At 42.2% G+C, this 121,896-nt stretch overlaps 1 protein-coding gene across 1 annotated transcript; it reads right to left on the bottom strand.

The window, feature by feature from the left end:
• Nucleotides 1–302: 302 nt before the first annotated feature.
• Atp13a4 (ATPase 13A4) lies at nucleotides 303–119,078 on the bottom strand. The gene is given in 34 exon segments (XM_038345709.1): nucleotides 303–500; nucleotides 6,723–6,807; nucleotides 9,034–9,038; nucleotides 9,972–10,060; nucleotides 11,061–11,254; nucleotides 12,066–12,091; nucleotides 12,093–12,128; nucleotides 12,130–12,202; nucleotides 12,204–12,237; nucleotides 16,650–16,722; nucleotides 18,682–18,778; nucleotides 20,491–20,600; nucleotides 20,931–20,973; nucleotides 21,871–21,950; nucleotides 23,227–23,349; nucleotides 26,126–26,289; nucleotides 30,537–30,661; nucleotides 35,378–35,489; nucleotides 36,883–37,036; nucleotides 37,261–37,347; nucleotides 39,053–39,203; nucleotides 41,136–41,197; nucleotides 43,234–43,422; nucleotides 43,950–44,107; nucleotides 45,091–45,261; nucleotides 47,862–47,996; nucleotides 57,625–57,694; nucleotides 60,175–60,309; nucleotides 61,732–61,801; nucleotides 62,918–62,998; nucleotides 63,086–63,156; nucleotides 65,840–65,986; nucleotides 74,959–75,132; nucleotides 119,016–119,078. Coding segments are annotated over 34 exon segments (3,585 nt in total).
• Nucleotides 119,079–121,896: the final 2,818 nt, after the last annotated feature.

The following is a 121,896-nucleotide window of genomic DNA, read 5'->3' as shown; positions in this document are numbered from 1 at the left end:
TCTAAGAAGATACATTATCCTTCTGATAGCTGCCAGGCTTTTGACCCATTGCAACCCTTGCTTCATTCTTGGTTCAATAGGTGCCACCAATGCTTCAGAAGCCAGGAAGAGAGATATCTTCTGGGGAAAGTATTCTCCTTAGACTCCATTGAAGCAGATGGACTTTAGTTTGTCACCAACTATTGGTAGTTTATCCCCCAACCAACTCCAGCTGATAGTTTTAAGAGTCAAATTGCTTTAACATCTCTGAAACGGGTCCATTTTATCTTCATTTTGGCAACTGTTTAGATATTGGCTCTCCTTCAAAGTTGTTCCTCATTGCTCTCAAATACAGGGTTGCTGTAGGACACCCCCTGCATGTCTGAGTAGGAGATTTGGTTTAGTGGGGGCCAGCTTGGGTCATTTGCCAAATTCCTCTGCCATATTCGATACTGGCTTTTTGATTGATAGCCGAAACATCTCTTGACTGCTAGCCACAGTGCTCGGTTTTCAATAATGGTCTCCTGCAAGATAAAAGATAAACAGTTTTGTGATTTAAGTTACCTAATTCCATAGATCATAACCAGATGTTCTTTCCGTGTTTGCTTAGATTCTGTTTAACAAAAGTCTGGGACCTAAGCAAATCTTCAAAAGTTTTGTAGCCGTATTTACAAACTTTACTTAGGGAACTCAGCTGGAAGAAGGAATTTTCAAAAACCTGAGCATTATGCTGGAAGCAACCTACCTCGAAGATAGTTCTTGGGAGTATCACATCTATACTAAATTTAAAATTGTTCAAATTCTATATTTCACACCATACCACATCCAACTTGATGCCTTATAAAATGACATTTTAAAAAGTTTTAGCATCTCATAGAACCAAGTGTGTGAAAAGATGTGTGATGTATCTTTGATACACCTCAGTGAGAAGCCAATGAGATTTAAACAGAGGCCTCAGTCTTGGGATTGGAGAAATATCCAAACCCAAGTTCATTCCATAACTGTCAGGTCATTACTATGGCCAGGTCATTAGTTTGAGATCTGTGTCTAATTCCCAGAACTGAAGAGGAAAGTCTATTAGCCTAAACCGGTTGGGTTAGAAATAATAATCCCTTCCTTATAAATGCTGTAAGGATTATACAACTCTCCTTACAATGCAGGGCAGGGTAGGGCAGGGCAGGGCAAGGATATCACCCTTTATCACCCCCCCCCCAACTACCTTTTTACTAATGGTTGTATGCTGAGGCCCTGCTTAACCTGACTTCACCTTCACTGAAATGTCTCTTTACTATTACAAAAGTGATATGCCTCAAAAGAACATTTAGGACTGGAGAGCTACCTCAACAATTAAGAGTGCTATCTGCTGGCAGATCACAGCCATCTGTAGCTCCAGTTCCTGGGGACCTGAAGTCTTCTTCTGTCCTCCCTGGGTATGCAGATGGTGCACAGACACACATTTGGGCAAACCACACACACACATACAAAAAATTCATTGCACTTTGAACTGCCACTTCATTCCATGAGTTAACATGAACCTGAAGCAAAACTAGTCATAAGGAAAATCACAGAAGAGGTTCACATGTGTGTGCTCAAATGTGTGTGCGTGGGTGTGTATGTGGGTGTGTGTTCCATTTTGTCAAATGTCCGAAAGTTGAGTGTCTTAGATATTTTCATAAAAGAAAAGGAGAACAAAGTAACAAAATTGGAACTGATTTTGATGTCCTTCCTGGGTATCTTTTGTGTACTGAGGAACTATGGAAGATGCAGGCTTCCTAAAATCTGACCTTCTCTGTTACTTTAGCCTTGTTGTCTATAGTAAAGATAGGAATCATAGCTTGTCAGAATCTTTTCCTGGGAACACTGGTAGGCCTCTTAGAAGGAATTAATACCCAGAGAGCCATCGTCAGCATCTGGCCAACCTGTTAGTCGGCTTTCCCATAACAGGAACACTGCAACCTTCCTGGAGCTGGGCAAAGGTGGGGGCACTGGTACCAACTCCAAGTTTTAAAATATAACAGGTGCAAGGAACCTAAACATTTCTTCAGACAGCTTAAATGAGAGATGAGATGGGGATCTCCATGGTGTGTGGAACTTTTCTCCTTCTAGTGTGCTCCCTATACCCCGTTGCCACTCTCTGAAGAACAACTGGAGGATTCATTGCTGCATGATCTGCCTTATGATTTTACCTTGTAAACTAAATGCATGGCTAGAAGCAATAACAAAGCTTTGATGCAAATCCATTTCTTTAAAAAGAATTCTCTGTACACCTTCCCAACTGACTACCCAATTCTTAAGTACTATGGACATGCACATGCATGCAGAGTAATAAAGAAATGATGAGCATTATTAAAGCCATTCATATCAGCTCTCATGCTTCTGAGCAGACAGGAAGCAAGGTTCAAATAGTAAGATCTCACATGAAATCATTTGTTCCAGGCTACTCTAAGATGAGCATTAGAGTCAGACCTCAGCAAACCAGACAACACTTCAAATGCTGCAAAGGAAGCCAGGCATCATGCCTACCCTTGAGAAAACTGTTTGGACTATGTATGACCCAAGCTGGCTCTTGTTGAAGTCAGCTTGATTCGGGAACTAACCAGGCTACCTAAAAGATAAAACAAGTATATTTTTATTTATTATAAGGGGAAAACTCATGAAACAGGAACGAAAAGTCCAAGCTCAGCTGTGCTGTGGGGGAAGCACTCAGAGAGAGTACACTTGGAAGGCTAGCTGCCATTTTTCTCCAGGTCCCATAAAACCACACCCTAACTTGGTCCCACCTCTTAAAGATAATTGGTTGACAAAGATTCCCCATCAGGCTCCCAGAATGTGTTTGGCTCGGTTCACCCAGCATTTCTTTACACTTTCTGGCATACATATAGAATCACCTAAAGGAAAGACATCTTGCTGAGCCCATGACAGTCTTTACCTACTCTCTTAGGTTCATTCATCACACGAGGCAGGGAAACATAGCATCCATCATTTCTAATTATAATAGTTCTCTGTTGAAGACTCACTAATTCTACTCTGTCTCTAAGTACCTGCTGACCGTAGAGAAAGTGCTTGGTGAACAACAGGATGTCATAGGGAAAGTGTTTAATTTTTCAATTTAGCAGTTGCTGGCAGCCCATAACAAACATGCATGTGTGTAGCTTCGTCTCTCACTCATGAAAACCAAAGAAGATGACTCACTCTAATGAGAATCAGTGACCCATCCCAACTTCTGGGCATAAACAAGGTCATTGCTAACGTTCAATTTAAACGACTCTTACACAGCCCCTACGAGAATTTTAAATGCAATGATTGCTGTATTAAATGCAATAGCTACTAACACAAGTGCTTGCCTGTGGAGCTTAATAGCAAGAGAAGACATCAACACAGAAATAGCATGTCTGCTTACTGCCTAAGGATTGTGAGTCCCACCCCTCTTCTATCTTTCTCCTGGTAAAATACCCTGGGATGTGTCACGAGGGTCAATGAACAGTTGTAAAAAGAACAAATGTATAAAAGCATGACTGAAGGAGTGACAGAAACAAAGTAAGAAATGGTGTCACCAGAGATGAAGATTGCTTGTGGCTTACAGTGGTTTGTGCTGTTGTTGTTACTGTATTTGCTTTTGTATGTGTTTGAGGGGCCTTGTTTTGTTACAAGAGCGTGGCCCCTTGTTTATCCCTGCTGCCTGACTAGCTTAGCCCCCAAAATGACCACACAGAAACTGTATTGATTAGAACACTGCTTGGCCCATTAGCTCTAGTTTCTTACTGGCTAATTCTTACATCTCAATTTAACCCATTTCTATTAATCTGTGTATTGCCACATGACTGTGCCTTACTGGCAAGATTCTAACAAGCATCCATCTCAGGCAGAAGATCCATGGCCTCTCTCTCTCTCTCTCTCTCTCTCTCTCTCTCTCTCTCTCTCTCTCTCTCTCTCTCTCTCTCCTCTTCTTCCCAGGATTCAGTTCTGTCTTCTTTGCCTACCTAAGTTCTGCCCTATCAGGCCAAAGCTGTTTCTTTATTCATTAACCACTGAAAGCAACACATGAACAAAAGAACCTCCTATACCATTGGTTTTTTTTTTATTTTTGCTTGGTTTATTTAGGTTTTAACTTCTGCGATTGTACCTCCTCATATATCCCAGGCTAGTCTCAAACTCTTGATCATGCTACCTAAGTTTCCCAAGTTCTAGGACCACAGACAGGCAGCACCATTAAGCCCAGATAGGTTTATGTCTACTGAACACTTATTATGTGCTTTTCATTCCGTATGTATATAAAGTAAGGTATGATTACTAGTAGCATTTTATAGAGGAGGAACCAAACTGAATGAAACAGAATAATTTGTGCAAAATCAAGCATCAATGAAAAGCTGAAGCCAGGATTCACACCAGAATGATTGCCTGAGCCTGGACTCTTAAATGAAAATATAACTGGAGAAGGGCTTCCTGTTAGGACACTATGACAAACTTGGACACTTGAAAACTATTGCTCTTCCTTGTCCACCTAACCTGAAGAGAAAAAAAAAAAAGACAAGCAACCAGTCTAAGCCAACCTGTCTGAGCATGGATTCCATTACCCAGAATGCCTTTTTACCCAGAATAACAATGAGAAAGTTCTAACTAATGAAGAAGTCTGCTGATGTACTATAGGGAAATTTGTGTTTCCTAGTAATACATTCATGTCTGAGGAAATAAAAACTTGCGAGTACTTTCTTTCTACCCATAAATGGGTGTGTCACACAACTGAGCTGGAGGCCTGAGCAGGAAGCCACGAAAGGACACATTGAAGGCTGATGGTTCTGAAAGGTGCAGACCTCTGGCATGTGAGAGTCCTGAAGAGTCCAACTCAAGGCTGGTCCCTGGATCAGTAAATGCCTTTGCTGTTTAAACTGCGCCTAGTGAGGTTCGTTAACTGCCTGGCAGACCCAGAAATCAGAAAAGATTCATGAAGAGCACGGAACTGTGGTTGTGCCGTCGAGGATGGAACAGAGTGTCAGTATGCAGATAGGGAGAAACATGTTCCAAATAAAGAGAGCAGTCAGCCAGACATGTGCATGAGAGTGTCCTTTAAATCAGTGTTTCTCAACCTGTAAATTTTGAACCTTTGGGGTCACATATCAGATACTTATATTATGATTCATAACAGTAGCAAAATTACAGTTATGAGTAGCAACAAAATAATTTTACATGGTGGGTTCACCATAGCATGAGGAACCATATTAAAGAGTCACAGCATTCGGGAGGTCGAGGACCACTGCTTTAAATGATGGGGAACCCCCTTCTATAACTCAGTCTGAGGACACCCACATTAATCTGACTGCTTTGGAGAATGTATGGTTTGGCATAGTTCTGTCAAAGTGTGTTGCCCACACCCATCACAGTAGAATCCCCTGGCAAACTGTTGGATGCACAGGGTCTCTCACCTCCTGAGCCAGACCCCGTGAAGGGAGAGCTTGATAACCAGCGCTTCCATTTTAACATTTTAACAAGCCTGCCTGATGAGTGTGGTGCCTGTTCTGCTTCTGCATAACCGGATTTAGCCTCCACAGAGAGGCTTCAGTGCCCTGATTCAGGACTCTGTTCTTCTACTGCCCACTGTGTCAGTCTTTGCTCTACAAGTAATAAAATGTCCTCAGAGATTCTGTCCTCACAGCCCTAGCTGGGACGTCAGGTTGTAAGGAAGTCACACCCACTGTGACTACGCAGTTCTACAATTCCAAGCAAAAATGGCGACAGAACCCAACATTTGTCCATGGATGGCTTCGTTAGGTACTACCTTCCAATGCCAGGCTTTGAAGAAGGGGGATTATGTCTAATGTCACTGAGAGAAGAGAGGGTGAAACAGTCAGAGGTAAAAGTGGGTACAAGCTCATTTCATAAGAAAACGGAGCAGGCGGGGACTGTAGAAGGAAAGCTGGAAGAGCTCGCTGTGAGGCCCGTTTCCCATCACAGTGAAAACAATATACAAAGTGTTAAATGCAAGAAGCTGGATACAAAAGGCACATGCCTCTGAAGCAAAATGTTGTGCACCTGCAATTCCAACACTCAGTAGGTAGAGGGAGGATGACTGGGGAGTTCAAAGCCAGCCTGGGTTACATTGTAAGACTCTGTCTTTAAAAATCAAACAAAAAAGGAGTTGTGGGAGTGGTTAATGGTAGAGTCCTTACCTAGCAGGTACAAGGCCAATCTTCAGCACCAAAGACAAAACAAAAACAAAGCTGTGTGCGGAATGATTTAATCAGCTGAAAGTCCCAGATAGGAAAGTCCAGAGAGAGGGAGAGCGTGTTTGTGGTTGTTCAGGAAGAGGGGTTGCTAATGGGTGGCATGCTTTCCTTTGAGAGGATGGAAGGCTTCTGGAAGTAGGTAGTGTTGATGACTGGACACTCAACTACTAACTTGAAAACATTTAACTGTTCACTTTAAAATGGTGAGTTTTATAATGCACAAATCATATCTCAATTTTAAATGTAAATTCTGTTTGTGCCAGTATGGGGGAATTTTAAGAATGAATGGAATCTTTAAGATCATGATTGTGGCCTCCCTACCACACTTTGCAGATGAAGAAGGCCAAATGTTTGTTTTTCTATCAGAGAATGCAACTACACACTGTGCCATGCCTTTGATCATAGAGTAAAGGAAGGCCACCCACAGTGCAGGACTTTGCAACCTTAATGTCACCTCCATTCTCAAGTTCCTAATGGACTGGGCTCCACTCACCACACACACGCAAAAAACCCCGGGGGCACTTACCTCTCAGCAAGGGACACAACAAAGTTGGAGCTGATCATTGACAAGTAGTAGACTCTCCACAGGACAGGAGTTGCAAAGCAGCTGGCAGAAGATGACAAAGGACAGTTAGTTTTAGAACACATATGCTAGAAAAGTGTCCATGCTCACACTGGGGTATTGGTATATAGATCACAGTGGAAATATAAACACACACACACACACCACACACACACACCACAGGAGCCAGAGCTCAGGGGTTAAGAGCAATTGTGTTTCTTCAGAGGCCCAATGGTTCAGTTTCCAACACCCGTATCATCAAGCAGCTCACAACACCTGTAACCCAAGCTCCAGGTGCTTGGTTCTGGCCTCCGTGACAGCCTCGTGTACTTAAATAAAGTCACGCACTGACATACATACAAATAAATAAATCTAGATATAAAATGCATGTGTATATAGTACATATTTCAAGCATATACTTTTATGTACACATATACATAAAACTTTAAGTGTGGAAGACTGATGTTCAAAAGCATTTGAAGGGTTGTGACTAGTTTTTTCTTTCTTTTTCTTTCTTTCTTAGTCTCTCTTTTATCTAAGATTTCTATGCTTTCTAATTTTTGGTCACTTTCAATGAAAATAATAACAGTAAACTCTCTTTATCCATTTTTGTTGTTGTGAAGAAGGAATACAGGAGTGTGACTTTATTCCCAGGCGTCTCTGAGGATGAATATGTGGAACCTCCACTGTGGGACAGTATGGCCTTCTGTCCTCTAGTGCAAGGTTTCTCTTCATTGAAGTCCTGCTTTAGAGTGCTGGGTTAGGGCTGCTCTCTCAAGTCTGTGCTTATAGCTTCACAGCCTGTTTCCTTACAAGGGTACTTGCCCAAGGACCACAGGGCTAGAATAAAGCTCTGCACACTTCCTCTGCCTTCTTCCAAGCCCTCTTCAAACACAGTTCATGATACTTAAGTGTGGATGGATGGATGGATGGATGGATGGGTGTGTGGATGGGTGGATGGGTGGTGGATGGATAGATGTGAAGGATGGATGGATGGTGTTTAGATGAATGGATAGATGGCGAGGGTAGGCAGGGTGGGTGGGTGGGTGGATAGGGTGGGGTGGTGGGCTGAATAAATGTTTGAATGGATGGGTGGGAGGATGGGTGGTTAGATGGGTGTGTGGACTGGCCCGCAGTGTGGGTGGATGGCATGCTGGCTGGATGATGGCTCGGAGGATGGGGGATGGGGGGGGTGCTGAGATGGGTGGGTGGGTGGATGGGTGGATGGCTAGACTGGGGTGCGTGGATTAGCCAAGTATACTGTGCTGTGATTACATGCCTTATACAATGTCTCATATGCTGATGGGAGTAAAAGCTAATGCAATCCTATAGAGAACAATGTTCTCAAAATTATTATTTGAAATCCACTTCTAGGAATTTACTCCTGACATATTCTTGTACATGACTAAAAAGATATGTACATGGTTCTTTTGCTGTGCCTTTGTAAAGTACCAGTATAGAAGCAGTTACATCTTAGTTAACATGGGACTGCACATAAGGATGCACAATCTATACCATGAAATATAATGCACATACCTATGTAACAAAATATTATGCTGTCACTAAAAGTAATGGAAAAGCTTATGAGCTAGTATACACAATTACCTAAATACACCGTTACATGAAAACAATAAGGGCACGGGGCTGTGTGTGTGGTTGTAGCAGCCATGGAAATATTCCACCCAGCTCTCCTGCTGATGGGAAGATAAATACACACAGCTGTGAAAATGTTCCACTCAGATCTCCCGCTGTTGGGAAGATAAATATTGGCAGCCCCAAACACCATACTCCACATCTACCACAATTTTGATTCCAACGCTGGTCCTTCCCATGGGCTACTAAGACCTGCAAAGGAGGACAGCGTGGATTCTCATGAGACTCACTCCTGCAAGATGCTGGCCATTCCTGATGGACAATCTTGACTTAATCCTTCAATCACTATAGACCGAAACTCTTCTCTGGAGCCCTCTTTTTTCCACTTCCCTCTCTACTGCATGGCTTTGATCTTCAAGGTTGTGTGACACCTCTTCCTTACCTTCCCTGCCTGCTACCCTTTCCTCCACAGATACTTTCTACAATGAATTTCTTGCATGACACATTCCACTTTGATATCAACATCTCAGAATACTGACAGATGAAGTAGTTTGTTTGTTACCATTGTGTAAAAATGTGGGAGAAGATTCACACACATGTACTTCTCTGCAGATGTAGAAAATAAAGTGTGAAAATATTAAAAAAAAAAAACCCTGATACCATACATTGCCTTCAGACAGAAGCTAGGCTAGAAAGTGTATTTTACTGTATTTACATTTAAATAAAATTTAAAACCATGTGAATGTATTTCTTGCTTTAAAAAGTCTGGGTTGTGAAGCAAACATGATTCAATTCATAAAAACTTCATAAATTTGAAGCAAAACCCATTTACAATACATAAATTTTAAAAGATGGAAGGATAGCATAGAATGTCATAATTTTCCTTGCCTGAATATTCCACATTTTTGAGAATAGACCCATATTTATGTGATAAGAGGCTTGGTTTTAAATTGAACAATGCCTCTTTTCGGTATCTTTTATAACACCACTGTCAGGGACTCCACACAAGCTCTTCCCAAGCAAAAACATCCCCTCCTTTATCTTGCAGAGGGCCAGCTTATCTGTAACAGGTTTATATGTGCTTTTCCTAGCTTGAGTAGGTAAGAATAAGGTATCTTGTAGGATTTCAAAGTTGTCTCAGTTACATTTTTTTTAATGTAAGAGAGTGCTTGGGATAGAGGAGCAAGTTTCTTTGAAAAGCACCTTTTCAGATATAACTACTAACATAGAGAAAAACATGATTTGAGAATTTGAGAATTGAGTACAAATTTGAGAATGAACCTAAAGATGGTTGCGGGCAAAAATTCTTTAAATGGCATTTGAAAAAGAAAATATATATGTAGATTTTTTTACCAGTCTTTCAGGCATTTGTTTTCAATGAAAGGTGGCCCATATTCTTTAGAAGGCTGTCTTTAGTCTTCGAATCAACACTTGATGAAATTTTATTTCCTGATTAGCTTAAATTAAAACTAGATACAGTTCAGCATTCTTTTAAACTCTGCCAGTTCCAGAGTACATGGCTGGTGTCGGTAGTCCATGTCAGTTCCAACAGTGACCTGCTTTCAAAAGCCGGTGAAAAAAATACATGACACCATAATTCCAGAGAAGATACTTACATCCAAACGCCTATGCAACTCTGGAATATCCGCAAATAGAATGAAAAGACATACGCCCATCTGTAAAATCAGCACAAGGACAAATATATCTGAGGAAACAAGAACACAAGCTATCATTTTGAGAAGTTGCTGTTTGAAGCATTACGTCTGTTGACTGATATATTCTAGGTTAATGCTGATTACATTTACTTGACTTCTGCATCCAAATACAGCATAATGAATGAAAGCACTCATTTCTATGCAGTGGGTCTCACCTCCATAATTTCTATGCATGTCCTTGATGGGGATCTCTTTTATATGTATGTTATGTTCCAATTAGTACAGGTGGTAAATATATAGAGACTAGCAATGATAAAATGCCCTTTCAATGAGTGCTTTAAAGACATTCAAGTAGCTGCCTTAAATACAAGTCATCTGCCTCAAATCCATTTCTGGAAAACCAGGAATGCCATAAATACATGAAATTTTAAATTGTGATTATATAAAGACGAACATTCAACTGCTTCTTCATTCCAGTGAGGGAAAAGGTAGAATCACTTTCTTGGCACAATTTTGTGCTCCCGAATTGTAACAATTAGTACCAATTATATAAATATATGTCTCAGAAAACTAACTTGGACACACACTTCTCCTCAACAACCTCTCTGCCCCAAACTACCTCCGGCTAAGAGGGTTCTCAGTGCAGTATGATGAGGCAGGTTCCCCAGGTCGGACCTACTCCCAGTCTGCTACCACACCATGCTGTTCCTGTTGAGGGCTGTGACCCTTCTCATGTCCCCAGGATGAATCCCAACAGACAATGACAAGTAAAGACTAGTCTTTACATTAATCTTCCCAACTCAGACTTATCCCAAGAGAAATCACTAAAGACAACTTCCGGTAGAGCACTGGCCTGAGAAGAGAAAGCTGTCCTTTGATGGAAAGAGAGAGGCAGGGGAATGAGGTCGCTGCATCTTTTGGAGTTCTGGACTGGAACTCTAGCTGAGACTTGGCTGTGTAGTTGATTCATGAGTGACCTGAGCATGCCTGTGCTAATGATCAGCAATGGTCGAACCAACAATCCCCCTGTTTCCACTCAGTGTTACTCACAGTTTGTATAGGTAGGCTGCCTGAATGGTTTGCCCTTAGAGAACACAAGGGCCACGATGATACAGTTGATTGTTCCCAAAAACCATATAGTAGTATTCTCAAAACTAGCAAAGGTGCTGTTACTTCTGGTTTTCTCGGGAACATGTGGAGACGTGTTTATAGCTAAGATGCTCTCATTTCTCGTTGGGCAGGCACTACAAAGGAAACCAAAAGAACCAATGGAATCCTCAAAACATATTTGCATCTATGGGTCACCATGCAAATAGATAGCCAATATTTCATAGTAGTCTCCATTGGGGATAAGAAGACACAAAAATAAAGGAAAAATTAACGACAGACAGATGCATAATTTTGTATGTTTGAATAGGGAAATTGATACATAGGCAGGTTCAACTGTCTACTTGTTCAGTAAGCTGTGCATCCATCACACAGCTTACTGATATGGGGGGAGTGGAAGATGAGTAAATTGTGATTCTTCCCTTAGTAATACATAAGGTGACATATACTAATCATTGAACAGGGGCAGTTTTGAAACAGCTCCGCCATGCTGGACTGGGCAGGGCAAGCAGGCAGTGCCATATATACCCTAGCAATGCCGCAGCTTAGATTCTTAAGAAGCACTTAGCATTTTAAGAAGTGCTCTGGTCAGAAAATAATAACATATATGCAATAAACACAAATCCAGATTAAAAAAAAGATCTCTAAATGGGTCACAGTACGAGGCTTGGGAGAGATTTTGATCATTTCACCAGACATGGCTTAAACTGGGCTCCTTAAACTGGGACAAACCAGGAAAGTTATATAAGTCCTTGCCACCCTCATTATTAAACAACACAGCCACGATGTGTGACAAAAAGACAGATGGTTTTGAACGACTTCCCGAAAGGACTTAAAGGAACTGAAAGCAGTGTCTGATGAAGACCAGAGTGCCTCCCTTCAGGTGGGCCAGATGATGTTCAACAGAAATCAGGCTTCGAGGAGCTGGATTTGAGGCCACGCTGATACCTGTGCAGCTCCATGAGGTACCAGGGGCTGTTTCTGCACGAGGACGAAGCCCACGATGTGCATAGGCCAAACTGAGGAGGATGTTGAGAATAACTGAAAGCCGCAGAGGTGGGGAGATCAGCCGCCTGCAGGCCTGAAGGCACTAGCTTGGGATTGGCACCGTTCAGATTCACTGCAAAAGAAATCCAGAGTTTTACATGTGTGAGAGCAGGAAAGTGTTGCATTCTTTTTTTCTCTCTTATGATCTTTATATGCATGTCTGTAAAATAATAACTTTTCCTTACTGTACAGATGGGAACTTGATATTTCCAGTGGGTTAATAACTTACATAAAAATAGCGCAAGCAAAAATACGAAATTTCACATTTTTCATTTTTTGGCTTTCCCCCTGCCCCACTCACATTGCCCATTCGATGGTCATCCTGACTTCTCTTTTTAATTTTTATTGCTTTATAAATAATATCGTTCAAATTCCACTTCCTCCCCTCCTCCCATTTCCCTCTTGTTCCCCCACTCACCCTCACCCTCTAGTCCTAAGAGAGGGCAGGGTACCCTGCCCTGTGGGTAAGTCCAAGGCCCTCCCCCCTCCATCCAGGTCTAAAAAGATGTGCATCCAAACAGACTAGGATCCAAAAAGCCTAGTACATGCAGTAGAAACAGATCCCAGAGCCATTATCATTGGCTTCTCAGTCAGCCCCCATTGTCAGCCACATTCAGAGAGTCCGGTTTGATCCCATGCTCGTTCAGTCCCAGTCCAGCTGGCCTTGGTGAGCTCCCATTAGATCAGCCCCCCCTGTCTCCGTGGGTGGACGTGTTGCATTCTTAATGGTGAGAGTGGTATGATTAATGTACCTGTCAACCCTTGATCTGAGAAGCTCCTACTTGCAGCAGATGGTGATTAACACTGACACCCATAACTGATCAAAGCAGAGAATACGAGACTATAGAGTGCTCAGTCCTAAACAGGATCTCTGTATCATAACCCAGTCCCCCCACCCAAAAATAATGCTAGGATTTTTTGCCAAAGAGGAGCCAGAAAAAACTGTGGCAGTGAGAGGTAGCAGATGATTACAATGGGACGGGACACAAATGGGTATTCATGTAGCCAACTAAGATCCACGTAAAATCTGAGAGAGCTTCAAAAGGAATCCCAGACACAAAAGACCAGAGTTAAGAATGGTTTGGTAGTGGCATTTTCTTGGGTGGGTTCTGTTTGCTAGAAGCAAGCAGAGGCATGGTTCCTTTAAGAGAGGTTTTACTGATTCAGCAGTAGCAGAAAAAGCCAAGCTGTTTTGAAATTGCAGCTTTCTGGCCCATGCTGCCAGTACAACCTCTGACTCTTTCAGGAGGCCGAGAATTTAAATGGGGTTTGTAGCCAAAGTGCTACAGTTTGCTTAATGGCAACATAGGGCAGCTGTGTGCCTAAAAATGGGGCAATGTATTTGGCTCTCAGAGGCAGCAAACAGCTAGCTCCACCATGCTGGACTGGGTGGGACAAGCAGTCAGTGCCATATACACCCTAGCAATGCCACAGCTTAGATTCTTAAGAAGCACTTAGCATTTTAAGAAGTGTTCTGGTCAAAAAATAAGAACAGATATGCAATAAAGATAAATCCAGATAAAAGAGATCTCTAAATAGGTCAGAGTGTTGGATAAATGTACATAAGCTTGGAAGAGAAAAATAAAAAGAGTATAGAGAGTTATGAAAGAGAAGTAAAATGGTCTAAAAAAAACAAAGTCTTTAAAGAAACAAATACAGACAGTCATAGATTAAAAGGGCAAAAAATAGCCATGTAAAGATGGAAAATACACAGAGAGTCTGAATTATATATATATATATTACTGTGTTTTCTTTGAATTTTTTGACTTTGAAGAAGATAAGTAACCAACATATATATCTTAAAGGTATCTTGATTTCAAAATTGTATCTAAGGATAAGTTGCTTTGGAAAAGAGATATTCTTCTTTTGTTTCCACAGAAGATGAGAATCTGTGAAATTGCTTCTAGACTAATGTGGTTTGATGGACCACGACCTTCTGAAAGGTTGCTTTGAACACCCCCCAAAATTACTTTGCCCAATAAAAATGCAGGAAGTAGTTTGGAGAAGAACTATACCCATATTCCCAAATATTGTTTATAAATATTAGTTTACATTTAAAGGGGATGTGATATAAAGATGAATACTTTGCATTGATATGGATCTTGGTTTTATTGATACAAATTTAAGGTCAATTTTGTTTATAGGTACATGTATTTCTTATCTTGATTAAAGTATTGTGTTTGTACAGCTCATTTAAAAATGTAATGCATAATTAAGAAATATAGCTTGCAGTTTCAGAGGTTCAATCCATTGTCATCCTGGCAGGGGGAGCGTGGCACCACACAGCCAGACATGGTGTTGAAGAGGTAGCTAAGAGATCTACATCCTGATTCAAAGGCAACAGGGAAAAAAGGCATTGGGTCTGGTTGGGGCTTTTGAAACCCCAAAACCCATCCCAAATGATACACTTGCTCTGTCAGGGTCATACCGCCTAAACTCTCTCAAGTAGTGCCACTCCCTAATGACCAAGCGTTCAAATATATAAGCATATGGGGTCCAATGCTATTCAAACCACTACAGGGACGTCATATGTATTAGACATACAGGGTGAGAAAAGGAAAATCCAGAATGACTAGAGGTCTTAAATTTGAATAACTAAGAGGGTAGTAATGCTCTCTCATAGACTGCCCAAAGGCCCGGAGCATTAAGTAGCACAAACAAGCGACTCAGTAAGTTTACATAATTAGGTCTGGCAGAAATAAGAGTTTGGCTTGAGTATGCGTGGGCCCTATTAAATATGCAAAGCTGGGTACTTCATTCCCAAACTCCAGATAATCATCTCGTCTGTAGCTATAAACTGGGGATTCATCACACACAGATGCCTCTAAAATCAAGCGACTAGTTGACGTCTCCTAGAGCGAGGGTGTGGGCTGACAACAAGTTGCTCTGAGAACATGGTTTAAGAAGGAACAAAAGGAAAGAGACGGAAGCTGTGTCACCCAAGAGGTAGACGAGTTCAGCAGAGTGTGGAATCACTGAAGGGAAAGGAAGAAACCTTTTGAGGAAAGAGCGCTGTGGTGCTGATAGTCAGGTGCTCAAGAAGTGGTTACTGCTATCGGCAGCAGAAAGGCAAGGGGAACTTCGGGAACTTCGGCGGGTAGCGGCTGAAATGAGGTTAGCAGTTGCTCCACCTGAGCAAGTCCATTTGCGTTTTTGAACATGTTTTGAAAATGAATTGTCAGAACTATTAAAATCGTGAAAGGGAAAGGCATGAAAGCCGGGTCACAGCACGTGTGAGATTGTCAACGAAAGACACGTGTCTTTGTAGTGAGTGAGTCGTGTGCACACTCCCAGACCACTGGTGCCTGGGCGTGGTGGTGGTGGGGTGCTCGTAGGGAGTGTCATTGTTGAACTTGCAAGCGAAAGTGGGCAACGAAATTAGAAATGTATGTTCACACGAACCCCTGCACACAGATGTTTAAAGCACTTTTATGCTTAATCTTTCTAAATTTGAAAGCACCAAGATGCCCTCCTGGGAGGCAAATGAAGAGAAATAAACTGTGACCCAGAGACCAGAGAATGTCCTTCAGTCCACTAAAGCTCTGTAAGGTGTATAGAAACCTCGACTGTACAGCATTACTGTCCAAAAGATGCTGATCTGGAAGGCCTGCTGACTACGTAATTTCAACTGCAGAAGTTTCTGGAAAAGTATAGAGACAGTTAAAAGACTACAGTGGCTGTCGGGAGCTTTGGAGAGGGGAGAACAAATAAAGCATGAAACATTTGAGGGTAAACATCCTGTCTGGTGTGCAACCATAGCTATCTGTCACCTAACGCCATGTCCAAACTCAGAGTGGGAGGCTAAGAGGAAAGCTCCATGTAAACTATGAACTTTGGAGCAATCACGATGAATTGATGCATCGGAGGGTAATTGCAGCCCATGTGCTCCTCTTGCGGAAGAGGTGAGGTTGACAACGGGCAGTTGTGTACGCTCAGGGGAAAGGTACAAACTTGCCTCAACTTTGCTGCAAACCTAAAATAGCCTGAAAATGCATTCATGAATTGAAATTTTCCCCTACGGAGGAGACAATCCACATACTCATTAGAAAGGTGGGACGTGGGAGTCCTACAATGTCACAATTGCCCTTAAGTGCCCTTAAGTGCCACTTTCCACGCTGATCGGCTGCAACTCGGAGGTCAGAAAGATCCAAGCCATTCAGATCGGCAAGCGGAGTGCATTTCACCAACACCTACACCTGAAAGCCAGCTGAAGTCAGTTCCTATTTCCAAGTTGCCTAATTGGAGTCTAATTGATGGGGGCCCATTTATAGAAGCTCTCTCTTTTGTGGAAAAGGCAAAAAAGCTAGTTTTTCCCTTTGATAATGTTTTCTTTTAATAGAACCGAGCATTTTGTGGCCTGCCCCCTGCCTCTGGGACTAAGCCACACTTAGTCCTGCTCCTGCCTTTGGAACCGACAACCCTTCCTGGGGTGGAGGGAAGGAAGCAGGAGAAGACCCTGCAGAATGAAAGCTTTAAAGTTCTTACTTGTTACACCAATAAGAGTCGTGATGGCAAGATCCTGGAATAGAAACTGGTAGTTTGAAAGGCTGTTTGTCTCCTGGAAACAAAAACGAAAGCAGATTTTTAAAAGAATGACAAGTTTATAGATAAAATGTAAAGACTTGCAATAAGTGTGGACCTACAACTTTAATTTTTCAAGCAGCTCACTGGGGACATGGCATTGTCTCGATCCTATTGGGGTTGGTGAGTAGTAGAGGTTGGGAGGGGCGGTCCCCCATTCTGTGAAGTTCCCTCACTCTGGAAGAGCATCCTGTGTGTGCTTTCCAGGTGAAATCCCCTGCATCAGTGCTACTCAGTGTTGGGGGGGGGGGGGACACTGGCTAGATCCATCTCTTCTTTTTTGTGCTGACTTACAGAAAATGTGGGTTTGGTCCTGCACAATAAACCACGCGTCCCCAGTAGCCATATATACCAGCTGTTTGGTGGCCTGACTCAAATTTTCAGTAATGGGAAGTTGGAATGACTGAATTCACAACGTGCATCTTGGGCATTGTTAGGTGAGAGTTACAGGTTTTTAATAAATTGTCTCGCTATTTTTGCAAAAGAGTGGCCAAGCCTCTGAGTTCAGAAATGTTGTTTCCCTGCTCTCAACGTGAGTGGAAAGGAGATCATAGCATGCCAGATTGAATTGTACTTTTGAGGATAATAAACTATTCTAAAATAATAAATTAGGCATTCTGAAACAGGATCAAATTCTCGCAAGCAGCTTCACCTCTAGCCCCCTCATCAGACAGTCAGAAAACCTATCTGAAGCAATGAGCTCAAGAGCTTGAACCTAGGAGAAAACAGGCACAAAGGGAAGAGGAGCCTGGTTGAGACATCTGTAGGGACGGCCCCCTTCCTCAGATTACTATGAAGCATGAGCACACATACTGAATTTGCAGACAATAGTGATGTCTCGTCCTCTTTTATATCCTGTTAAATAATATAAGCCACCACCCGATACACATATTTTTATAACACAATTCACCGATTTTCAGATCTGTATAGTTAGGAATGAGAGCTACGCTAGCTTCTTTACCCTTGAAAATCAATTGCTGAACTTTCAGGAATGTTAAGCTCTCGTGTTAAACACCTAAATCGTGCAAACAAACCACCAAATTAATTGTACTAAATTGAAGTTGGGGTATATGCCAAGCTTGGTACTGCCTGTTTATTTTCCTCCATTGGCTTTGCTTTTACCTATACTTCTGTGGGTATTTACGGCTCCTGTGTCTATGTGCTACATCGGTGTGTGCTGCTATTGTATGTTTCTTCCCCATTCATGTTCAGGTGAACCAAGCGGGTAGCTTGATATTTACAGCCCTGAAACTGTAAAGCATCAATAGTTAGAGTGGCCTGCTGGGATGGCTAATGTTGGCTTCCAACTTGGCACACCTGGGAAAGGGAAGCTCAGCTGAAAAGCTGCCTCCATCCGATCAGTCTGTGGACCTGCCAATGGGATGTTTTCTTGATTGTTAATTGGTAGAGGAGGGGCCAGCCCATGGTGGGCTGTGCCATCCCGGGCAGGTGGGACTAGGTTATGTCAGTAAGACAGCTAAGCAAGCCAGGGGAAGCAAGCCTGTTCCTCCTCTGGTTTCTGTTTCACACTCCACCATTCAGTGGCAGACAGTAACCCACACACCAAACAAACCCTTTTCTCCCCTAAGTTTCATTTGGTCCATATTCTGTCACAGTGACAGAGACTGAAAGAATGAAGCTGGAATGCCAGTTACTATGCAGCAGTCCAGCCGAGTCCTAGAATCCACTCTGTATTTGTCCACACAGGCGAAAGTGACAGTGAGAAAGAACACGAAATTTGATTCTGTTCCCGATGACCTGCTTTCTATGTCAGGAAGCCACCGCTTGTCCTGCATGCCTGTCTAGTCCTGGTTTACTTTGCCAGCTCTTGAGGACACTTCTAGAAGGCTCCTTGGTGCACACACATCCCATTTTCACGGAGCGAATGACCACGAGTTTTACTTCTCACTACACGAGGCTCAGTCCTAAGTCATACCCAGTAGAGCAGCAGAACACCAACATACTGAATCATGCTGTACAGGGCCATGTACTTAAACATGCAAAAGGATGTCACGAGAGCAGCGCGGCCTTCCCTGTGTGAGAAAGGGAAGGAAAGGGAATGAGGGAAATGAGGAGAGAAATTGGGTGGTAATCTGTGCTTTCTCATCCTGGCATAGAACAACAACGAAACAAATAGGTAAAAAGCCAGACATCTAGTTGTATGATCGCTTGTCTCAAACCAGAGACACCTAAATGACGGGCTGATCAGGAAAGAGCACTTCTGGGCCAGTGTTCACAGTACTGAGCTCCAGTGGACTGTGGTTTACAGTTGCTTTCGTCCATCATGCATGAGATTGTTTCAGGTCCTGAACTCACAGCTAGGAGACCTGGGAAGCAGTCTCAAACCTCATGTGCACATGCTAATGTGTGGTTTGGAAGGTCATTCCCCATCTCAGTTTCTGCATCTGTGTACAACGGGAAATAAATCAGGTCCAGGAGCATTTTCAAGTGGGTGCTTCTGGAATTCGGCAAACATTTGATCCAAACCTCACCTTGGTCATTCTAACTTTTCCTAAAACTGAACTAAAAATAATGCGTAAAATTATTATTCTTATAAAATAATGTGCAAAAATAATTACCAGAGCATCAAATTTAAATAGACTGGACACAATGAGTGCACTCCTTTGTGCTGTTGTTGAAAAACTTCAGCAAAAAAACAAGGAATTTACCACTTCTTGATATTTCATACAGGGGTCACGGTGAACTTTAATCTACTCATGGTTGGTGTAATAACTTCCTAAGAGTTCAAGACCTGATCCTCACACCAGATCCTACTACTGTCATTGGCTCTGCTCAGAAGGTAATTTCTTCCCATTTCTCACCTCCTCAAGTTTTTTCAAGTTTTTGAGGTTTTCCCAAGACAATCTAAAGCAGCCAATTTCTCTTCCCCAGCCACCTTATGAGCTTTTACATTACCCCATCTCTTATAACAAATAGGACTCTCTGTAAGAGTTAGTCGTCTTTGCTGATCTCCCTTAAATCTTGGCACTAAGTTCCCAGTCAACAAAACCTACTCACGCTTATAGATAAATATCTTAAGCAAAGGAAGCTAGCCAAGTCATTACATCAATATGGCAGAAAAAAATACAGTAAATAAAACACCTTATTTCCAGCTGTCTGAAGTCTCTGAGCACAGGCATACCAGTCATGCTTTCTGACCCTTATTTACACAAAGAAATTTACAAAAAGAAATACCAACCATGTCTCCATCTGCAGATTATTTTTTTAAGTATAATAGACTATCAGGTACATTTTATATTATAAACACGTAGTGGTAATGACAAAGATCATCCACAATGTTGTTTATACAGTTCAAGCCAAAATGTACCAGCATTACAAACATAAGACCAAGGCAAATTCAGTGGGAATACCAAAGAGTAATAAAGATTTTCAAAACTGGGCATGAGAAGGATACCTCAAGGAAAGGCAAGGTGTCACAAAGGAAGGAAACCTAGTGGGTTTTTCCAATCTCCCAGGACAAAGCACCTAAACTAGTAATTGCTAGTGCAATTCAAAGCAGTGATAACCCTTTTAAAAATGATCCAACCAATGGCTTTTTCTGGAAATGGCCCCGCTCTCCACTCTCCCCCTATTATTTATAATTCCTTTGAAGTCTGCTATTCAGGAGAATGTATTTTCATAGAAAGCACCTCCTGGCACACAGCTCTTCCACTCCCCGCAGAATAGTGTTATCTGCACCCGAAAGTCCACAGGGAAAACAAGACTTGGGTAAATGACTACTTACTTGATGAGATGAGGCACGCATTCTATGTTTGGAGTTTTGGAGGTGAAAGGTGAGGCCACTGAGGCCTCCTGCTCTGACAGAGAGATGCCCACGTGAGCCATTTTCAAAGCCTGAAAGCAAAGAGTCAGCTTGTTACATATGTACGCAAACCTCTACACCTCTACAGAAGGTCAAAAGATAACCTGTGATTGCCAACCAGACTTTCCCTATCTGCCACCTAAGAAGGAAGTGTTGCTAGAGGAGGTGTCACTAGGATAGCTACACAAGGAAGAGGGAACTCCAGAGCCAACCTCTACCTTAGCACATAGTAACCAATGAATATTTTGTAGCTTCAATCAAAACCTTCCCAAGTCCTTAGTGTTGGTTGAGTACGACCATGACAATGATACCCATTGCAAGAATTTTTGAGAAATTCTGGCCACACACTGACAGCCACTTACCCCACAGTCATTGGCTCCATCACCACACATGCCCACAAAGTAGCTAAAAAAAGAAACATGAATTGTAGAGGATTGTCAAAGCTAGTTTGGTCATAAAGCTAATTTCTCTAGTTAAAAAAAGAAGGAACCACTCATATTTAAAGATTTAAACTTTTTACTGTAAGGAAGCTCCCCGCTAGAGACTGGTCAAAGCAATGTGTGACTATATGGTTCACACAATGGAGGGAGAAACCCTGCACACACATCACTGGGCTTCCCAGTGTTTTACATCAGCATTTCCCTGACTAGAGAACAGGTTTTTTTTCCTTCATAGAAATGGTAGTGACGAAAACTATGTGAAGAGACAACACATAGGAAGAGGGAGTTAGAGGGGGAGTCACATTGATATGGTCCATCATGAAGTTTTATTCACAGGAAATAAGTTGTCAAAGGGATGAATGCTGGACACTCATCTGTAAATGGAGACTCTTGGTGTTGAAGCATCCTAATGACATGATAGAATAGCTGGTTTAGCAAGGGACTATTTTAATATTAAGGGATTCGATGATCCTCTCTGGTATAATTGTGATGATAGCTTATCAGGATAAAGGCTAAATTCTTCCTCCTTCAATGGCTGGGCTCAGCTTACATTTCCTGTCTCATTTCTCACCATACCCTATCATGGCCCTGCGTTCTCTTACAGCAGTTCTCAACTTTAAATGCAGCAATGACTGGAGTGGGGTATTTTGCCAAAACACTGTGTTCCAGTCCTGTGTGAACAATTAAATGGGCACTACTCAAAAGTGTGGAACTGACACTACCACTTTTTCTAAGTTTACCCTGGTGACTGTGGTCTGCCCAGGGTAAGAACCACTGCTGAGCCAACTGCACAATTCCCCATGCCTTGCCCATTCCCTTGATTGCCACACCCCCATCACTTCATCAGAGGCAGAAAACCTACTCCAGTTTCTGAAATTCTTCCACTAGACTTGACTTTTGCCCTGGAGACATTCTTGCAAAGATGGTCCCATTGATCAGTATCTTAAAAAAAAAAAAAAGGAAAGGAAAAAGGAACAACTTTTTGTCATGGCAAGTCACACACAATACAATTGAAAGTAGAAAATTAGCTGGTAATGTCCATGAATAAGAAAAAAGTTTTTTCCCAAGGAAATACATACATACATACATACATACATACATACATACATACATATATACATTTATTTATTTTGTATTTTAACATGGACATTGAAACTTTTGTTATCAAGTAACTTCAATGGAAACAAAAGATAAATATTTGTGAAAATAATGCCCTATTGAATTTAACCCAGCTCCCCTGGGAAATATGAGCCTGAAAAGTCTTGAGCTTTGTGCAAAATTGAACCAAAGGAATCTGAAGAATCACAACAGAGAAACAGAGCACAGCCACGGGAGAAGGCAAGAATCCAACTGTTTCCCAGAAAATTGTTCCCAGCTAGCAGAAAGCCACCAGGTGGCAAAACAGAGATGATCTAGGCCTCTGGGCTTGAACAATTATGATGTCCAGCTGGGTATCCCAAACTTGATGAGCCCTGGAACATGGATGATTTGAGGGTGGGATATCCTGCCCTGGTTCCCTGCTCCAAACTTGAAATTCTTCTGTACGCCATCAATGTGTCCCTTGCTCTCAGTGGCTGTGAACTCAGCTCAGGGTTCAGTCAAAGTCTATTGATTTGCAAATGAGTTACTTGCCCCTATTAGAAATCTATGCTTTGTAAAGGAGCTCTAAGTTTGGCCCCGTCAGAACAGGAGTCTCGACCACATTCTCCTGTCCTTGCCTGGCTTTCTGCCCCACTGTTGACTTCCTACTAAACTGTTAAATGCTCTCACCATGACAAGATAGTGAGAGCCACCCAAAGTCAATCCTCCATGCTGCCACTTTAGTCCTAGAAGTTAGCATAAAGTTGACTTCTCATATTTACCATTTTCAAATCTAGTAGGAAATAACAGTAACTTTGCAAAAACATTTCTCTGTCTTGTGATATATATAACTAGTTGTATTTTCCTTTATTTTATTTACTTACATTTACATTTATTTTATTTTGGTTTATTTTCTGAGACACGGTTTTTCTGTGTGCTGCTGACTGTCCTGAAACTCATTCTGTAGACTAGGCTAGCCTCGAACTCAGAGATCCACCTGTCTCCGCCTTCTGAGTGCTGCACCAGCACCACCCCGTTCTAGTTGTATTTTATCTGCTTCAAATTTTGAAACTATTTGGGATGGTAAGTGACATGTTCATCATCATCACAGAAATGTCATTGCTTTCTTAAAACTGACCTTTGGCAGTAAGCTGCTGAAATGTTGACTTATAACATGGAAGGATTTTCCACTTAAAGCGAAATGGTAACTCCCTTCTCTGCCATTATCTGGAACATCTTCTCTGATGTTGATGTAGTTGTCCTGCAAAGCACAGTGCAAATGTTCCATTGTCTTCCGACTGCTCAAGTGATTAGGACCACAACACATCTGACAGAAAGAACTAAATTCCAGCAGGGTCTCTCTTTAAAAGTCTCACTGCAGCCCTGACACCTCAGAGAGCAACAGCCTCTTTGTTGCATTGATCTCTGTGCACCCTCAGCCACTGGCAAATAGGAGAATAGCCCTTACTCATGCCCTGTTCTCATCTCGATGCGATCTCTACAAGTCCCAGAGATGAGTGCACTTCACACATTTCGAGTGTCAGATACAAAAGCCCTGCAACTTAATAACTCTCTCCTTGAAGGGAGATTTCGTTGGGTTTTTTCCCCTAAACAGAATTAGTATTGTTCCATACGGACACAATGGAAATAGAATACTAACAAAACTAGGGATAAATGAATAAATTTTTTTCTACCCTGAATACATAGTCTGATTTTCCAGTTCACACAACAGGTTTGCCAAGGGACTAAGACCCCTTTGAACCCAATGGAGTGACTGACAGGCAAGGGGAAATGGGAAGTTAAGCTCACTGTTCTGATTACTGTGTTCTTTCTAATAAAAATCCAAAGATTTTTTTTATTGTTTTTATTGAGCTATGTCTTTTTCTCCACTCCTCTCCCTTTCTCTCCCCTCCTTTCTACCTTCTCCCATGGTCCCCATGCTCCCAATTTACTCAGAAAATCTTGTCTTTTTTTACGTTCCATGTAGTTTAGATCCATGTATGTCTCCCTTAGGGTCTTCATTGTTGTCTATGGTCTCTGGGATTATGACTTGTAGGCTGGTTTTTCTTCATTTTATATCTAAAAGGGCACTTATGAGTGAGGGCATATGATATTTGTCTTTCTGAGTCTGGGTTATTTCACTCAATATCATGTTTTCTAGCTCCATTCATTTGCCTGAAAATTCTAAGATGCCATTATTTTTTCTGCTGTGTAGTACTCCATTGTGTAAATGTACCACATTTTTCTTATCCATTCTTTGATCAATGGTGCATTTAGGTTGTTTCCAGGTTCTGGCTAAGACAAATAATGCTGCTATGAACATAATTGAGCACATGTCCTTGTGGCATGGTTGAGGATCATTTAGATATATACTCAAAAGTAGTTTCCTGGGTCTTGAGGTAGGTTGTTTCCTAATTTTCTGAGAAATCACCATACTGATATCCAAAGCAGCTGTACCAATTTGCATTCCTGCCAGCAATGCAGAAGTGTTCCCTTTATCCCACATACTCTCTAGCATAAGTTGTCATCAGTGTTTTTGATCTTGGCCATTCTTACATGTGTAAGATGGAATCTCAGAGTTATTTTGATTTGCATTTCTCTGATAGCTAAGGATGTTGAGCATTTAAGTGTCTTTCAGCCATTTTAGATTCCTCTGTTGAGAGTTCTCTGTTTAGGTCTGTACCCCCTATTTTTATTGAATTATTTGGTCTTTTAATGACCAATTTCTTGTGTTCTTTGTATATTTTGGAGCTCAGTCCTCTGTTCGATATGGGGTTAGTGAAGATCTTTTCCCATTCTGTAGGCTGTCATTTTGTCTTGTTGACCTTGTCCTTTGCTTTACAGAAGCTTTCAGTTTCAGGAGGTTCCATTTATTAATTGTTTCTCTCAGTGTCTGTGCTACTGGGGTTATATTTAGGAAGTGGTTCCCTGTGCCAATGTGATCAAGTGTACTTCCCACTTTCTCTTCTAAGATGTTCAGTGTGGTTGGTTTCATGTTGAGGTCTTTGTTCCATTTGGACTTGAGTTTTTTGCATGGTGATAGATATGGACCTAGTTTCAATACATGTTGATATCCAGTTATGCCAGCACCATTTGCTGAATATGAGATATATATATATATATATATATATATATAATATTCTTTGCTTCTTTGTCAAAAATCAGGCATTCTAAGATGTGTGGATTGATATCTGAGTCTTTGATTTGGTTCCATTGGTCTTCCTGTCTGTTTTTATGGCAATACCAGGCTGTTCTATAGTAGAGTTTTAGGTCGGGGATTGTGAGGCCTCCAGAAGTTCTTTTACTGTACAGGATTGTTTTGACTATCCTGGGTTTTTTTTCTTTTACATATAAAGTTGAGTATTGTTCTTTTGAGGTCTGTGAAGAATTTTGCTGGGATTTTTATAGGTATTGCATTGACTCTGTAGATTACTTTCAGTAAGATTGCCATTTTTACTATGTTAATTCTACCTACCCAAGAGCATGTGAGATTTTTCCATTTTCTGGTGTCTTCTTAAATTTCTTTCTTCAAAGATTTAAAGTTCTTGTCATACAGGTCTTCCACTTGTTTGGTTAGAGTTACTCTGAGATATTTTATGCTATTTGTGGCTATTGTGAAGGGTGATGTTTCTCTGATTTCTTTCTAAGCCCATTTATCATCTGGGTAAAGGAGGGCTACAATTTTTTTAAGTTAATCTTGTATCCTGCTATATTACTGACGGTGTTTATGAGTTGTAGAAGTTCCTTGGTAGAACTTTTGGGGTTGCTTATGTAAACTGTCATATCATCAGCAAATAGTGAGAGTGCCAAAGATTTTTTTAAGAGTAAAAGAATTATTACTTTCAGAAGTCAAGAAAGCCTGTACCTTAGAATACAGGAAAAGTGTGGAAAACTGACACAATTGGGTTCATATTTGTTAGGCACCTGCAGAATTTTATGGACTTGGAGTTGTCTCAAAACTTGTGCTAGTTACAACTATTAACCACCACTATGTGGCCAGTCTGATGATACAACAGAGTGCCTGTGTTCAGGCGTACCTGATTCCCAAAAGGAATATGTTTCTTCTCTTCTACTAGTTTCCAAGAGATAGATGCTGATGAAGAACTGGTGGCTTCATTTGCCTCAACAAGAATGATTTTCTGGCCTTCAGAAATCATCCCAGACTTTCTGGCCACTGTTATTGCAGTCTGAAGATTGTCACCTAGAATAAAGGAAGAGCATCCCAAGACGATGGTAAAGAGAACACACCAGTGCACACAGGACTTGGAAAATTAGGCTAAGTGTTTGGTTCTTCTGTTAGGTATGAAGGTCTTTCCAGCCTGACCTGGGATTCCATAATCCCTGTTCTGGTTCTGGCTCTTTTTTTATCATGTTACTTTCTAACTAACCAACATATTTTTTGTCAGCAAGTAGGAAGGAACACTTATAAGAGAAATGTATTCATGCTATTTGTTGCAATCTTTATAAATGTGCAGCAAGTCTTTTGGTTTCATATCATATCTGGTGGCTCCTCTCCTGCTAAGTCCATTACCATCTATCTCCTCTATTGATTACAACTGAAAACTAAACAAAAACCACAAAAGCAATTACCTGAAGGGTGCAGAAAGTAAACAAAAGCAGGCAGACTGTGGAAGGAAAGAAGACTTGGAGAAAGAAACTAACAAGGGGTGGGGTTCTCAGTGTTTGCCTCTTTCCTCTGGAGTGTCCAACTTGAGTATGTATCCTAGTATGTATGTATCCTAGCATGTATGTATGTATCCTAGTATGTGTATATATATGTGTGTGTGTGTGTGTGTGTATATGTGTGTATCCTAGAATGTATTATATATTTATGTATTCTTGTATGTATGTGTGTATCCTAGTATGTATGTATGAATGAATGTATGTATATATGTGTGTACATGTATGTATGCATTTAGTATGTATGTATTCTAGTATTATGCAATATGGATTTTAGTATGTATGTGTGTGTATGTAATCATGTATGCTAGTATGTATTTTCCCAATATGTATCCTGAACTGCTCTGGCAGCTACAAACAGAGAAACTCAGTCTTTCTGGCTAAAGTAGCCAGGACAAAAGGGCCCCTAGAGGGTATAAACTATCCAGAAAACCATGAAAAGACAAAAGCCACAGAAGGGAACTAGTTTAGTGTTTGAACTGTGTAAGTCCCAGGCTCTGTGAAGAGTGGGTCATGTATGGAGCAGACCAATAGAAGGAAAACATGAATTTCAAGACCTGTACTGTAAAATGTACAGTTCCCTATTTGCCAGAGCAATGCCTAACCACTTGAGAGAGGCAGAAAAGAGCCAGCAAAATACTTTCAAAAGCTAATACTGAAGGTACCACTTACAAGAAGCAAGAGTCTGAACAATCTACACAAAGTATTAAAAGGATCAAAAATCTTGTAACAAAATTTAAGACATTGGGTATACTCAGTAACAACAACAACAAACCTGGTCAACTGTCAATATTAAAAAAGTCAGCACCAACACTGACGATCCTTGGCTGACTCCATGTTGAAATGAAAAGTTAATGATCTTAAGAAGTTATTAGCCTGACTTGGTGATGCACACCTTTAGTCCCAGCACTTAGGAGGCAGAGGCAGGTGGATCTCTGAGGTTAAGGCCAGCCTGGTCTACAAGATGAGTTCCAGGAAAGGTGGGACTATGCAGAAAAACCCTGTCTCAAAAAACAAAAAGAAGCAGCAGCGGCAGCAGCAGCAGCAGAAGAAGCAGAAGCAGCAGCAGCAGAAGCAGAAGCAGAAGCAGAAGCAGAAGCAGAAGCAGAAGCAGAAGCAGAAGCAGAAGCAGAAGCAGAAGCAGAAGCAGAAGCAGAAGAAGAAGAAGAAGAAGAAGAAGAAGAAGAAGAAGAAGAAGAAGAAGAAGAAGAAGAAGAAGAGGAAGAAGAGGAAGAAGAGGAAGAAGAGGAAGAAGCGGAAGAAGCGGAAGAAGCAGAAGAAGAAGAAGAAGAAGAAGAAGAAGAAGAAGAAGAAGAAGAAGAAGAAGAAGAAGAAGAAGAAGAAGAAGAAGAAGAAGAAGCGGAAGAAGCAGAAGAGGAAGAAGAGGTTATTAATGATGAGCTCTAGGCATAGGACCCTGACGAATGTGGAAAGAGAGAAGACACTCCACAAATTTGTCCTCTAGTCACCACACATGTACCATAGCACACACATAATGCACACATTAATGGCAATAAATAAATTCAAAAGAAGTTATTATAACCATCCTTTATATAGTTAAAGTGAACATTTATAAAGCAAATAGAAATATTCAACCAATTAATATGTATGGTTAAAATGGATAATTTAGAAATGAAAAATATAACACTTGAGGTTATTTTATATACTAGGTCTGTTTAATACACTAGATACACTCAATAGCTTAAGAGTCATTACACATATTGGAGAACAAAGAGCACTTACTTTAAATGAACAGAGATTGGATTAGTAAAAGGGCTTGCATTCTTGTCAGTAGAGACCAAAGAGAGGCTAAAGAGACTGAAATGTGAGTGTACTGGAAATGTGAGTGTACGTGTGTGCGTGTGTGTGAGTGTGTGTGTGTAAGAAACAATAATAGAAGAAAACTTCCCAAAGATTGTAAGACACTTAAATCTCTAAATTCAAGAAGCTCAGAGAACCCCAAATAGGTTAAGTTTGGTGAGAACTACATCCAGGCATATGATAGTCACACAGCTGGAAGTCAAAGATAAAAATTAAAAAAAAAAGACTATTGGAGAAAAATAGTACATTGCATACAAGAGAATGATGCTTAAAATGACCACACACTTGGCATAAAAATCAGGAAGACAAAAGGAGATGTACTGAGTGGAATGAAATGCCCAGGCATGGCAGGGAAACTGCAAAACCTGTAGGAATACAGCAGCTGGATAGGAAACGATGCAGCAGAGCAAATGACTGGCGGGTACAGGAGCTAGGGGAGACAGGTTAAGCACAAGGGGAACTCAAATGCTGCTGCACCAGGGTAAGGCCGGGAGTAGGGTATCTCTAAAGCCACACCCATATAAGGACAATCAAACACTTCCCAATTCTACCAGTGACTTGAAGGAGGTAATGATCACTGCTCACTGCTGAGGACTCTATCGTGATTTGGAGAGGTTATGCAACCCCTCCTTAAAACCTTAAAGAGGAGAACAAAATTATAAAACTACAGCAGTTGTAAGAAAATCAGAGACTGATAGAATGAATCCAGGAGACTTTCGCAGACCTGAATAAATAACCTGTCATGTAAAAAAATGAGATTCCAGAATAAAAATATAATGAAGATAGAACAAATGAAGTAATTAAATGAACAATAGTGAATATTTTTCTCAGAGGATAAAAAAGCATATTCGAAGTGCTATGCTCCAAACTGAATTGGTAAAGAGAAAAAGGAAAAGAAAAATATAATGTCGTACATTTTGCTGGAGTGATCCCTTCCCATTACCCCCTTGTTTCTGTGATCTGAGACTTAGCATTAGAGCTGAGATGACAGCATGTTCTTTTTTTTTTACCAGAATTAGAGATTCTATGGCTGATGGGTTGTCAGCATAGTTTATAGACCACACGGACTAAGAGTCTTCTCCTCCGAATACTTGATAATAAAAGTAACCATCTTTGCATGCCCAAGTCTTGCTGTTCAGCTCTTATTTCTAATGCCGCTACTCTGAGAGGCTTCACTAAAATGCTTCAGGCAGAGCGGATGGCCAGATACACTTTACCAGACTGCTCTAGCTGGGGTTTTGTTGGTTTTATTTTGTTATGTGTTTCTGTTGTTTGTTTTAATTTCTTTTCCTTTTGCTTCAGTGTGTGTGTGTGTGTGTGTGTGTGTGTGTTGAAAGAGAAAGACACAGAGAGAGAGATAGAGAAAGAGAGAGAGAGAGAGAGAGAGAGAGAGAGAGAGAGAGAGAGAGAGAGAGAGAGAGAAGAGATTGCCTACATGCCCAGTGCCTATGAAGGACAGAAGAGAAAGTCAGATCCCTGAAGCTGGAATTACCAATGGTTGTGAGCTGCCATGTGGGTGCTGAACCCTAGTCTTCTGCAAGAGCAACAAGTACCTTAACTGCTGAGCCACCCCTTCAGCCTCTTGCCATGTGTTTGTTGTTTGTTTTTATTCTTTTTTCCCCTTAGAAACATTCTCATTCTGTCAATCAATCTGGCCTGAAAGTTTGTATCAACAAAGCTGGCCTCAAACTTGTGGCCATCCTCCTGCTTCAGAGTCCCACGTGGTTGGGACTGTATCTCCACGCCTTCCACCAGACCACCCCAGTGTGTATATTCCAGAACACTCGTTACACTGCTTGACTAATTTGTTTTGTCTTGCCTTGCTGTGACGGAAGCCCTTTTATTGCCAACATCTGACACCTAGAGCTCCATCGTGGCATCGGTGCCATCTTTGCTAAGTGAGGCCGTGTATCTCTCAGCTGCCCCTGTTTCCACTGTGCTGTGTACCTGTGATCATCACAGTGCGTATCCGAGCAGAGATGAGCTCTTCCAAGACAGGCTTCGTCTCCTCCTTCAATCGATTCTCCAAAATCAGTAATCCCAGAAATATCAAGTCTGATTCCACCTTCTCCCTGATTAAACAGAGAAGCACAATTGGCTTTTTTACCGAAGTGAAACGGCCCCGCCCCAGCACTGTTCCCCAGCCACAAGCAACCCTGACTGGGAACAGCAAGAGTCGGGGTGTGCAGGGGTTAGCTCAATTGAACCAAGAGGAAGTACGTGTAGGACCAAAATTTGACTTTGGCCTTTGCAGAAAATTAAATTAGTTCGTGACTGCAGGGGTCTCGGTGGTGGCTCAGCTGACTCTCAGCCCCTCATCTACCCACCACAGAGGGGAGGGAGAGAAAGTCATGGCAATTCAGTGAGAAACAAGGAAAATAAAACAAAATGTCAGTTTCTTCAGAAACCAAGGCCGGATAGACTGTCATTCTAGTCCTGTGAGGTATGATATAGACCAGTGGATGGGCCCTTTACTAAAGCTAAGCTGGACCCTTATTTCTTTCTTAGTTGGAAGCTCTGTTCTTTCTGCACAGAATGCCCCCACACTTCAGGGAGGCCGCCACGAGAGCGTCTACAGGAGTATCCTACAGGACCAAGTATGGGGAATGCATTTAGGGTTAGAGACTTGAACATTCCCACGATTCTATTATTTAGACACAGAGAAATGAGACCCCAGCACTGCCCAATTCATACTGAAATGCAGATGAAAACAGAATCCACTAAAGCCTTCATGGCGAGCTTGTTTTGCGTGTCTATCCTGGGTACAGGCTAGGGCCACATCAGTTTTGGGGATGCTCCTATGGGTACCGGCTAGGGCCACAGCAGTGTTGGAAATGCTCCTAGAACCTTGTGCATCCCTCCACTAGGTGGCAGGAAGCGAAGAGTTTCAGCTCCTCACCTCAGAGCAGATCTGCGAGGGCGGCATTCCCTATGATGCCGTGCACAGTGTTTCAGTCCCTGAATAGCCAGCTCCCAAGCTATAGTCCAACCTCATGCATCAGTAACTTCTCCCACGGTCTCCACATGAGCCACTCACCATGGATGTGCTCTGTCGTTAAGCATGCCCAGACGTTTGCTCCAGACTGCTGGAGACTTTCTCATTTCGTGGAAAACACTAGTTTCCACATCTATCATAGACATCCTCCCCATGTCCTGAGTCCCACCTCATGCTGCCTGACCCTAAGGCGTCTTCAAAGAGGAACAGCTGCTGTCTCTACAGCTCGCTTCTAACCAGGCTGGCCGGCTCTTTATTTATTCATGCAATTGATGTATTAGCTTTTTGATCTGCCTCCAGTCCCGGAACAGAAACCCACCTGAGTCAAGATTCTACTCATTAATGCCCACGTGATGCCCACGTACAGGAACCACTCAGCCAATACCACCGACTCGGAACACTTGGCTGCCTGTTTGTGGTCTTGTTTGGCCATACAATAAAGGTGAAATAATTTGCTCTTTCTACATTTCCCTGGGAACTGAGACCGTGAGTGAGGGCCGTTGGCGTTCATTGAGTAGCTTCTAAGTGAGGAAAAGGAGCAGCTTTGCAGAGGTTGCGGGTACTACAGTTCCAAGATTTCACATTCAACTGGGAGGGTAAGGTTAAGCAGGATTTCCTTGTTTATACGCAACACTGGGAATTGTGTCACGGCAGGTCTGTGGGATCAGAGGAGGGAACAGGTATTTCTAGGCGTAGGGAGGAGAGCCTTCTGGAAGGAAGTATTTGGATTTCCCTTCAAGAGTAACTTAACTGATACCTGCTGAGAGTTCCACAGTCTTTCTATGGCCTCATACTTAGTCCACAGGGTTTAGACATTTTCAGAGATTATGTGACATGAGCCAATAATAAATTACCACAGTAGGCCAAGAAAATGGCTGCAAGGTCAAACACCCGAGGCTTTCTTACAAGGCCTATTTCTAGCTCCTCTGGCATGTGGCCAGTGGAGAGTTCAATGAGTGATCAGAACACCACGGTTCCAACCTCAGTCCTCCTCTGCCTCGCTGTGTGGCCTTGAGTAAACCGCTCTCCCTGTGTGCACATCATTAGCTCCCCAAGGTTCTGCTGTCCCCAACATCCCTTCACTCTTCTTAAATCTGAGCCAAGACTTGAAAGGAAATGGTCACATTGTGCCTCCTGTAGCATCTACACTAGTAAAGAAATGGTCACATTGTGCCTCCTGTAGCGTACTAAAGGTCATACCTAGGTACACTAGAAATGGTGGTTTTAACACAGACAGATGTCAGTCCTGATATTAACCTCCTGTTCTTAAAACTCCCATGACCTTTAAAAGAAGAAATATGTATAAAGCAAGGCAAAACCCCTCAATAAGATCTGTATATCAATACTAAACACACACACACACACACACACACACAGAGAGAGAGAGAGAGAGAGAGAGAGAGAGAGAGAGAGAGAGAGAGAGAGAGAGAGAGAGAGAGAGTTCTGTCTTGGTCAGGGATAAGCCAAGGATAGAGGATTTTAGCTTTGGGTGCCCATGGTGATGATGGGGCTTAAATACGGGAGAGCTAAGTAGATAGCCTAAGACAAGAGCTTATTTGTCAATTTGTGTTTAGGCCATAGTAGATTTTTTGCAAGATTAGAATTTCGAGTTCCATAGCTTTAACAAAGTCAAGCACTCTCCCGCAGACCACAAGTGCAGTGATTGTTGTCTCTACTATTCCCAAACCGGGAATTTTCAGTTTGTGAATGCACACATGTCACACTAGGTAAGAAGCCGGAGCAGCATTGTAAACAGTATCTTGTCACGCCCAGTTCTGCACCAGCCTTCCCTGACTCGAGGTTTCTCTGGTTCAAGTTGTGACGTCTATTCTCAAGGTTCACTTCCAATTCTGACTTCAGAGATCTAGAGCTGAGTTGATCTGATCACAACATCCAGAGTTGAAATAGTCAAACTTCAGGGGTCTTTCTAAACTGATTAAGCAGGGAATGATCTAATAACCCCCAAATCCAGTCCTCAATGACTATCCACTTTCCCTCCGAGCCTCCCATTTCCCATTCCCAGAGTCAGGGGGTTGGTCAGATCAGTCCTTCTCAGTGGAAACAGAAGTAACTCTAGGTGACATTTTAGGGGGGGAAATTTCTGCAAGTGTGCAGTGCTGTGAGCAATGACAAGCTCACAAATAACTGCCACTCATCCTTCACGCCTTTTGAGTAATTGAGTGATTATTCAGAGGCTTTTTAAATCACCAGCAATTTGTATTATTTATATTACATCATTAGTCTACAGTTAGTGAACCTACTGTCATTCTATAGTTAATGTGGTTGCATTAAACAACAATAAAAATGTTTCTGGTATATTTCCCCCAGCCATGTTTTTTTTCATATGAATACATGTATTTTTGTAACGCCTAAATTTTGCAGGAATATCTCGACTATGCATAGTGAGAGGAAGTTGTACTGTTTCCTTCTATGTTTTACTGACTTCACTGAGCTGTCTTCCTTGCAACAAGGCTGTGTGAGGCATTGAGGCTATGCTCCAAAGAACACTGCAGGTAATCACTTGAGTCTCATCAAGTCTATTCTCAGATATAAGCAATTGTTCAGTGTGTGTGTGTGTGTGTGTGTGTGTGTGTGTGTGTTCACTGGGGAAGAGAGGTGTGCATATGGAGACCAGTGGACAGTCTCTAGCATTGTATCTCACCGGCCTAGAGCTCCCCACCCAGGCTACGATGGTCAGTCGGTCCAGGGACAGTCAGCCTTTCCATCAGTGTGATTACAAGACCAGGTCACCAAACCTCACATTTCTAGTGGGCTCTGGGATTGAACTCATGTCCTTGTGCTTGCAAGTCAAGTGCTTTCCCAATGGGGTCATTTCCCAAGTCCACAACCTGTTCCCTTTGTTTTACTGGCATCAGCCAAGAATTCCTTTTAACACCTACACAGGGGGATGTGTTTTACAGATAATATGTGCAGAAAATAGCACATATAAATTCAAAGATGCTAATGGAAATGGTAAAAAATATAGTTACAACTGAAGAGGGCTAAGTCAGGTGAATTAAAAACTAAATACATGAAACTATCTGAATTTAAAATGCTATAGTTCAAAATAAGTCTTGATTAGCCCTACAAAAGCAGAAATAGTAGTGGCTGACAAAAAAAACCATACTAAAAATGGCATTTAATAATTTTTTTGGCATTTAATAAAATTAAATAGGATATCCCCACCCCAAAATGGCAGAAAAACAATAACAAAAAGCGGAACTGTCATTGCTACAACCCGTTTCAGCGACTAAGCATCCTCATTTTAATATACACACATCACAACGTTCTCCAATATGACCCCTTGGAAGGGTTTCCTATGTTTCTGCAAACATTATCTAGATTACATAAACCCAATTGATATTTATTTGTTCCTATAGCTGTGTATTTTATATTACAAAGGGTTTTTTCTAAGCAATGTAAAGTTTTGTTATTTCTAACCAATTTACATTATATCCAGACCAGGCCCACAATGTCAAACCCTTAAAACACTGATTATTTCCACACAACTTTTCACACAGCCCTAAGGTCACCTTGTGTTTGGTATTTTATACAGCTGTTTCTCATATATTCTGCCCGTGTTCACATCAGCTCTGTGATTTGGACAAGGCAGGATAACTGTATCCCTATCCACCATATTCGGAGATATCTATGCACCAAAACCAAGCATGGCATTTTGCTGGGCCGGCCCCAGAACTTTTGCCTCCCCTCCCAGTCAGACGCATCTTGCCCGAATCATCTTCTTCAGGAAAACCATCTTTTTTTTTTTTTTTTTTTTTTTTTTTTTTTTTACCTCATCAAGGCAGTCTCAGGGCAGTCACTTTCCAGCTTCTTGTAAGCCAGGGCTATGACCCGGAAACCCTGTGTCGTGTAAATCTGAAGTTCACTAATAAAACTAGATGGTACTGTTTGAAAACAAACAAACAAAAACAACAACCGAAACAGTATTAGTGTGCAATGTTTCCTTAGCCAGCATGGGTAGAGAAACCCTTCACACTACTCCAACTCTTACCCCAGGAAACACACTTTTCAAAAGTTACATAAAGCTGGGCAGTGGCGGTGCACATCTTTAATTCCAGCACTCGAGAGGCAGAGGCAAACAGATCTCTATGAGTTCAAAGCCAGCCAGATCTACAGAGTGAGTTCTAGGACAGCCAGAGATATACACTGAAACTGTGTCTTGGAAAATCAAAGTGGGAAAAAAAAGAGCTCTGTAAGCAAGGCAGTAGGAAATTGTAACTATGCTGTATCATCAAAATTAACATCTTTTTTTGTTTTGTTTTGTTTTTTCAAGACAGGGTTTTTTTGTAGCATTGAAGCCTGTCCTGGAACTAGCTTTTGTAGACCAGACTGGCCTCAAACTCATAGAGATCCACCTGCCTCTGCCTCGCGAATGCTGAGATTAAAGGGGAATGCCACCACTGCCCAGATAGCATTAACATCTTAAGATACAGTAAAACTGAAACTCTAGCCCTGAACCAGAAGCATTTAAAAAGCAAAGACTAGGGAATGCATAGAATTCTTGTTTCTCCAGTTTAAACAACAAATATTTGCTAAGGGTATGTAATATGTACAAGCTCTGCTCTACAGATGTCTGTTTAGTTGGGGAAAACAGTATACTGATATTAAAACTGAAACCAAAATGACCATTGCCATTACTGGCTATGCAACAGGGTGCAGAGTACTGTTAGGGCTTCTGCACCTGGGTAGGAGGTGGGTGGGTGAAGGAAGGAAAGTGTTTGCTGGCTGAGAGATCCCTATGTACTCAGGCACAGGGATTCAAGACAGCTCAGAGGAAGCCCAGATCATGAAAGACTGATCTATGATCTCAAAGGAATTTGAAAATCTGGTGGAAGATGTGGAGAGCAATCAGCAAAAAAATGCAAAAAAAAAAGTAGCAATGCAGTTATAAGGGAGGAATCAGGGATGACTCCTACATTGGGAACAGGAGGATGGGGTGGGGCAGTCATTACCCAAGATGGGAAAGCTTGGAATACTCATGAATCAACCACTAAGTAATGCCCAGCTGGCCCTTGGATCTAGGGTGTTGTGGGGACAAGTTTGGCTGAAAACAAAAATTTGGCATTTTTTTAAAAAATTGTTTTTATTGAACTATATATTTTTCTCCAGTCCCCTCTTTCCTCTCCCCTCCCCCTTCTATCCTCTCCCAAGGTACCCATGCTCCCAATTTACTTAGGAGATCTTGTCTCTTTCTACTTCCCATGTAGATTAGATCCATGTATGTCTCTCTTAGGGTTCCAAAGATTTGGCATTTGTATCCCACGTCTATTAACTAACCTGTGTCAGGTTGGCAAAAGCTGGCCACTCTCTCCGGTGCACCTTTCATGAATGCCAGTCGGGCACCTCCCATCTCTTGAACAACGACTGTCATCCTCTGCAACGCCGATGAGAAAGGGAACTGGTGCAGAATCGCAAGCCCTTCCACTGGGACCTGGTTGATGGACAGGCAATGGAGAGGCGCATACTGGCAAAGCATCTAGCTACTGGGACTTAACTGCTCCACCCTCAGTCCTTGTTTTACCAAAAACAGAGGGGAAATATAATGCACTTTTCACATCAGCAGTTCAAGACATATCAGTCAGCTTCCCAACACTGCGGGTCAGCACAGTTTCCCCTGGTGTGGGCACTGTGGGGAGATTGACATGCAAGGCTTACCTGGCCAACTGCATCTGTCGGCTTAACGACCGTGGTGTGTGCCGGCATTCCCTTGATGTGGAAATCATCCCCAGAAATAGTCATTTCCTGTTTCAGAAGTGAGATATTTCACTGGAGGGGTTTGCTTATTCTTCATACATTGAGACTAAGTTTGCCCCCTTTTCTTGCAGAGACCTGCCTCAACCACCTCAGTGCATCCATGGGCCTCCGCCTGCTGTTGGACTGGTGAAATCAGATGGATTCTACTCCAGGAAAACAAACCAAAAGGCACAAGGCAGTGGAAATGCTGGAACGTGAAGGACATGCACTTCTGAATTATTCATGCAATTTATCTGGCTTTCGCTGTTGGAGTTGCTGCATAAAGGCTCATTCTCTGCTTCTGAAGAGCTTAGCTTGAAAATGTTGAGTATGAATTGCCAGGCTTATTTTGTGTGCAGCAGGTACCTCACAGCCTTTCTTTGCCTAGAGTCACTGTTGATCCTGCTGTTCCCTGTCTGTCTAAAGTGGCCTGAGCAGGGCATCTTTTGCCCTATGCGTGATTGCTATCTAGGAACAACTGTAATAATGACTCTAAATTATAGGCAGGGAAACCTTTTTACCTAAAGATATTGGAGTTCTTTGTAATCATTTAATTGGGTGGCTAACGACAACAACAACATCGAAAAAAATCTCAGGAAAGAAACTGTAACCTCTACTTAGAGACACAGAATCAGTATTCCATAGTGAATGAGAGACTGAAAAATAATCACATCTGTTAGAAGAGGGAGATTCTCCAGAGACATCTCTCCCAGAGGTGCTCACACAGTCCCCAGGGTCTCGGCTGCACGCAATGGCAGGGAGATACAATAGCTGTAGCAAAGAAGCTGAAGCTGTGTCACCTCTCCCTCCCTGCCTTGCCCACAGCCACAGCAACTCCAAAAACAGTATTCAGAGCTATTGCCCTATAATGTTCCCTTTGAGGACAGATTAGCACTCATTTTTTATATGGATATCACATGTCTGGTTTGGGTCCCTCGTCCTGCAGCCATGAGAACCAAATTCCTAACATGAAGGAAGACTGCACAAGGCTGAGCACCAGTTGAGGCAGAGCTGAAATTAGAACAGAAAGAGCAAGACCCTTAAACCACAGAAGCGTCTGCTCTTGGATCTAGTTTAGAATCTCAAGGGAAACTCTGTAATAAATTTCTGTTCTTGGTCTTGGAAATTGGGGGGATAGTTAATAAACTGAAATAAAACTCTTGCTTGCTATGACTCTCCAACTTACCCAAGCACTGTGGAAAGCAATGTTTCTGCATCCCCATGCACTGAAATGCATATCTTTCCTGTCATTATTTTTAGTGAGAAATAACAATTGTGTGTATTTATGGGATTCAATGTGATGCTTTGACCTATGTATGTATTATAAAAAGGTGAAACCATGATGATAATCCACATATCATCACCTCGCCAAATTATCTCCAGAAAACTCTGAAACCAGCTCACAGAATGGTAGAACTAGAAAATAATTACACAAGAATTATAATGATAATGGCAACTATTAGACTTACAGTAGGCACCAAGGACTCTGGAACTTAACAACTACACCAAAGATTTTATTGTACCATTTCATTTAATCCTACAGCAAACCTACAAAATACGCGATTCGGATCAGAAAGCCAGGCTTAGACCAGTTTGCCCTTTACATAATAGTGGAAATCCCACATTTCCTTTAAGTAGTAAAGGACTGTGATACAGCTTGTGTTGTGCTGGCTTTAAAGATGTTTCTGGCATTCTCTGAAGGTCAGACATTTACCCATTTGGTGGCTTCAAACATTTTCAGGTCCAGAGGGTCTCCCTGGATGGTCCCATCAAGAAGAATCAAAGAGTGACAGCTGGCCATGGCTGCACACAGCGGACCCTGGGGCAGAGCTTTGCCTGAGGCAAAGCCGTGAACTGTCTGGAATCTGAGAGAGAAGAGAGACGAAGATTCAGGGCTGTGCCCTCCTGCCGTAGATGGAGCTTCTTGGAGGTTTTTGATTTAATGTGCACGGCTGCATTTCTCTAGTCTCGGCAGGACAGCGCTGTGTTTCCCATGCTGCCTTCTAGGTCTGTTCAGGAATACTAGGAAGGCTCAGAGCCTGTTCCTTACCCCCTTTCCAACTTCGCCTTAGTTCTTCCTGGATTTATTTTATCCACAGGGGTTGAAAAAGCAAGAAGTACCCCTTTTGTTCTGAGGCCTGCTCCCACCCCAGTGAGTAGATCACTCCTCTTCCAGTCATGGGAAGACTCCAAGTGTGTTAGGTGCCCACCACTTTCAATGCTACAGGGCTGGGCATATTCTCTGTATCTGTCTCCAAGTAGGTTAGATGCCTGGTCCACCATAGATGTTCAGTAAGCATAAAAGGAAATGGATGAGTGGGTTGGTTCATATGGTGAGGAAGTGAACAGTAAAAGCATTTTGGAAGGGGCCCTGTGCATCCCCTCTTCAGCCATGGCATTTTATGTCTATACTGCCTCTTTTATCCTCATCGTGTCCCACAGAAAGTGACTTTGTCTAAAATCAATGGAAATAAAACTCATATGTCATACATGAGATTCGTTCACTAATTGAAGGAGTAAGTCATTGAGTTTATCCTTGGCCCCACTAGGGGAATGTCACCTTCATCCTTATTGCGCAGCCCCTTCTCAACTGTGTAGCACAGTAGCTGGGTTGGGGGAGGAGGATCTCATCACAGAATGTCTGAATGACATTAGCTTATCCCCACAAAGAGGCAAGATCTGCTTCTTAGAGGCCGTCAGAATCTACTTGCCATCCCTCCTCTCGTGTTGGCATCATTTGGAATTTGAACTAGCTCTGTAGCCCAGTCAGGCCTTGAGGCTGCCACCTTCCTGCCTCCTCAATAGCTAAAGTTACAAGCTGTACCACTATGCCCAGTCTAAACATATCCTTCATGGGTGTGTATGTGTCATCCGCGTCATATAAATCACTACATTCACAAATTGGACTTGATACGTTTGGAAAGAAAAAAGGACACACTGCTCGGCATATAGAGAAGGAAATGTAGGTCAGGGAGGAGTTGGAGAAGGCGGGGAATATGATCAAAATACACTGCAGGAATTCTCGAAGGATTAATTAAAATATTTAATTACGAAAAGAAGTGCAGCCAACCTTGTCTGCATGAAATATTTTTAAGAAAATAATCTCGCTTTCAGACAATAGTGTGCCCCATGCCAGGCGTTTCCAGTCCTGACCATGCTGGAGCTGAAACTGGGGACATCAGCAGACAGGGAAGCAGACTCAGATATGGCCACAAGAGGGCTAGCTTTGCAAATCTCCAAGACAGCAAGTCTTGGATCCACCACCACGGGCCACTCCTGGCCACCCCCACCACCGCACCCGACACCCACAAACACAAAGGAATCTTTTCTCAAGGATGGCTTTCTGGCAGGCAGGGGGCATGGTTCCCAGAATCAGGATATTAAGAAACCGAGGACACCAACTACCGTCCCGCAGGCGGTTCTCTTCCTGAAAAGCAGGATACAGAGTCATGTTGGCCTTTCCTATTATGTCACCTCCATGAAGGATCGTGGCCTAGGGCTGTCTAGAACACTGACAAAGGGCCAATGTCAGGTCTCTGGCGAACAGGCATAAAGCAAAGTTCATTTCAGAGCTCCTCAGTTTGTGGGTGATAGTGCTGAGAGGGACGTGGAGCTACTCTGTATGTATAGAGAGACCTAGGAAATTCTAAGAGGAGAAGTGAAAAGAGCACACTCATTGTTTAGCAAAAGCCAAAGTTCAAGTTTCTCCATTAGAAGTTCTAAGCGTAAAGGCAAGGGAGGCCCTGGGGAGAAGCAAGTCCCACAAGAATCCCAGTACAGTTAGCCAGAGTACTCACCCATTCTGGTCACAGGGTACAACTCCCCAAGGATCCAAGCCACCCCTTGTTAAGGTGCCTGTCTGAACAGAAACAAGTCTTTGGGTTACATGGAAGATCTACTCATGCAGTAGGGAAGGTAAATCTGGTACAATGTAATAGCGAAATACACATCAGAACAATATTGCCAACATGGCAATATTGTAATATGTGTAATATGTGTAATATGTGTAATGAGTATGTGGGTTCTGAGAAAGAAGTTGCAGTGAATTCAAACACGATGAGCTTGAACTGTATGTAAATTTTTGTGTCCTCTGTGGTACAAAGAGCAGAGTATCTCCTGTCACCCCAGGGAACTATGTTGAACATCTACTTGCAGATGGAAGCACAGAAAAGGCCTTGGTAAGGGTGGGTGCCTATTTTTATAGCAGTAGCTAAAAGAATGTCATCAAAACTGAGTAACAGGGTTGAAATTTTACATACAAAACACTGCTAAGACTTTGAAGAGAATTCTAAAGATATAGCCTACCATCTTATTTTTTTTGTTTATAAAAAAGTACATAATGATAATTTTCTCAGTGTAGAAACCAAGAGCTCGGGATAAGTTGAAATATCATCTGTGTAAGCAGAAATATCACATAATCCCTCCAACACTGGAGCCTTATCTACAACACGATCCTAATCACATAGAGTTGTACTGAATATTAAATGAATAATAGGAAGTGATTGGTTTAATATCAAGCCCACAGTAAGAACTAATAATAGTGATGAAAAAGACAGCTCCTGCTCATTGTTGTGTTCAAATTTCTGTTACAATTATCTCTTCCGTTCCTTGTTTCTCTTTTCAAACTCACAATATGACATCATAAGTAATTAGTTTTCCTTTATGATGCCTATCTGGTCACAAAATAGGACTACATGGTGACATAAGCCATATGACCTTTCTGCTCTCGGTCTGACTTTCTGATTCACCACTGATCATAAAATGAGGTTTTCATCCCATCAATGCCCGCAGCCTTCCGTGAACCGTTCAATGGATACCGAATTTCCTCGTGGGAAGAGGAAGATGTTTCTCAAGACGGACCATGGTGGTGGCCGTAGGACAGTGGGAAAGTGCTTAGTGGCAATGCACTAGACACTTCAAACGATTGACACGACAAATTTTATCTCATGTTTAACTCACCCAAATAATTATTAACTAAAAGGAACAGAAACAGCAAAGACCTCCAATGATTCCCTGTAACTTTAAGAAACAGAACTTGTGTTGACTAGACTTTCAAGGTTCACAAACACCCTCCTCTGCCTGAGTCCAGATCATACTGTCTTGCGCTGTCTTTCCGCCGTGTTGGGCCTCTGCTCATTTTCATATGCTGCCATGGTTTCCACCCAGTCCTCTGACGCCCACCTTTATCCCCTACTTATTGTGTATAACACAAACAAACATCCGTGAGGAAAAGTGAAATGCGAGGCTGCTTAGGAGAAAGCAGCAGACAGCCAGGATTTCGTTTTAAGCATAGACTACAGCTGGGAACACAGAGCAAGGGTTTGCTCCATGGCTGTACTGTCAGCAAAAGTGTCATATTACACAGATTACTAAGTCCTTTCTCTTTTCTTCATTCCATAACTCAATAAATTCTTATAGAGCAGTGACTCAATTGCCAAGCAATGTTCTAAGCATTGAGGATACAGCAGAAAACATAATTACTTAAAATGTGTGCATGCGCACGTGTGTGTGTGTGTGTGTGTGTGTGCGCGTGCATGCGTGCGTGTGTGTGTGTGTGTGTGTGTGTGTGTGTGTGTGTGTGTACGAATGTGCGTGTGTATGCATGTGCTTCTGTGTGAAGGCTGTGACTGCATGGAACAGAGTATACATTGCTTTTCATAGACTCTCGCAACCGAAAGGACCCTAAAAGATTCATTGATTCAGTTTCTACTCCCTCTTTTTAAAAGCTCGGGGCCAGAAAATTCATTTCCCAGATTTCTCACACACAACCAAAGCTAAAATAAGGTCAGATGCCCATAGCCTACCTACTATTTCTGCCTCACTAAGAAGAAAAGCATGTATCCATTACAATGGCAGTGACAAATGGCCCTGGGAGCGAGGATGAAAGACACATACCTTGTCAAAGCAGACAAGGTTTAATTGCCCACACACATTAATCCGCTGCGGGCTAATGCAGAATATGCCCTTCTTTTTCAGCCTCCTCTGGGCGTAGATGATGCCTGTGGTCAGGGCAGCAGGGAGGGCAGGGGGCACTGCGATGGTGATAACATCCAAAGCTTTCCTCACCACCTCCTCAGGCGGTTCCTGGAAAAGGAAGAGGGCTCCATTAATAGAACCAAATCAGCAATGAACAACTGTATGCACATGACCTTCCCCTTCTCGGCTTATTCTGAGAAATGGCATCAAGGGCACAAAGGGTCTGACTATGTTTATGGCTCTCAATATTTTCAGAGTTCTCATCTGATAGGTACAAAATGCTACTTTCATGAAACATTTCACTTTTGAAACTACCTGTGGAAGCAGCGTAAAGAACGGGGATGTCGCAAGAACAGAATCATGCTGGCACTTCAGTAAACAGACTGTTCTTGTACCATAAGCTGGCTGCTATCACAGAACTGAGCAACCGATGGCTCATAGGTGAAGCTAGGTGCCTATACGCAGTCTTTGGCATTTAGCTGGTTTTAAGTCTGTTTGTTCTTGAGAAAAGTCAACATATGGAAATAAGGTCGACATGTAGAAATAAAACATGTAGAGGAGAGTGAGTGAGTGTGTGTGTGTGTGTGTGTGTGTGTGTGTGTGTGTGTGTGTGTAAGAATACAAAGGCTGCTTACCCCACTGAGCACATAGACACAGAGAGTATAGATCATGCCAATGGTGGCAGTCCCTACAAGGCAGAGGAGGAACCTGATGGCATCCCTGTAGAGCTTGAAATTCATGGGTTTGGGGTAAAGAATAGATCTCACGAGGTCCCCCTTTGCAGTGTTGAACCCTGAAATGGCAAACATATGTCTCACATTTTCAAGAGAACAAATCATACTGTTAGTAGTCTTCTAAGCATCTACATTGCCTTGGTTTTCTCTCTAATAGTGTTTCCCAATAAGTGAATCTCAACCGCTTTGGCAAACCTCTCTCTGCAAAAATATTTGCATTATGATTCATAACAGTAGCAAAATTACAGTTATGGAGTACATCACAACTAATTTTATGGCTTGTGATCACAACAACTGTACTAAAAGATATGTAGCATTAGGAAGGTCGAGAATCACTGTGCTAAAAAATCAGAACCTAAAGCTTAAACCTAAAGACAGCAGGTTTCTGTTGTCTGGGGCAATGCATGAAGCTAGAATGGAAAAGCATTCTCTTCCTCAGAGCATAGTCCTCCTATTGGCTTCCCCCCCTCTATTTCTAACCTCAGGGCATAGCACAGATGGGGTTTGCTGGATTTATGGCCAACCACAGCTAAATTTTAAGGAAGTGACCCTGGGAGTGTGCACACACACGCATACATGTCTCTCTCACTTGGATTAAAACTGAGTGTTCTTGCTAAATTTTGAATTTCTAGATTCCTACAGGGAATATACTTGAGACTCTGGTTAGAAATGATGGGTTTCTGGCCCAGCTTTGTCAGTTTTCAGTTTCTCAATCTTTAGCTGTCCACTTGACTTGAATAGCTTCAGACTCTTCATGCGCGCAATGGGGAAGGGGTAGGCACTACGTGCTATGTGTCTTTGCTGCTGGCTTGATGTACAGAGTTTATAAACGTCAGAGCACATAACAGTGTAATCTGTGCCACTCTTATGCCACTAAGATGCATTTGCCACCCTTCAATCAGCAAGCCAGCAGTTAAAACACACAGCCTTACATATATTTGTTGTCCTAGCCAAAGATTGGTCCCAACCTAGTAAATGTAAGATATTAGACACCCTGAGCAGAAAGGTGTCGCTGCAAACAACCTCCAGAAAAGATGCTCACCTGTTTGCAGCACCACTGCCCTCACACTTCCGGAGCCAGCTGCCCTGGCCTGGATGACCTCTGTTCCACAGAAGAGAACATGCCGCCTGGGATCCTCTTCCGTCTGCATCTTCCAGGGTGCAGAGCTGGCCATCTGAGATAATGGAGTTTTAGTGACAGGGATGCTTTCTCCTGTGGGAAACAAGGCTCTAGCTCACTTTGTGAGGTGGGATGCCTTCCTCTTGTATAGCACATTTACATTCTCTCGTGTGTCATGGAACTTCATCAGGAGCCTACAGAGGAGCAAAGCAGCCTAGGCGCTAGGGATACAAGACAAGCATAGGTTCTGTTGTTGAGAGTTCTGGGCTTTAGAAAAGGAGAGTGGTATGTAGCCACATAAATAAAATGTCGTATTATAAATGCCATATGTACTTCAGCTTAAACCTAAGCATTCAAATAGGTTGGGGAAAGACATTTATGGAAGAGCAAGCTGTGTGGCAAAGAGGCTGGAATGCAGGCAGTGCAAAGCCATTAGGCCTACGCAGATGCTCAAACATACAGAACCTCAAGTATGACACAGTTAGGTGTTTAATCTTTTTCTGTAGGCCCTGGCATCAGAAAGCAGGGATATGGTTAACTGCTTTAGTTTGTAGAATAATAGTACAATGACTTGTAAGCAAAATTCTCTACCCACGATGCAAGGGATGAGTTAAAGTCTTAGGCGGTTTGTGGTGGAAAGTCAGCTGGAAAGGAATCATAAAAGTCACAGCTGGAGGGGATGGAGCCTGAAATGCAGCAGTTGGAGTGGAAATGGAAAGGAAGCACTAGATTCAAGAAATAAGAAGTGAGATGCTACAAAAATCAGGAAAGTTTTACATCACCCAGTCATAGAGTAGAGACAGAGAACTAAAACGGCTTCCTGGACCCTGGCTTGGAGGCCGAACAGAGGACAGGCAACAGTAATAAGAGTAAGGTTTCTAAGAGGACCAGGAATTGCCTTTGGGCTACTGTGGACTGGAGCTACCTGTAGAAGAACCATATTGAAAAGCCTTCTGTATGGTTGACAATTACTTGGGCCTGGTGCTCATACGAGGCCTTGTCTCAGGACATTTAGTCAGAGCTCACCAGCTTGGACATGGTAAGTAAAGCGAGAGAGAGAGAGAGAGAGAGAGAGAGAGAGAGAGAGAGAGAGAGAGAGAGAGAGAGCGCAATTACTTAAGAATCAAGCAAAAGGTGAGAAGAGAAAAGGACAAGAGTATAGCCCTGCATGGTGCCAGCAATTAAGGATACAGAGAAAGAAAAGATAAAGAACAAACTGAAGGGGCATAATCAGTGCTAGAAGCACCTAGAAAGAGCAGGGTGTTAGCAGGACAAGGAGACGTGGGGGAGAGATAGAATAGTCAAATGAGACAGAGCAGTCAATAAGATGAAACAATGAGTCACAGACATGGCACTAGTGACTTTGGCAGCTTGTGCCAGTGCGGTGGGAGGCACGCACCACCGTGAGCTGAGTACTAATACAAGCTAAGTCTGAAGCTATGGAAGCCGCCATGGACAGTTCTGAGGAAGAAGCCTTCAGAACTTCCAACTGGTCTTTGCAGAGCAGGTAGTAAAATGTCAGCACGGAATTATGATCATTAAGAAAACAGTCCTGAACACTAGGGAAGTCCCAGAGTTGATGGGATTTTATGAACCTGTAGATACCTGGGAAATAAACCTGATTCGCCAAATCACCACCCACTTTATCTGTAAACACACAGTGAAGGGAGATGTACATCCTCGTCTCTGTGCAAGCCTTTCAGGCCTGCTTGGGAGAAATGTGTTTGCTGTGGACTTTAATGGAAACCACGATACATTACTGTGCTTTTACTGGTTCCAATGTCATCCCTGAAAAAGACATCCTCATCTTACATAAATGTCATGATTGTGCTTCACAAGTGTAAAAGCACAAGGACACCAGCTTGAGGGAGTCTTCTCTCTGTGTCTCAGGTGCAAAGACTGTGAGGCAGGTTGACCTCTAAAGTCCGCCCCTCAGCTCAGCATGCAAGTTAAAAATGAATGGAAAGCCGGGCGGTGGTGGCGCACGCCTTTAATCCCAGCACTCAGGAGGCAGAGGCAGGCGGATCTCTGTGAGTTCGAGACCAGCCTGGTCTACAAGAGCTAGTTCCAGGATAGGCTTCAAAGCTACAGAGAAACCCTGTCTCGAAAAACCAAAAAAAAAAAAAAAAAAAAAAAAAAAAAAAAAAAAAAAAAAAAAAAAAAGAATGGAAGCCAGGCCAAAAATTGCAGTGCAAATTCTGGCAGTTATAGATCTTTCCAAGGTTGTCTCATGGACTCTTTATCCTTTGCAGTCAGGCTTATAAGGCCCTTGGCTTTGACCTTATGGATTTCAGGATGTCATTGGTGGTTTACAGAACTTCCTAGTTTGTAAGGGAGATTTTATGTAAGTTTGCTAAAGAAAAGACATGATTTTGGAAGGTCTAATGATCCCCACCATCTTTTAAGAAAAAAATTAAAGGCTGTCATCACCTTTGGCTGACGGAGAAGCTGTACCACAGTAAGTTCTGCATGTTCTGACTGGAGTGTACAAAAAACAGTCCCGATTTGAATGCTCAGATACAACCCCAGGAGGATGAAGCAAGATTTACAGAAGCAGGAAGGTCACACGGCAGCTTCAAAGCTTGCTCTGAGCAAGACTGCCATTAGGGTAGAGGAAGAGCCAGCCAGAACCATGATAGCATCCACCCTGAGCCAGCCCAGTGGAGGCTGCAAACGTGGAGCTCCAGCCATACCTGTCAGCATGCCTTCATCTACCACGCAGCTGCCATCAATCAGAATGGCATCACATGGCATTTGCACTCTGCTCCCTGTCAAAATTAATAAATCTCCAGGCACCAGGAGGCGGGATTCCAGGTCTTGGACTCCAGCTGAAAGTATGAGCAGACAGTCAGGTTATGTGCCCGCAGTGAACAGTCCCGCCGCTCCATGCTGGAGATTCTTGGAGACGCCACTAAAATGTGCAAAAAGAGGCCAGTCCTCAACATGGCTTCAAACTCTGAAGACGAAAAGAAGGGAGGAAAGAGACTCCGTGAAATAAAGCCCCCAGGGTGGTAACAATGGAAACAGCCAAGAAAAAAAAATAATGACAAATTCAGAAAACATGTTTGATGCTAGCAGACAAAAGACTAATATTGTTCACATAGAAAGACATCTTCAAGGGCTGGAGAGATGGCTCAGCGGTTAAGAGCATTATGTGCTCTTCCAAAGGACCCGAGTTCGATTCCCAGCAACCACATGGTGGCTCACAACCATCTGTAATGAGGTCTGGTGTCCTCTTCTCGACTGCAGGCATATATGCAAACAGAACATTGTATCCATAATAAATATTTTAAAAAAAGACATCTTCAAGAAGGAGTGTAGAGCAACTGTGTGATAAATAGCCAGATACTAACAGGTCACACACACGCACAACTTGCATGCTGAGTATTTCAAAAGCTGCTTGTTTTCTTCCTTCCTTCCTGGATGCCCTAGCATCTTTCTTCCTTTATTAACCTCAAAAATGTCATGGGGCTGGGCATATAGGCAGCTTTAAGTGTCCTCTTGACACAAGCTGGAGCCATCTGGGGAGAGGGTCTCAATAAAGGACTGTCTATTAGGTTAGCCGGTGGGGAATCTTTGGCAAGGGTAGCCTCAGATGGGTTAAGATGGGCGAGAAGACCCACTGTGGTAGTTAGCATGAGATGCCCCCCATATTCTCAAGCATTCAAATGTGTGGTCCCCAGCTGGGAGATTCATGGATGTGGCCTTGCTTGAGGAAGTATGACACTGGGCGTGGTTTTGAGAGCTTAACATCTCGGTGCCATTTTGAGTTTACCCTCTCTGCTTTCTGTTTGCAGCTAGAGACATAAGTTCTCAGATGTTCCTGCCACCATGCCAGCGTGCTGCCAAACCTCCCCACCATGATGGTGATAGATTCTTAACCTTCTGGAACTTTAAGGGCAAATACACCCTCCCTTTTCTAAGTTGCCTTGGTCACAATATTTGTATCACAGCAATGGAAAAAATAACTAAGACACCCAACTCGAACGTGGGTGGAACCATTTCATGGGCTAGGGTGTGGATTGAGTAAGGGGGAGAAGGAGAGCTGAGGGCAAGCAGGCATTAATTCATTGCTCTCTACTCTTGACTGTACATGGAATGGGCCTAGGTGCTTCATGTTCCTGTCATGTTGACTTCTCCACTGTGGGGACTATTAGTTACTCTTTCTGTTGTTATGACCAAAGCAGCTCATGGAAGTAATGTTTAATTTGATGCTTACGGTTCCAGAGGGGGAAAGTCTATCACTATCATGGTAGGGATGCGTGGCAGCAAGCAGAATTGAATTCTGGAGCAGCAAGCTAAGAGCTTGCTCACATTTAGAACCATAAGCAGGAAGTAGAGAGCACGCTGGGAGTGGCAAAAGGCTTTGAAACCTCAAAGGCCTCCCCTAGTAGCACACCCCCTCCAAGACCACACCTCCTAATCCCTCCCAAACAGTTTTACCCACTGGGGACTCACATTCAAATATCTAAGGCTATGAGGCACATTTTCATGCAAACCATGACAGACTATAACCTGTAACTGCGGCCAAATAAACCCTTTTTCCAATAAGGGATATATTTTCAGTCTGTAATCCCAGCAGCAGGATATGAATCTATACATGTGTCTGAGCAGATGGCTGTGCATGTGGCTGGGAAGATGGCTGTGTGTGTGGCTAGGAAAATGGCTGTGCACATGGTTGGAAAGATGGCTGTGCATGTGGCTGGGAAGATGGCTGTGCACGTGACTGGGAAGTTTGCTTGCACATGGCTGGGAAGCTGGCTGTGCACATGGCTGGGAAGCTGGCTGTGCACGTGGCTGGGAAGATGGCTGTGCATGTGGCTGGGAAGATGGCTGTGCACGTGGCTGGGAAGAAGGCTATGCATGTGGCGGGGAAGATAGCTACATACGTGGTTACGAAGATGGCTTATGACTACTGGTGGTATTGGAGTCTAGGTGAGATGAAAGGTTACATGCATGTCGTTAGCGCAGACCAACTGAGCCCAGGTTGGCAACATATACCACAACGGTACCCTGCCAAAATGTTGGGATCTCGCAGGTGATTAAGGTGTTTACATAGGAGTGAGACTGGGCATTATTGAAAGCATCAACCATGATGGAAGATTGGTCACACCCAGGCTGAAACAATACATAAGCAGATCTAGAGAAGTCAGTGAGAGCCAGGCTTCTTACAGAAAAAATAAAGTTCAAATACAGAAGGACATAAACCTTGAAAGAACCCTATTACGTGAAGTTGGAGTAATCAGTTGTGAAGTAATGTGTAAAGACATAGGAATGTCCACATATTAATATGACTCTGGTTGGTTTGTTAATATAAACTCTCTTATATTCTTCTGAGAAAGCCTAAGGGCACTGATACCCGAATAAGGACAAGCACACTTTACACCCAAATATTGAATTTCTCAATTACAATTACCTCACTCCCACACCCCCAAAATGAAATCATGAAAACTTCTTAAAGAAAAATCCGATCGCAACCTGTCAAATACATAACATAAAATGGACAAACACTGTGACATTCTATAGGAAAATGTTAAAACAGTGAGGACAGACCAAAGAGAGCAAAGCCACATAAGATGTGACTGCCTAAATGTGAAAAGATTTTAACAAAGTAAATAAAAATAAAGAATAACAAAGTCATTGAGTAAGCAGGACTTCATTAATCCATAATGGCATAGGTTATGGGTTACTTCTGGGTATATAAATAAAAAGAAAAATGGATGTTTTTCCTTACAGCAAAAATGGCCATTAAATAATTAAAAAGTTCAAATTAAAGAGTCCTTATTTATCAAGTATAAAAGTAATAATTAAGTAAAGAAACATCAGTGGGTGAAAATTTGATGAAGATAGTCTATTTATATAGTCTCAAAATATATCTCAACAAAATAACTATTAATTACAAAGAGAAACAGAGCCAACTTTAAAAAGAAAAGAACTGGCAGACACCATATAATTCAGTAACCTAACTTATCATCATTAGTAATAGAACAAATTTAAATTATGTACATCCTGATAAGAAGGAACTCTCACACACACACACACACACACACACACACACACACACACTGTGAAATGCCAACTTCAAACATAATGACATTTTACAAAAGAACCAGACTGGGAGAATGTGGGCATAGAAGAGACAACTGAAAAATACTAAGGATTCTATGGCAAATAACACCACTGTGTGACCCTGGGTCCCTTTCTTACAAACAGCATTACTGAGAAAGCATAACAAAGAGCAGACCAAGAGCTGTCAGTTAGCTTCCTGATAACGCTTCAGTTTCCTCAGGAGGATGGCCTAGTCTCTAAAAACTACACACTCAACTATGTTGAAATTGTGGGACCACATATCAAAAGTTCATTCTCCTTTTCCTTTTGTGTCTATATGTATGTGTGGTATATGTACAACTGTGTCTGCATGTTTACGTGTGGATGGGTGGATGCATACATGTGCAAATATGTGGATGTGCACATGCAAACCCCAAGCTGACATCAAGTATCATTGAACTCGATGTGTTGAGGCAGGATCTCTTGCAGAACCTAGGGCTGATGATTCTGACGAGCTAGTTTGCCCCAGGGATTCCCCTGTCTCTCCTTTCGGAACACTGGAATTTCAGGTGGCTTCCACATGTGCCCAGTTTTTACATGGGTTCTGAAGAGCAGGACCCTTGTCCTCATGGTTGCTTAGCAATTGCTATATTAACTGATCCATCTCTATAATCTCGGCAACTTAGTTTTAAGTCATTCTGGGAAATAGAAATGATCTCTTTTTACAATTTCCCTGTACAAAAACAGTAGGAAGGCAGATATGCATGAGATAATATTGCTTACCTCTCCAATTAGAAAATCCAGTAATCTGCCAGCATATTCTGCTGGCAAGGCTCTGAGGAAATGGGCACACACACATTTCTATCTAAATGCAAGCTGGCACAATCTCTACTGAATGAAATTTGGCAATATTTGTCTAGCCAAACTGTGTGTGCCTTTATTCTCTAAACTAGAAATTTTGCTTCTCAAAATCTATACCAAAGACCTACTGATGAAAATATGAAAAACATATATAGATATGCTTTCTGCAGCATTATTTATGGTGGCGTAAGACTGAGAAAATACTCAACTGAGGACTGAAGGAATTAATAATGGTTCCTCCATGTGAGAGGACTACAAATCATAAGGAATGAAGAATGTGTATAGATCCTGATATAAAAGGCCCATGGAATCATAGACGTTAACTAATAGTTAAATTTCATATACTTTTGTTCATAAAAAAATGGCAGTATGATTATATAATCTCTTTTGTATGCATTCTATAAGCTATTACTTTTTATATAATTTGCTAATATTTCTAAATTTAAGAATAAATTCAAAAGTAGCAAAAGTGATTGTGATAAATGAATAAGGCAAAGGGGGAGAGAAAAAAGTTGGACTCGCCTGAGTATCTTCTAGCTTATGAATTTAAATTTTAAAACATTGAGATATTTTTAGAGTATCTATGCAAAATAAAAATAAATTTGAAAAGCTGACACTAAAACCCTAAAACAAATGAGTGAAATGAATCTATTACATTGTTGGCAGAGCCATGCAGAGAACTATTTTGAATGATATTGAAGCATAATTTATTAAATCAAATTGTATGTTGGGTTCTGTTTCTAATGAGCTATCACAATTGGAGTGGGGGACTCTTCAAAACCTTGTAAATTGTTTTTCAGAATTGCTTCATCGCTGAGAATGTCAGTGTATTATTTTGAGGTTATTGTATGTAGGAGGACAAAACAGATGAACCATTCTTGGTTGTCGCTGAGAACTGGAACTTCCAGCATAAAGTAGAAACACAAGTACAATCCTCGCAGCAAAGTAGAGCATTTGTGGTTTTAAACTCCATCTGTAAGTGTCATTAAGAACTCACACTTCACTGAATCTTAACTTCTTCACTGAGTATGCTTCTGGAAAATGCCTATGAACAAAGACTCACATGACAAAAATGAGATACCTAACACTCCAGCTGAGCACTCTCAGTCAATGCACGCCAGAGATAATCAGAGAAGGAACAAATATTTGCTTTTAAAAATATTTATAATAGCACCACAACTCAGATATACTTAAGAATGAATCTGAGAAAGAATGTACAAGCTTCACATACTGACAACAGCAAACTACAGAGGAGGGGAATCAAAGAGATACCTAAAGAAGTCTACATCCATGTAGAAAATATCCAGAGCTATAAATATGATCATTTTCTACAACTGACCTAAAGATTCAGCAAATACCAATCAAAATCTCCTCACAGTTTAAAGAAGTAAATCATTAAAGAAATCGTTTCCTGGGTCATTTTGAAAAGAAAGGAGTCTATATTTGTGACGGTGTCTTCTCACTTTTACAACAAAATACTTGACCATAATCAACTTGAGGGAGGGAAGAATTACAGTCCAAGAGAATACAGTCCATCATGAAGAGGGAATCACGGTGGTGGAAGCCAGAGACAGCTGGTCACAGTGCATCCATAGTCAGGAAGCAGAGAGAATACTGGTATCCAACTGGCTTTCTCCTTTTTATTCCGCTCAGGAGCCCAGCCCTTGGAAGGGTGCCAGACATGGTTAAGGTAGGGACAACCCACCTACCTTAGCCTAATGAGGACAATCTTTCATGGACATGCTCAAAAACAGAACTACTTGAGATCATCGCTCATAGACTTGACTCCAGGGTGACGTCAGAGCTTGTCAAGTTGGCAGCAGTGTGAACCATCACAAACCATCTCTGATCAACTTGTCACATGAGCACACCATTTTAAGTCGTAACACTCCACTCATCACTAGAACGTTTCCTTTTCAGCTCAAAATGTGATATACATTTAGTCTGTCTCTAAAAGTCCCCAGAGTCTTTAATGGGTTCCAGCACTATTCAAAAGCCCAAAGTCCAAGTCTAACCTAAGCATTAAGACCAACTCTTAACTTATGTTTACGAAGTTCACACTTTTAGTTATGAGTTCCATATTTTTAGCATGCAATATCACACCATAAACCAGTAGTTCTCAACCTTTTTAGTTCTGTGACCCCTTTAATACAGTTTCTCATGTTGTGGTGACCCCCCCATACCATAAAATTATCTCTTTGCTACTTCATAACTGTAATTTTGCTACTGTTGCAAATTGTAAATACCTGATATTCAGGGTCTCTGCTATGTGACCCCTGTGAAAGGGTCATTCGAATCCCAAAGGGGTTATGACACACAGGTTGAGAGCCGCTGCCATAAACATTCTAATTCCCAAGAGAAGAATGGGTCCTCAGGAAGGAATGCTAAAAGCAAAGCATGATCCAAAGGCAGCAGAGCAGATATCAAAGCCTACAGCTCCATACCCAGCACCTGCGGCTCATAATGTAATCACATGGGCTCCACGAGGCTCGGGCAGCCCCACTGGCTATTTCTGGCACTTACAGCATACATGGCCTCTTTCTTAGGCCAATTCTACTCCATGACTGAAGCTTTCTGCATCAGATAAACCATGGTCCTAGCATCCTGGTGTATCTGCGGATATGTAGACACTACAGATTCCACCAGTGCCCTCTTGAGGAATCCTTGCAAGGACTCTGACCCTGTCACACATTTCCTAGCTATAGCAGCAGCTCTCGGGAACAATGGACCATGATCATGGATTCCGTGAACCCTCATCATTGCATTTTTCATGCCTTCAAAATCAATAACATATGGACAGTGCTGCCAAGTTCTGCTGCCAGCTTAAGCTATAACCTGGTCTCTTTGGACTCCAGCTCTATTAGCATCTATGTGAGGACCCTGGAAAGAACTTTCTTTAGGCAGTTGATTTAAAGAAGCAGGAATTCCTGTTAGCTGTGGTCTCAATTTCAGCTCTCTTCCTTTCAAATAAGTTCACATTTCAAGTTTCAATCTTTGATGAATGGAGTCTTGCCATTGGAGTACATTTCTTATTGCCCCGATGTAGAAGAAGATACTTCTCTTAAAGATTAATCTCTTTTTCAGTATTACTGTAGCTCCAAAGTTCTTGCTTCCCAACCAGCTGCACATTTTTGCATCCTTCTGCCCAAATTTCTGCTCCATTTCACTGTAGCATGGATAAGTGCAGGAAGAGGTAGCCAGGAAACAGCCAATGAATGCTTTCCTGTCAAAAGATATTCTCCACCTAACTCATTACTCGATTACGTTTGAATTCCACTTCAGTCAAGTTCTCTAGACATGAGTAGAATGAAACAAGATTCTTGGCCAAACTATCGCATGAATGGCCCCTAACCCAATTTCTGATGGAGTACTTGTTCCTCTCTGAAACCTCATGAGCCAGGCAAGCACTGTCTGTTTCTCTCAGCTTTTCTTGTCTCCTCCATTCCCATCAGAATGACTCATTAAGCTCTGTTTCCAACATGCTAGAACTATTCTACCTGAAATACCAGACTCTTCCGTATTCTAGGCACAAAATAATCTCAAAGACCTAAAACCCGCATGGTCATATTTATCAGAGCAACATCATTCTGCAGTGCCAATTTTCTGTATTAATTACTTTTCTCCTTGTTGTGACAAAAATACCTGACAATAAGCAACTTAAAAGGAGGAAGGATTTATTTCAGCTTACAGGCTGAGAGAATGCAGTCCAACCACGGAAGTAGCCTGGCAGCTTGAGCCAGCTGGCCCCATTGCTTCTAGTCAAGGAGAAAAGAAAAAGAATACTACTGTTCAGCTTTTCTCCTTTTTACTCAGTCTAGCGCCTCAGAGTCATGCTACCCACTGTCAAAGTGAGTCATCTCACCTCAGTTAGCATAATAATTATAATTTTTCACAGACATGCTGAGGCTAACCTGATCTACATAATTACTCATTGCTCCAGAAGCTTGTCTCCATGGGGATGCTAGATCGTTCCAAATTAACAATCCATATTAACCCAAAGGTGGGGTCTGATACATCAAAGTAGCACCGAAAGAGAATAAAAGTAAAACACTAACCTTGCTTATTTGGATCATGTTACAAATGACATTGTGTGACCCTGATAGGATAAAGGAAAGAGCCAACCTTGCAGTCCAGAAAATGGCCCACCTTCATAGACAACGAGCTCTTCGCTAAGGTACAAAGGCAACCCACTAGTGCAAAGGCAGTCTTTTTAAAGAAACGGCATCGGAGAATTTAAATACCTGATTGAGAAACGTGAACTCGGGTCTAAAGCACACAAAGCAGAATGGTGAAACCACAATGTGGAACTAAAACTTAAAACCATATAGAGAAGCTCGACGACCTAGGGATCCGCAAAGATGCCGTAGAAGTTAGGCTAGAAATACAACCCTTAAAGGAAAGGGCTCATTGACTGGACTTTAAGAAACGCAAAAGCATTTGCCCTTTGAAAGAGGCTGTGAATAAAATGAGTAGATCGATCATAGACTGAGAGGAGATGCCTGAGTACAGGCTGATGTCAGGGTCAGTTTAATCATAAGACCCTCTACTTAACAAAAGATACAAATGGCTACTTCAGAAGAGATATGTGAGTCACACATAAACCGCTGAAAAGATGTTCGGGGTCACTAGCCATCGGAGGGATGCAAATTAAAGCAGTAAGATGCTTCCTCAAATGAACATGGCTAAAATTACATAGATTGGCCATAAGGAGTGGGGGCAGGAATGTGGAAATGAGATTGTCATATGCAGCAAGAGGGAATGGAAATGCTATAATCATTTTAGAAAACAATTCATTATCTTCTTATAATGTTGAGCATCTACCACAAGGTTAGCTGCTCTGTAACTGAGTGCACACAAGGAATGACAGAGCGTGTCTATGGAAGGACCCACACCTGATTGTTCATAGCACTAAGGTTCGTAACAACAACAACAACAACAAAATGAGATAACCCAAATGTCATCCTCAGATGAATTAAACAAATGTATACCTATCTAATGGTATACCTTAGGAAATAAAAAAAATAATGTACTATTGATACTCTTGACAAAAGCTGGTGAATCTTACACTGTGAACTTTGTTCTCCTCTTGACAAATTAATTCAAAATATATTATAAAAGACAAAAGAATGCATCTTATACAATACCATTCACGTACAATTCTAAGCAGAGATGTTAACCTGTAGTGACAGAATACAGATACATGATTGCTTGTGTACGAGGGAGGCAAAGTGTGAGGGAGGACAAGCAGGCTCAGACAACTGTAGGACATAAGTCCTCCTGCCAGCTTGATGGTATCCATATGTCTGTGAGTATACACATATGTCATAATCTACTGAGTTATGTACCTTACATATATGTTTGGTTTGCCATGCTAACTCAACTTCTAGAAAGTGGGTTTCCTTATTATGATGCAAAGATCTCAGAGTCCTCTTTCTGAGAACAATACACATGCAGATGAGTTGGTATGAATGATCATTAAAACCAAAGCCAAGTCACTTCCTGATGGCCTGTGGATATAACGCATAGGTATAAAATAGTGAAACTTACCTTTTCGCTCACATACAGAGACTGTTATGCTATTATGTGATTCAACAAGATGGTGCAGTTTTACAGACTGCTGCAAAGAGAAGGAAAACAAACAACATTTATCTATTTAAGTACAGACCCCAGCATGGAGCTCAGAATGGAGCAAGCCCTCTGTCAACATGGAGGGCTTTAGGCTGCCAGCTGGAGATCCTGGGTGGAAGAGATCATCTTTCCACTGGTTATTTTTTTTTTGATAATTTAATCACATTGAGAGTGAATCACAGCAAGAGACAAAAATAAAGAAGTATGTTTTATTCCGTATTTAATAAGAAAGCATTGGGTAGATGACCTGTTTAAGCTTCCAATCATTTCAGGTTTTTATCTTTTTATCCTACTATTATTATTTGAAACACTCCCTAAGGGAACAGGCTCACAAGGCTCTGCCTCTCCCAGGAGGATTGTGGGAAGTTAATGGCTGCTGGAATTGAGAGTGTGGTTTTCTTCAGGGATACAGTCACTGGTAGGTTGCCTCTGCTCCAGAAAATAACACCTAATCCAAATTTACACAGGCAACCTTAATAAGCCAGTGGGTCACACACACACACCATCAAAGGAGGAGAGAGCCTTATTGGAGAAAAGGTTTCAGTGGGATGGGGGAAGAATGAGAAAAGGGAATGAGGTAGAGAAATCACAGTGACATACACACACACACACACACACACACACACACACACATATGAAATTGTCATGGAATATTTAAATGACACTCTGAATTGTTTCTAAATCTGATAAATATGCCTTAAGAATATTCAGTACAATCAGATATGGCCAGAGAGTATTATTCTACTAACTCATCCTTTCATTCATTTCTGCAATCACTCAACCAACATTCACTAGCAGCTTTTATGTCCCTAAGGCTGTGTGTGTAAGAAAGAAGATAGAAGGGGAAACAACAGAAACATGACTCTTACTGTCAATAAACTTTCTTAAAGGTATATTTTTAAAATATATATTAAAATATTTATATATTTTAGTCATTTAGTCATATAGAAAAATAAATTTACAAACAATAAACTAGACACACACTTCTATGTAATACAAGTTCCTATAGATGTAAAGGGTGAAAAACCTCATATTAAGTTCTCATTGCCGCTTTGCTTTAGTAGCAAACGACTATGAAACACCTAAGAATCTATCAGCAGTCAAAATAGTCAGCACATAATTATAAAACTACATTCGATCAAAGGAAAACATCTCTGTTGAATCTCTGTTGATATGGAACAATATTAAAGATATACTTAGGTAAAATGCAACTGCAAAATAGTGCTTATGGTACTTTCATTCTGAAAAGTGTGTGTGTGTGTGTGTGTGTGTGTGTGTGTGTGTGTGTGTGTGTGTGTTGCTAAAATGTAAGGAACCTCTGACCCCAGTAGGTCCTAAAAGTCCAGCCTGGACACTGGTGATTCTTCCAGTGGTAAGGGATCCTATTTTCATTTACAGTGTTCTTCTGCCTTAAATTATTTAACATATCCGCATATTGTTTTTTGTACAAGAGAAAATGACTAGCTAATTTTAAATGTTTTTTTCTTTAAATTTCATTTCAAATTACCTGTAGACTTTGGGATTGTATTGTGTGGTTAACAAAAGTTGTTTAGATAGAAGCATGAAGGAAGAAATCATGTCAGCACGTAAAGAGGGAAAGAAAACTGTTTAGAGCATGAAAGAGGGTGTAAAAAGCCAAGATTTGTAGTAAAAGGAAGAAGGAAGCCATAGCAGCAACCGAAGCTGGGTGCAGAGCAAAGAGAAAAATGTTCCTTTCTTGGAGTTTTGTGCTTAAGATTGACGAAGCTTGAGAATGCTAAACATGGATAACCTCTTAGGACGGCACATAGAGGAGAGTCACCTGTGGATTGCACAAACACCCTAAAGGTAAGAGCGGGTGTCTGGGTGCAGACAGATGATATCTTAGGCGTTTCCTTTACTGTGGTGAGAGGGAGGCAGAGCCAGCGCTGCAGAGATTGGAGCGTTTGGCAATAGAGAGTGGGGAGTTGAGCAAATTTCATATTAGGCTTTTATCAATTTAGAGACACGGTTTGTAAGATTGTCTGCTGAGAAAGCAAAGATGAAAAGATGGGCACCTCTGAAGAAAGACGGCTTGAAACATATTTTTACAGCATGGAAGAACACTTTGATCAGGGTGTACAGAAAACTTGCCAGGAAGAAGTTGGTACTTATGGGTTCATATGTGATCAACTCATGTAGGCTGTGTGGTTTTCTTCCAACAGCACCTAGACCCCCTGCTGTAAGTGTAATGGAACCCAAGTGGTGAACTAGAACTTTAGTAGGCAGACACCAAACAAAAAGATCAAGGAGTGTATATTAACACAGGCTCCTATGTCTTCTGAAGGACTGGGATGTGCAGCAAGAGAAAGGGGTCACCGCAGGACGGCAGCAGCTTTGCTCTGCTTACATAAACATAAGCTTGTTTCATGTGGATGGGGCAATGTTGTCTCAAGACTCTTGTAGAAGAACAAACTGGTGAAGTCAACCACACGGCCAAGGGAAACTCACCTGTCTGAGATCATACACGGTCAAAGCTATGGAAATCACAGACATGAGGATGATGGCAAGGGCATATTCCTTGTAATCTTCACTGAACCACAAACAGACACTGAAGAGTTGAAAGATGTAAAATGGATTTAGAACCTGTTAGCAGACATAAAGACAGGAAGACAAGAATGGCATTTGGGCTTCACACAGAGCTGTTCATTGGCTTGTTTTTATAGCTGGCACGGTGACATCAATCACCCCGCGCGATAATGCTGTTCCTTTTGTTGTTGTATTTGATCAGCAGGTTCCACATACTAGAAAATGTGCTGAGCCACATCACCTAACTCTTTCCATTTCTTTCCCATAATTACCGCATTAAACAGAAGTCATTACTTATCTCTATGATGAAGATAAAGACACAGAGCCTCAGATCTTGAGAAATTTGCTCAAGGTCATACATCTGATTGTCATGGAGCCAAAAATCTCAACCCTTAAAGTGCTCTAAGCCCGGAGCACTTATTTTAATCACTGCTGCACTGAGCAATCCACAAAGTTGCTCTTCACGTGCTATTGTAGCAATCATCAGAGTAATCAATGAAGAGTGGATGTTATCGTCTCCCATTTATACTTCCTGGACTCCAGAAAGGTGACATACTCAGGTTTGCAGAATTAAACTACCCTGTCTAGTGTCCACTCTATGACAAAATAAAAGGCACAAACAATGCGGTTAATGAACTTTTCATTGGTGGATGAAAATAAGACTGCCTTTTTCCATAAGTAGGGAGCTACACTGGCGGGGCAAGCGGTAACCACATAACTAGGTCACTGGGAGGGAACAGACATCAACATCAGTGATCACAGTCCTGCTTTAGTTAAAAATAGGTTGTGACTTTCTCAAATTCGTTGTAGTTGCTCACAGGAACAGAAGTCCTGGCTTCTGGTGAGGGAGGAAGCCCACAGAACCTCTCTCAAGCAATTTGCTTTGCTTTCTGTCATTCTCAAACATGAAAGTATCTTGTATTTGGGAAGCCTTTTTAAGGCAAAGATGAATGGAGATGGAATATCAGCAATACACAGAGGACTGCTATATGGTTTAAAAATAATAAATCCAACAATAAAAGCACAAGAGAGCATTTTACCTCAGTAAATGATGGCCGCCCATTCTTTCTCTCTCACACATACATTGAGATCAGCAGAGCTTAGGGAGGCTAGACAGATATGGCTTTCTCCTTACAGTTTTGAATACTGAGGTGACTGTATACACTGTCTAAGAAAAATATTTTTTGTTCCTAAAATAAGTGTGATTTTTGGTTTCACGGAACTGAAATGAGCTAAGCAGCACAGTATTTTAAGAAAAGGGGAAAGCCCAGCATTCGTCTAAATCATCAAATAAGAAGACCCATGGGTGCCACAGCCTGCACTGTAGTATGCAGTGTGCACAGAGCGTGAAGGAAAAGAGCGCATGGCATGTCCAGAAAGCATGGATGGCATTCTCTTAAGACATCTTATTAACAAGCCGCATCCCCAACTGGCCAGACAAAAATTCATCATGTTCCTCCCAATGTCCGGAGAAATTACCTCTTTGATGAGCAGTTTCCAAATAGGTGTGATTTCAACATCAATAGCATTAGGCCCACATATTAACCTCCTACAGAGAGAGACCACAGGGCACTCAGTCAGCAATGAAAGAAAACTAGCTCCCTGCACATTCAAAAAAAAAGTCTGTTCCACATTCCTTTTCCCAGGGTCAACGGAAGTGTCTTTTGTTATATAGCACACCTACATGTCTCAAAGTAACTAAAGAGTATGAGGGGTCCCAGGAGCAAAACCAGAAAACCAGATCATGAACCACACTCCCTGAAGTCTAAATATTTCCCCTAAGTAGTACTTTCAGTATCTAATATTAGATACTTTATCCCAAATGCTTTCAGAACTCATATGTTCTCAACTCTTTCTCTCCCTCTCCACAGTCCATGGAAATGGAATGGGTGAATCATGAAGATTGGATATTTGTAGTGGCACGGAAATTCCATATTTGTTGTTTATGCCCGTATTCAGGAGTTCAGTGATGCTGAATGTTTGCTTTAATGTGAGCAGAAAAGTTCTTGATTCTCAGAAAAAGTTCAACATGGGACTTATACAGCCCACTAACTGATAATCCCAGAACTGGGACATTTCCATTATGCAGAGACACGGCCTTTATGAACACTTTTCTTTTGGAGAATACTAACCACTCTCTGGGCCTTCCGTTTAGACTCTCAGATAAAGCAGCTTTGCAAAATGCGTTCACTATGGTCCTCCATTTTTATGTAGACACAAATAATTTGGGGAATCTCACAAAAATGAAGACTGCTTCAGTAGGAGTAAAGGGCATACCGGGATTCTGCATTGCTTACAGGAATGCAGGCAATACTGAGGCTGCAATGGGCTCCATCTGCTCCAAGTACCAGGAATAGGTCTCTATCCTCCTGCTTTAAGATGTGTGTGTGTGTGTGTGTGTGTGTGTGTGTTTCCATCTTTGTGACCTTGTTCAAGCCATGAAATCTTTCTGAGCCTCACACTGCACATATCTTCCAGCAGATTTGTGGTCATACCTGTTCTACCCCCAATCCCATCAAAAAAGGGGGAGGGGATTTCTCTGTAGATGTATGAGATCATGCATTGGACACATCTTTTTGTATATTAGTTAATCAAGACTGCCCTACTGGGCTAGCTAACCAATCACAGCCCTTTGGAGCTAGTATAGACACAATGCCTGTAGTACCTGATCTCCTGTTCTTCTGATGTCAGACCTAATCCGAATTTTTGGTGTATCTTTGCAGAACTGAGCCAGTCTTCCAGGGAGCTAAAGCAATGGAAAGAATCCAGTGACAGTGAATGTTTGCAAACCAGTGCCTGCCTTCTTTGGGTACCATTTGCGGAGGCAACTTACCCAATTTTTTGAAACTGTCCTTCTAAGTTATTCCAAACATATCTTATTTTCTGCACTTTTATGTATCTCACCTACAAAAAAGAAAAAAAAAGTATTACAAGAGTCTCCAGTTTGAAGATCAGGGCACACACAGAAATTCGGGGGCTAAGGAGACATTTGTGGAAGAAGCAATGGGAGAGCCAGAGGTGGTTTTTAAATTTTTTTCTTTCCCTAACTTTCCATCCCCTACTCCTCTACACAAACAGTATTTTTATTAGAAGTCATCATCCGGCCAACACGTTTCACCATGTGGATAAATATGAGAGTAAATGAAATGCAGTCTGAACATTTCACTACCTTGCAAACTAATAAGACAATAAAACGTATCACAAAATAAAAGTTATGTTTTGCAGTACAATATGTATGCCAGAGAAACATCTGTAATAAATATATAATCGTACATCTATATATAACGACATGAATATGTTGCCTTAAAATATTGCAGAAATATAGAAAAGACAGGTGGCTGAAGGCACCATGGAAGAGATAACATCAGAACCGGTACATTAAAGCGTAGGAAGAATTTTGGTCCAATGAAGACTGAAAAGCGTAAGTCAATGAGTTAGTTGAGAGGCAAGAAGCAAGAAAACAGGCCTGCTTCATTGCAGAGTGACAAATAAGGTGGGGGGGCATAAACTAGGGCTACATTGTGAGCAACCCAGATGCTAGCATGAGTTGGGAGCATCCTTGCCTCACAGACCATGGGTTTGTAGAGTAGCCTACAGAAGACGTGATGAAGAAGAGCGAGGCTGCAAGGAGAAAGAGGAGCCTGTTGCAGTCAAGTGTACTCTGGAGAGTAGGGCTCTGTGGGTCTTGGCAGAGGAAAGGAAAAGAGATTCCTGCTTATGACCATCCTTCCAATTCCCTTAAGCAGTTTTTTATGGTGATACAAATTCCAAGAACTGGCAACCTCAGTAAGCACAAAGAGAAGCAGTGGGGCTCTGGGTTTGCTGTGGGGTAATAGTTATCACCACATGGTGCTTAGAAGAATCACCCAGAAAGCTTTAAGGAATATTGCAGTTTGGGTCCTATGGCCACAAGATTTAATTTGTCTGCAGTGTACTTTGAGCATAAATATTTTTAAATTTTTCCAGGTAATTCTAATGTGCAGCTGAAATTGAGGAACACCACTCAAGGCTTCCTGGTTTGGCTGCTCTTTTATTTGTGTCCTTGAGAACGTCAACTATCTTTCCCTGTGCCTCAGTTTCCCCAGAAATAAATTTTAGCATTTGACCAGATTACATCTAAGTTCCATTTAGCTCCTTTCTGTGTGGTCTACATTTATTAATGTTATAGTCAACCATCAGGTACATTTTGAAGCTGGGAAAAGCCTCTAACTGGTGTGTAATGAAAGTATTTGATACATTTTTGTAAAACAAATGACTGTTATGTAAAAGCACATGTCAGCTAGAAAATACAGTTTAAATCTCTAAATGCCAAATTCTTACTGAATCATAATTTTACCCAGTGATCATATAGCACTCTCTCTCTCTCTCTCTCTCTCTCTCTCTCTCTCTCTCTCTCTCTCTCTCTCTCTCTCTCTCTCTCTCTCTCCCCCTCCCTCCCTCCCTCCCTCCCTCTCTCCCTCCCTCCCTCCTTCCTCTATCTGGAAGTCAAGCAAAAATGCTAAATGTTATAATTTGTAAAAATTCCAATGAGATTTGTTACAAAAGAAATTCTTTGAAAACATGCCTATTTCCAATCAATCTTCCATATGAAACTAGAGCAAACTGCCACTGGGAAAAATGTGTCCTTCGTAAGCTGTCAAACACAGGAAGGAAAGAACATTTGAGAGTAACCAACCCTGGGGCTTGTTAGCCAACACAGCCCAGGATGGAACCTCCAGTTTCTTCCTTTACAGTTTAAATTCCTTTTGAAAGTCCCCTGTGGTCCTGCAAACTGAGCCACCAGCCACAGCTGTGGTCCATGAACGCTTAGTGCTCATCGCACTAAGTATCTTCAGGTCTTCCTGAAGAAGTTCAGCTGTTATTATCACCATTGCTTTGTTCCTGACAATGGTTTTGATTTCATCACTCCAGAGGCTAGGGTCTTGGCTCCAGCATTTCAGGCTCAGTGCTAACAGGAAATGATTCAAGCCAGCCTCATAGTAAGTCTGCAAGCTCCCTGACTTTAGGGTTCAAAGTGCACTAAGTGAGGGATGCTGACATTTTTAATTGCACAAATCTGATGATCTGCGTTGGATACATTGTAAGCAACACGCTGTGTGTAAAATGAGAGGACACGTGCGCGCGCACACACACACACACACACACACACACACACACACACACTGGGCTCACATCAAGCCAGACTAATAAACAGAGAACATGATACAAACGAAATATCCACAAGCCAAGCCTGCAACAAGCCTGCAATGAAGAGGTCACTGATAAGTTTGATCTCAGGCCATAAAATGGAGTGGTCTGTTACCTTTTGACAATTTCTGAGGCTATTCCTCAGAAATAGCGAAAACACACACACACACACACACACACACACACACACACACACACACACTGGGCTCACATCAAGCCAGACTAAAAAACAGAGAACATGATACAAACGAAATATCCACAAGCCAAGCCTGCAACAAGCTTGCAATGAAGAGGTCACTGAAGCATCTTTGAGTACAAATATACGCAAGTAAACTCGTACACATAAAATAAATGATTCTTTAATTCTCTGGCACCTCAGAGACTGTATGTATTTACCCACCTTTAGATCCGGCTTTCTTATGGCTCTGTTTATGATGTATTCCTCATCTGTAATGAGAGGGTGGTCAGGAGTGAGACCAGACGTTCTGCTCAATGCTGACAAGGAGATCCACATTACCTTTTTCCAAGAATAAATTTTGAATTCATCCTGGGGAATAGACATCAAAACCCCCGGGGAGTTAAGAGAAGTCATCAGGCTAAAAATTTATGCTGAAAAACATCATTTTGTATAATGTTGTGAGTTATTAAGCTAATGAACAATCTAGACAGAAATGTCCATCATTGAAATGTGACACACATACGATGCCTTTGGATCTTAAGAGACAAAGATTTGTGGCCGTTTATTAAGGTATCTGAACAGAAATACGAGACACCAACACAAAGACCAAAGCCAGAGAGGAAGAGGCACATTCTCAGACAAGAGATTTCACATTCACCTTTCAGTTCAGATGGCAACTTCACATTGAGGAAAACAAACCCCATGTCGTTCAAGGGACTGTATGTCCCTGTGAGCACGAGAAAACCCAATGAATGGAACCACCCCCGTGTTTCAAGGTTTAATTCAAAATCCACATTTCCTTGAACAGTCTCACTGACACACTCCAAGAGGAAAAGGCAAACATTTCTAAACTCACAGTGACTTCAGAAGGTTCTCCGTTCTCATATTTCTCCTAGGTCAGCTTGAAGTGAGAAATAAGGCTTACTGACTGTAAGCGGGCCCCCAGTGTGGTGTCCTGCCGCCTTCTCAATGCGAGTACAGTGCAAGGCTGAAGACCACTGGCTGCACAGAGGTTACACAGAGGTAATTGACTATATTAAGCAAGGTGGGACTGAAGAAGTGCCCATACAGCATGACCCTAAATGACATTATTTCCCTTTCCAGTTGGCTGATTTATTCCTCATGAGTACAAGCTTGGTGAGCAGCTATTACCTATAGCTCCCTTGAAGAGTAGTTTGATAATAACAGCAACTGCTATCTGAACGATAAACAGGCACCCACTTGACGTCTGATAAACCTCAGGGGTTAAGAATGGTGATGATGGAAGCCTAAGCCAGAGAGTTAATGACTGGTGATGTAGATGGGAGCTGAAGTTCATCCTCTCCACTACACACACACTTGAAGATGCCCGAGTTCATTGAATTAGGCAACAGGTAGCAAGGAGAGGCTGCAGGAGTTGTGGCTCGGCTTGGTCTGTTATCCTGAAGAGAAGACTCCTCTCTCCTGCTATCCTCTGGGCAGGAACACACTCCCTCCCTCCTCTCCTCTGTAGTTGCATAGCTAGAGCCTAACCATTCTTCCTGGTCTGGCTCAAAGGTTCACATCTTGGTAACCATCCTGGTTTCTCTGAGTGAGCTTTCCTCTAAATTGTCAGAGTGCTCAAGATCCCTGCCACCCTCCGTCCTTTGCCATCCACCTGATCACCATGAGGAAGTCTACTAAAGGTTGGCAGCCATAGGAACACTGAGAACCACTGATCTAGAAGGTCTGAATTTTTGATACCTCAGTCTCGTTAAACAGGTTTACATATCTGCAACAGAAGAACCTAAAAGAGCAGATCTGCAAACCACTGAAGAATAACTTTGAGAAGCCGAAAATACAGAGAGGACTTATTTCACCTGGGCAGACAAACAAAAGAAACAGCACCTTTTTTCTTTTTTTTTTCTTTTTTTAAATCCCTGTAAGCTCATTCTTTTGAACCCGGAAATACTAGGTTAACTTTGATAGGTAAATGAAGCAAAGTTTGTTGCTTATCAGACTCCAGATTTTCCCGAAAACCACTACAACTCTTGGAGTTTAAAAACAGTGTACTAGTTTCCATAGTTCTGACTTCTGTGACTTAAGAGGTCGGTTCCCACACACAAAACACACTGTTGAGCTTGCCTTAAGACAAAAGAAATCAATCCCAAAGGTCCAAAGAGACACTAAAAAATGAGACTTTTCTCTCAGAGGTCAGTTCATTACAGTACTAAGATAGTGACTTCCACCGTGTTGGAGTTCCTGATAGACTCAGCTTGTCTTCCCAGTGATACTGAGCTTAAAGAGATGGTATTAACTGGAATTTTGGCTTTAGTTAGAAAATGTATGGCGAATTCCCTGTGTCTTCAAGGAAGCACAGACTAACCCGTGTCTCAGTTCCATGGGGACATGTTGACCAAAAAGGAGGACAAGGCACAAAGCTACCAAGTTATAGGACAAAATTCCCTGTGAAAGAATGGGGGGAGGAGAAAGAGGAAAGAAAGAAAGAGGAGGAGGGGAAGGAGGAGGAGGAGGAGGAGGAGGAGGGGAAGGAGGATAGGAGAAAGAAGAGGAGGGGAGGAAAAGGAAGAAGGAGAGAAAGAAGAAGAGAATGGCGAGAAAGAGGAGGAAGAGAGGGAAGAAGAGGAAGGAGGAAGAAGGTGAGGAGGGGAGTAAGAGGAGGGAAGAGAAAGAGGGGGAGTAGGGAGGAAGAGAAGGGGGAGAAAGAAGAGAAGGGATGGGAGGAAGAGGAGGAAGGGGAAAGAGAAGAGGGAAGAAGATAAGGAAGAGAAAGAGGAAGAGGAGGGGGAGGGAGAGAAAGAAGGGAGGGGGGGGGGTAAAAGGAGTAGGAGAAGAGGATGAGGGGGAAAAGGAGTACAGGAGAGGAAGAAGACAAGGAGAAGGGAGAGGAAGAAGAGGCAGAGGAAGAAAGAAAAAAACCCAGAATCACCCTCCCTGTCTTTGGAGTTTTGACTGAGAGTGTTGACTTGTTTATTGTTTCCTGAGTGGGCAGAGAGTGGTGGGTAAACCAGTTAATCCTCTGCCATCTCTGGAGCAGCAGGCACTAAGAGTTTGCCCCTACTGGAATGTGTGCTATCTGCAGGGTCCTCTCTAGCCCTCCACTGACCCCATCCTGTTTAGTCTACACAAGGAGGGAGAATCCACCACAGTCTCTCTCTCCTGCAGAGGCAGTAGAGAAAGGGTTAAGTACCTTTTGCTATGGAATAAATCACACACCCAAATTCACATGAAACCCTAGTTTCCAATATATTTGGAGATAGGCCCTGGAGGAGATACTCAAGCTAGCTGAGGTCACAGGTGACACCCTAATCCGGTAGGCATGATGTCATACGTGATAAGGGAAAGAAGCCAGGAGTGTGAGAAAACAGAACAGGCCAGATGAGGAAGTGACTAACTGCAAGCCAGGAATCAAAGCCTCTCTAGAAACCAGCCCTGCTGACAGCCCTGTGTCCCAAAGAGTAAGGCCTCAAAGCTGTTTGTCAACGTTTGGTCTTTCCTCAGAGGCCAGCTCGATTTCAGGCCGGATGTCTAATGAAATGGTGATTGGGTCTCAGAAGAGCGAATGTCCACCAAGAGAAGCAAGAAGCAGCGCCTCCCGCCTGCCCGTGCACAGTTCACTTCTGTATCTAGTATCAAACTACTAGTGGAAACCATAAGATTACCTATTATCAACTCAATTCCATTTATTCCATTTAATTAAGTACTGGGTACCTGCTGTGGCCATATGCCACAGGTTCTCTTAAGGATGAAACGAAGCTGTGACCTCTGTCTGCATAAAGCCAATAGCCCAACGAAAGGAAAGACAGAATGAGAGCAGAGCATTGCCCAAGGGATGAAAGAAAGACCTTCATCTTGGAGAGTCAGAAGTCAAGCTCTTTGCCCACATGGGTTCCTCTGCATGGATTCTTGTGCCTGTCCCTGTCAGCCACTTTTTTAACTCATATTTTTCGACCTCAGAAAAGTCCTTCCTGGTTGGACTTGGTTAAGACTATTATGTAATCCCGCTATGCCAATGAACCTTTGCTAACTACCTCCTCAGTGATTTCATACTCATTTGTGAGGTAACCTGATCAACTCCGTGCAACACAGCTTTATTTGTCGATGTTTATGCCTCACCCCCCCCCCGATGAGCTAGGCCTGTGACCCAAACCACAAAGGCTCACAGACTTCATTCAGGAAAGAAGAATGGAGCGAGGGGCTCCTGCTGCCTCCTCCCTGAAATACAGATGATAACGGCTATTTTCCAGAAGTGTTATGACAATTAGAATAACCACAATGGAATTCTGTGTAAGCTGAAAAGTGAATAGTGTATCAATATAAAACAGATTCCAAACCAGCATGACGGTCAGAAATGAAAAGAGAGAAGGAGTAGAGGCAATCACCTCCAAATCTGGAGATGAGAGTAAGCCAACAAAGACAATAAAGCCACACAGGAGCAGGTGGCACAGTGTTGAAGAACGAGGGAGTTCCAGGAAGTGAGATGGAACACCCACTATCTATGCTCTACACAGGGGACAGGGACTCCCACCAGCATGACTCTTAATAAGGACCGGATTTCCACCTGTCTGGTCACCGCCTAGGTCTGAAACCTCCTTGGCGCTGGATAAATACGTTCTGAATGACCAAATGAATGGATGAGCGAATGAAAGCATGTGTGGCTCTCAGAGGAGCTTCTGAGGTGAGAGTGGAGATAAAAATCAAGTGTTGTGCTGTTGTGGGAGACAACAGACCAGCTAGCGGAGGAGAAAGGGAAGAAGTGTTGCAGGATCAGTAAGCGAAAGCAGTACTACACAAAGACACCCCCACTGGACCTGTAGCCTTCGGGATGCCAGATGCACGGCTGCTGTGCAGTTTCTGAGATTGGCGCTAAAGCCCCTGGCCTTGCCACCATCCACTGGAACATCAAGACAAAGTGCCTTGATTTAGGCCTCATATCTACACATCACAAAGCTCTCACTGCAGATCAGGGGGCTGTGACACTATGTGACACACAATGACAATAAAAGGGAAAATGTGTCTGTAATTATAACCACGATATGGAAATCACCAGGAGGATTTAATTCACGCCACCGATGAATGTAAATCATGTTATTTGCATAGAAATGAAGCAACACTACAGAAATGGGTTAAAATTCACAAATAGATAAATGATGAATCAAATGCGCTTTAAAATTTATGAAATCGGATTGTAATTGCCCTCATCTTTGGGGGAAAAAAGATAAAAATCTCATGCTTAGTATTGCTTAATAAGAAAAAGAGCTGAAAATGAGTTGAATAGGGAGGATTTCCAGCAAGCACATTGTGGCTTTTTATGCAGAGAAATGGCTAGTTAATCAGTATCTGTGATAATAAACTGTAGTCTTACCGGCATGAGATTGATGATAAATACCAAGCACTGATTTTTTTTAATAAGAGGAAGAACAGATACACAATGCATTTTTGGGTAGGAGTCACTCTGTCCTCCTAATGGAAATTTGTTAGAGGCTAGCTATTGCGATATAATTCAAACAAAATCTTTTATGTTGCCGTTTTAATGTGATAGCCTAGCAGTAGACTTTTAAACTATTGATGGTGAGAGCACATTTTTCTCCAAGTCTCAGATAGTTAGAATGTTGGAAATAATTGAGTTCTTGTCTAATTACATAAAGACCAATTTAGAAGCTCATTTATTTGGAGAGTCTCTGGCATAGCAAATCCATTTGAAATGACACATAAGAGCAGGTAATTAAAAATTAAAGTTGAAATCAAGATGGAAAAGGCAAGATTGGAGGGAGCTGAGGCATCTCTGATTAGTTCTGGGGAGGCATGATTGAAGGATGATTCCATAGTGGGTGTAGCTTCAGACCTACCAGTGAAGACTGACTCTTTCCAGTGTATGTCTGTTTACAAAGTCAAATACAGGAAAAACAGAAGAGACCACCTGGCTGGTGGGGGAATAGGTCTCTAGACTCCTGCACAGGCATGCTAGCCTGCTGGGTGGTGAAGAAAGCACAGCATCCTTGGGCTTATGGGTCTTGACAACAGCAAGCTCTCCTGAACAGAAATATTTTGGAGGTTTGGGAGCAACACACATACATTCACACAGATACACACACACATACACACACACTCACACATACACACAGATACACACACAGTTACACACATACATACACACACTTACACATACACATATATGCACACATACACACATACATACATATATACATACACAGACACACATATATACATATACACAAACACACAGACATACACACATATTCTCTCTCTCTCTCTCTCTCTCTCTCTCTCTCTCTCTCTCTCTCCCCCCCCCCTGGCTTTGGTGGTCTTACAATTAGTAAATGGTTTTTACATACATAACCAATCACCTCACATCAGCTCAAGAAAGACTAAATACCTGATTAGTCAATAGTGAAATAACCAAGGTTCTGAAAATCTGGTAACAAACTTAAGATGCTAGGACTGGAAGTCTGGCTTTTGAGAGCAGATCGGTTCCATCTGCCCATGCGCCCATGCACCTTCTGTTTTTACTTGTAAGTGCTCTTCCCCCTCTTTTTCCTTTTAACCTGTCTCCCCATCTGTTTCTGCCACTTTTCTGCTTTCTTTTTCCATTTCCTTGCCCATTTCTTCTTATTTCCATCTGTGCCCTGGGTCTGTGAGCAGCATGGAGGTGATGGGGCATGGACTGGCCACCGGAGAGTCCTCAGAGCTGTAGTCTCTAAAAGGCAGAGGGCTCCTCCACTCCTGGGGTTCTGCTTCTACTGCAGCAAAAATGTAGCTGCCTGGGAGCTAGTTTGGTGCAATGTGGAGTTAAGTTCTTTTTGTGCCACAGGATCATAGTAAAAGGGATCCTGGGCATATAACACGGTGGTAGAATACCGGCTGACCACTTGCAGGTTTATCCTCACCACCATTTAAAAAGACTGCTAACAGTGGCAGCGGCAGTACCTCTGACTCTTTCACCTGTTCTTGGGACCCTTTTCCTCCTTCTGGGCTGCACCACTCACCCTTGAGATGAGGGTTTGCGCTTGGACTTATGTAACTTGTTTTGTCGTTCTGGTTGATATCCCTGAGAGGCCTGGTTTTCTCTGAAGAGAAACAGGAGGAATAGGTAGGGGCAGGGGAGGAGAGGAGGAGAAAAGTGGAGCACGGGGAAAATGCAGTTGGAATGTATTGTATGAGAGAATGCAGTTTTCTTTTTAAAAAAAAAAAAGGAAACCCAAACGATAGTCTTTCATAAATATTTATGTCCCTCCCCATTCAGTTGCCCGGAAAATACACTTGCCTTGGTAAGATGCTCAGGCTGTGTAGAGGAAGGCCACTCTAACACCTGATTAAATCTCGATTTTTTTTCCTCTTCATACTGTATAAACATCTATGGCTGAGTCATAGATCAAATATTCTGCTCTCTATCCCTCTCCCAATGAACAAGTGGACGAAAAGACAGAAGTTGTAACTATAGCAATTTTGTTCTCACTTTGCCAAAAGGTCTCAAGTCACCTGAGAGCTTGTTAAAGCCACAAGTTATTGGGCCCCGACTCAAATCCGATAGGTTGGCAGGTGTGAAGGGTTGAGGGTTGGAGCTTGCCATGTGTTTGCACAGACCCTCCTGGTCATTCTGATGCTGGCGAGACTGGAACAGGAAGAACCTAAGTGCAAGGCCGTGGGAGCAGCCCTAGACGAGGGCCTAGGACACAGGACCTCATTCTGCCTCCCATTCCATGAGTTTAGGTGCATCCTACCATGTTCCTGGGGCCCTGCTTTCTAATCCTTCAAATGGCCAATGATAACTGCCTAGTACTTTTCTGTTCTGAACAGTCTAAAAGTTTTCATGATGGGAACCTTGAGGTAAAGTTCCAGTTTAATACCAATTAGTTGTTCTTACTACACAACAGCCTCTGGATCACTTCAAGCCTAGAAGCTAATTCTTCAAGAATATCTAGTTAAATCATAGTCGAACATGTGAGGTGGCTCCTAAGCTACCACGGGTCATGTTGTGGTTTGACGAGACCAGGATCCAGTTCAAGGATGGGGCTAGCTCCCACGACACAAGCCAACAATGACAAACCTGGTTGGACTCCCAGGAGGATGAAAGGTTAGCTGGAGCTGTGCTGGATAGCAGGTTTCAGAGCAGCATGTTTGGGTGTTTGGGGTTTGGTTTGGTTTGTTTCATTAGGAGGCAGTGAGCTGCTTCTTTTTGATTGACCAGCTGTCAAATATGACACTATTCTCTTCTCTTTCTGCATAGATAAAATGTTTATCTAGAAAGATTGGCTCAAATCAACATGTGTCACACTCCCCAAAGAGCAGTGGTTCTCAGCCTGTGGGTCATGACCCTTTGGAGGTCTAATGACCCTTTCACAGGGGCTGCATGTCAGATATTTACATTACAATTCATAACAGTAGCAAAATTACAGTGACAATAAAACAAGAAAACTAATTTTATGGCTGGGGGTTCATCACAACCCAAGGGACTGTATTAAAGGGTCACAGCATTAGGAAGGTTAAAGACACCTGTGATAGAAGTTGATTTATCAAAATTGGTTGTTGCCACAGGTCATTTGTGTGTGCCAAAGCCTTGTTAGGATAACAGGGTAAGCTAGTCAGGAAAGAATTCTCCAAGAGACAGTCACTTCATTCTCTCAGGAGGAGAACCATGTCCACCTATCCCTCACCCCATACAGATGCAAGAACTGGAAGTGTATCATCAATTAGCACGTAAGAGAGCCCCTCCCCTTTTGTTCCTGGCTTTTCTGCAGGGACGATGCATGTGGTCTCAATGTCATGAGCGCCAAAGGAAGTGACAAGAAGATACCCAGAGAGAGCCTCACCTGATGCCACAACTGTGAAATAGCAGAGTGGCAATGACCTCAGTAACAAAATGCCTGCATTTCAGGCCCTAGTATTTCTGCAGAACAGGACACAAGCATATCAAAAAACTATGTCTCTCGCCTATCAGCACAGGGAGACAGTAGCTTCTCCAAACCCCCTTGTCCCTTTTCCAGAGTCATTTCTGTGGAGGCCCTAAGCATCTAGGTACCAGGCTTGAAGTCAAGAGTTGCTAGGATTTGGAATAAGTAGCTTGTAGCTTTGACTCCACTACTCTACACTACCCACGGTTTCAGCAAACAGCGTATTTATGTTGGCTCTAACATTTGCTACAGTTGCAGTTTTAATGGGACTACTCTGTGAAGTAACTCTTATTAAGAAATCCTATTGTAGACAAATTTCTGAGTTCTGGGCAGGTGCACAATAGAAGAGCCTACCCATGTACCACCTGCCCTGAGGACATCTCCTCCGGCCACCTTAGAGTCCAATAGCCAGGAAAGGGACAGCATCTACGAAAACAGATGCTTACTTACAGTGGTCTTCAGCAACACCACATCTGCTTCTTGCAGGGAACACGGGACACAGTTTGCCCATACGTGCCAAGCTGGTCTCCAGTAAAACACCAACGGAAGGATTCCAAGAGAGAAGATGGAGCCGATGAGACAGAGAGCTTTCTTACAGCCTTGAGTCCGATAGCCAAAGATTTCCTACAATAGAACAAAAATGATTCCAATTGTTGGTCAAACTTGAAACAAACTCCACTTTTAGGGATGAAGAAGGGTTGAAAGATACTCCAGTGTGTAATTACTCGATTCCTTCCTACCACACAAGTGAAGTCTTATAGGAGATAAAGAGCAACTTGCTACATTATCTAATGCTGTATGACTTTTCTGCAATGCTCCTAACTCATTTTCCAGGGTAGTCGTCTATCCTGGCGTGATTCTTTCTGTATCTCAAGCTCAAGCCACTGCCTTCCAGCTGCCAACACTGGACCAGCTCCACTCCACATCCAACGTGTAGCCTTGCTTATTAATCCCACTCTAACCAGCTTGTCTGCCCTGAGTCCTCCCCGTGTCCTCTTCTGTTCTACAGTTTGCATAGATCAGCTTCTCCCCAGGCTCATCATCCTCTCACTTTCCAAAGGTAATATTTAAATGTTTTCTTAATTTGGCAGTGGAGCCCCCCATGTGATCTGTATGAGTTACTCTGTGCCAATGCGCAAACTTTCCTATCAGTATTTGAAAGTGTCCTCATATCCATCATCAGAAGAGAGGGAGCAGAAATTATTATCTTCCTTCTCTAAGGAGAAAAGCTCAAGTTCAAAGTTATCATATATAAAAAGTTTTTAACAGTTAACTAATAATCATCGAGATAACACTGCTAGCAGCTAACAGTTGTTGGGCATTTTAAAATCTTTATCTAAGCACTTTACAGATATCATTGCTGGAAAAAAATTAAATATATTTCCTAAGGCACAAAGCCCAAGCGTAACTCAAAACCAGCTTTGCAGCACCCAGAAAATAGGGTGGACTGCTGTTTCTAATTGCTCTCTTCTTTCTCAAGCTTTAATTTCAGTTTATCTTAACAAGTTTAAGTGTTATTCAAACAGCAGACATGTGCTAGACCATGACGGATGTGAAACAATGTCTCTAATCTAGAGAAACCTCACTAGACTCGAGGGGGAAAGAAAGAGAACTAGAAGGTTAAGCAAAGAGCAATGAAGAGATCTACAGAAGGCGGCCCAAACCCTTATCATCCAAATGTGACCATGGGTCCTATCATTAGTGCTATTACTAACCCCAGAATGACAGGAGTAGACAGTGACTCTGGCAAGTCAGCCACTCCATCCCTCTTAGGCTACCCTGAAGTTACAAAGACTGCTTCCTCTTGGGCTGGTGAACACTGCCCCTACCCTTAGTGGCTCATGATCTGTGTGTGATACCTTGCTAAACTTTCTATAGAAAGGGTCAAAAAATTCACACAAGGCATTTCAATTTTTACTTGTTGAAGTAAGGCAGTTTTACTGACTTGAATAAATTGCAAGATCAGAACTACTGGCAGATAACGGGTATAAGTTTCAAACGTTAGTACAGCACCATCACAATCATCTGATTTTCTTCTTTTGTTGTGGAGTGCCTGACCTGTCTCTGAATATGTTTGAAGCAGTTGTTCTGTCCCCCTGTTTCCCAACTGCTGTCACCTTTCACAAAAAGAGATTGATGAGTCTCCCCAAAAATGGCATAATGAAAATATCCAAAGAGTATTATCCAATAACCAACTCATGTCAGGCTACATACATCACAGAACAGCAGTGTAGTGCTCTCTTTACCCTCCCACCCACGCGTTCTCTCTCACATAAACACAGAGACACACACAAAAACCTCACACGGGCATCCCAAGGCCCTGTTTTAGAGGGTTTGTGAGGCCCACACAAGCTGATCTTTCAGAGCTCACTCTCAGAAACCTGGCTGTGGGTCTCACACATTCAAGGGCTTGGTACATGCAGAAATGTGATGGCATAAAAACATAAAGGTACAACTCGGGGTGACATCTAGAACAGGACAGAAGCTATCTCAAAAGAACCGCCCTCATGTGATTTCATCATGTAAGGAAGGTTCCAAGGAGTCTGCAGGGTAGCCCTCAGCATTTGAGTCCCAGAACCTCTCCGCACAGTGACCCTTCATAGGAGGACTCAAGAGGAGAAGATGACAGAAGCTGAACCTACCCAAAGAGGGAAATGAATGCGGCTGTCGTGCCCAGCAGGTGAGCACGTGTGTTAACACCAAGCACATGTCACTTTCCAGTAGCACTGCTACCACAGGCAGGAGTTTTTCGTCTTGGGAGTCCGGTGCAAACATGGTTCTTAGAATGGGTTCCATAACCGTTCTACAACCATCCCATGGCCTCATTACTATGTACTTCCTTTAAACATATTAATTCATTCAATCATATTGCAGTCGAATCATGCTAGCTTAGACACCTTTGCATCTCTTTGCAGACTTCATTAAACATTTGAAAGTTTAAAAGAAATAAAAATTTTTAAGACTTTATCTCCCTGCAGATAACCTCTTTCCCCTTATTTCCAAATGTTGGGTGTAGAAAGAAGGCTTCGCTGTAATTTGTGCTTGTTATTGCAGACTGTCGTAAGTGGAATGATTGTCTGCTTGCTTCCACCCTAGGACCTACGGGAATTCTGTCCTGGGGATTTTCACCTGCCACTCTCAGGCAAGAGGAGAATCCCATAGGCTTCTAAGTTAATTCGAAGCTCAGATTCAAGTGAGAAATTCTCAACCTAAATAGCCTACCCCAGAAATTTGGAGGGGGTGGGAGAAGCAAAATGGTTTTGTTGCTGTTATTGCTGCTGCTGCTGCTGCTGCTGCTGAATTGATAAATTGTCTTCAAACTTTAAAGTGGTCCCCAGGTTATTTTCACATAAAAATTCTTTTTCAGATATCATCTTCTGAAATACACCCAAAATTATGAAAATATTATCCCCAGACTCTTCCACTGTAAAACTCAGCTGGAGATCACAAAAAAAGATATGCACAAATTAGCCCAAACTATCTAGTGAGTTGGGAGGTTGTATTGCAATCTGCGCACACTGTGGGATTTCCATCAGACATCAAGCGTATGAACTTTTAGTGAGAAAACAATAGAAAAAACAGGTGCAGAGGATTACAACAGCATCATTCCTTTTTATAACTTTTAAAACAAATTCAATTTAAAGAGAATAATGAACACATAGGCAACACAATGAGTGTTTTGTTGGGTAAGGCAAAATACAGCACTCATGTTGTTCATTTTCCATGTCTGTAACTCCGGTACTCAGGAAGCTGAGGCGGGAGGACCATAAATTCAAAGCCAGCTTTGGTGCTAAAACATTATATATGGTTGTAGATTTGTAACTAAGTTAAGGCAACATATGAACAAATGATGTGAACATATCATGAACCAAAGATTGTAGTCTAATTACAAATTCCCGAGTTCTTAGGAAGAAAGGGGCAAAAGGAACCAGCCAGTGTGAGAAGTGATATCCTTTAAGGGAACAAATGCCTCTCCCACTTCCTGTGCTCCTAACCAGACTCTTTTCCCTAAGCCAAGATCACCTGTCAGTCAGGTCCTGTTTTCCCTCTCATTGGTGGAAGACTCTCTTCTTCGCTACCATGAGAACCAATGGTTCCCATTCAGAGTGATTTTTTTTCCCAGAAGGCATGATCATTCTCAACTTGGTGAATGTTGCTTCTGACATATAGGGCTCAAAAGCCAGGAACTGTGGAGAGCATCCACACTGTAGAGGATGGCCTCTCCTGTCCCTCACAGTGGAAAACAGTACCAATGTTCAAAACCCTTACTGTGGACATTTGGTTTCCCCCACGTAACTTAAATGCCTTATAGTTCTTACTGCCTATGAAGACATTCTCAGTGTCAGAAAACTGCAGTATTTTCAGTTAAGAATCTATGGAAGAAAAAGATGCATGCGTAATGCTAGCTGGCCACTGCTATGATTTGGATATAGTTTTTTTTTCTCCCCTAAAGGGTATGTGTGCCTGGAGCTTGGTTTCTATGTGGGAGTACTGGGAGGCACTGGAACCTTTAAGGGATGTGAAGTAGTGAGCATCCTTATATTATCAGAGACATGGTTCAGAAGCGAAACCTGCTTAGCTGCTGTAATAGAAACAGCAAAGTTGTTAGAGAAGACGGTGAACCTGCAACCAGAGCATTCTCTGGCTTCCCGTATTAGGTGCAAGCCTTGTCTGTGGTCATACCACCCTGGGTTACCTGGTGTCATGTGGTTTCATTCCTAAGCTGGGTTAGACCTGGTTAATACTTTACTGGGAGATGCAAGCCTTCCCTTCTATGCGTGCCCCCTGACATCTGCCATGCAACCTTCTCCTGTGTCTCTACTTTCATCCTCCAAAGCTATGGACCAAATAAACCTGGTTTGTTTCTTTGTTTGTTTGCTTTTGGTTTCGGTTTTTGTTTGGTTGGCTTTTGATTATCAGCAGCCTGCCTCAGGTAATTCCGCATAGTGACAAGAACTGGTGCAAACACCATGCTCAGTGGTGGTTCCAATACAGCTCAACAGATCAGGAAACTGAGGCGCTGAGGAAGGAAGCAAAAAGCCCACATGGTTTCCTCTTTCTGCCTCCATGTCCGACCTCATCCTAGGCTTCTCCTCCTCTGTCTCACCCTGCCCCACCCATGAACACTGTTTCTAGTTTCTTGAATTCCATGCCCCTGCAGCGGCCTCAGTCTCCCCGTGCTAGTTGCAATTTTGTTTAACCTAATTTGTCTTCTCACTCCGGGACGTGGCGGCCCCTTGTTCCCAGCCTTGGAATGCCATGTGTCTAGTCACAGCTCCCATCACAGGATTGCTGAACAAAACGGAAGAGCAGCGCTTCTGTCCAGCACCAAAACCAAGGAAACCATCATCAAAGATTTCCATGCTGTACTCCCCAGAATAAAGCCTGACTTTAGTTCAATTAAAAGTGTCTACTACATCTAGGGCCATGGGTAAGGTGTGTGCGCCGAAGATAAATTTATCACCCTCAAAGCCCTAGCGGGAGAGAGGATGAATTTTAAAATAGCTATGATTTGGGACAAAAAAAATATTAAATGCCATATGAAATGCACAAAAGGCAAAATTAGTTTCAAATGATGAAAGATCCTACCAAGATGATAATTAGCAAAAGCCTTGCAGGAGAATGGCTACTTGAAATTGACTTGAAAATAATTGGTAGAATTTCAACAATTGCAAAAAGAGGATAAGAGAAGGGGCTTCATGTGGAGGGACTAAACCTTCTAAAAGGTGCTGAGTCTGGAGGGGAGGAAAGGGAAAGAGAGGAGAGGGGAGGGGAGGGGAGGGAAGGGAGGCAAGGGGAGAGGAAGAAAGGGGAGGAGAGGAGGGCAAAGGAGAGGACTGGACAGGAGAGAAAGGGAGAGGAGAGGAGAGGAGAGGAGAGGAGGGGAGGGGAGGAGAGGGGAGGGGAGGGGAGGGGAGAGGAGAGGAGGGGAGGGGAGGGGAGGGGAGGGAACGGGACAGGACGGGAGGGGACGGGAGGGGAGGGGAGGGGAATGGGGGAGAGGAAAGCAGAAAAGAGGAGAGGAGAAGAAGGAAAGGGAGGGGAGGGGAGAGGTATCTTTAGATGAGAAGGGACTTGAGGTTCATCTCACGATCACCCAAAGGGAACTTTACTTACAAACTTCACCCAGATCTTTTCTGATCTACAGCCATGGGTGGACCTCTTGTGCTTGCCTTAAATCTAGCATTCTCAAGCTATCAGGAGCAGAGGTCACTGCCTTTTACCAAGAGGTCATTGCATTATATCAAAGCAATGGCCTGACTGAAAGAGGGCTCAAGAGGTGGGTGTGTTTGAGGCTTTAGTTTCTTGTAACTACTCCAATCTCTGTTCTTAGCCCATGTGCCATCATCCAGGGCTATGAAAACTTTTCCTTGTGTCTTCAGCTCACGGTCCAGAAAGCAACCTCTCCAGTGCTCTGGCAGCAGACAAGGTGGTAACACCCTTACCTGTGGATTGTCCACCTAAACCTGGGGTAAAGGTGAAAACACGGTTTCTGTGAGTAATAACTTCTTGTGTTTCCATCACTCTGAATACAAACTTCTCCAAATATATTTCACTCTCACAGCCCTACACAGAAAGTCTCATCAGCCGTGGGTCAGAATAAGGAAGATGAAGTTCAAGGAGGCCAAGAGATACACCTAGAGCCACCCAGCTGGTAGGTACCAGTGCCAAATCCCTCACAGCCCTACACAGAAAGTCTCATCAGCTGTGGGTCAGAATAAGGAAGATGAAGTTCAAGGAGGCCAAGGGATGCACCTAGAGCCACCCAGCTGGTAGGTACCAGTGCCAAATCCCTCTCAATTAAAATTCTTTCTGCCTAACCAGCCCGCCTCTCATAAAGATTCTCCTCCTCCTCAGCCCTCTGATAGTCTCATTAGTAGGTGTTACCCAGACAGGGATTGAACACTTGCTGATTGCTCACAATTGAGCTAATGGATGTGCTGCCTGGACAAGTTCTAAGTTCCCCTTAAACAGGTTTTCACAAGCCTCAAACTGCAGAGTGTGAAGAAATTAGCGAGAGGCGCTCCACCCAAAGGCCACTCAAACTGACGGTGGTTTCTGCAGGCAGCATCCTAATCTCTTGGCCTGGCAAGCCTGGGTAAGAGGTGTTTTCTAGGCTCTTCTGTCATGCTGAAATTGGAACATTTCTTGCCAGGCATGTCCTTAGTATAACTTGAAATATATTTGACCTTTCTTTCCAGTTCCTGACACAAGCAATCAAAACTCTAGGGGTTTCCCAAATGATATCAGTGTATGCTTCTCTTCTGGTTGGGCCCCTTTCACTCATACCTTAGTTTCTGCTGATATAGGAATACAAGCTTCAGGAAATGCCGCGGTTACTTCAGGAGAGCTTCAGGGTGGGAGTTGGTGGCCAAAGGGTCGGAGTTTCCGGTCCCACCTCCAATCACAGGGGAAGGAATCAGGGCTAGAGAGTGAGTTCAAGGTCAATCTTCTCTATGTAGTGCAGCTTCCGTAAGAACCCAATGATAGCATCAGAGAGCTCCTGGTTGGCAATCACACGGAGGTACCAAGCGTATCTCACACCTCAGCTCCATGAGGACGGGAGCTACCGAGCAAGGACCCTTCTAGACCCCACATACATTTACACCTGGAGTTCATTTTCATTCTTTATAACAACCAAAACATATTAATAAATAAGTACGACATTTTCCTGAGTTTTGTGAACCGTCCTGGCACATTACCAAACATAGATGCTTGGGGCATATGGGAACCACAAGACACTGTACCCAAGACAGACCTAAGTGTGGGAAACCTGGTGAGCTGATACCTGTGACTTGGCACTTGAGGTGGGGATGCTCTTATCAGACTGAGACTGTAAGTTAATGGAGTCTGAAACTAATCTGGGGTAAAGTCAGAATTTAATTGAATGATAGGAGAATCATTTGAGTTCCTGGAAACTAGCCTGTGTAAAGAGAGGGAAAATAGACCTATCTGTGCCAGAAGTATGAGAAATAGGAACAGACCCAACACCTGAAATCATAGGAAAATAAGAGCGCAGACAGGCCAGCCATCTAGGCAGCCTGCTCACTGCACAGCAGGCTGACCCAGGACCCTCAGGGAGAGGGACGGTGCCCGAGAAAAGGCAGCACACTTAAAGGTAATGCTCCAGCTTTACCACTTGTTAGCTTATCATCTGGAGATGACTCCCCTTCCTAAAATAAACCAGAGTCATAATCCCTGATTGGAAAACTCATGTGAGAATGAAGTGGGATCGAAGGTGTGCGTGTGTCCTTCGGATAGACACTTGCTGTGAGGGAAGTGGGCTTAGGGTGGTAAGCTTTCGGTGACGCCTCAGTGAGTTGGCCCCTCCCTCCACACTCAGATCACTCAGATCTCTGCTTTGCTCTCCACAGACTGAGGTAGTTGCTGAGCCACTCCTAGCACATCGCTCCTTCCATCTCAAGGAGCCCTTCTCACCATCTGATAGTTTTATCTGGGGTGTGTGCATGTCTGTCTGTCTGTCAGTCTGTCTGTCTGTTTATATGTATCTGCCTATGTCTCTGTGTGTGTTTATGTGTATATGTGTCTGTACGAGTCTCTGTGTATCTATATGTCTGTGTGTGGCGGGGGTGTGGGATGTTACTAAACTGCATATTTTAAAAGCTACAAAGAACTTCCATCTGTGGTGTTGATTGCTGAATCCCTGGCACAGAGCAGACCAGTTTATGCCACACAGCAGGCCTAGAAAAAGCTTTAAATTAATGAAGGGCTTAGACTACATTGTAAGGCTTTCAATATAAGCAAGCAGACTATGATATTACTAGACTGGACAACAGGCCAGAGGGATAATTATGTACTAGGTCCTGGTGACTACTTTACAAACATCCAAACCAACTCCACTTTCAGAGAGGAGAGTTAAGACCTTATAAGCATTCTTCAAAAGGGCATGAGAGGGAAAGGAACCATAGGAGAAGAAATGAACATCTCCCAAAGACATGCCAGTACTCCTTAACCAATGGTGAATGACCTGAACACCAAACACTGTACCTCAGTATGAGTGTGCCTTTCCCCCTGAGCCATCACCTGAGTCATTTGACCTAGGAGGATAGAGATGAAAACCTTCTTAGGAGTTTTGCAATGAGGACAAGATGGAGATGCTACATATCCCTGCTCTCTCCACATCTATAACACATGTTTTCCCGGCATGCCCACCTCCAGTGGAGCCAAGGAGACTTCCTGAGGAAGCCTGTTCCATTGTCAGACTGCCCAACTGAAAAAATGGAAGCTAAACTTCCAGAAATCCCCACAATCAACATCTGTATGCAAGCACTTTTTTTCTGTTTTATCAAAGAGCTACCATATCATGAGCATCATCATGCAGTTGACTTGTTCATGCATTGCTCAACATGTCAACAGGTCAGTCATTGTTTGCCTAATGTCCAAATTATATTCTGAAGTCAGCAATGAGCTTGATAACATCCACCACAACTGTTTTTTTCCAAACTGCATTGGTATTGTTCTTTTGTTTATACTGCAAGATGGTGAGTAGGTGTCTAAAATTATCTATTAAACTCAAGGTATTTCATGTACTTTTATATGGTTACACAATGTAATATTAATGTCTACATAATGTGTAGCATTCAATGCCTCACATTCCTCAGTAGAGACATTCTCTTATGATTATTTTACTTCTAATGGTTCCTTCATTCCAGTTTTGCCCTTGTTCATAAAGCTGGCTCACAGAGTTTCTATGCTAAGAGCTACACCCTGCTGATTCCAGATGTTCTACAAAGACAACAGAAATGTGACCTCATCTCCAGCTGCTTTTATTTTCATGATTTTTCTCTACTTGTTTATTTATTTAGGAAGAACTAGATTTATTCCCACAGGAAAAGAGGAAAAAGTAATTCAAGTTTGCATTTTTTAAATTAATTTTGGTGTTTTTACTTTGTGTTTGGGTGAAAGCTTAAATATCATCTTGTGTTCATTAAAGGTTGATTCTAGAAGCTGGTGTGGTTGCTTGGTGGGGAAAGGCATTTGCTGCATACTCTTGACAAACTAAGTCCAATACCCAGAGCCTTGTAAAGACAGGAGATAGACTCAAGTCTACAAAGTTGTCCTCCAGCTTCTATATGTGCAACACACACACACACACAAACAAACAAACACAAACATGTGGCCACACATGCATATGTAACAAGCACACACACACACAATATGACTTTTAAAGTTTGACTCTAAACTACACAGAATAAGATATTTCTGTAGCATGGTATTTGGAAGTTTTCCTATAGTGCCCCTCCCACCACAAAGTTTGATATTTCCATACTGTAGATCAGGGAAAGCAACCAAACTGTTTAATGATGGAAGGACAATATCTCAGCCTTCCTGTAAGAATTCCAGGGCTCAATGCACATGAGTAGAGAGTATCTCAGGAGGAGTAAAAGGTCATGTCAGAGCCTGGTGGTGTTTGAAGACGTGATCATGTGTTTCTCCAGAGAGGAGTGGAAACACCTCAGTGTGACCCAGACCCTGAATGGTGAGGTAATAATGGAAAGCTTTGCACTCCCTGGTCCTCTGTGCTGTCAGTGTACTGTGGAAGATGAGGAAACTCTCTGCAAACAAGTGTCAGAGAAGTCCTGTATGTGTGGAGAATCTGGCAAGATAATAAGACACCAATGACCTTCAGCACCATGAACCCTCCAAGAAAAAGCTGTGTAGAATCAGTAAGTATTGATCATCCTTCCTACCCCAGCCCACCATGGGCATCATGGAGCTAACAGTACACAGAAACCCTTCAAATGCAATGACTCTGGGACAAGCTTCCAGAAGGTTTCCACTCCCCTCAGTCACTGGATAACTCACTCCAACAGGAAACATCTCACTTGCAGAACAGGCAAGAATGTCCCCCAAAGGGAACTCAACCTCAGACAGCCACCAAAAATCTCACCATGGAGTCACAGATCACATGTGTGATGAGTGTAGGAAGGCCTTCCGTTACCTCTATAAAATAAAGAAGCAGCAAAAGGTGCGTACCTTTCAGGTGCAGTGAACATGGGAAAAGCTTCCACTACAAAGATGTACTGGCTTTGCATCAGAAAAATCACACTGGAGGAAGGCCTTACAAGGGCAGAGAGTGGGGGAAAACCCACTTCATGTTGTCTGCCCTCATTTGCCACTAGAATATTCAAGGTAAAGAAAGATCCTATGATGGAAATAGAAAACACTATTCTTTTTTTTTTTTTTTTTTTTTGATTTTTCGAGACAGGGTTTCTCTGTGGCTTTGGAGCCTGTCCTAGAACTAGCTCTTGTAGACCAGGCTGGTCTCGAACTCACAGAGATCCACCTGCCTCTGCCTCCCGAGTGCTGGGATTAAAGGCGTGCGCCACCATCGCCCGGCTAGAAAACACTATTCTGAGTGAGGTAACCCAGACCCAAAAAGATGAACATGGGATGTACTCACTCATAATTGGTTTATAGCCATAAATAAAGGACATTGAGCCTATAATTCGTGATCCTAGAAAAGATAAATAAGAAGGTGAACCCAAAGCAAAACAGATAGTTATTCTCTTGGATATTGGATGAAGTCAAGATTGCCAGGCAAAAATTGGGAACTTGGGGGTGGGGTAGGATGGGGGTAAGGGGAGATTGGGAGAGAAAAGTGGGAAGGGGAGGATGGGGAGAGCTTGGGTGAATGGGATGGTTGGGATATAGGAAGGGTGGATTTGGGAGCAGGGAAGTATATATCTCAATTAAGGGACCCACTTTAGGGTTGGTAAGAGACTTGACTCTAGAGGGGTTCCCAGGTATCCAGGGAGATGTCCCCAGCTAGTTCCTTGGGCAGCTGAGAAGAGGGAGCAGGAAAAGGCCAGATTCTATAGCCATACTGTTGAATATCTTGCATATCACCATAGAAGCTTCATCTGGCGATGGATGGAAATAGAGACAGAGCCACACATTGGTGCACTGGACTGAGCACCCAAGGTCCAAATGAGGAGCAGAAGGAGGGAGAACATGAGCAAGGAAGTCAGGACTGCGAGGGGTGCTCCCACCCACTGAGATGGTGGGGCTGATCTAATCGGAGCTCACCAAGGCCAGCTGGACTGGGACTGAAAAAGCACAGGATAAAACTGGACTCCCTGAACATGGCGGACAATGAGGGCTGCTGAGAAGCCAAGGACAATGGCACTGGATTTGGATCCTACTCCACATACTGGCTTGGGGGGAGGGGCTAGCCTGTTTGGATACTCACCTTCCTAGACCTGGATGGAGGGGGGAGGAACTTGGACTTCCCACAGGGCAGGGAACCCTTACTGCTCTTCAAACAGGAGAGGGAGGGGAAGTGGAGGGGAGAGGAGGAGGTAAATGGGAGGCGGGGAGAAGGCAGAAATTTTTAATAAAAAAATAATAAATTATAAAAAAAGAAAGATCCTATGAGTGAAAGGAATACGGGAAGGACTTTAAAGACAGCAGCAGCAGCATCCTTCACCAAGGAGTACATACTGGACAGAGACCTTTTGAGCACAAGGAGTCTAGAAAAACCTATGTGACCTGCTATGGTCTGTGTCAGCACATGAAAGTCCATACTGATGAGCAGAACCATGAGTGCCACCTGGGTGGGTGGGAAACCCTTCACCACCAGGTCCTACTAAATCAGTAGTGGTAGCTTCACACAAAAGTGAGGTCCCACAGGTGCCTAAATTGTGGGAAAGCCTTCAGATGGAGTTCTACCCTCATTTGACACAGACACATTTATACTGGAAAAAGACCTAGGTGGCCAGGCCACATGAGAAAGCCTTCAGCCTTTGGAGGGTGCTGACTAAAATAAGCCAAACTTCATGCATTCCAACCCCCACTCAGAAATAGGATTGTTCATGTATATTGCGCATGTGTGGGCAGCTCGTCAGAGTCATAGTGCTTTCTGTTGGCAGAGTTATCACTGCCAGTTTCTGTCACACAAGCTACCCCACTTTTACTTCTTGGTAGGTCCAGTGTGTGAATCAGTCACTGCAGTGTGTTCAGAGAAGCTGATCTCATGTCCTCCTCCCTCCCCAAAGAGAGGAGACTCATGAATGGTGGTTCTCATAACAGACCTCACCTCTTCCCCTTGGCTGGTTTGGACTTGAACTTGACCCAGGTCTCCTAAGGTCAAGTTAGTTCTCCCTCTCCCTATAAAAGATCTTTCTGGGTCCTTTATCTCTTTTCGTAGATTCTAATGACTCTACACATGGTGTTTGTCACACGTGGAAAGACATTTATTTTGTTCTAAAGTGTGTAGTAATAGAGGCCTTATTGTTTATGCCTCATTTCAAAACAACAACAACAAGCAAAACAGAATCTCTGGGCTGCCAATGATGTAACAGCAGGGGAGTCTTGCTTTCTCCTGCATTTCTGACAACACAGTAACTTTTCCATCTCTCCTTTTGTGCAATCGGAATCAAATAGGACAAAACTGCACCTAAAGCAGTCTGTTGCTCCAACTATTCAGCTCTCCCAGGGTCGCTCCTTGATAACTACTTCTCTGTTTGATTCAAGCATATTTTCCAGGTTCAGCCTTGTTTTTGCAATTGTTTTTGGTTTTTTTCAACCCCTGTCTCTTCTCTCTGGAAAAAAATTAAGCATATCGAAGCAATCATCTAACGTACTATTGGGAACCAGGAAATGGGACAGTACACTCTAACAAGCCTAGCAACCAGGAAGCTGAGACAGGAAGATCATGAATTTCAGGACAATCTGGACTTTGTCTTTCTGTTGTTTTGTTTTGTTTTGTTTTGTTTTACAAGACAGGGTTTCTCTTTGTAGCCTTGGCTATCCTGAAACTTACCCAATAGACCAGGCTGGCTGTGAGCTCAGAGATCTGCCTGCCTCTCTGCCTCCAGAGTGCTGGGATTAAAGGGACATGCTACCACCACCCAGTCTGATCAGGACTTTAAATTGAGACCCTGTCTCAAGAAAAGAAGTGGGGGAAGAAGGAGCAGCCAGATGGCTTATCCCAGAAAGGTACTTGCCACCTGACAGTCTGAGTTTAATCCCCAGGACCCATGTGGTGGAAGGAGAGGAACAACTGCAATCTGTCCTCTGACCTTAACACATGTGTCATGCATGGCATACATGGGTGCATGCATGAACACACACACATGTACAAAGTAAGTAACTGTGATTAAACTTCTCCTATCCCTTCCCATGTCAGAATTATTCAGAAGTCAAAACTGAGCACATCGCCTACTCCTCGTCTCAGAATCAGTACAATCCATTATATAGCCAGTTGTGAACACTTGGAATGCCCTTCACATCTCTCCTCCTCATTCTCCAAACATCTAATTAGCCCAAGGCCTAGTGATTGTCCTCTATGTGTTTCTCAAGTTGATTTGCTGTGCTCCACCTCTGATGCTCCCACCTTAATGCGAGGGGAGTGCTCCCAGATTCGCCACGACATCCAACACCGTCCTTATCTGAGGCTGCTCACACTGCTCCATCGTATTCTTCCTCAAATATAAATCTGATTTCAGTTCCTTCCCTGAGTCCTGACGTGTCTAAGTCTATCAGCCTTCCAGTGATGTTCGACTTTAAGGATTATGCCCATAAAACCTGAGCAAATACATGCGGTTAACCACATACTTCAAACCTGCCAATCACTTTACAGTATGTAAAAGGTTCTGTTGTATCTTCCCCATTATCTTTCCAGTCGCAGCTCTCTGTTTGCCCAGCCTACCCCGCCACACTCAGAGGCACCCTGTGCAGCAGCCTCACCGGGCTACACTCAGTTCTCAGAACAGAATGCTTTTTGTTCCTTTACATCTCAATATCTTTGAACACTGTCTCCTTGGCTTCCAATGTCCTTTTCCTCATGGGGCTTCTTACACGCCTGTTCATATCCACCAACATTCCTTTCAAATGGGGCCTTTTCGCTGGAGCCATCCAGGAGTTGGATACAGCTTCCTCTGTTCTGACAGTACTTGCGTGCTGCCAACACAGCTGAGTGCCCCACCCTGTCCTCTACTGGGTTTGGAACCAGACTTCTCCTGCATATCTAATGCATAGCATGGGGACTTGTACACGATAGGTATTTGATATGTGAAAAAAGCCAGAATAGAAAAGGGAAGGGAGGAGACCGGGATAGAAATGGATTAACAGTATTCACCTAGACCCCTCCAGTTACTGTGATGGTTAATCTTGACTGGGTCGAGAAGTGCTTGGGAGATAAAGTAAAGCACTCCTCTGGGTATGTCTTCAGGGGGTTAACTAAGAAAGAAAGACTTTGCTTGAATATGGGCAGCACCATCCCCTAGGTTGAAGCCCAAATAAACTAAGTGGGAAACAGCAAGAGTCAAACAGTGCCTTCATTCATTCTCTGGTCACCGTGAGGAACCAGATCAAACCCACCCAGCCCACCTCCAATTGTTCTGCTCAAGTATCTTGTGTTACAGCGTCAAAAGTCTGACCAGTGCGTGTCCTGTGCAGAACCAGTGGACATGTGGTGATTGTGCATGCTAATGAGGCACAGTGTGAAATTGTGACTCATGTAGACAATGTGTAACAGTCAAATCAATTAACATATCTTTCACCTCTAATACTCCTTTCTCTGTGCTGGAAGCGTTCAGCATTCTCTAGTCTAGTTTCTTTGAAATAGACAACAAATTCTTGCCAACTGCAGTGACCCTGGTTTTTTATAAAACACTGACACTCACGCCTCTTTGTCCCATGTGTTGACTGTTCTCTGCTCCCCATCGTCACCATATCCTTCCAAACATCAAGTAACCACTTGTGTACCTTCTACTTTCAAATTAACATTTTAGCTTCCATATAAAAGTGAAACTATGGTATTTATCTTTCTGTGCATGGCTTATTTAACATAATGATTTCGCTTCTACCCATGGTGTCATAAATAGCATAATTTCATACTTTTGAGGTTTAATCACATTATATTATGTACGTATGACACATTATCACTTGATGGTCATCTCTTAACTATTTTGAATGTTGCAATAAACATAGGAGGGTAGTCAAAGCTTTGATATACTGGTGTCATATTTTTTGATAGCATTTAACACTTTTTTAATATTTTAAGGACCCTCCACATGTTTCCTATAGCATTTGGAGCAGTTTACACTGGAATATGTTTGAATTAGTTGCAAAGCATACATGTTTCTCCTACTACAGTGTCGTTTTCTTGAGACCGAAACAGACTTTCTCTATTCAAAACCTCTTCAGTATCCAGGCTGTAGGGAGATAGTATGTTTGTTCAGCTAGTATAGTTTAGGCATTGCATAAGGCTGAGAAAAGATGAATGGCATGAAGCATGAAAGTTTTACTGGATCAAGAGGGGTAGCAGGGATGCATGAACGTTATCCAAATGTGTTGAGTGTCCACCTCACTAGGTATGATCACTGCTTATAAGACAGGAACTCAGAGAGTCAGGACCTCCCACCCAAGCTAGGTTCTAGACACTATCAAAATAACATTCCACAGCTAAATAATTAATTCCCTGTCCATGATGTAAAAGATTCCTTTTTCAGTGGTCATTCAGTTCCTATCTCCAAACCATAACTACACCAATGGGCCTCAAGTTAGGACGTCTAATCTCATACCTAAGAATCACACGAGCACTTGCTAAAACATGCATTCCTGGGCCATCACCCTGAATGTCCTAAGGCCAGAGAACAAGGCATTTCCAGCTCATTGTTAAAGCCACTTCTTCTCACAGTGGCATTGAAGGGCTGCTGATGGGAACACAAAGGGATATACTTTTATTTGAATAGGTAATATTTCATCTTCCAAATGGTTCTTAAATAATGTTTTACATAAAATGCTAGCATAACACCTAATGTTTGATAAGCACTTATGGTTACAGCCTAATATTAGCCTTATATTTTAATTCATTGTTGAGAGAAGCATATGTTTTATGCTTGGTTTGATCATTGTATGTTATTATTTATTTGTTTCTTGTTTTTATTTTTAATTTTTTTATTGTTGTTGAGACCATAGCACAGGCTTGCCTGGAGCTGGCTACATACCTCATGCTGTCATCAAATTCCCAATCCTTCTGCTGCTACCTCCCAAGTACTAGAATTATGGACACATGCCACCAAACCCCCAAAACATATCTTTTTTTCTCTTTATATTCAGCATGCAATTAAGAATCTGTTATAGAAATTTATAGATGACAGGTCTTCACCAAACTTTGAATGGTTTGTAAACATGGGATTCTATTTTTAACCTATTAAACTGGACAAAAATCCTCAATAAGTGCTGAAAGCTGACCACAAAGGAGGTACCTTAGTTAGTTTGCTATCACTGTGAAGAGACACCATGACCAAAGCAACTTATGTAAGAAAGCATTTAATTGGGTCTTGCTTACAGTTTCAGAGTGGGAGTCCATGGGCATCACGGGGAGAGCATGACAACAGACAGGCAGCATGGCGCTGGAGCAATAGCTCAAACCTGAACCACAAGCCCAAGGCAGAGAAAGAGAGACTGGGCCAGCATAAGCTTTAAAAAAAAAAAACAACTCAAATTCCCCAGTGACACACCTTCTCCAACATCTCCTAATCCTCTCCAAAACAATTCTGCCAACTAGGGACCCAAATATTCAAGGCTATGAGCCTAAGCAGCCATTCTCATTTGAACGAACACAACCTTATACACAGCTGGTTGGCTCCCTCACCAAGAGACACTAACTTCTGGCAAGCAGCAAGCCAGTTTGGAACAGCCTTAAAAGTATTTGTAATTTGTAGTTCTGTGATACAGTTATTTTTTTCCAGGCATCTGTCTTGAAGAACGATCTGTCTGAACCAAAGTGATGCATTCTATAAATATTTTAAAGGTAAAGACGAAGCATGCACACATGCTAGAAAGAATTTCACTTCCCAACCCTTGCCAAAAACAAATCACGGGCCCTGCACTATGTAGAATGATATGCAATTGGTGAATTCATGTATAATAAATTTTAGTGGCCCAAGGAAATAATTATGGTGTGTTAGGGTGCACAGAGTTTGAGTTCAATAATCCAGAAGAAAACTTATATGAAAAAAAGCTTAAAGAAAATGTGAACAAATGTTTAAAATACCAGAACCAAGAAAGATATGATCTATCAAATAATATTTTATGTCTTAATAAAATATAAATAATAATACAATGTTTAAGTAGAGGTGATTTTTTTTTAAAATTTGTGATTCTGAAAGTGTGGAATAGCTTGCATTTCCCTGTTTTTCCCAATGAGATCAAATAGAAGCCCTGGACATGACATAGAAAACAATCACAAGAAGCCTGAGGACTTTGGAAACGAAGGGACAAATTACACAGGAATATTCTAAGCATTCATTCTGCTTTTCACGTCCCACATTGGAGCTGAAAAAGCACTTCTCCCTTCCACTGCTCATGTGTGAACCACAAACATACACACCAACAAAATACTCACACATGAAAGATAAAAATGAACATATCTATAAAAATAAGAGTAATCTTAAATAAACATTACTCAAAAGAAGATAAAAAATGGCTATGACTTGACACTTCCACCACCAAAAAATTACTAGAAACCGAGAAGATTATGATTAAAAGACAATAGGTATTGCCACCAAGAATACATGGCAAACACGTGCTGGTTTGAATGAAATGGCCTCCATAGGCCGGCATAGAGAGTGGCACCATTAGGAGGTATAGCCTAGTTAGTGTAGGTGTGGCCTTGTCAGAGGAAGTGGATCACTAAGGTGAGCACTGGGGTCTCAAATGCTCAAGCCAGGCCCAGTGTCTCACTCTTTCTGTTGTCTACCAAGGCAGATGTAGAAACTCTCAACTACCCCTTCCAGGACAATGTCAACATGCACGGTGTCATGCTTCCTGTCTTAGCAATAATGGACTAAACCTTTGAACTGTAAGTCAGTCCCCAAATAAATGTTTTTCTTTGTAAGAGTTGCCTCTGTCATGGTGTCTCTTCACAGCAATAGAAACCCCAACTAAGACAATGTGTATGCACCAAACAGAGCTGAAAAACTGTAAAGAAAGAAAAAATAGAAATGGAAGGATGAAAAATTGATAATTGTGGTTTGAACACCTCTTCTCAAGGTTTCATTATTCTTGCAGAGGTCAGCAGAGAATGCTCACAGAGATGCAGCAACTGATCCAAGTGCAGAGAATACTTGACTGTCTAGTGCTCAGCGCTAAACGCAATGTCTACGTCTTACCCTCCATGGCCTGGAGACCACCAGAGAGGTAGGGCTGGAAAAAAAAACATAAGCAGCAGATGCCGGAGAAAAGCACTGCAGTTCTCTTCTGAGCAGGACCCATCTTACTCGGGAACCCACTGAGCTTTGATGACCTGCACAAGCCTGAAGCTGTTCCATTTCATCTTGCATGGCCAAGGGCCTTTTGAGACTTGACTGCTCACTGTGGGACTATGAGCAATCGATGGTTGCAGGGGCCCAAGAGGAAGTGTCACTTTCTTCAATGATATAGATGCTGAAAGAATGGCCACATTCCAGTAAATGACCACCACTCATGCTCATGCAGGCAGCCTTCCTTCAACCTAGGAAAGAAAGAAAGAAAGAAGGAAAGAAAGAAAGAAAGAAAGAAAGAAAGAAAGAAAGAAAGAAAGAAAGAAAGAGAAGGAAGGAAGGAAGGAAGGAAGGAAGGAAGGAAGGAAGGAAGGAAGGAAGGAAGGAAGGAAGGAAGGAGAAAAAGAAAGAAAGGAATGAATCAAACTTGGAGACATCTTGCTACTAAATGCTTCAGTGGAAGAGAATGGGTGATAGCTTAAGGTAATGGTGGGCAAAAATTTAGTATGTACATGTATGAAATTATCAAAGAATTTTTTAGCTGGGACACCATCAATGTTCTGGAATTATTTATAGATTCTTGAATCTAAGAGAACAACATTCTTTTTCAATGGTTTTGGAACATATATCAAGACAGCCCATAAAACATTGAAAAACTTGAAAGAATGTAATTCATATTTGTTGTTTTCCAATTATTACAGAATAAAATTGAAAAATAGAAACAGAAATATAAGGAAGAAATCTTGACACATTGGGAACCTGGCCTACACACTTCTAAATAATGCAAGTCAATAGGAAATCTAAAGAGAATTTTAAAAAGACATGGAGCTACATGAAGCTGGAAAAGGAGCATAACACAATCTGTGGTGGCTCAAGCGGTAACAGCTGGATCTGCAGCATTAACTGCATATCTTAGGAAGATGAGATTCCCAACACAGCGACCCAAGTTCCCACCTCAAAAACCTGGAAGAAGAAGAACTGAGCAAGCCAAGCAGGCAGAGCAAATGCAGCAGTAAGGACAGGAAGAGAAAGCAATGAAAACAGAAAACACAAACATCTATATAAAACAAGCACCCTCATTCCTCAAAAAGAGCAATAAAATTGGAGAACCACTAGAAAGACAAAGGAATATGAAAAAGAAAATAAAAGAGAAAAGAAACAAAAAAACTAGAAGAATTGCCAGCATCAAAAGAATGCAAAAGAATAAATATGAATGCTTATTATATATGTGGATTTTATTATTTAAGTAAGAACTAGGCCAATCCAGTGCAATGGATGAAGTCCTTGAAGCCCATAGGGTGCTGCAAACTTAACAGAAAACAAAAAAGAGTCTGAGCACGGTTACTGTTAAGTACTCTGTCACTGTTAAGAAAACGCACATTGTAGTTTTTGAATTACTAGTTCCACTAATTCTACCCAACACTTAAAGAACTGCTACCATCATCTCTTCCAAATAACCAATGTGAAGCATCCCTCAGCAGAACTCACAAAGTTGGTGACAACAGCAGAGAGAAGCCACACTCCTCAGGAATAGTTATTCCATAAAACATTGCTATGACTGTGTTCAACAAAGCATTAGCAGATAGAGTTTTGTCTCAGTAATAGAATTATACATTGCAGCTAATGAGTGTTTGCTTCAAAGGGGGCATCCCTCAACATATAAAATAAAGTAACCCATGTTGGCTTAGTAGACCATCATGCTAACAGTCTAAGGAAGAAAACCTGCATTATCCTTCCAATTCACATGTTTTCAAATGGCAAAAATGCACACCCATGGATATCCAATGTTATCCATGTTAGAAAAATAAGAACAAAACAGAATCTTTCAGTTTGACATGGAACATCTTTTTAAAACCTGTAGCAAACATTTGATGATAAAAGGTGAAATTGTGCTGTGTAAAATACAGAAAGAAGATGACTATGTATATTTTTTTCCTCTGATAAGCCAGGTTTGTGTTAGAATTTATAACTAAACAACAAAGGAAAATGAAAGACACACAGAAATAAAATGTCCCTGTTTTCACATGATAATTTCTAAGAAAAAAAATCTACTAAACCTAACATCTATAATTTTCAAGTGAGTTCACAGAAGACACAACAAACACATATAAATAATCATATTTCCATATTCTGATAGTGATTATGAGAGCACTGGAATTAAAGATGCAGAACTATGTGTAATCACGTAAACAACAGTAAAGTCTAAGAAAACACATATGCTTGTTTGTGGAATATTTCAAACATTAATGAAAAGAATCTGAGACCTAAATAAAGGGAAGGATCTGTCATACTTGGCTTTGAAAACTCAACATTGATTTTAATTCTTCCCAAACAGATATATAGATTTAATGCACTGCTTACCCAAATTGCAGGACTATTTTCTAAATATAAACAAGATAACTCTAAAATTTCGAAAGGTATTATAAACTACCATAGACAAAATGATTTTGAAAAAATAAGAATGAAGTGGTAGCAATCCATTCTCTTGATTTTAAGATCTATTAATTAGCTGCCATAATTAAGGTTCTATAACATTGGTGTGCAGAGCAATGGAACAGAGTAGAAAACTGGGGAATTGACCTATATACAAATATCCAGTTGATTCTGACACATGTATAAGAACAATTCCATGGAGAAAAATCAACTTTTCAGCAATGGGGGTGCAAGAAGATGTACGTTTATAAGGGAGGTAGAAGGATGCAAACCTCAACCTAATTCTCACACTTCGCACAAACAGTAACTCATAATAGGTCTCACACTTCAGTATTAAACATAAATTTAAAAAAATGATTAAAATCAAGACTAGACTCAGAATTGTTTTGTCTTCAAAGAATATGCAAAGCACTAAGATAAAGGGAACATTTCATACTGTGGATTATCCTCACTCTCACTGAAAACAATTTGGGGCATAAGGGCTTATTAGGTTTCGACTTCCAGGTCACCGTCCATTACTGAAGACAAGAACTCAACAGGAACCTGAAACAGAAACCATGACAAAATCTGCTTGCTGACTCACTCATAGACTCACTCTTAGCTAATTTTCTTATACAGCCCAGACCTCCTGACTGGGGTGTGATGGCAGGATGCTGCCTACAGTGGGTTGGGCTTCCCCACATCAATTAAAAGTCAAGAAAGTCCCTCCCAGACATGCCCACAGACCAAATTTCTAAAGACTCAATTGAGAGTCTTTTTCTGGTGATTCTAGGCTGTGTCAAGTTGACAATCAATTCTATGTCTGTGCATTTATAGAAATTAAAACCTTTTTTTTCTTTATGAAAGAGTCTGTGGAGAACAGGAAAGAAAATGAGAAAAATACCTGCAAACTCCACCTGGGAACAGCAAACAGTGCCTCTTCCTTCAATGGATGAACATTGGCTAAACCATGGCACCACGAAAACTACTAAGCAATCAAAAGAGAAAAACTCTACGTAAACATCCTAGATGTATCTCTGGAGAAGCTTATTTTAAAAGTCCATTTCAATGTATGGAATGATAATAATCATAGAAGAGGCCATCAACTTGATGGTGATAGGGAATGGGAAGGGCTTCAGGGTGGGTATCTGGAATGGGCTGAAGAGAGAGAGTGGGGAATAATGTAATTCTATTCCAGTTAAAAGCATACTAAAAATTAAAAAAAATTTCTTTCCAAATTCATATAACTGTACAGTTATATTCGTATATCACTGTTAAAATGATAAAATTACAAAAACAGAGAATGCATTGATTGCCGAGGTTTAAGAAAAGGATACAGAAGGGAAACAAGTGGGTGTAGCTATGAAAAGACAACATGAATGACCTTTAGAAGGATAGAGTTGTCACTATTCTGACCATATTCTTGAGTGACCGTTTTGTTGGCTGCAACAATGAGGAAACCTAGATACAGGGTACATAAGATCACCCGAAACTATTTATTGCAGTTGGGCATGAATCTCTTAATGCCTTTACAAACAAAAAAAGAAAAAAATGAAAGAGTTGGACTCATCTATATTTTGAGTGACGTTTTATATCTGGAATTCCATGCTTAGGGGGTAAGGCTCTGTAGGTCTTTGGCCACAGGTGACAGTACTATTCCCAGTAAGTGAAGTTCCTGGATATCTTCAAAATGAAAAAATGGGTGAATAACTCTCTCAACTCCTGCAGATATATACTTTTTTGGAAACAAGAAGAAAGAGTAACAGGACGAAGAAAGTTCTTGCTCAACATGAACCATTCCATACACCCCAACTCAGGTCCTTCCTGCTCTCTGCTAAACAGCACCAGTGGATGAAAAGGCTTGGATGATCCTAATCAACGGCGATAAAGAAAAATTAAAATAATAAAAGTAATAATGATAATCAGATTTGAACAAAAATATAATAAATATGGGTCAGCAAACTCTTTTTGTCTAATACCAATAAGAAATTATTTTCAAGTAAGCATCAACATTGCCCAGCTACAATCCCTGTGGTTTACAACAATGATTTGTCTGAAAGATAAATTGGTGCAATAGTGGTAAACATGTTATGGAGTAACCAACCACTTTGGGGGGATTTCAGACCCATTCCAAGAGTGGGAACTCATACCTAACACTGCTTAAGGGGGGCAAGGACCTGAGACAACGCACGTCCTAAGACCTAGGGAAAAACGACTATTGTTCTGCAAAATGAACATAGAAAAAAAGATTCCTAATGACATGTTTGTGGCACCCATAGATCAGAGCATCCCTGAGCCCTCATCAGAGAAGCTTGTTCTTACAGTAGATGGTAATTAGCACAGAGACCCATGACTGGAGAGGTGCAAAAAGTGAGACTTTTAGAGCTCAGCCCCAAATGGGATGTATTCATCAAACCTCTCCCCCTCAAGGCTCAGGGAGCTATGCAGAAGAGGAGGAGAAAGGTTGTGAGAGCCAGAGGTAGTGAATGACTCCAAGGAAACATTGTCTTCCATACACAAGACTAATACATAATTGAACTCACAGAGACTATGACAGAACACACAACACCTGCATAGGTGCAAACTAGACAAAATATCAGAACTAAGAGGACCGAGTGTGATATAGATATGAATAATTTACATTGGTATAAATTTTACTCTATTGATATAAATTTAAGGTCAATTTTGTTATATGTATATGTACTTCTGGCCATTGACTGCAGTGGTATTTTAAGCCTACATGGTGCTAATAAAGAGGGGCTTTGGTATCAGTGTTTAAAAGGTCTGCGTGTCGGTCTGTCTCTGCGTGTGTATTCTAACCTCCAGCCCTTGCCCGAAGCTCGCGAACTGGGGTCTAGCGCATAGAGCGCAGACCAGGCCGCGGTGCGCAGCAAGTACACATAATCAATGACGATGACGATGATGAAAATGATGATGAGGACGACAACGACAAGGCCAGAATCAGACTGATCTATCACCGGGTGGCATCACTAGTCTCTGAACTCCTTTTCTGCAATGACTTTAGTGACAGGAAGTGGTCATTATTCCTACCTCACCCTTCCTGGCTGATACCCAGGAATTCCAGAACCACTGTGGATTTCCAAAGGAGAATGACGCCAAAAGAAGGTAGCTTCTTGAGTTCTCAAGTATAATGGCTTTTTAAGACCTTCTGAGGCTGACGTCAAAGAGCTACGTCACATGGAGAGCTGCTGAAGAAATGATTTGGTAGGACTGACAAAGAGCTGTCTAGAGGCATGAAGACAGGGACCAGCTAAGACGAGCTCCGAGATGCGTGGGCTGTGGGAATGGGGAAGACTGGCGTATATTTTGGACAAGTGGCCACAGAAGGTAAAGGAAGATGAACCAGTGGATTGACATAAATGGAGCCATATTTCAATTTAACATAATAAAGAGGTTGTGGGTTTGTTTTGCTGTTTCATAGATCAGTTTTAGAAAGAAATGGTTTGGTTTTTTTTTTTGAGCAAATTTTCTTCTCTGAGAGCATTTAGGCACAAGCTGGACAGTAAGAGGAAGCAGTAAGAAAGGGTCAGATAACCCTTGAAGGGGCTCCTGACCTGAAACTCTGCCCACCTGTGAAATAGATGGAAAGTAACCCAATGACCTTGTTCTCTAAATTTTAATCCTTCCTTGTTGACATTGGGGTTTATGTACTACATTAGCTGCTGGGCTGTGTCAAATGTAATTTAGATAAGGAAGTGCTTGCCTTGGCTCACAGTCTGAGATCACATGGGCGGGGTGGGTATGGAGGAAGGGAGGTGATGCTGCTGAGTCACATGGAGTCCGGTCAGGAAACAGAAAAAGATGTCTGGTGCTCAGCTCACTTCCTCCTTTTTACCTCAGCTCACGGAAGGAGACCAACTCCCATTTTGGGTGGTTTTTCACACCTTGGTTAATCAACCGCACCTAGAAAATCCCTCACAGAGTTGCTCCGAGGTTTGTTACCATTGTGGTTCTGAATCCTGTCAAGTTGATTAGCAAAATAGATTATCACATGTGCTAGGTCATATGAATTTGGAGTGTAGTTATAACCAGTTATAGCCACCAATCATTCAGTATTTATCTCAAAAGTATCTACTGTATACTGAACAGATTTCAGGCACTTTCTAAGCACTGGAGATATAGCAATAAACAGCTGAACAATAAGTCATTAAAATTAATTTTAAAAGTATGTCCTTGTGAAAATTAGATATGACACCACTTATTACAACTTCTTTTTCTGTTTTCAGTTGACAAATTCATTTATTTATGGATACCGTGGAAGCAATTTTTAAAACATTGTTAGCCTGCAAAGTTTAAATTTTTCCTGCACTAAGATTGTAGGTTAAAAATTTAAGCTCACGGACTCTGGGCTGCCAGCTGGGGAACCTGCATGGGACTTAACTAGGCCCTCTGAATGTGGGTGACAGTTATGTGGCTTGATCTATTATGGGGGAGCCCTGACAGTGGGATCAGGACTTATTCCCAGGTGTATGAACTGACTTTTTGGAGTCCATTCCCTGCAGTGGGATACCTTGCTCAGCCTTGATACAGGAAGAGGAGCTTGGTTCTGCCTCAACTTGGTATTCCAGACTTTATTGACTCCCCCAAAGAGGACTTACCCCACTCTGAGAAGTGGATGGGGGAGGGATGGAAGGAGGTGGAGAGTCAAGAGAAAAGGAGGGAGGGGAAACTGGGGCTGGTATGTAAAATGAAAATAATTGAAATTTTAAAAAAAAAATTGGAATGAAGACAACTGAATTTTCCTCCTCATAAATTGCAAAGCCACACACACACAAGACCATGAGGGAATAAATACTGCAAGTGAGACCATAGGTGATTAAATTTTATAACAAGGTAATTGAAGGAATTGTAATTTTTTGTTTCTTCCTCCTTGGATAAAAGCAGTGACTGGGGATGGAGGAGCTACACATGATAAACACAAAGGCCTCCAGTTGGTTGCTGGAGCCCCATTCACCCGTCCCACAGGGTCTGCTGCTGTAGGATCCTTTATATGAGCGCGATGCCTTTTGCTTGGAAGATCCTTAAGACAAGAGCAACCTTTCAACGCCCTGTCCCACAGTACGTCTGCATGCTTCTCTAGACTGGTGAAGAGCAAACACGGAATTTCTGTGTAACAAAGCCCTCTCCAGTCAAGGCAGTTGAACCACCAGTGCTGAGAAGAGGCCCGCACTCATCTCCGTTCTACTCTTGAGAGCGGAGTTAAAAGCTGAGCAGTCTACAAACAGGCAGACTTTAACAAGGTGAGGTATTCAGCACTAACACTGCCCTCTGTTAGAGATGCTACATGACACAGACTGCCCTTATATCTAGAGATGTTTTCTGCAGATTTTCATCATGATAAATAGGCACGATCTGTGTGTACAACAAAGGGCAATTATTAAAGACTATGATACAGCTATTAAATAATGTCTGTTAAGGAGTTTAATACGGTGAAAAGAATAATTGTATAAGAGTGTTGAATGGAGAAAGACAATGAAAAATTATACACCATGATTACAAATTCAATTTCAAAAACACTCACCAGAAAAAGTATATCAAACAAGGAAGAGTAGGTCCATACATCAAACAAAATACAAAATGCCTTAGAGAATGGCATCCTGAGATTCTTCCTATATGAGAATTTCCTGGATTTTACACATGAGAGTCATCAAACATGTCTCGATTTTAAAATCAGAGAAATATTTTTTGCAAATCTCTTTTCTTAACCTGCTGACAGAAATTCAAATTAGTGGAAGAATGGTCTGTAGCAAAGGAAATAACCAACCCAGAGAAGTATGACCATTTAAGTCCTTGTTTTTAAGATAGGGTCTTGCTCAGTAGGCCAGGTTTAGCTTGAACTCACTGTGATCCTCCTGCCTCAGCCTAACACATACTAGAATTGCAGGACATGATCATTTGAAACGTTATTTATTCAGTTTGGTTCACCTACTATTTATTGTCCCCCAGACAATATGTATTTATTAATTTGTATTTCTGTTTGGACTACTCAGCCACAGAAAGCGCTGTCCAGCATCTCTGTTTTCTCATGGCAGGCCGTGTCCTCACTACCTTCAGCCAAAGTGCTGGATTTCAGATGGACTCCAGCTCATTCCCAAAGTAGGCATGTGACTACCAGCATGGCTTTCTCCAGGCCACGGGACTGAATACGAGGAGACGAAAAGCAAAACTACATCAGATCCCTTGAGAAGGAAGGAGTGAGAAAGACTAGAAAGAGGGAATTTCCTCTCCCTACTGCACTGATACTGGCGATATATAACACTGAAGTTATCAGAGAACCCTGAGGAATGTGAAAATGAGCCAGCAAGGTAGATCTATCCAGTAAGGAAACAGAAAGCCAGTACTGAGGCATCTTCTCTGCCCCAGGCTTATATGTGCTTGAAAATGCTACTACATGGCGACCTTCCGACTGAGCTAACAAACCAACTTTGTTTCGCCTGAAACCATGTGTTCTGAGCTTTTTCAACCCTCCCCCTTCAAAATCCTAACTAGTATATAAATTAGGCTAAAAGATAGGCATTTCACCATGGAGTAGAGCTGGAGGGCTGGAAACAGAAGTCATCTTAGGGTTTGAGCTTATGCAGACCTTGCATGTGCTGCTGTGGCTGTAAGAGTTCTCATGTGTAGCTGCCTGATCGTGTCCATAACACACTATTCCAGTGCAGTCACACACCACTCAGGACCTTCTCTCAGACTTTTCTTTCCCAGTGATCCCTGAGCCTTGGGAACAGGGGCTGTGACATAGAAGTCCCAGTTAGGGGTGAATATTTCACAATGTCTTGTCCTCTGCATATCTAACAGTTGTGGGTCTCTGTGCTCATCATCTACTACAAAAAGGAGCTTTTCTGGTAAGGGTTGAGGGGTTCCCTAAACAATGGGTATAGCGAAAGTTATTAGGAGTCAATTGAATGCTATATTCATTTAGCAGAACAATAGTAATAATTTCTTCCCTAAGATTCCTAACCTATCTAGCCAGAGGTTCCAGCATGGGTTACATCTTGTGGAGCAGACTGTAAGCACAATGAGAAAGTGTGGTTGTTCCTATAGCAGTTGTGCCACTGTTATACCAGTGGTCATGTTTTCACCAGGTCTTTCATTGCTGAGGCTCACAGGATTCACAGATGGATGATACTGATGGTGGTTGTTCTCCTCCAGCAGTGTGCATAGCACCTTCTGGCTCTCTGAAAGATAGCCAGAGGGATGAAGCATCCCAGTCAGTACCTGCTTGATTGTTCCATGTTCTATGATTTGAGTGTATGGGGTATTCAACAATAGGGTCTTACCATCAAGTTCTGGAGGCAAATCAAGAGTAATTCCCTGGAACTATAATAGAATTCTGTAAAGAATCCATCAGGACCCAAGATTTTTTTAGTTGGTAGATTTTTAATTGCTGCTTCTATCTCAGAGGTTGTTGTGGGTCTATTTAAACTGTTAACTATATCATACCTATGTCAAAATTTCTCCACTTAAGTTTATATTTTCCAATGTGGTTCAATACAGATTTTTAAAAATATGTCTTTATGAGTCTCTGAATCTTTTGTGCCTGCTATAATATTACACTTTTCATAATTTTGTTACTGGGACCTTTTTCTTTTGGTTAATTTAGCTAAAGGTTTGCCAACCTTGTTAATCTTTTCAAAGATCCAACTCTTCATTTCTTTAATTATTTGTAGTTTTTCATTTCTATTTCATTAATTTTATTTTGATCATCTCATCCTGTCTATCTTTTGGAGGTGTTGTTTATTCTTGGCTTTCTAAAACATTCAGATGTTTCATTAATTTATTACTTTGAAAACTCTAAATTTTTATGCAGGCACTTAGTGCTATAAACTGTCTTCTTGGGGATACCTTCATTATGACCTATAGATTTGGGTATATTATGTTTCATCTTCACTAATATCTAAAAATTTTTAAACCTTTTTTGTTATTTAATTTGGACCAAATTATTATTCATTTGGTGTGCTATTTCTTTCCATGAGTTTGTGTAGCTCCTGTAGTTTCTGTTGGCAGCCTGTTTTATTCTACCATGGTCAGGTAAAACACAGATGTTATTTCAATTTTCTTATATTTGATGAGAGTTTCTTTCTGTCCTAATATGTTGTCAATATCAGAGAAAATTTTATGGGCTTCTGAGAGCCCATTTATTAGTTGGTATTTAGGCGGATTTTTTTTTTTACTTTATAACTCTCTGTTAGGCCCATTTTATTTATGATGCCATTTAACTCCAATGTTTTCTGCTTAGCTTTTCCCTGGATAATCTGCCTGTTGGTGACAGTGGGATGTTGACATCGCCTACAATTACTGTGTTGAAATTAATCTATATTTTTAGATTAAATATTCCTTCTTTTATGAAATTGGGTCTCCCTATGTTTGGTGCCTAAACTTTTAGAATTGCAATATCCTCTTGGTAGATTTTTCCTTTGACAAATAGGATATGTTCTCCCTGTCTCTTCTGATTCATTTTGGTTTGGAGTCTATGTTGTCAGACAGTAAAGAGCTATGACTCCTTGTTTCTTGGTTCCATTCTCATGGAATGCCTCTTCCCATCCTTTTGCTCTGTGGTGGAATCCTATCACAATGGTGAGGTTCGGTTCTTGGAGGCAGTAAAAAGAGAGATCCTGTGTTCTAACCCCCCTCTGCTACCACTCAGTGTCTCTTTAGAAGATAACTGAGACTATTAAACTTAAGAGTTACTTGAACAATGCTTATTAATTCTGATCCCTTGATAGTGGTGGTGTTGTTTTCTTAGACTTCTTTTGATGAACTGTTCTGAAACTATTCATTTAATCCCTGTACCCTCTTGAGGGTGTTAATCTCTTTAGACTTGAGTAGTCCCTTTAGTATCCTATGTACATCTGACTTGATGGACATAATCCCTAAAATGTTTTTGTCATGGAAAGTTTTTTCTTTCTTCTTTACATGTGACTGATAGTTTCTCTGGCTATAGTAGTCTTGATTGGCATCTATGATCTTTCAAAATTTGCACGATATCAGTCTGAATCCCCTGTGACTTTCAAGGTTGCCATTGAAAAGTCAGGTGTAATTTTGATGGGCCTGCTTTAAAATGTGACTTGGTCTTTCTCTCTTATGGTTTTCAATATCCTTTCTTGTTCTGTACATTTAGTATTTTGATTATTATATGGTATGGGGAGTTTCTTTTCTGGTCCTGTTATGTTGGTGTTTTGTATATCTTTCTGATCTTAATAGGCATCTCTTTCCTTAGATTTGGGACATTTTCTTCTACAGTTTCAATGAAAATACTTTCTGTACCTTTGACCTGGGTTTATTCTCTTATTTATACCTATTATTCATAGAGTTGATCTTTTTATGGAGTTCCTGCACTGTCTGCTCATGGGTTTTCCTAGATTCAGTATTTTCTTTGACTGCATGACCCAATTTCTCTTCTTCTCTTCAAGCCCTGACAGTCTTTCTTCGATCTGATCACTTCTACTGGTGTGAAGCCTTCTACTGAGCTTTTTCTTTGAGTTAGTGAATTTTAGTTTCACTTTTTAATTTAGTTTGGCTTTTCTTCAGTTCTATCTCTGTATTCTATTCTATTTCCATGTCTTGAATTGCTTTTAAATTCCATACAACTATTTGTGTGTTTCATTCTTTATTTCAGCCTTTATTCATATCCTCTAAAGTTCCCTGAGCATACTTATAATTGCTATCTTGAAATCACTGTCATATACATCATCCAAGTTGCTTTTCTCAGGAAATCCAACTGTGGAGCACTAATTTTAGGAGGAGACATATTGCCTTGGTTATTTTGTTGACTGTGGTTTTGTGATGGGAAAACAGGCTATTTTTAATTTGACTTAAATTCTTATGAAAAACATATAGCAATAACATACCCAGGACTAGAAAACTTAAGAAAAATATAGAAAATCATTATGCCAAGAGTAAGCAACAGTGATTGGCTTTGCCAAGCTAACCTCCTATACTTTTGTTTTTTGATAGTCACTGTTTGGTAAGCCAGACTGGTTAGAATATGGCAAACACTTAGCTTGCCTGAACCATGGTTTGTCTGTTCCTCAGCCAGTCTCCCATAGAGACTTTTCCATGCAGAGCGCTGCACAGAATGCAGTATTTGTCATAACTCCCAGAAGAGAAAAGATAACCCACAGTCATATATTTTCTTGAGTTAATCCCAGAGCTAAAACTTCAAGCCAATCAAGTGAACCAACTTCCAAAAAGAGACCAACACCAGAACCAGAGAGATTGCTTCATCAGTTAAGAGCACTTGTTGCTCAGAGGACCTAGGTTTGGCTCCCAGCACCCACATGGCCATTAGCAAGCACCTATAACTAGAAGTTCAGGGGATCTAATGCCCCCTTCTGGTTTCCATAGGCACTGCATACATGCGGTTCACAGACATACACATGCTGGCCAAACACTCATACTCATACAATAAAAACAATCTTTTTTAAAAAAGAAAACTACACAGATGCATGGGGTCTAGGCCACAACCTGTAGTCATGAGGATGCTGAGAACCATGGTGACATCTATGCCCAGGTCACTGCCTAGGGCCATGCCTGTATTTATTGCCCTGCAGCAACTGGGGTCTCGGTTGATGTCCATGGCTCCTCTTACTACTCAGGGCTCTGTGGATATCCAGAGTCTGGTCAGTCACCTTGAGACCATGTTGGTGCCCAAGGGTTATGCTGCCACCAGGGCCATACTGTTCAGGGTGGTCAATCATTTGAGTCGTAGTGATGTGTGGACCCAAATTTCTGCCAAAGTCAATGTCTGGGTCTGTGTTCCTACTGAAACATGGATCTGTGATGATATCCGTGACCTGTGTTAGCACAGGGGGTCATTGGAACCATGCTGAGCCAGCCCTGCCCTGGCCCTGGCCCTGGCCCTGGCCCTGTTCCTTGCTGAATTCTGCAGCAGGAGACCTGGTCCTGTCCCTCATGGGAGAGCTATGCCCCCCTCTCCAAACTTGGGAAAGATGACCCCACCCTTTACCACAGGTATGCTTCTCATCAGGGAAACACACTAGAGCTGACCCTGTGGTTGGGGGGATACAGGTGAGCAGGCCCTGAGGGCACAAGAGCAGAAGAGCTGACCTTATCCTCCCCTCATATGTCCCCTACAGCAACTGGGAGAGAAGGCCCTGCACCTTGCCTGGACAAAGCAGTAGAGCTGGCCCTGGTGGTATGCGTGTGGGTGAGCCAGATCCGAGGGCCTGAAAGCAAGAAAACTGTCCCTCATTGTTCCTTGCTGCAGGATGCACTGGCTGAGCTAGGCTGGAGAGGCAGCCCGGGTAATGGCAATGAGGAAAATCTGGCAGACTGACCAGCCCAGCTACCACCCAGACCCAGAAACAGGGCTATGAGTTGGCCCATTCCAACATCCAATGAATCTATGAACTGTTGGAGGAGGTGAAGGGGCGAACCTACAGATTCAAAACAGCAGGATTCCACAGCACAGGACAACAACAGGATATACAAGAGGAGCCCGAGGGAGGACCCATTATGGGCGGTACGGCAGAAGCCAGAAGCCTCTTCAAGCCAGGCCAATGACTCCTGGCAATGAACACTTGAGGTAAAGATGATGAACTAAAGGGTAAACTGTGACTCAGTGGGACACGCTACAGCTTCCACAACAAGATTCTTCTCTCTTTTTGTTTGCTTGTTTACTTGCTTTGTTTCATTTGGTTTTTTAATTTTTTTAATTTTTTTAAATTTGTTTTGGGAGAAAGTTGTAAGGGAAGAGGGAAGGCGCAAGGGGATGGGGAGATAAGAGGAACTGAAATGCATGATAGGAAATCCACAACAAATCAATAAATGTTAAATATATATGTGTGTATGTGATATATATATATATATATATATATATATATATATATATATATATATATATCCATCCATATCTCTACATGGTATGGTGACCAGAATCCCAGGCCATAGTTTGCACCTGCCACATAAGAAGTTGCCAGTCACCTAGCCTGTCTCCATCCCTAACAAAAGGTCAGGATGTTGTTCCGCTCCTCCTTTGTAATTTGGAGGATACCTGAAAAAAAAAAAAGATGTTAATTCAGACCTATGTGACAGAGATGGCATACAGAGCAGGAAGATGTGACAGAGCAGGCATACGTAGATATGGACATGACCACAACCGTTCACCTGGTTACCTAGGAAACAGAATTCTAATGAATTCCTCCTCCGTTTATGTTTTGGTATATAAGACTGTTTGGAGAATAAACACAGGGAAATTTTCAGGATGTGAACTCAGGATTTCATGAGGGATCAGTAAAAAAATCTCCCTTTCAATAAAGCCATGTGAGTTGTTCCAATTATTCCTATGCCGCCCGTCTGGTCTGGAGAGATGGTTTGCGTTTATATAAGGAATGAGAGTGGTGGTGTTGCAGGTTATGACCAGAATGCTCCAGACACAGTGACAACAAGGTTGCAAATTTGAAGATAAAATGGGCTACAAACAGAGATCAAGATCCAGAAAGGAAGCAAAGAAAGACAAAGATGGGGGAGAAGGGAGAAGGAAAGAGAGGGAATGAGAATAGATGGACTGACCAGATGTGGTGGCATGCCCTGTAGCCCCCAATACTTGGGATGTTGAAATGGAAGTATTATTTAAGCCATGGAAATGCAGGTGAACCTGGACAATAAAGCAAAGCCCCATTAGAAGGAAGAAAGGAAAGAAGGAAGGAAGGAAGGAAGGAAGAAAGGGGAGGGAAGAAGGAAAGGAAAGAAGAAAAATGTTATATTCATTGAAGCGCCAGCAAGAGGAATACATGTTAAAGATAATGGAAAACAAAAATTGTTACTTGGAGTCCAGTGAAGGAAAACCTTCAGAGGACTTTTCCTCCAATAGAAAGATCTTTAGGTTCCTGGGTGCTTCCATGCTGAAGGATAGCAAAACTGACACCATTGGCAGGGGAGTGGGTTAGAAGGAAGAACTTACTTATTGTGCACAAAAGTCTGAGTTTAATCCCCAGTGATAATAAAAAAGTGTGCTATAAAATAGTAGGTTTCCGCATGGCTCTTATAAACATCCTTAATGTTGGTCATCTCTTCTGCAACCTCTTCCTCCCAACATTCTCCCCACTAAATATCCTTTCCCGTTATTCACCTTTCCCCTTCATATCACCAAGCCTGTTATTTTATAAGGGATACAATAGATTTAATTAGAGTACCCTATTGTGCTGGCTAGTTTATGTCAACTTGACACAAGCTGAAGTCATGTGAGAGGAAGGAGCTTCCATTAAGAAACTGCCAGGATCAGGTTGTAGGCAAAGCCTGTAAAACATTTTCTTAATTAGCTATGTATGGGAGAAAGCCAAGCTCATGTGGTAGCACCATCCCTCAGATGGTGGTCCTGGGTTCTGTAAGGCTGAACAAGCCCCAGGGAGCAAAGCAGTATGCAGCACTCCTCCGTGGCCTCTGCATCAGCTCCTGCCACCCTGTTTGAGTTCCCGTCCTGACTTCCTTCAGTGATGAAAGTGTAAGTCAAATAAACCCTTTTCTCCACAAGTTGCTTGGGTCATGGTGTTTTATCATGGCAATAGTAACCCTAACTAAGACACCTACACAGGTAATATGCTCATCCCAGGAGCCTAATAAAAAGCCCATTGCTGGGAGTAGGGTACCTCCCCTCAAGTTGTTGGACATAGGTGTCCCAGAAAGCTCCCAAAACAATACAGGCTATTGTCATTATTCCTGATTTCCAAGACCCTATTGCTAAAGACACTGCACATGTTGGTCATAGGCCATGGATAAATCAAGTTAGTATTTGCCAGAAAGCATCCTCTCTCCTAGCGATGCATTACGCATGCTATAGGAATGGGGGTGTCATCAAAGTCTTACCCAGGAATGAGCCCTTTGAACTGCAACAATTACCCACATAGCAAAATATGCCCATGGATGCAATACTAATATGAGGGTAGCCAACAGCTTTATGTTTGATATAAGTCCTGTTCCACAAGAGGGAACATATGCCTGGCACTGTAAATCTGGCCAAGAATCCATGGTTAAGGAGCTCGCAGGCCCCAGTGGTGAACTCTCTGCTATTATTTTGCAAAATAGGCATTGCATCTAACTGTTCTCTGAATTCATATATCTCTACCCATAAATTAGTAAAGCTCTCCGGCCCCATCAGAGGAGTTTCTTTGTGCAGCCGAGGGTGATTTGCTTGGAAATTTATAACCAGCTACAAGTACAGAGAATAAGTGTCAGTTGAGGGCTCAGCCACAAATGGGGCATCTAGAGAGAGACCATTGCAGAGGAGGGGCAGAAAGATTGTAAGAACCAGAGCCGAACAGTGTGTTCTGAACTCAATAGTACGGCTGCATTCCCAAGCTCACAGCAGCTCTGGCTCACTGAGAAAGACCTGGCATAAGATCAAACCAGTCAACATTTTAGCATGTAGTGGGAAGGAGTTCATGACCCCTACGCCTAACTGAGGAGCTGTGGGGAGTTTATGGCTTCTGGGGCAAGGAGAGCCTGTTTTCTTTAAGGGTGTGATCCTCGTAGGTTGACCACACTCTAATGGATGGCCCTACACCCAGGAAGATGTGGGCAGCACACGTTAATTGGTGGGTTTTTTTTTTCTTTAAAAAGAACATGGATATAGAGGGTAGGGAGGAGAAGGTAAATCTGGAAGAAACTAAGAAGGGAGTTGTGGGTGAATATAATCAAAATACATTACATGAAATTCTCAAAACAACAAACAAAAAAAGCCTTTTAGGGATAACCTCCCTACAAGAACATGTCTGTCAAAATGGAGAGGCACGCCCTCTACAAAGTCCTTCTTCATCCCTCTCCTGAAGAGGAGAAGAAGAAACACAAGAAAAAGACCCTGGTGCAGAACCCCAATTCCTACTGTATAGATGTGAAATGCCCAGGATACTGTGAATTCTCCATGGACAAGCAGTAGTCCTACAAGCAGAAATCCATGGCTGACAGAGAGATGCTCTTCCAGGAGGAAGCAGTATCGATAGTATCTTTGATTCAAGATGAATGGAAAATGATCCCAATAAACACATTTTGTATTTTAAAAAGTATTTTAAGTGGGCTGTAAAAAAACAACCACTTTACATTTTTAAAAAATTATAAGTAACTATTTGTAACTATATGTTTCAAACCATCTAAGAAAATTTAAATTCTTGAGTCCCTTTGGAGAGGGCTTCCAATCCTGGATGGCTCCTCACGCACACTATTATCTAGCTACTGATTTTTGAGAGTTTGAAAAACTTGAAGCCTGGCACTGTCCCAAAGATTAATTCAGAAATGATAGAATGATGACTGTCTCATCCAGGACCCCATGTGTACCCAAAAGGCCAGAGAGCGCCCTGGTTTGAGAGACAAAGCTGTAGAGAGTACATAGCACACATAGTCTCCTATCTGTTCTTTCTCTGAGGGAGCATCCGGGTCATGGTTGTGCTTGTTGCTCAAAGACCAGCCTTAGGCAGATAGCAGGATTAAGGAGGAGGCTGTGTCCTCACCAACCTTTCCTCTCTCACTTATGTGGTGGTTTGGACAGTCTGCCAAGGTTTATATGATGAGTCTTCAGAAAGAGCTGTAGGTCATTAAGGGGGTTGTCTTATGTCAGCTAATCCTCACAGAGCCTTGAAGCCACATGCCTTGGTCATATCTGTACACATTACAGAGTCACCGGCTCCTCAGGTCACATTTCTGCTCTTTTCTTTGGGCCCTAACACCTTGTCAGTTTAGGTGCCATATAATTATTGACTAACACTCTTTATCCCTTCATCCCACAGAATACCTGTAAATTTCTAGTTCCCATTGACAATATCTTCAGGTATGTTTTCCTTCCCTTCGCTAGGAAAACTCACATTGCTTGATGTGGCAGAACAGTCCTGTGGCCCAAGCACTTAAGAGCCTAAAGCAGAAGGCTAATAAGTCATCCAGGGTACATAACAAAACTCTGTCTCAAAAGACTAAGTCAGATAGATAGATAGATGGATAGATAGATAGATAGATAGATAGATAGATAGATAGATAGATAGATAGATCCCAAACCCACAGCATCGTGAAGAAATCAACAGTGTCAAAACTTTCTTTAAGCTGCACAGTGATTTCATGTTCCTCTTTTCGTAAACACAGGGGTGGGAAAGAACTTTAAGAAATCATCTGTATTGTACCCTGGTTCAAACAAGTAAGGTATTTATTATCTCTGCCTTGTGGGGCAAAGTCAAAGAGAGGGGAGCATAATTTGTTTTGTGGTTATAAAACAAATACTGCCAGAACCAACACTTCAGTGCTGGCCTTCCAGCTTCCTTGTGTATTTTTCTTCATTGTGCTCAGCTGTTTGTCACTGCTAACAAGTAAAACAGCATGTCCTGCATTGTGAAAACCCCATAGACAGAAAACCATTGTCTAAGGCAAGAACCTAAGCTATCACGTACCAGTTACTTTACCAAATGCACCCAGGCATGTCACTTAACAGTTCCTTACCTCAATTTCCCTACTGATAAAAGAGAGATGATAGACCTCACATAGTAAAACTTAGAAGATTGAGTCAATTGCTTTGTGCATAGACTTAGTCTATACTTGGCCCAAATCAACATCACAATTCATGATTTACTATAACCATCTGCAGTCCCAACTTGTCCCCTCGTGCTAGGACACTCTGGGCCATCTGGAGTTAGTGCTATTTCACTCACTCTCTTTCCTAGACTGCAGTCTATGGATGCTGAGTTCCTTTTAATTCTCACTTCTCAACACTGTCAAATCCCTTTTCGGCCCATCCTCTTCCCTGACAAGACATTATTTTCGTTCTGATCCTCTCGCCTAGACTGTTTCAAACATGTCTTCGCTGACTTTATTTTTCTCCAGCCAACTTTGTTCAACCCACGAAAACACTCCATATCACTTCTGGTGGCAAGTGTTCTGTGATTTCTGTAGTGTGTCAATCAGGCCAGCACCTCGGCCATTCTAATTAAGTCGAACTCCATCATGGTATCTTCTGATTCAGAACGGGGTATGAGAATGTATTTTTATATAGTCCCCAACACGGGTCCAGTGGTTGTTTCATGAACCAGGGCTTGGGAATCATCAGAAAGGAAAACTTACCACCATTGGAATGTCTTACAAAGCCCTACACAGTCTTACCTACCCCCTTGGAGGAAATGGCATGACACCTTTCTCCCTAAGGTTTGCTGCTACCAAATTGCTCTCTCTATATATATAGTCCTTGTGCCCAGAGATCTATGTGCACAATTTCATGGTAACACCTGCTTGCAGCACAGGCTCATTGTGTTTCTGCCCTGTGGTCACAAAGGGCCCTGCACTGAAAATGACCCTATGCTTGGTGTAAAGCGCTGCTCCCGCCCTGAAGTTCTTCATAACTGTTGGACGCAGGCCACTTCATTTTCATTTTTCTCTAGGCCTGCAAGTTATGTGCTTGGCCTTGTGCACTCAACTCTGAGCTTTTTGGAAGCAGGAGCTGTTTGGTATTCACTCAAGATCTTCCAGGTTAGCCCAGAGGACTCCTGGTACTGACCAGAGGTTGCTTAAATAGCCGCTGAGCTCAGACATGAATGAATGAAAGAATATAATGAAGTATCGCAAATAATGTGGTATGGCTAATTAATGCTGAAGAACAAACTCTTTATACTTGGGAAAGGGGAGAGCTAGTTGACAAACACATGGGATTGTGGACCAGATTAAACAAATAACATCAACTTTCTAGCTTTGTTCTTCAATTACTCAACACTGCTCTCTTTCTGAGCCCCGTTTCCTCTTTGGTTTTTTTCGGAATGTAAACTGCAGGTTAATGGAGCTTGCAATGACATCGGCCAGTGCCACACTGTGCCAGGGACTGTGCTCCATTCTGAGTGCAGTGGGAAGGAAAGGAGAAGGCCATGGAAAGGTGACTCGGGCAGGATCCCTGCTCTCCAGAACCGATTAAATCCCACTCCTCAAAGGGATCTTCTGTCAAAGATGCATTCACTACATGGGAGTTCTACAGCGATGAAGCGAGAATAAAGACATCAGACTTGGCCAGTGGCCTGGCTTCCTGAACAGTCCAAATGACAAGATGTCTCAGCCTGAGCACAATTCCTCTACTATGCAATCTGTGGGCCCGCTAGTTAACATTGGCAAGCATCTCAGAGGTGCCCCTGAAGCATAATAAGTAAGTGGCTGTGAAGTCGCAGGGATGGGGCTTTCTGCTCCAGGGTGTTAGAGAAGCTATCAGAGCTATCAGAGCTAGGCAAAGAATTGGTGAAGGACAAACAGCCCCCAACTCACGGGGATGATACAATGGGGCTGCCCATGGGGCTCAGCCCACATACCACCTGTTGCCAGGCCAGGTGACTTGCCAGGCTCTCAGAAATTACCTGGAATTTGGAAAAGAGACTCCCGAGTTTCCATATTCACTAGTCTTTAGATTTTCATACTTAACATAATTAACTGTGCTAAATGTTTGCCAGCATAGCACCGAACACATTGTCCTTGTGAGTACCTTTTCTGTTCCCTACACACACCCTCAGACATCACCCACTTGTTTGTAGCATGTGTCGAGGTGAAAGCAAAACAAAGCAATCCCATTCTCTTAGCTAAAAATGCACGCATTTCCGCTTAAATGTTTAATGCGGTGCTAGTGACATTAGTAACAAAAGTAAGAGGTCCTAGGTGACAACATAAATGACAGCTAACATCTTTAACCTCGCCAGGGAAGTGCAAAACTAAGACAGCTATCAACTATCATTTTCCTAGGGTAGATGAGCCAAAGTTAAAAAGTGATAGTCGAGGAGAGAGGGAATAGCCATAAAAAGAGATTGCCGCTCAGTGTATAAGTTTCACATGACAGCTTTTAGAGCGAAATGGAGTATTGTGTGTCAGTCAAACGTTAAACTCTACATTGCCTTTAGTGCGACAATGCTACCTTTGAGCATTTGTTCTCACAATTAACCCAAAGAATGTCCAAAAACGTCCAGAGTTTTTCATCACAGCCGGCATGAAATTAGAAACAGCAAGTAAACAACATGGGAGATGGGGCACTAGTCGTACAAACATAAGTTAAACACTGTAGGAGCCAAGCAGTGCCGTATCAAAAGGAGAATTGCCCATCATATATCTTTAGCTGCAACAAAAAGAGGTAGCCTTCAAAAAGAGAGTACAGATGCCATTCTTTGTTTAAAATGCATGTTTGTGACAATTTGCATGCCTTCCTTAAGGATAGATTGGGACTGGTTTTATCTCATTTGGGCACAATGCATGGGAGAAACAGTAGGTAATAGCCTAATTGTATCTGGGTGCTTGTGACAGGGAGAAAGGAGCTAATGAGAAAACAGTATGCTCAGCAATGCGCTGGCAGGGTCAGGAGGGAAGGCCTACTGCAGACTTCTGTAGAATGAATCTTATCAACATTGTTCATTTCAGTGCACCAATGTGCGATCACAGGATGTGCAGTTACACAGAAGCCCATTACATTGTGTTTCCACAATACAGAAGTGCACATATGGGATCTGGAGAATATAAACAACATTAGAATGTACTACAATCAATAGGATGTTATGGTTTATGAATGCACTGGAAAAGGGGCCACCAACATGACAATATTAACCCCATTCAGTGTAAACTAATGAATCCTATCTACTTTGTTCTTCGGTCCCAAGTTTTTATCCCTATCATTTCACAACAAAAATACATCACTTTTATAATCAGAAAGATAGCCAAGTGTGTGTTTCTTTACTTGCTAAAAACCTAGATGTGAAACCAGGGGACATTGCTTTTCCAAATCTTGCTAGAATAAAACATTCCTCCAGAAACAGAGATTTCATTCCTGCAATCAATGGTTGGATCAGTTAAGCCATACAACTGTCAGTCATGTGTGGGGAAATGGACAGTAATACTTCCAAGTCATTTTAACAGAGAAACACACAGCACTGGGAATCATGGGGCAGGAACTCCCAGGAAGCCTAATACGTTCATGTCACAGAGAGGAACCATCTTCAATGAGCCCTACCAGGCAGATATAATGGGCAGCAGCCTCTCCATGTAGAAGTGATCTCCAGAGAAAACAAAAATATATGCTTATTTTGTCTTTAAGAGAAAGGTGACTTTATTATTGTGGGGACAGTATGAACACAGTCATAAATAGAGAAGCGAATACAACCCAATTGCACAGGTAGGAGCCACTCCCCCCCTTTGTTTAGACAGTAACAGCTCATGAGTCCCCAGAATAGCTCCTTCTCAAAACATTTCCACATGGATGTGCTCAGATAATCCTCCTAAGAACCCTGTGGGACAGGTAGGGTAAAAAGGACCACTCCTAATTTATAGGTAAGGACACCGGGACTTGAGTGGACAAGTGCTTAGTCCAAGCCCAGAGTGTGTGCTCTAGACGTCTTTCGAAGGCCTTTGGAGAGGTGCCTACTGAGGGCACTTTCCTGCCCTCCCACAGGGCCTTCCTTCTTTTAGCATTTTATATTCACTTGACAATATTGCCTTCAGGTCACCTACAATTGCTCTTTTGTCCCTACTTCTTTGATTAGGGGCTGAAAGATAATTCCATCTATTCTCAGCCTGTAAATATTCATTTTCTTCCTTTTATAAATTCTTTATATAAACTGTCTGAAAGAGAAACTCTCAGTCATTTGTTTTTCTTGAAATTTGCGGCCATTTCTATCATGGAGGCATGACCGCTGGAAATGTCTGCACTCGTGGCATTTACAAAGACTCGGTGAACAATTTTGCGTGTCACATTTTCAGACACTCTTGGCTCTCTAAATGGGATTAGCCTACGAGTCAGAGGAGACCAAGAGACTCAGCAAATACAAATTCTATAAGACAACAGACCTTAGGGGATGTAAGATCAGCTATCCTCCTTACCTTTGCTTTATTAGGAGAAGCAATGTGTTCTATTTAGAGGGCAGTGTCCCCAGTAAACTCTGAAAAGTGGCCCGTGCGTGGATCCAGAGACACAGAACTACCAGTTTCAACTAGCTTCTGTGATGCCTCAGCTCTTGGACAAGTTCCTTAGACATGGCTCTCCCTGCTGACCTGGCAGGGTCAGGGTGAAAACTAAATGGCCCTGAAAATACTTTATAGACCAGAATCCAGAATAAAAATTTGTATGATAGATGAGAGAGAGAGAGAGAGAGAGAGAGAGAGAGAGAGAGAGAGAGAGAGAGAGAGGATATACAACTTTTGAAGTTTACTGCCGTGAATGAAGAACAGTGTAGAGAAAAAAAAAAAGGATGCAGCACCAGGCAGGCAGCCAGGATTCCACAGTCGGAACAGGACAAGGAGCTGGTTGCATACTAATGCTCCACCTCTGCTGAGCCTACTGGTCAAAGCGCTGCTCACCAAAATACACAGCGTCCCTTCCCCAGCCAAAGCGCTCAGCTGGGCTTCCAGCTGCATACAAAACTGGGCTGACCCCCAATGCCATTGGCAGCGCTGTAACGAAGACCAGCTAGTATCAAAACGGCTTCATCTGAAGCATTTGTTAGTCTGGCTGGCGGGGGAGGGCGGGTAGTCTTCAAGGATATAAGAATATAGGTGATCCATATCTTTCAAAGACAAATTGTGGTCAAAATGAGAAGAGAGGAGAAAAATGTGTGTGTTTACACATCAGAAAGGAAGAGAGCATACAAGAAGTCCCTGGCTTCCGGTAAGAGCATTCAAGATGAGGATAAGAACTCAACTTCAATCTCTCAAGGAAATGCTTGGGAGGGGAAAGGAACATAAGCCAACATTAGACCAGGAAGTCAGTTCTGGTGACATTTGGGTAGGGCCTTGAAAGCAACTGTTACTTGATAGTTAAGTCGGAAAGAAGTAAGGACATGTTATAGAAAGCCAACCGAATTAAGGTGCCCTTTATTTCTCTATACTTTTTTTTTCAGCTTTGAGAGATGGGATCTATTCCAGAATGTCCAAAAGAAAAAAAAAATGTTGTTGCTATAGAAACAAGTAAGCAGATTAAACTTGAAAGACCAGTTTCAGAACAAAGAATTTAATAGTCAGGACTCCAACAATTAACCAAGAAAACATTTTAAGTAAATATCTTTCGGGTTTGTTATTTGTATATTAATTCCGGGAAGATAAAACGCTATTATAGAGTGAGAGCATCACATTTTCACATTTTAATTGCATCATTACCGGCATAAAAGGCTATGCTTACACAATTAGCACAGAGACCTTATTAAGTAGAAGTGCACATCTCTGACTCTCTCTTGATTACATTGTAATTGAGAAATATCACTGTAAATTCAACAAGCACAGAAGCCTCTCTGATTTTCTTATACCTCCCAAGCTCTCGGAGCACGTCTTCCAAAAAAGAAAGAGACAACGAACTGCACAAAGTTTTCCCTAACCCATCTCCACAGCAGTGAAGTTTGCGAAGTAAAAAGAAATGCCTGTAGGCTGACCACTGTTAGTACCTGTGCTTTGTGCCTTCCCGGATGAACAGCAAGACTGTGAGAAAGGAAAGGAGTCAAAGGCTCAGCCACCAACTGCCCACTGCCTTTGGGTTTCAGTTCTTCCTCTCAGAGAAGACCCTGGTCCTCACCTTGGGGACCTGCCCAAACGGGGGTTCTGGACAGAACTTTCCATACAGATGAAGACTCAAATATGAATAATCAAGCAGCCCTATGTTCCTCTCCCTTTCTGTTTTACTTCAAATAAAAACAATCTTGATAAAAAATGAATACAATGTGTTCATTCTACCAAATTCACGCTGTCAGAAGTTACATTTATGGGACAGGGAGATTGCTTGGATATCATCACTTCTTGTGTATTTCCAGAGTCAACAGGCAATGAAATACGCGAGTGTGTTCACAAGTGTGCGTGTGCGAAGCCAGGGAAGGGGGACTGGCAGAAGGGCACAGGATGTGGCTGGACTCTTACCATCTCGTTCTCGTCTCCTTCATTGAGCAAAGCATGCTGGCCCTTCTCAAGGTGGTCCCCCATGGAAACGCGCTCCGCTCCTGCTCCCCGACCCTTGCTTGCAGCCGCTTCCAGCACCAACTCCAGAGTCACCTCCTGACGCTGGATCAAAGAGTTAATGATCCTCCAGGTTAAAAATGATCCTCCTTCTTGAGCACACACACACCTTCCTTCAGCAAATGACAATACTTAGCCAAGTGGACTCCTCCCCCGGGCACTTTGTGCCAGGAGGAATTTCTGGCTGCTCCCTGCTCCTGCATTCTCTCAAGGCAGCTGTCTCCGAGGAAGCCGCTCCCATGCGGATCTTTTTTGGACCCAACTTACAGGGAAAAAACTCATTGCCTGCCACAGCCTGCCAGCCTAAGGCATCTGACTGCAAATCCGGCGGGACAATGCGGAGTTGGCAGGACCCTCGGGAGAAGCGGGCTCAAGAACTCCCAGGTCGCTGCCTTATTCCCAGAAACTAAGGAACTGGGGTGCAGGGAGGCTAACAGAGCTAGGTTTTCGTTTGTTTAGTTGAAGTCCCCAATCCATAGGTTTCCGGTACCATTCTCATTCGTTTTGCTTGCAGGTAATACAGGCCATTCATAATCCACCTCAACAGATATTTATAATTGCCTTTCCCTTTTGCACGCACACACACACACACACACACACACACACACACAAATATTCTACTTGATGTGTGTAGAGAATTAGGCTTGCTTTTCTTGAAAAATATGTAGTAAAGGCATAAAAGCATAATCAATTATTCCAGGCAGTCCTATTTAGCTCAAATGTTTGTAAGCAAATTCTTAGAGATGTCCATAAACAAAATATTCAAGTGATCAACCTCCACCCAAAAAATGGGGGGTTGTTTTTTGTTTCTCTGTTGATTTTTGTATTTTTTTATTTTATGTGTTACAGGTGTTCTGCCTGCATATATGACATGTGTGTGCCTGGTGTGAGCCCCTAGAACTGTAGTTACAGGTGGCTATGAGCCACCATGTATGGGTTGGGAATCCAACCCAGGTGCTCCAGGAAAGCAGCAAGTACTTCTGACCACTGAGCAATTTCTCCAGCTCAAATTATGCAAAAATTGGTTTCAGTGTAGAAGCCTAAGATGACCAAGCCACGTTTGCTATCCTCAAGTCAGTATAAGGATTCCAATAGATATGTAAGTTTGCTAGGAGTGTGTGGAGAGAAGCATAGAGAGAGGGCCAGCAGTCGTATATCTCTGAGCCGGTCTTCCTATGTGACCTTTGACCTACAAGAACTGCCTTTGATAACCCACTGAGGGAAGGGAGTGGTGAGCTGTGAACGTGAGCTGACAGCACTGGCCAAGTGTCGCTGCTGTTCTTAAACTACATGTTGATTTTTAGTACCAGTTTAGCACAGTGTTAAGGACATGAACTTCAAAGTTGGAGGACTTGACTTCAGATTTGGGTTTTTACCAGGTAGCAGCTTTGCCACGTTGGGATGTAGCAAGCTACATAAATGCCATCAGCCTCTATTTACTTGGATGCAAAGTAAGAATGGTGACAGCAGAACCTCCCTCATGAAGATGTGTTTTGAGAAACAGGGCTGGGAAAGATGTTCAGTAAGGGTGGTTACTGTGTCCGCACACTGCCCCTTCCAGACGGCACTGATCTCCCCAACTTAACACATGTAACCCTTAGAGATTGAGATAAAGGTGTGTGAGAAAGGACACACACACACACACACAAAGAGAGAGAGAGAGAGAGATCTTGAGCAAATGATAAAGCATAAGATAAACGTAAAAAATAAAAGCAAGCTAAGAAAATTCATTTTAACAGTAATGATGTATGTAAGTATTTGTGTGTATGCAGGTATAGTGTGTAGTTCTTAGAATTTTCAAAATTCCTAAGTATTATTTAATCAAATAATAAAAGCAAAATTAATATTTCATCACAGAGAGACAGAGGAGGAGAGGACGGGGGTAGAGGGAAGGTGGGGAGAGAACAGGAGGAGAAAAGGGAGGGAAACTGCTATTGGGATGTAAAATAAATGAAAAAATTAATAAAAAACAATTTTTTTGCCGGGAGGTGGTGGTGGCACACACCTTTAATCCCAGCACTCGGGAGGCAGAGGCAGGCGGATCTCTGTGAGTTCGAGGCCAGCCTGGTCTAAAAGAGCTAGTTCCAGGACAGGCACCAAAGCTACAGAGAAACCTTGTCTCAGTAAAAAACAACAAAACAAAACAAAACAAAAAACAACTTTTCACAAGGTAAATAAAAGAACTTTCTTTTTAGAGATAATGAAAACAGTATAGAATTAGTGATGGTATATCTTTGTAAATAGCCCACAATTCACTGGCTTGTATTTAAACAAGCAACTTTTTAGTATATTTAGCAAAGAAAATAATTTTTAAAAAAGACTTCAAATTGCATCTCAGCTTCAACAATTTGGTGGGGTAAGTGGCAGAGCTAGTGGGCAGGTGTGGGCTGTATTTAGTTCTCCCCCTTGGAACTGGCTGTACTAGAATTGTTTCCTCCCAACCAGAACACTGGATCAGCTTGGCAACTTACTGTGTGTGACCTTAAGTGAGTAACTGATTGGGGTTGCAGGAGAAACTGCCTGCACCTTTACCCCAACAAACAAATTCTCTTAACAATATTTAAGACAAATGTGAGGAGAAAGTTAAATCCCTACAATCACTAAAAGGACTTGGAATGAAAAAAAAAACACATTTCAGTATACATCAAAACTCAGGGCCCAAAGAATTGAGACCTCTACCGTAGTGAAATATTTTCTTCAAGCCTTTCAAGAGTGCCAAAAACAAATCTAGGTTTTACAGGTGTCTGCAAGTTCATGGGCATCCTTTCCTGCTTCACTTGGCCCT

Source organism: Arvicola amphibius, chromosome 10 (assembly GCF_903992535.2).
Source record: "Arvicola amphibius chromosome 10, mArvAmp1.2, whole genome shotgun sequence".
NCBI lineage: Eukaryota > Metazoa > Chordata > Mammalia > Rodentia > Cricetidae > Arvicola > Arvicola amphibius.
The sequence above is the reverse complement of the archived record's forward strand: the minus strand, read 5'-3'. Positions and strand labels throughout refer to the sequence as shown.